The sequence below is a fragment of the Salvia hispanica genome, chromosome 2 (genome assembly GCF_023119035.1).
Source record: "Salvia hispanica cultivar TCC Black 2014 chromosome 2, UniMelb_Shisp_WGS_1.0, whole genome shotgun sequence".
Classification (NCBI taxonomy): domain Eukaryota; kingdom Viridiplantae; phylum Streptophyta; class Magnoliopsida; order Lamiales; family Lamiaceae; genus Salvia; species Salvia hispanica.
Genome location: NC_062966.1, coordinates 3,967,336 through 4,111,514, shown reverse-complemented (window position 1 = coordinate 4,111,514; position 144,179 = coordinate 3,967,336). Strand labels below are relative to the sequence as shown.

At 37.6% G+C, this 144,179-nt stretch overlaps 9 protein-coding genes, 1 non-coding gene and 1 pseudogene across 11 annotated transcripts; 7 read left to right on the top strand and 4 right to left on the bottom strand.

Annotated features, from left to right (window-relative positions):
• Positions 1-4,131: 4,131 nt before the first annotated feature.
• Positions 4,132-4,794, top strand: LOC125206147. Its single transcript, XM_048105440.1, has one exon. The coding sequence runs from the start codon at positions 4,132-4,134 to the stop codon at positions 4,792-4,794; it is 663 nt and encodes a 220-aa protein (XP_047961397.1).
• Positions 4,795-8,281: 3,487 nt separating this feature from the next.
• On the bottom strand, positions 8,282-8,713 carry LOC125206146. The gene has a single exon (XM_048105438.1). It carries the CDS (start codon positions 8,711-8,713, stop codon positions 8,282-8,284), a length of 432 nt encoding a protein of 143 aa, XP_047961395.1.
• Positions 8,714-19,452: 10,739 nt separating this feature from the next.
• Positions 19,453-22,504, bottom strand: LOC125208619 (sabinene synthase 1, chloroplastic-like). 2 transcript variants are annotated; one of them, XM_048108271.1, is made up of 7 exons: positions 22,255-22,504; positions 21,731-22,007; positions 21,243-21,633; positions 20,937-21,155; positions 20,522-20,660; positions 20,183-20,431; positions 19,453-19,918 (listed from the first exon to the last, which is right to left on the bottom strand). In XM_048108271.1, the coding sequence occupies exons 1-7, from the start codon at positions 22,486-22,488 to the stop codon at positions 19,628-19,630; spliced, it is 1,800 nt and encodes a 599-aa protein (XP_047964228.1). In that variant the 5' UTR covers positions 22,489-22,504; the 3' UTR covers positions 19,453-19,627. The 2 variants fall into 2 exon arrangements, with proteins under 2 accessions (XP_047964228.1, XP_047964229.1); XM_048108272.1 differs by having other exon boundaries at positions 20,582-20,660.
• A 27,977-nt stretch (positions 22,505-50,481) lies between these two features.
• LOC125206145 (secreted RxLR effector protein 161-like) lies at positions 50,482-51,252 on the top strand. Its single transcript, XM_048105437.1, has one exon. The coding sequence runs from the start codon at positions 50,482-50,484 to the stop codon at positions 51,250-51,252; it is 771 nt and encodes a 256-aa protein (XP_047961394.1).
• A 4,177-nt stretch (positions 51,253-55,429) lies between these two features.
• On the bottom strand, positions 55,430-56,104 carry LOC125208056 (EPIDERMAL PATTERNING FACTOR-like protein 9). The gene is made up of 3 exons (XM_048107604.1): positions 55,914-56,104; positions 55,769-55,839; positions 55,430-55,698 (listed from the first exon to the last, which is right to left on the bottom strand). Exons 1-3 carry the CDS (start codon positions 55,975-55,977, stop codon positions 55,540-55,542), a joined length of 294 nt encoding a protein of 97 aa, XP_047963561.1. The 5' UTR covers positions 55,978-56,104; the 3' UTR covers positions 55,430-55,539.
• A 20,584-nt stretch (positions 56,105-76,688) lies between these two features.
• On the top strand, positions 76,689-77,722 carry LOC125204874. The gene has a single exon (XM_048103631.1). The coding sequence runs from the start codon at positions 76,835-76,837 to the stop codon at positions 77,549-77,551; it is 717 nt and encodes a 238-aa protein (XP_047959588.1). The 5' UTR covers positions 76,689-76,834; the 3' UTR covers positions 77,552-77,722.
• Positions 77,723-80,737: 3,015 nt separating this feature from the next.
• Positions 80,738-81,806, top strand: LOC125206143. The gene is made up of 2 exons (XM_048105436.1): positions 80,738-80,939; positions 81,220-81,806. Exons 1-2 carry the CDS (start codon positions 80,738-80,740, stop codon positions 81,804-81,806), a joined length of 789 nt encoding a protein of 262 aa, XP_047961393.1.
• Positions 81,807-83,459: 1,653 nt separating this feature from the next.
• Positions 83,460-83,560, bottom strand: LOC125208733. The gene has a single exon (XR_007174212.1). It is a non-coding gene; the product is annotated as a U6 spliceosomal RNA (small nuclear RNA).
• A 5,185-nt stretch (positions 83,561-88,745) lies between these two features.
• Positions 88,746-91,361, top strand: LOC125205633 ((+)-sabinene synthase, chloroplastic-like). Its single transcript, XM_048104682.1, has 7 exons — positions 88,746-89,036; positions 89,121-89,388; positions 89,466-89,856; positions 89,941-90,159; positions 90,237-90,375; positions 90,458-90,709; positions 90,932-91,361. Exons 1-7 carry the CDS (start codon positions 88,824-88,826, stop codon positions 91,220-91,222), a joined length of 1,773 nt encoding a protein of 590 aa, XP_047960639.1. The 5' UTR covers positions 88,746-88,823; the 3' UTR covers positions 91,223-91,361.
• A 10,611-nt stretch (positions 91,362-101,972) lies between these two features.
• On the top strand, positions 101,973-105,133 carry LOC125205634 (annotated as a pseudogene).
• A 13,333-nt stretch (positions 105,134-118,466) lies between these two features.
• Positions 118,467-123,555, top strand: LOC125205445 (probable CoA ligase CCL5). Its single transcript, XM_048104377.1, has 5 exons — positions 118,467-119,758; positions 122,779-122,924; positions 123,012-123,079; positions 123,166-123,268; positions 123,346-123,555. The coding sequence occupies exons 1-5, from the start codon at positions 118,537-118,539 to the stop codon at positions 123,457-123,459; spliced, it is 1,653 nt and encodes a 550-aa protein (XP_047960334.1). The 5' UTR covers positions 118,467-118,536; the 3' UTR covers positions 123,460-123,555.
• The last annotated feature ends 20,624 nt before the right edge of the window (positions 123,556-144,179 follow it).

Sequence of the window (144,179 nt, the reverse complement as noted above, 5' to 3'; positions counted from 1 at the left end):
TATCAAACTGCTCACACTTACCACATGCTTGTCCTCAAGCGTGAAGAACAAACAAAAAGAAATAAGTCGATTCTAGCCTGGTTACTCCCCCTGGCCGACCCTACCTAAACTAGACACAAGACTCTAGACTTGGACGCAAAGAAAAACAAATAATCGACGCACACACATGAACACATAAAAAAAACTTTTAAAAAACTGAACGGGCTATATTTTCAACCATCCCTCCCCTTGGGATCAGGTACAATCCTGCCTTAGGTAGCCTTGAACTTCCGCCACTCCCCTTTTCCTTCCAAATCAGTATATTCGCTCGTCAAGATAACCCAACTCTTGGCCAAACACTAGATTCACTCAGTCACTCATTCCTCACCAGGGATGTTAGGACTGTTTTTCTCTCAATGCTGAACCACAGATGCTTCAGACTTAGATCTCATGCGCAGCTCCTGAAGGTCTTTAAGGCTTTTAACGGGGCTATTGGGTTGTAGTGTTTGGGGTGGATGTTCCTAAGGCTCTAAGGTTCAAAAACTAACTACTTTATTTTGATGTGGGGGAACTGTGTGCATTTGGGCTTCTGGCTAGTGCTTCTTTTCGGTTGGACAATTTCTGATATTGGCCTCCAACTGGTCACTGGCTTCCTTGTGGCTTCGCCACCCTTATTCCTTCTTTCTTCTTCTCTCTTTTTTTGTGGTCAAGTGTTTACGACCTTTTTCTTCGATATCTTCATGTGGCTTTGCCACCCTTATTCCTTTTTTTTTTGGACCTGAAATTTTTCCGGGTCGATTTCCTCCTTTCCTCTTGACTTCCTTTCTTCAGTTGGTCCTTCTCGCCTGTCCTCCTAGCCAGTTGCCTTCTTGCCTTATGCCTTGCACACACACAGTCCCAGTGGCTAGTGGGTTATTTCAGGGTGTAGATCAGGTTAGAAAATGAGGTTCTAAGGGATAGGTTTTTTTTTTTTTTTCTTTTTTTCCTCAGGGTAGTGGTTTCCTACTGCCTTCAGGATTTGCTACACGCGGTCACCTTGCCCTGGACATTGTGACAACCATTCTTCTTTTTATAGTTTTTAGTGGAAAGTAGTTCCACTTTAGGCTTCTAACTCACCATTTAAGAGGGCTTTCGTGTCTGGCCAAAAAGATGGGTTTTTCCCTCATACTTGCATCATCTATACTGACTAGGAGCTACTGGGGGGGGGTGGTTTCTGTTTTCCAGCATGCCTTATTTCCCTCAATTCCCCTCACCGTCAGTTAGAGGCAGTTGAGTTTTAAGCCCATTTATAAAAACACACACATATACACATCCTAGACCTAAACAAATCCTAAAAACACTATCACATGCAGCTGACCCGAATAACACATATATACATGTCATACTGGACATTTGCTCCCCCCCTCTCTCTTCACAAGTGTCTGCCCTCAGATACGAGCTGTGAAGTGAAAAACGAGAATGGCTAGTATGACAGACACACGTTCACATCAACATAATACTTACTATATCTAAAACCTTCTCACACTTAGACTATGCAATGAGCTAAGTGGGAGAGTTTTAGAGACACACTTAAACAAAACATAACAAAATATGACCAAACATAACACATATATACATAAAATTTTCACACTTAGACTATGCAGCTAAGTGTGAATTAACATGCATATGACAGAAACACTTAAACATAAACACATGTGCCAAACTAGCAAACCCTTAACTTCTCACACTTAGACTATTATATAGGTTAAGTGTTGTGAACGGGGTTTGCACATATAAACAACACATATTTAATCCTACCTACAACAAGCAAAAGAAAAAAAAATAGAAATAAAATAAAAACTTAAAATTAAAAAGAAAACTAACTGGTCGGCAGGGTTCCTGGTCGAACGGTCCTCCTGCTCCTCCTTGGGGCAGGGCTCTGTGCAGGTGATTCCTCGGGTTCCTCCTCTGCAGGTTCTGTTTGGTTTTCTTCTGACTCCTCCGGTCCATCACTTTCCTCCTTCTCTGGTTCAGTTGGTTCACCATCCTGGCCTCCATGGCCACTCGTTCTAGCTCCGGTATTCTCCCCTCCTCTTGCTAGCTCCTTGAGCACATTTTCCATCACACTTGTTAGTCGCACCATCTATGCCCGCGCTTGCCTGTTCTCCTTTGCTAACCCAGCTACTGCCTTCTCCAGATTGGCTTGCCTCTGCCCTTGTGGTTGTTCGTTCTACCCAACTTGCCCCTCTTGGCCTTGTTGTGCCCTCCCACCTGGAACTTCTCCCATTGGGTAGAATTGAGGGACTCCTGGTTATGGCAGAGGGACGAGTTCCTGGCTGGGTGGATAGCTTTCAAGAGGCATTGGTAGGTTGTCCAGTATCCCAAGTGCAGTCTTCTTCCGCGCCTTGCGCACCACACCATATACAACTCTGTTATTGATTTTCTGGCGGCCGAATTAGTCTGGCCCAAGAGGTTGTAGCCCAGATACACTTGTAACAATCGGAATATCGGATTGTTGAAGTGGATTGATCTGGATACAGTGGAAGCGAACTGGCCAGCAGAGGGATGGGTCATCTCTTCCCAGGCTTCTTGGGGGTTGAAATCCCCGTGCCTCCTCGGTATTCTTCTTTCTCGCTTCTCCATTCTGGGCCTATAGCCTCTTCTAGGAATATACTATCCCCGTATCTTTATTAATTAGTTAGTTTTGAGTTATCATATCTTTCCCATATTTGATTAAATATTACTACCTCCGCCAAGGTAGTTGGGGAATTTGTAAAAGTTTAAAGTAGAGAGAGGAAAGTAAGAGAGATTAAAAGAGAGTAAAGTAAGAGAAGAAATAAAGTTTTACTAAAAAAAAATTACTCAACTACCTTGGGCGGAGGGAGTATTAGATTATATTCTTGTAACCCCACAAATTATAAATATGTGTAGAGTATTCTATATCATGCAATCAATCAAGATCACAATTATATTTTTGTTTTATCGTTCTTTCCTTTCACGAGAGGTTGTCTTCGCTCTTAACCCAAACCCTAGTCTAGCCTCCACTTGCTCGATGGAATACATCCGCGCACCTTGATAACGAGGTACCAGCCCGAAGGCTCTTTCATGATTATTTTTCCGAGCAACCACATTTAGGAGCAGAATATTTCCTTGGGAAAAACTTACTCATATGCATTACAGATACGTCCACCATACGACCACTCCCTACCGGGCAAACGACTGATTTGTTCGATGAGTACTTGCGCATTGCGGAATCCACTGGTCAAGAATGTTTGATAAAATCCGCTCACCCTTCAGTGCAGAATATCACCGGACCCCAACTACCGTTGATTGTCGATTTTTGGTTCGTCTTCACGAATCAATGCACAGCTTTCCCAGGATGCTTGACAATGTTCACTGCATGCATTTGCAGTGGAAGAATTGTCCCACGGTTTGGAGGGGGTCGTACACAAGTGGTCATAAAGGAATCATCCGACGATCGTGCTATTTGCCTTGATGAGAGGGGCAGCCCTCAGACCTTCGTCTCGGAGTTTATTAGGAGCGAAGGGGTTTGGGATGAGCCCAAACTTTAGTAGCTTAATGGACAGGCTGGCCTCCCTCAGCATATCATTGCGAGGATACGGGACACCCCAATCATCACGGGGAAGCCGGATATCCCAAGATGGACGTTATCCAGGCTCGGCGATTTCTCGGTTTCCTCCACCTGGGATACTATTCGTTCACAGAGGCCGACCATTCCTAGTCTTGACGATATTTTGAAAGGCCAGACTCTCATCTTCCATCGCCATATTTGTTTGGAGATTACTATCGAACCGTATCCCAGTTGATACCAAGCTCCAATGGCGCAAGATTGATTTGGTGTCTAAGTGCCTCTGCTGCCCCTTTAGGCCCGGTACGGAGTCCCTCCAACACTTCTTCATCCAAGGCAGCGGGGCCTCTAGAGTATGGAGAGAGTTGGATAGCTGGTTCGAGGGCCCCTCCCCACCGCTTCGTGTCAATGACACTATTCCAGATAGGCTCGAAGTGTGGTCCCTCAGAACCCAACAAACAAGTAAGAAACACCTCAGTCGGCTTATGCCATATCTCATGTTTTGGTTTATCTAGGCTGAGCGAAATAGGAGTCGTCATCAAGAGACACAGTCCAAGCCGTTCAACACGATTTGGAAAGTACAAATGTATGTCCGAAACAACATCGCCAATGGAAATCTTAAGGCAAAGCATTGGAAGCATGTCAAGCTTGGTGTGTGTAGACCAAGTCTGGCTGAAGGAAGGATGCCCATACCGCGTGCTATGGCAGTGAAATGGAACCCTCCGGAACATCCGTGGCTTAAACTTAATACGGACGGTGCTTTTTCAGAATCCACGGGGAGAGCCGGGGGTAGAGGTATTATCCGAGATCACTCGGGGAGATTGATCGCAGCCTTCACTGCTCCGCTTGACGCACATTCAACCTTGGAAGCCGAACTATTGGCCATGCATCACGGTTTGTTGTTGGCCAGGGAGTTTGCCCAACCTATTTGGGTCGAATCGGATGCTGCCCAAGCAATTAGCCTTGCCAAAGGTTCAGGATGGGGGCCAGCCCACTCCCGTCGAGCCATGGCCCACCTGGCCTTGCATAGAAGATATGGAGACTTCCGCATTTCCTTCACCCTCCGAGAGGGGAATAAAGCCGCCGATCTTCTGGCCAAAATGGGCTTGGAAATTGAGGAACAGACAAGATTTAACAACCAAACAACCCCAAGATTGCTCAAAGCCATTTTGAGAATGCAAGAGATGGGAATACCAAACATTCGTGTGTGCGATGAGGATCTCGTCGTGGATTCGATTCCCCGTTGATTGACACTTGGAGATTGTTCCTTAGCGATCGCCTTAGAGTAGGTAGGTGTCGAGCCAACAATGGCTTGTCCCCCGCATACTCTTGTGGTGGTAGTGCTATTGCTTTTGATTTTGCCTTCGTAGCTTTGTTTATCCTTGAAGGACCTTTCTGGTTGTTTTTCGTGTAGATTCCGATACGCCACTTTTGGGCATGGCCAAGTATTGTACCAATTTGTGATCTGATATGTAGGGATGAGGGACCCATGAACCCACCACCGCTTGGTGTTTGAAAAAAAAAATCCGACGATTGTGCTAGAGACATCCGCCGACTATCTTCTATGAATTTGACATGCGTATTCCGAGGTCCCCGTGTTGGAACATGTATACTAAAAAACATTTTTCGAGTTTATTATAAATTTGATAAATTGCTTGTATATAGTAAACTCTTCTTGTTAATGAGAGTAATAAATATTTTCTTCATGTTGTATTATACTTTAATGGGCATTGACCGTTTAAATTATATTCTATTAAAATGCCGGAAAGTAAAATTAGTCTTAGTCTTCTACATTGAAGGTTGTGGATCAGGTCATGTGACTCAGTCAGAACCTTGTAGAAGTAAAACTTTTTCATAATCTAGATAGGCTTTGGCTACCTATCGCGAAAGGTTGCAGTGTCCATCCGAAAGTCTTCTTTACCTTGAGAATGACTAGAGACACTAAAGTATAGACACCTCTTTATTGCTATCTACTGAAAGATGATGTCTTGCAAATTTAATATTCCTTAATCATTGTAATAATATAGGACATAGGTTATTAATCATGCGCTGTTTTGGCTTATCCGTATGTGCGGGTTTTTCGCAACCTAATATTCCTTATATCTTGGGTAGTACTCCCTCCGTCCGTGAAATGTTGTCCAATTTTTCCATTTCGGTCCGTCCATGAAATATTGTCCACTTTTCTTTTTTTCCTTTTTTGGTAAATAGACCCCACTTTCCACTAACTCATTACACTCACATTCTATAATGTGGGGCCTACATTCCACTAACTTTTTCCACTCACTTTTCTTCATATTTTTTTAAAACCCGTGCCGAGTCAAACATGGACAATGTTTCGCGGACGAAGGTAGTAGTAATTAATAAATAGTACGGTGTCAGTATTATTATTTCATTGAATCGTGTGTTTTAGCGGTTTGACTATATTCCCAAGAGGTGTCCAAGAAAAGTTCTATTATTCAGAAACCCGGCCGATTTGGATATAATCCAAGAATAATTGTAAAGCAAAGTATAATATTTTAATATACATCTCGTACAAGACAAACTCTTGGAAATAAAATATTAATCAATTTTAAAGTCCATAGCAGACTACAAATTAATTAATGGATATAAAAAGTCTTAAACAGTGGAAATAATATTTTAAAGAGGTTAACCCGGATTGCTTGTAATCACGGATTGGATGGAGGTCAATATTTTTTCTATAGTGGAAGAAGAAATATTCCATTGGCCTTATATTAAATTATTAGTTATAATTTAATTAGTAAATAAAAAGGTCCAAATAGGGAGGTCAAATCCAAGCCCCATAGATCCATAACCTAGCCCATCACAAACTCTATAAACTGGGTTTTAATTTGCAATTTTCGTTGTGCAAACCTCAACACCCCAGGTAAAACAACTATATTAACGTTCTCAACCAATCCGACATTTTCAATGAGCTTCTTAATGGTAGTGCACCGGCGATAACCTTCAATGCTATTGGTCGTCAGTACAACATGGGGTACTATCTTGCCGATGGTATTTAACCAAGTTGGCTAACATTCGTGAAGACTGCATGTCACAAGACCCCAAACGGGTCATTTTCACACAGAAGTAGGAGGCGGCTCCAAAAGATGTTGAACGAGCTCCCGAAATGACTTGGTTTGTGCACAACCTCACCGATATAATATATGCATGTGTTATCATACACACTATGGTAGTTGAACATGAAGGACCGGAAGCCGAATATTGGTTCGATAATGAGAATCCCGGAAACTCCACTGTCAATAGTTCGCCACGCCGTGGTGTGCCGTGTGCCGCCTCAAATATGTGAGAAAATACAAATTCATGCAAGGACACACGATTAGATGGCCCACACCAAACTTCAGGAAGATTTAGTCGAGCACATGTGCACTCAATTTGGCAACCATTGGGATTTAAATTATGTAATTATAGGATTTGGCAACTATGTTCAACTTCAAATAAATTCAAATTTTAGGATTTTAATTATGTAATTTTTTATTTTTTATTAAAAAAATAAATACTATTTTTAAAAATAGTATTGCGTCTCAATTTTAATTATAGTAGTATTTGTCTAGAAAGAAATTAAATTTGAATTGAAATAGTGGGACCTATGAATAATTAAGAGATGAGTTGGTTAGGAGATGGAGGGTAGCAAGTGCTATCTCTTGATGAAGAGATGGAGTAAAAAGTGGCGTGAGGCCTATAAATAGTGGATGAATTGAAGATAGAATGAAGATAGAGTTGTGGATGTCCTTATCGTAACATATATTGTTATATATTTTGACAAGTGAAATGATTTCTCACCCTATTTAAATATGTAGAACTATTTACCTTCCTTTCCTTAAGGTTGACAGTAAGATTAGGATCGACACATTTGTCCACGTCATCGTCTTCTTCTTCCTCTTCCTCCTCCTTCTTCTCATCGCTTTCTTCTTCCTCTTCCTCCTCCTCCGCTCCAACCTCCTCCTCCTCCTCATCTTCCTCTGCCCCTCCTCCTTCTCTTCATCCTTACCTTCAGCTTCCTCCACTCCGTTATTAAGAAAAATACATTTAAAAGCACAAATTATTATGTTAATAACTTAATAGAATGACTTAAAATAAGGGCAAAGAAATTAGTGAGTATGTAGAGACTCTAAGATGTATTAAACATATAAAACTAATGTACTCCTTCCGTCCTTAAAAAATTGACAAACTTGTAAATGACACAAGTTTAATGTGCATTTGGTAAAACAAGAGAGAGATGGAAAAAAATAAGAAAGAGTGAGGGAAAAGGTAGTGGAAGTAGTGTTAATGGATTGTAAGGTACATAATAAAATGACGTGTAAGGTTAATATGTTATTAAAAACTTATCATATTTAGACTTGGTCTAATTTTGGGAGACGTTCAAAATGGTAAAAGTCTATTTTCTTAGGACGGAGAGAGTAGTATATAAAAGTAGAATTTAGTGAACTTTCCGTAACAAATATATTACTACATCTGTTATTTAAAAATCGAAACTCTTTCTATTTTTGTTTATCCTAATTAAAAACGTTCTATTTGTTCTTTCTCTAATAAGGTGAGAATATCCACAAACCATATTTAAATCACTTTTACATTCTATTTAACTCTTAATTTATTAATTATACATTAAAATAAGTATTATTTTAAAAGTTTCTATATTTAAAAGATGTATATGTATGAGAGTTACCTGTTTGAGATCAAACTCATCCGATTGCTGATTAGTGATCTGTGATTTCATCAAGATTTGATTGAGCAGCTTAAGCATGGACCTCTGTCAACGAACTTGTTGGAGGGATGACGGTGTTTGAAGCTCCCTCGGCCGTAGCAGTCGCAACATAGGTAGTAAGAGACGTTGGCTTGACATTGCAAGCACGAGAAATACGAATCTAAGAGAAGAGATTTGCAAGCTCTGCACCTTGGAACCGAGACTTTTTCCATGTAATAAAGAGCTAAGACTTCGTCGAAATCGAGGGTTGCACTGCAGTTAGCGTCGAGCTCCTCGAAGAAGTCGTTGTCGGTGAAGGAGGAGGAGTTCATCATGTACTCACGCTGGCAAATTTTTCCATCGTCGTTTGTGTCGAGTGATCGGAAAAATTTTTGAGCTAGGTTTTTCTCGGTTCCAGCTGCTCCATTGTAGTATGCCCTTGCAACTTTTCTAACTTCATCCATCTTTTTTTTTCTCTATTTTAAAATTTTTGTATCTCTCTCTCTATATAATAAGTACTCCATGTTAGTCATGTGGGATCAACTTATTCATGATCAGCTGTGTGACTTAGTAAAGGCTTGATACAACGAGGATTGGAAAGAAGCTACAAGTTTTGATATAAATGCTGAGAATTAAATTAGTGATAAGTGGTATCTGTATTTCGTACCAACTTGCCATTTGATGGTTTTTTATTGAATGGAAAGTAGAACAAGTCAAGGGTGGGGAACTCATGCATCCCCTATCGAGACCGTTTGATTTTTTAAAATAATCACAAATTCAACTGGCTAGGAAATACACTAGGCCAACTAGTGAACTTGGTATGATTCATAAATCATAGCCTTACTTTGAGACTTAATGGACCGTATTCAATTTAATGGTGTCTTGGGCTTTCTTGTGTTCAGCCCAATGACTTATTAATTCGAGGCCCAAGTGTTTGGCCCTGTTGGTGGGTGCCTTACTTACTAGAGCCGCTGGATTGCTGCCACGTCGCAACTCCACGCGGATCGCCTTGCTACACCGTTGGATATGGGGTGTGTTTGTTGTGGGAGAGATAACTAGAGTGTCTCTCTAGTTTTCCCTCTTAATTCGACATTTTGACATTCTCTCTCTTCAGCTCTCTCTCTCTCTGTCAATTCTAGGGTTTCTCCTTCCTTCGTCTTCGATCTTCTCTTCGAGTGTTTCTCTGAGCCTTTTGGAGTGTTTCCACCGGTGAAATCACTAGCAGGGGCTACCTATTCGGTTCCTTTGCAAAGTCCAGTGCGAGATCTAACTTGGGTGTTGGATTCGCAAAGCTGGAGGCGATTTCACTGTGTTCTTGTGAGGATCTATGAGTTCGTGAGTTCTAGAGACTCTCTCTCTGTGTAAAGGAGGTTGTGCGTGTTGAGACGGTGACGTTGGTAGCAATCAGTGAGTGTGCAGGTTTCCTATTGGTGATAGGTTGAAGTCCAGATTGGTCGAAGATCATGGATTAGCTAGGGTTCCAATTAGGGTTTACAATCTGTAATAGATAGATAGTTAGTTCTTCTTCTTGATTGCTTGTATTTGGTTTGTAACTTCTGAGAATATCCATCTCAGAGCTCAATCAATAAAAAAGGTCCCGGTAATTAGTGAATCCCGAGTGATCAAGTTTGGAATTAAAAGACACAAGACCACGCCTTATACCCCTCAGCAAAATGGAGTTGCTGAAAAGATGAACAAAACCCTTTTGGAAAAAGTTAGGTGTCTTTTTTTCTAAAAGTAGTCTTTCTAAAAAATTTTGGGGTGAAGCCCTTCTTCTGACTTCAGCATACCTAGTGAATAGGTCACCCTCAGTCCCTTTAAAGGGTAAATGTCCTGAGGCTATATTCACTGGGAGAAAAGTCTCTTTATCTCATTTTAAAGTTTTTTGTTGTAGTGCTTTTATTCACACAAACTGATAAGCTGGATCTTATTTCCAAGAAAGGGGTGTTTCTTGGATACCCAGACACTCTCAGTGAGGTGGAGTTCACTGACACTCTCACTGAGGTGGAGTCATCTAATGATGCTCTAAGTGTGGAACAGTTCTGGAATACAAATCCCATAACCCCTGATCCTGACCCTGAACCTGAACCTGAGCCTGAGCCTAAGCTTGAGCCCCCAAATGAGATTCTTCATGATGACCAAGTATTTGAGCCTCAACATGGACCTAATAACCCTGTTCCAGATTTGAGGGATTACCTCCTGACTAGAGATAGAGGCAGAAGGAATCCTAATCCTCCTGTTAGGTACTTAGGTCTTGTGAATTTGATTACCCTTGCATTTAATGTGCATGAATCTAATGGGGATGAACCTCAGTCTTATAAGCAGGCTCTAAATTCTAATTTCTGTGACCTGTTGCATAAATCCATGGAAGATGAAATGCTATATCTTAAAGTGAATTGTACCTGGTTATTTATTCCTCTACCTGCTGGTGCTTCTGTCGTTGATTGCAGATGGTTGTTCAAATTGAAAAATGAGGTTGATGGCCTAAAGTACAAGATCAAAGGGTTTACTCAACAAGAGGGGGTAGATTATACTAAGATATTTGCTCCTGTTGTGAAATTTACTACTGTTATACTTATGCTTGCCAAAGGGTTTACTACTGTGGCCAAAGGGTTTATGACTTTGATTGGGAGTTGAAACAAATGGATGTCAAAAACTGCTTTGTTGCATGGTGATTTAGATAAACCTATCTATATGAAGCAACCTGAGGGTTTTGTGGATCCTATGTACCCCAATCATGTTTGCTTGTTGAAGAAAGCGTTGTATGGTTTAAAGCAGTCCCCTAGACAATGGAATATGCCTTAAGTCTATTAAGCATGTGCAACCTGCTTTATGTGATATTTTTGAAATGAAGGATCTTGGTGATGCTCAAAAGATTTTGGGTATCAAAAGATTTTTGGTGAAATGAAAGGAGTCTGTCCTTGTGCTTCACCAAGAACCATATGTGCATAAGATCCTGCAAAATTTTAACATGTCTGCTGCTAAAATTGCTACTGTGCCTTTAGCTGCTCATTTTTTGTTGAGTAAAGATTTGTGTCCAAAGTCTGATGTTGATATTGCTGCCATGAAAAAGGTGCCTTATGCCAATGCTAGGTTCTGTGATGTATTTGATGGTTAGTATTAGGCCTGATATTGCTTATGTTGTGTCTTGCTTGAGTATGGTCGGTGCTTGAGTATGTATTTGATGCTTGAGTATGGTCGGTGTATATGTCTAATCCTGGACCTGTGCACTGGGAGGCTTTGAAATGGCTTCTTAGATATCTGAAACATACTGCGGTCGGTGTTTTTCTAAGTGTGATGATGGTGTTGAGCTATGTGGCTTTGTTGATTCTAACTATGCTAATGACAAGAACAAGAGAAAGTCCACTACTTCTTATGTGTTTACTGTGTGTAGGTCTTGTGTTAGTTGGAAATCTCAATTGCAACACATAGCTGCCATCTCTACTACTGAGTCAGAATATATAGTCATCACAGAGGCTATGAAGGAGGCTATTTGGTTAAAGGGAGTTCTCTCTGAACTTAAATTCTTGAAAGATACACATCAAGAGAAAGCCTCAGTGGTAACTAAACCCAAGCCAGTAAAGAGGAGGCTAGTGTTGAAAAACGACCCCAAGGCAGAAAGGCAGAAACCCCAAAGAGTGTCACAGAGATGCTTAGGAAAGTGGAAGTCCAACAAGGCAGGAGCAAACACAGCAGCAGATGCAGTGGAGGTTTCGAGTGAAGACGAGAAGACTACTCCTACAAAACCTGGGGAGGAGCCCTCGAAAGCTAGCCAGGAGGACACCCAAATGGCAACATGGACAGTATCATCAACGCCGACTGACCAGAAGGAGAATACTGGCAAGGTGGCTGAGGGTCTGGACCTCGCATCAGAGTCACTAGGTCGGGAGGAGGCAGCAAGAAGTGATACTAGTACCCGCGTGGTGACCGAGCCTACCACCCAGGAGGACGTTTCAACATAAGCCGACGAAGAAGCAGAGGCAATGGAAATCGAAGAAACCAAGTACATCCAAGAAAGGAAGAGAAAGGGGAAAGCCCCTGTCAAGAAGAAACAAGTCATGAAGAAACAACGCACTACCAATGCCAGCATAGTGATCAGAGAGCCGGAAGAGAGAGGGAGATCAAGCGGCAGGGACTACACTTCCAGCGAGGAGTCTGACTCGGAGAGTGATATCTCTCTAGAAGGGGAAGAATACCATGAGCAGCAGCTCCCCTACAACCACCAGGAACTAATCCACCCTCCAGTCGAGAGGATCGTGTACCGTCGATGGAGGGTAGAGCTCACTGATGAGCTTATGGAGGACTGAAGCACTACGACACCAAAAAGCTTCAAGACGCATTTGACGACAAGGAAGAAAGTAGCAAGCAGGTCAAATGCGGAAAGGTACTCCACATACCCTCTTTGGATGAGTTATCTGTTCGTGATTCCTTCCTGGCCAGTATAGAAGCATTGGGTTTTGAATGGCTGTTAGAGATTAGGGACCCGGAGATATCTGTGAGATTAGCAAAGGAGTTCTTCACCACGTTTAGGTTCCAAGTCACTACGGACCTAGACGAGGTGTCAATTTCCTTTAGGATATTCGGTGGAGAAGCTGTCCATGAGTCTGATAGTGTGGACTGTGCGACCGGGTATGTGTAGCACTGGAGGAGGCTATAGGACCAGACTTGGAGAAGCCGTGAGAGGGGGGTACCGAGGAGACACATAGAATTTGAGCCCCAGGAAGCCTAGGAGGAGCTAACCCACCCCGATGCTGGCCGGTTCGCTTCCACTAAATCCAGATCCACCCACTTCAACAATTCCATGCTGAGATTGGTGCAACTCTACTTAGGCTATAACCTGCTGGGGCAGAGTAATTCAGCTGCCAGAACGTCCATGACCGAATTGTACTTGGTATGGTGCGCTAATCGTGGCAGAAAACTGCATTTGGGATTTTGGACAGCCTACCAATGCCACCTGATAGCCACCTACCCAGCCAGAAACTTGTCCCTCTGCCACATACTAGGAGCCTTTGTGCGCACCTGTCTGGTATGGTGCGCTAATCGTACTTGTACTTGTACTTGGTATACCTGTCTGGTATGGTACGCTAATTGTACTTGGTATGGTGCGCTAATCGTGGCAGAAGACCTATCTCCGATGTACATGGTCGACGCTCCTGGCCTGTTTGATATACCCTTCTTCGTCCGCACCAACTTGGTATACTACAGAGAAGGAGTACCCCAGTTCTACCCAATGGGAGAAGTCCCTGGGGGAAGGGCACAACAAGGCCAGGAGGGGCAACCTGGGCAGATCGACCAAGCGCAAAGGCTGAGGCAAGCAAATCTGGAGAGGGCAGTAACTGAGCTGGCTGAGGAGAATAGACAATCACGGGCAGAGATGGTGAAGCTGACAACCCTAATGGAGAGCATACTAAAGGAATTTGCAAGAGGAAAGGCAAGCACTGGAGTTGGAACAAGCGGACATGGAGGACAGGAAGAAGAACCCACCGGACCTGGGAAGGAAGAAGGTGATGAACAAGAGGAGGACGATGACAACCAACCCGGACCTACTGAAGAAGAACCAACGGACCCACCTGCACAGACCCCTGCACCAAGAAGGAATAGGAGGAACATCTGATCGAACCACCCCCAACTGACCAGTTAGTTTTCTTTTTAATTTTTATGTTTTTCTTTTGTTTATGTTTTCTTACTTTTATTAAATAGGTAGAATTATGTGTATTAATTGCTAGCAAACCCCATTCATAACACTTAGCCTATTTAATAGTCTAAGTGTGAGAAGTAAAGGGTTTGCTACTTCGGTGCTTATGTTTTTTGTGTTGTGTCATAAGCATGTTAACTCACACTTAGCCTACTGCATAGTCTAAGTGTGAGGAGTTTATATGTTTATATAACATGTTCGTAAAATATTTTGCTTCGTTTTATAAATCTAGGTATATATCTGAGACTCTCCCACTTAGCCTATTGCATAGCCTAAGTGTGAGAATTTTTTAGATATAATATGTGTTTGTGTAAATATGTGTCTGTCATACTAGCCATTCCCAATTTTCACTTCACAGCCCGTATCTGGGGCAGACACTTGTGAATTGAGAGGGGGGAGCAAATGGCCAGTATGACATGTATATATATGTGTTATTTGAGTCAGTGCATGTTAGTTTTTTTTTAGGGTTTGTTTAGGTCTAGGAATTATGTGTTATGTTTCATGAATGGGCTTAAAACTCAACTGCCTCGAACTGACGGTGAGGGGAATTGAGGGAGATAAGGCATACCGGAAAACAGAAACCACCCCCTCCAGTAACCCCTAGTCAGTATAGATGATGCAAGTATGAAGGAAAAACCCATCCCTTAGGTCAGACACGAAAGCCCTCTTAAAAGGTGAGTTAGAAACCCCAAAGTGGAACTACTTTCCACTAAATACTGAAAAAAAGAAGAGAGGCTACCACATGATGTCTAGGGCAAGGGGACCGCATGTAGCAAACCCTGAAGGCAGTAGGAAATCCCCTCATTTTCTAGCCTGACCTATACCCCGAAATAACCCATCAGCCACTGGAACTGTGTGCATGCAAGGCACAAGGCAAGGAAGCAACTGCCCAGGAGGACATACAAAAGGAACCAGCTGAAGAAAAGAAAAGCAAAGAAAGAAGGAGAAAATCGATCTGAAATTTTCCAGATCCAAAAAAAATAGAAGAAGGAATAAGGGTGGCAAAACCACAGAAAAGAAAATTGAAGAAAATGGTCGCAGATACTTGGCCACAAAAAGAGAAAGGAGGAAGAAGGAATAAGGGTGGCGAAGCCACAAAGAAGCTACTGACCAGTTGGAAGCCAATGTCGAAATTGTCCAGCCGAAGAAGAAGCCCTAGCCAGAAGCCCGAATGCACACAGTTCTCCCTCATCAAATAAGTAGTTAGTTTTTGAACCATAGAGCCTTAGGGACAACTACCCCAAACACTACAAACCACTAGCCCCATTACAAGCCTTAAAGACCTTCAGGAGCTGCATGTGAGATCTGAGTCCGAAACATCTGTGGGTTAGCATTGAGAGAAAACAGTCCTAACATCCCCTGTGAGGAATGAGTGACTGAGTGAACCCAGTGTTTGGCCTAGGATTGGGTGATCCTGACAAGCAAATATACTGACTTGGGGAAGAAAAGGGGGGCGGCGGAAGTTCAAGGCATCTTAAGGCCGGATTGCACCTGATCTCTAAGGAAAGGGTGGTTGAAAATATAGCCTATTCTATGTGTTTAAGTTAACTATATGTTTTATGTGGCATTAGAAGTACTTGAATAATTGGATTAAAGAGGATATGTGACAGTCTTGCCTGGGTTCTACGGGTCATATTCAATGATAATGGACCTACGGGTCAAAGAAAATGTGCAAAGAGGGACCTTCGTGGAAAGGTCAAAATGCAAAGAGGGGCCTTCATGGAAAGGTCAAATAATTAAAAGGGACCTTCGGGTCGTATACAATGGAAATCTCGGGCAGATACCAGGCTTGATATGTCACAGAATAATATGTTGAACAGACTGGCATATGCATATGTATATGAAATTGTTTCTAATATTTGTTGGTTGTTGTTATATATATTGGTTAAAGAATATATTGATATCTGGGATGTGGAATTAAAGGTAAGGTTTATATACATTGAGTTGTGGCTCATATAAACCACTAATATTTATCAGGAATAAGATATCAATGAAGTTTTTGATTGATATGGCTCATAGGAACTCCACATGTTATCAGGGTCGACGGCTGACGCATTTTGGCAACTTCTCTTCCTCATCTTTTTTGCATGTAGATAATTGTATAGTATATAGAGTGGTGAGAGGGTCCCACTACGGTTTAGAATGTTTTGAAATATGTACTTGATAAATATTGTTTTTTGAAATTTTATAATATGTGTATTTTATTTATTTGAAGTGTGGTTATTTATTTTTCAATTTTGAATTTATTTACAGTAAGTGTATACGTGGTTGAGGTGTGACATTTAACACCAATATCTCATACCACAAAATACACCTGATAAGTCGTATTCTGAGCCTTGGTTACTGGTCAGTATGTCGTGAAATGCATGTATTATCTGCAAAACAGTTGCTCAAGTGTGTAAGATTAAAGGATCCAAGTCAGTAAGAGATGATTCAGGTGACGCCAAGAGAAAAGGGCGCTAGAAGGGTGCAATACTGACCGGGATGCATGCCAAAGAAAAGGCTCGAGATGGAGAAGAAGGATAGCGAGATGATCATTAACAAGGGCATAAAAGTCAAAACTTGAAGGAAGTCTACCCTAAAAGCAAGGGCAAGCCTCCCTATAAAAGAAGCCACTTGGAGAGAGAGAAAGAGTTCGCTCTTAGAATTCGGCCTTTGGTTCTCGGTTCAAAAAATACACTTAGTAGAATTCTCTCTAAAAGATCAGTCCTTCAGCATTGTCCAAGCTCTCGTTCCTCGCCACAGCCATGGTCACTTGACGTCCAAGAATCTGCCAGAGAAATCATCGATCCACCGTTCCAGCCAGTTGCCGTAGTAGTATAAGCAGTATCATCGCCCGGAGTGGCCAAACAATCGTTATTTGCTTTCTAGTTTAATCTTTACTTGTTTTCATCGTTGTTTTTGTTGCAAACACTCATCGCTATTGCCTTTTGAAGTACCTTGTGAAGTTCGAACGTTTTAATTATGAAGTTTCTATTTCGTATGTCGCTTTGGTTCGAGTTTGCTTCGTTCTGCATAGGAAAGTTAGATCTAGTTGTTGCCTTTAATTTCTAAGTGCTTTCTTACCTGGAGTTGTCGATTTGAAGTTGTAGTTATGTTTAATCAAATTTTCGTGCATGAGTTTCTGTTCTGCGCCGTGATCACACCCTTGCATGTCAGTCAGTAGAAATAAAATTGCAATTTCATCGTTTATTTTAATTTTGAACATTTAATCAATGGATCTTGAGTTTGAGGTTATGAATCTGAAGTTCAGTTATGGTGTTTGTGTTTATCTAATTTTTGTTAATGCTTGGTGAAGAAGAAAACGTCAAAATCAACTTTAGTTTGGACCACTTTTACTTTTAAGTTACTTTTGCTTTTGTTCCCTACTTTTCGGTTGTACTGTCCAGACTGTCGAGAGAGCCACCCGGCCACCAGATATACCTTGTTGTCTAGATTTCCTCTTTTAGTAACTGTCTACTTTTCATATGCTTCTGAGACACCTTGTCCCCTATTTTCACGAACACCACCACATGCCTGTTATTTTCACGCCTACTAGTCAGTAGAGTACCACCTTTATTTCTTGCCTAGGTAAAATCTCAACCCAAGCGTGGTAGCTAACCAAAACACACAGGAAAGTCACCACAGTTATCAAAACATGTCCATCCTCATGGGATTCGACCCCTTCCTCCATTATACTAGCCAGCAGAAGTGGGTTGAGGAAACTTGTTTGAAGCCAGGTCCCGGTTGTCGTACCAACGACTCAGCTGGGTCGGGAATCTCTTCCTGATCAGTTGGATACACTCCAAATTACATACGAGAACCTTAGGGAAAGAACCAAGACCTTCAACACCCAATGTAAAACATTCTTACTTTAAGAAGGTGGCTCCCATAAATCCGAAATAGATGGCTACACTTGCTTGTAGAAGAACAACGCCATAACATTTTTATTATTCTATATTCCCTACCTCATTAGAGTTGGATTATGTACAATTTTTTTTTTTTATCATATTCCCTAGATGGCTAGATATTTTGATGAAAAAAAATCTTCATTTTGATACTCTAAAAATTGTAATTTTCACTGACAAATACGGGAAGTTGTTGACTCTATAGGATTTGTCATTTCTTCCACGTCTTGATACAAGAGCTATTTGGCTGTCGATACCATTTGTTGCAAATTTAGGTGGAAATATTTGAAATAAGAAAAAAAGATGATAGTCTTTGTAGTGAATTCTTATTTAACACTTGATTGAAGAAATAGTATAAGGATCATCCTAATTATACTAAAGTAGGAATGAACTAGTTTAATGAACCTAAACTAATATATGAATTTATGGGGGAGTGTTAGGGTGACACCACTCTTAAAGTGACAACTTGACAACAACGTAGCATGCAATCTATGATATATAGGTAAGCAATCTGCGATACACAGACAATCAACTCAACACGAGGTTCCAAGCAACAGCAATATGAAATCATAGCACTATGGTGACACCATAGTTAAAATGACAACCTAAGCAAGCAACCTGCAGTACATAACCAAGCAATCTGTGATACATAGCCAATCAACTCGGCATATTGTTCCAAGCAATCTGCGATACGAAATCACAAATTTATATATTCCCATCCTTTTGGATCACTTCATAATTACTACTCCCTCCGTTCCCATAGTAATAGAGGCATTCCATTTTGCAAACTCGTTTTGAAAAAATAATTATAAAAAGTTAAAGTGGAGAAAAAGTAAAGTAAGAGAAAGAATAATGTAGAGAAGAGTCTTATTTATAATATTCTCTCTCTTAGTTTACTTTTTCTCCACTTTAACTATTTATAATTATTTTTTTAAAACGAGTGCACAAAATGAAATGCCTCTATTACTATGGAACGGAGGGAGTACTATATTACCACGATTTTATTTCTTTCATATTTTAACAATCAGAAATTTTCTTTTCAATAGTAAGTCTTTAGATTTTTCTGTTTTTTAATCTAATGTTGGTTATTAATTTTTTTCCATTTTAAAGTTATGATAAAATATATTTTATTAATTAATTTTTAAATTGTATATGTATTTTATTACGTTATAAGATGTGCAACAAATGGCTCCAAGCAAGGCAAACGAGTTATTTTATCTTCGAGTTTTGTTGAAAAATGAAATGAGTAGTGAAACTTTGAAGATTTTAGTTTGTAATGAAGAGGTTGCTAGTTCTTTAAATTCTGAAGTTAATATAATATATATTAAGAAGATATAAAAAATTACGAGTAACTACCCATTTGTATTATCCAATACTGTTTTTATCTTCTATGATTTAATGCTAGAACATTATATTCTGATTAATTGTTTCAAGTTTCTTCTGGTTCTGATTTGTATATATTTGTAATCCTTATTTAACTAAAACTTTGTTACTCATTTTGTTTACAACTTTCATATAATATTAATTCTAATTTTATTTAATTAATTTGTGATGTAAATCAATGTTTTAAATATATATTAGTCCGTGCATAGCATCGAGTGTAATACTAGTTAAAGTAATATATATAATAATACTAGGAGTTGGACCATGATTGGATTTAGGAAATACATTAACCTTTATACAAATTCAGCAAGTATCTTGCTAATCATGCCATATATATACATATAATATAGCATGCCTGGGCTATGTAAGTAGATCAAGCCCCACATTAAAATTGTTGATTGCCAAATAAGTACTCAGGTATATGGCTGAAACAGCAAGCCACTCATCTGTTGATGTATTCCTGAGTGTTGCACTCCGTGACCATCTCCGTCAAGATATATAAACTGCGCCGCTCTTCCAAGATTAGCCGCAGCCGCAACCAAATCATTTGGAAACGGACAACCAGCTGCCACCTCCGTGTTCATCTCCTTCCATGCCTCCCCAATCAGAAACCTCACATGGTCTCGCGCCTCCTCCTCCGAAGCATTTCTGTCCTTCATGTGACACTGGATTGCTTTCGGCACGTCCCCTCTCTCCAGCTCGTGCTTCATGTGATGAAAGAAATACCAATAAGATAAAACATTCAAAAGCATATAAATTACTCCATCTGTCCATATGTAGTAGCGACTTTTCTTTTTAGCACGAGATTTAAGAAATTATATTTAAAGTGAGTTAAGGGAAAGGAGAATAAACTATGAAAGGAAAAAAGGTAGAGAGATAAAGAGAAAATAAAGTAAGACAAACCAAAAAAAATGCTCAGATACACTAAAGTGGAACAATCCAAAAAAGAAAATAAATTATTTAAGTACCTGAGATGTCCCAAGATCATCAGCAAGCCTTGAAATCCTTCCTGCTAAGTAAAGTATGTTGTGATATTGGTACAAGCTGTCGATGGCCGTTTTGTCATCTCCATTTGCGAATGTGAAATATAGCTGCGATATTAAATTAGGAGATCCTATTGAAATCTTGGCATTGTTGAGATATTCTTCTAGGCTTGGTGTATATCCATTGTAGTACCACTTTGCCTCTTTCAAATATGTTCCAACCAAATCTATCCACTGCAAGAGAAAAAAATATATTGGTACCAAGAATCAACATGATTTCTTTCATTTCACAATGTAGAGAGAAATGAAGGTATGTATATGTACTGATTTCTGTAGATAGGGGATACAGATGAAATGTTGCTCTTTGAGAACATGGTATGCCACCTCAGAAATGTAGTTGTTGAGTGCCAAATAAAAAACTTGCATGTAATATGGTAGTTGGGTTATGGATTCATTGTCCCATCTGAAATTTAAATTCAATTGGTCAATCCATCAATTCTTCGATTCAATTGACAACTATCTTAAAGTGACAACATATAACTATGTCAACAACTTACGTATGGATGTCAACACGAACACATTTGTATTGTCAACTAAATGTAGTTGTATACCTTTGGTTGAAATCGATATTTACATACTGACATACAAATGTCTTTCATGTTGACATCCATAACGTAGGTTGTTGACATAGTTATCAACTAATCATATCCGGTGTGCTGTCAAAATATATATTACTCACCTCCCAATGATGTCTGTAAAAAGTTGCAGCTCATCTAGGGTGCCATACACATCATAAATATCATCTAGAACTGTTATCAGCATAATAAAAATAGCAGCCATTTTTCTCTGAGATCCATAGTGATAAGGCTCAAACATTCCAACTCCCCAAAAGAAGGATTCCACAATCCTATCCCTTGCAAATGGTAGTTTTTCAGCAAAGCCTGTATTACTCCACCATCTATAATGCCACCAAACAAAATTAAATAAATCAATTAATTAATTAATTAAGAAATAAATGAACATCAATTCTCAGTGTGATATATACCTCCAGATATCTTTCAATTCTTGTTGATATGTTCCTTGCATGGTATTGAAGTCGAGTTTCGCAAGCTTGAAAATGTGTGGATTCTTGTCTGGTCTTCTCGCGTAAGCATCTAAGAACCATCTTGCCTCAAGTCTTTGAACCCTCCAGTGAAGAGGAAGATCCAAAGAGTGGCGAATCCACGATAACAGATTTTCGTCAATTTCATCGCCACCATCTTCATCAAGCTTTTTATGCAGACATTTTGTGGAAAATTGCCTTGCTAGCTCCAATGTATCTTCACCTTCTCTCAATAGGAATGATGCTTCGTAAAGTTGTAACATTCCTTTCGTATCGTGGCCGAGGCTTGCCTTGAAATCGCTACCCTTCTCGTTCTTGAAACAATCGAATACCTCTGCGATTAAGATTAAGATCATATCCTATATTTAGATATAATACTCAGAGAAATAAAATATGTTAAAAGCACAAGTTGTAACAAGTTTTAGTACCACCTTGGGGAACATTGATACCATGTTGTCTGAGAATTCTGAATCCAAGAGCGGTGAAATACAAATCTTTTTGATCTTCTGCTTCATTATTGTGGAAACATGTGTTACCACTAAATATAAAACTTAAAATCTCCTTAATCTCATCTTGAAAGAAATAAGATAGTCCAAGATATTTCAAGTCATCAATCAACTCCAATTGATGAACAGCCTCCATTTTATCATTTAGCATTATCTTCACTTGCACAATCAACTCAGCTTCCCTTTTTAAGTCTGTCTCCTCCTATTTAAATATTCATATAAATTGCATTAGTTGTGACTAAAGTACTCCCTCCGGCAATAAAATGTACAATGTGTCATATTTTTATATATTTATTTTGTTATAAAATGTGAGTGAAATCAGGTCTACTCGCCAAAAATAGTAATGGTAAAATGAAACATTATGGCAAACTAGACGAAAATGGAAAACTAGAACATTTAGTGGCAAACAGAGGGAGTACGTATATATATTTAGAAACCAGTAATCATACCTTATAGCGAGTGTTGAGAGACTGAATGTAACTGAAATCCCAGAGGGAAGGCTCGTAGTTTCCAGAGCGTCGTATTTGATGAGCTTCTTCAAGTGGTGTGGAGCAACGAGCCTTGAGGAGAGCCACGGGTGAAGTACGAGAGACACACCGCGCCTTTGAAGCTCTCCTATGCAAGCCATGGAAAGACTTTACTGGCTTCCTAAGGATGGATACTTGCATGCTAATGGTAGACATATTTCAGATCAGCTGTAATTTTTTTGCTTTCTGTTTCTTGGTAATTTGATTTCGCTTCAATATATATAGGATTGTGGCTGGCTGTAACCTTGATGGTTGGCTTTAGTTTATCCTTAAATTATTGAAACTTTATGTATAAAAATAATCTGATGTATAAAAATAAACTATACATAGGAAGGTGCAAAACGAATCAAATCCAATTTCATTATATGGTCATTGATGCAAACTGAAATAAAATATACTGATTCACGAGATTCATGTCCCTTAGTCGATGGTGCACATTAAAATAAATATATAGCCTACGTGTTTCATGTGTACAAATGAAATTTATAACTCATCTAACTAATAATGAAGCCTTAATAATTATCATTCAATTATTGGAGAAGAGTATAATCATGCACTGAATAATTGCAGTTGTATTATTCTACAATTTTGGACTAAAAATGAAAACAAAACAAGTAGTAAGTGATTAAAGTAAGGATGTTACTCATCACTTCAACAACCAAATTAGCTCCTCATTCGTTTCTTCTTTCTACCGTAAGAGTAACTACAAAATCAAACATCTCGGAAATAAACACAACAAACTAGGCATGCAAGAGCTAAATGTATTCGTACAATAAAAGAACAAAGGGAGTTCGAAGAGTCTGGTTTACTACCTTAACAAGAAAATAAATGAGCATTAACTTGTTTGCAAGAAATAAATTCTACGAACATTCACACAATAAACATAAAAATGTACTCTTGGTATAGAACGTAAATGCATAACAAATAAAAGACCACGGCTTAAGCACAACTAACCTCCACAACAGTGAAGTAAAATCAAGTAACACAAGTTCGAAAAATGCAGTAAAATCAGGGACGGAACTAGAAATCCAAATAAGCCGGTGCTGAAATTTTAAAAATAATATATATATTTAAAATAGTATTTCAAAAATCTTACCTTTCCTACTTATTTTTATAAAATTATAAAATGATAAATACACAAATAAATAATGAATTTCAAATGTAAAAATATTTTTATAGTATGTGATAATATTCATTCAAATTATGAAGTTTAGTACTCCCTTTGTCCCGTGTTACTTGCACTCTTATATTTCGGTTCGTCCTAAACTACTTACATTATTTATGTTTTAAGTAAGAATCTGTAACAACCCGAGTTTTCTTGCACTAGTTTTGGAGTATAAAAAAAAATTTGACAAAGAGACGATTGGAAATAAAGTGCAGGGAAATTTATATTTCAAGGATAAAAGTAAAGGCTATGCTTTTACTAAATAAATATGTGAGGAATAAGATATACAAGAATGTTGGAGATACATCTAGCACATGTTTACATATGTGAGAGTGACAACACACACATCTATTCAACACCCTTTATCCTACAACACTAATCAACAAGTTTGGAAGCTAGCTATTTTGGTGATGGAGCCAAGGGATCTCTAGAGGAGCATCTTCTTTCTTTCTCCCTCACTCTCTTTCTCGATTAGGGAGCAGCCACAAGACTCCATAGCTCCAGCCATGTACCTGCAAATTAGCACAAAAATGGGGTTAGAAGATGACTCACAAATAACAAGGAAGGGAGGCACAAGCTCAAATAGGAAAGTGGAGTAATAGACGAAAATAGTGCAGCTAGGAGGCTGCCATTTAGAGCATGAAGTCAGCCTATTTTTTGTCGCATTCTCAACTAGCATCAAAGAGGAACCAAGACAAGAGAGCATAGTAGAATGAGCCTCTACACAAGCCCAATATAGACATGAGCAAAATTCTAGTTTTCCCACCGATCAAGGCTGAGGAAATAGCCAAGAGAGAGACAGCCACACATACACCAAAGTAGTAAGAATAACATGAACATGAAGCTCAAAAGAGGTAGAGCTGGCAGCCCCAAAATAAGAGCCTTTGCCTCCAAGTCTCAAGCACAAAAAGCCAAGAATAGAGCACTATATAAACAACCCCAATCTCCTTCTCCTCCCCTCATTCTCAACACTATAATTTCACCAAATATGTCAAGGAATATAGCAAGGAAGGGAGGAGGAGCAAGGAGGAGATTTTGAGGCTGGACATCGGTCCCTTCCAAGAGGAATCAAAGTGAGGTAACAACCTCAACACCCAATAACCTTGCATCATATAGAGCTAGCACAGTAGGTAACCAAGAACTTAGAACCATAGCAACTCTGAATGAAACTTAGAAACAGAACCCATCACAATAAGACTTATTCCAGTAGCTACATTCTTTCTCAAATCCCTCTCAAATGCAATTAGACTCCCCATATCAAGTGATGAATCAACAATAACAGTCTGCCCAAGATCAAAGCTTTAGTAATTCTAAACTAAAAAGGGGCTAAGGGATTGGGGACTTAGCTTTGGAGTGAGGAGTATTCGGCGAAGCTGCCCGGCGACGGACGGGCAGCAACGAGCTCCAGGAGATCTGGCTGGAGCGGAGGCGCTGCCAGAGCAGCAGAGCGAGGCGGCTGGTGTCGGCGCCGTCGAGGAGAGATCGAGAGATGTCCGGAATCGCTGCCTCCTAGAGAACTCGACAGAGAAGAGCTTAAGAGGAGAGGCAGCTCGGCGAGGACGGAGACAACGGAGCAGCAGCCGGCGAGGCGGCGAGTTACTGAGGCACGGAGTTGAGGCGACGCCTCCTCTCCACTGCTGACGTCACCAAGGAGGAACAGAACTCGCCGGAGGGCGTTCGCTGGAGAAAGAGAACTCGATGGAGGAAGGGGTACGCGCCGACGGGACTCCGAAATCCCGTCGAGATAGCGGCGATTTCGCCGGAGAGGAAAGGCGCGCTGCCGTGTTCTCTAATTTTAGGGATTTGAAAAAAACTTAATTGGTGAATGGAGAAGTGAATGAGAGAGAGAAGTCCGATTTGAGGGGGATTGGAGTCACCCCGGGCACGAAATCGCCAGAGAGGCCGTGAGGTAGAGGCGATTTCGCCGGAGAAGAGGCGTGAGAAGAGGAGAACTCGCCGCTGCTTTTTCTCAGTTTGGGAAAATTCTAATTGAAAATTTTGGGGAATGAGCAAAGGAATGATGTTTAGAGGGAGTTGACCGATAGGAGTATATAATTGGATTGATTCCAATTTAAATTGTTGGGCCACTACTAAATTCTAGATTGGGGCCAAAGGAATTAATTCTACACATGAGCTGAAATTAAAGAATTGGGCCAAGTATCATTCTTTATTTGAAAGATTTGGAGAGTAAAGAAATTGTAATTTAGTTAAGAAAGTGGGCCGAGAATTATTTAAAGCTTGGATGAACTACAATTTAATTTAGCTTGGGCCATATGAATTAAATGAGGTGATGAGATATTCCCATTTAATTAGTGGGCTAAGAGATTTACTGTTTGGGCCGAGAACTCTTAATTTTGGACTTAAGAAGTTATTTGTTGGTTGGGATTAATTTAAGGACTTGAGTTGGAGCTCAATTGATTAATTCCCGAATAATTTGCTAAGTTTCCGAAGATGGAAGATATTTAACTGCGAGATGCGAAGGGCCGACCGGCGTCGCCTCGCGACGCCTCGGGTGGCCGCTAAGGAAATAGGAGAAAAGAGAGACGACATTCTCGAGCCACGAAAATAATTAAGTTTAATAAAGAAGTGCTATTAATTAAATTTCCCGATTTAATTAATATGCAAGTTTCTAAAAATTTCCTAGAAGTGAACGAAAGATAAGAGAATTAATTAGGGACTTGCATTCCTATAAGTATGAGAACTTCTTGAGTCTTATTAGTACGTTGTTTGCTTTCAAAAGGCTATCTCTGCGAGTAAAGGCGGAGTGTAGGAAAAATCAATTTAAGGAGTTTTAAGCGAATGAGGTGGCTTTCGAACTAAAGTGTTTTTACGTGGCCTTTTGAACTAAAGTATTTTAGTGAGCTTTTTATTCATGATATGATGTTACGTAGGCTTTCGAACTAAAGTGTTTTTACGTGGGCTTTCGAACTAAAGTATTTTAGTGAGCTTTCAGTTTAAAGTATGTTTGCAGTTTTTATGAAAAGTATTTGGTGCGCTTTCTATTTAAAATATGATATTAAGTGCGAGTTTGCTATTTAATGTGCAGTCTTATGAAGAGTGCTATTTACTTAAAGTGAAAGTGATGTTATTTATGTTATGTGACAGTGTGTGTTACTTAACGAGTGCTTATGAACTGTTAGCCTTGGTTGATATTTGAAAGTTATGAGTTCGACTATGACCGATAAAAAAATGAGTGTTAGTCAAATATGTTTACGAGGAAAAAGAAGTTTTTGAAAGTTATGTCAAGCCATGTTTTGTTTTGAACTTTGCCTATCTGATTGTCTAGCAAGGGCGATGTCGCTACTAGACCAGGAGTTTGTGAATTCATTTCACCAGGAGTTGTCAATTTATTTCACCAGGAGTTTGTGAATTTATTTCACCAGGAGTTGTGAATTCATTTCACCAGGAGTTGTGAATTCGTTTCACCAGGAGTTGTGAATTCGTTTCACCAGGAGTTTATGAATTTATTTCACCAGGAGTTTGTGAATTTATTTCACCAGGAGTTGTGAATTCGTTTCACCAGGAGTTTGTGAATTCGTTTCACCAGGAGTTGTGACTTCGTTTCACCATGAGTTAGTTCAGATATGGCATAAGTTCCAGGAAAATAGATCGACAGATCGCTTTTGAAAAATGAGAAGGAAAATGCTGTTCTCGGATATTTTGCTTAAAATCCCGAGTTTACGTAGGAGTGACTTGACAAAATCAGTTTTTAGTAAAATATATTTCGGCACGTGTCCACTGAGTACACCAAGTACCTAGCCCTGCATATGTTTTAAAAATGTGCAGGTTGAGCAGTGATGACGGCGGACGGTGTTGAGCACAGGCGATGAAGATCCTTCGATAAAAATAATACTTGGATGCGTCGTGTCTCCATACACGATGTCATCTGCTCTTGACTCTTCCGCTGAAATGTAAAAGTCGAGATTTCATTCTCTTGTACCATGCACTCTGATTTTTATATATATTACAAGTTATTTCAGTTCAAGTTCAGTTGTGCCACAGTTTTCCCCTTTCTTCCCCGCTTCTTTCATCCTCCCCTAGTCACGATCAACCGAGCTTTCTATCCTTAGAAAGTGCGGTCGTGACAGAATCAGAGTATTTGATTAATATATTTATGTTAGTTAAATGTTCCTTTATTTAGTGATCACTCATTATAATTAAAATATTAATTTAATCATACTAAAATCAATCCAATGTTTACGGTCTAAAATGAAAAGTGCGAGTACTATGAGACGAAATTAGTAATATTTTTGGTAAGTCCTGTAACATTAATATGAATATTAAATCACAAAATTTCAATTTTTCTAAAATATTAGTAGTATCACATTAGTATAATAAATGTCTACATTTTACAACTTTATTTACGTGAATGAGATCATTGAGAACAACCTAAATTTTGTGATTTAATATTTTGACAGATTAACCAAAATTAGACCAAATTCCATGATATAAATAACTATTAGTAACATCTTTTATACTGGAACATAAATATTAAACTAAATGCAAGATAAATAGCACACGACATTCTTCCTCAAATAAAAATGTATATTCCTAAATCTCTAAAAACATACTACGAATATAATTACAATTAATGCGGCGAGTGCTACCAAAACTGACTTAAAAGAGTTTAACATAGGCTAGGGTTCCATTTAAAGAGGCTTGACCTAAGTATAAAACGGACTATCAGAGTCGCAAGTCAAAAGTTTAATCAACAGAAATAAATGAAGGATAAGTACTATAAAGTATGATCAAAACTGAAGGGTTCAATAAATCCCAATGATATCACAAGATGTCTCAAGATTCTAAAACGAAAGGAACAAGTGCAAAATATCCAAATAATACTAAAGTGTTTCAAAGAAAATTCAGCGGAAACGACCAAGAGAAAGTGCAGCTATGTATGGAGACACAACTACGCTTGAAGTTCAAAACACCCATCTTAATTAGTTAATATGCTCAACACCCGCCACCGCTCGTCGTCGTTCAACCTGCACATAAGGAAAACACATGCAGGGCTGAGTATTTTGAAATACTCAGTGAACTCGTTGCCAAAACATTTTATAAGTTATGCCACCCTTACCATAGTGAACTCGAGGTTTTACACTTTTCAAGATAAATATTCAACGAGTATCACAAAAATATTTCCATAGATTGGTCAATCAAACAACTCCCCAATTTCCTCATCACTTTCCACAATCTCATCATTTCCATAGTGCGACGAAAGTGTGGCCACACTTTTCGCCCACGAGACCGGCCGACTAGCAAGGACGGCTCCCGATCCCACCGTGTACACAGCCTGGTAGGGTTTGCGGCCCGTACTCAGACCCGAATTTGTTTAAACATATCCATAGCCACTGTAGCCTAATGGAGCGTACTCACAAACTAGGCATCAGGCACACAATATCATCACAAAACAAACATAGGCATGGCATAACAGTTAAACCACCCTTATCTCTCCACTTACATAAATTTGCAACATAAAAGAGTTTAGGAATAAGGCCCACCTCGACTGCTTAGATTTCAAGTATGTTCTTTCCTTTGTTATCCTGGTTCGCAACCGAGGTTTCACCTTTTAATCACATAGACATATATCACAATCAGATTCAACACAAACTCCTAACTCATGCATGTCTCAAAGCTTTTCCCTTCCCATCGATTTATCTTAACGTCATCATTCAAGGCCATGTTCATCACATAAGTTCCATTCGCATCTCAACTCTAGATCTAACATCAACATATGTCACACAAGAGTATTTTGCCAACATACACACAACACACACACGCACACACACTCGCCACACCCACACGCACACACGCCACACACATGCATACATATTTCCATATCCCCTTTATCCCACTTTCACTCAACAAGATGCATGAGGGTTCAAGAATACCGATTAATCGGTTAAAAAGAAGAGGAATCGAGTAGAAAGAAGAAGATTAATATGAGAATACCTTTTTGAGAATAACGAACGGTAGAAACGAAATAAAGACTTGGTTCTTCAAAAATCTTGAGGCTCAAACTCTAATTCTTCTCAAAGGATGAAGGATTATTGGAGTAAAGTAGAAGAAAATTGAGAGAGAGTGGAGAGAGGGAGGGGGCGAAAATTGTGATGGCTAGGGTTAGGGGTTTCTCTTATTTATAGTGCTCAATAAGATCTTTAGGTAAATAATATAGAATATTTGGTAAGATTTGATTCTCCATAATTAATTAAAAACAAATATTGTGGAGTAGGGAGGAAGAAAAAGATCTAGGGTTCAAGCATGGGGATTTTCGAAATATATGGCTTTTAATTAGCCAAGATTTTGTTTTGTATATTTTACGGAGTAGAATAAAATATCACGGAGCAAAATAAAAATAAAAATCCTCCCTATTGGGAAATGAAATAGGCGTGTATTTTCTCCTTTAAATAAGGAATGGATCTTTTATATTAACTAAAATAAGATATGGCAAGATCTCCTTGAGGTATGGAAAGATTTGGTAGAATATTTAAATTCTAGGTATGGAAGGAAATCAATAAGGGATCAATTAAAAATAAAATAATTCTTCCTTCCCAAATATAGGTGATTTTCGAAAATCACCTTAAAACAATAGGGTTCGATTTTTCTTATTAGGAAATAGAGAATAATTGGGTTTTGGATTTAATTTGGATAAATATCCCAAGAATTAAATTAAATCCGGAAAAATGGGATTTTCTCCACTAAGGCTATGATTTTCGAAAATTCCAAGGAAAAGGTTATGGAATAGTATCCTAAAAATCTCACTCACCCTTAAACAATTAAATCATCACATAATTTCACCTTTAATTCAAATATTCGCATGCCACGTCATATAATCAACAAGTTTGACTTTTCAAACTTCCAACGCAACCCTAAACCCGACTCGGTCATAACTTCGTTCCTCAATTAATTCACGTCTCCTAAGTCATAAATTAGGAAATTAAATTTTCGGCTCTAAAATTAGGGTTCGAAAAAGTGGGGTGTTACATTCTACCACTCTTAAAAGAAATTTCGTCCCAAAATTTGGTACCTTCATGGGAAGAGTTCGGGGTATAGTTCCATCATCTTGTCCTCAAGCTCTCATGTGGCTTCTTCGTGCCCGTGATTTCTCCAAAGTATTTTCACTGAGGCGACAGATTTGTTTCTCAAGGTTTGAACCTTTCGATCCAGGATCATCTGGGTAGCTCCTCGTAGCTCAAGTCTGGATTCAACGCAACTTCCTCGTAGTGAATCACGTGTGTCGGGTCGAACACGTACTTCCGCAACTGCGACACATGGAAACGTTGTGCACGTTCCCAAGGCTTGGGGGTAGTGCTAACCGATACGCAACGGGTCCTACTCTTTCTAAGATTTCGTAAGATCCGATAAATCGCGGCTTCAACTTTCCCTTAACACCGAAACGTATTATCCCCTTTCGACAGGGATACCTTGAGAAAAAATTTATCACCGGTTTGAAATTGTAAGTCGGTCCGTCGGACGTCAGCGTAAGACTTTTGTCTGTCTTGGGCTTTCTTCATTCTCGCGCGGATTTGTCGAACGATTTCGACCATCTCCTCAATGGCCTCGGGTCCAAGTGCCCCATGGCGAAACACTAGGCCTAACGAAACCTAAATCCATGAGCTCTTGCAGTTGTATCTTGAGTTCTTCCAATTCCTTAGGCGCCATTCGGTACGGTGCCTTGGATACGGGTGTGGCTCCAGGTTCGAGGTCGATCGTGAATTCTAATTGTCGATCTGGCGGCGATCCAGGTAACACCTCGGGAAAAACGTCTGGAAAATCTTGTACGACAGCGACTTCTTCTATCTTCCTTTCCTCCTTCTCCTCTCCGTGGAGATAGACAAGGCATGCAGGACGTCCTTTCTTTATCATCGCGGTGGCTTGCAGCGCAAAGATTATAGCGGTTCGCCGGTTCATCGAGATTCTGTGGTATACGATGGGTTCTTTACCCGGAGCGTGTAGGGATATCTGTCTCTCCTTATAACGAATCGTCGTAAAGTTCGCGGTCAACCAATCCATTCCTAAGATTACGTCGATATCTCCCATCGCCATAACTTGCAGGTCGTGAGCGACTAACATAAGTTCTCCTAGTACGATTTCTACGTTCAAGTACGTTTGAGAGATTTCTACTATTCCTCCTACTGGTGAGGACACCATCATTCTACGTTCAGATTTTCTAATAGGCTAGCTCAAAGTACGCACACATAACTCAGATATGAAAGAATGCGATGCGCCCGTGTCAAACAGCACAACAAGATGAAAGGTACTCGGAAGAAAATAGAACGGATAAGTAGGTTCACGCAATAAGGTAGAAAAGAGTAGAAGTAGCTCATTGCAAGATAAAAGGTGCGAATTCCCCATAGAATCTCAAAATGTGGTCTCAAAGGGGTCTTAGTACAACGAACGAGAAGGGGTGACGCAAATGTGAAAGTAAAATGGTAAGGTGAATAAAATCTTTAGAAATCTCAAGTTCCATACCAGACTGCCCGATCAAAATTTGCAAAAATTTCGGACAGCGGTTATTGATCAAACATGTCAAGGCCTAAAACAATCAGTCGCGTCAGAATTTAGAAATATAGACAAATGTCATGAAGTAGCACTGATAATGGTTCAACGGTTTTGTTGAGGGCAACTCAAAGTGATTGGAACTTTTCAGAACCGTTAAGGAAGAAGAGAACATGATAGCCTTAACTTGGTGCTGAAGAAAGAAAAATCATTGGGTGTGAAACAATATATGTAGTGAAACCGAGCTAAAAAGAATTTCACTTCTGCCAGAAAGAGCTTGCCACAAACATGGTTACAAAATAAAGGGGTGAACCAAAGTTCCAAGAAGAATATTCCATCCTTTGAAGAAAACAGGTCTGGAGATGTGATCATACTGAAGGTCATAACTACAAACAATTTTAGGAATGAAGTTCAATGATAGAAGCTCATAAAATCAAATATCGTAGTTATGAACGACGAATTAAAGGATACTGCTCAAGCAAGAGGTCCAAAGTTACAAGGGCAAACACAATTTCAAGCCAAGTGAGTCATGACTCGATATAGGAAAAGAAATAATGGGTATTACTTGCAAATTGCGAGTCCAACAAGGTCTTAGATAACAAGGGCTCACTGTTAATCGAGAGGTTCCGAAAAAAATTTCTTAGGATCCAAGTAAGTACTGTTGACTAAAAGAATCGTTCATTCTAGCTACGAAGGTCGCACTCCCTCGCACATTTTTCCCGAGCCTGAACATGGCAACGTCGTTCTACGAAACCGTGGATTCCAAGTTGAGATTCATCGTATCTTCAAAGTCTTCTTCTTGCCATGTCACATAGTCTTTTTCGATTGCCATTATACACGTGGTCTTAATGTCGTCGTATTTGTGTCGCGTCGCCATTTTGGTCTGGTATGCAAGACTGCATAGTTTTATTAGATCTTAGGTATGATCTCGCCATTGTAAGGATACACCAAAGTTCGGAATATACTTATTTTCGTTGGTTCTATCACTCAGGAAAGTGATACTGCAGTTGTCAACCTACAACTAAGTTTTAGCACGTTTAGTCTGGCCTACTCCTTAGGCACTCTATAATTTCAAGCATAGCTTGAAGTCTCATACTAGTCATTCCGCGTTTCTACTGTTAATATAAGCGCTGTGATCGTATAACTAAGGCATACTAGGTTCCAAGAAGTCCATGTCTAAGCATCGCAAACATTGCAACATAATCTCACGTAATCACATTCCGCATTTCACAATTTTCACAAGTTCTCATACAACATTCAACGGATCACCATTCGGGAAGCATCGCTTCACATTCACACTATTTCCAACACTTAAAGCATGCTTTCTATTTTCACAAAAATAACATTTCCCACCGAAATTTTCAAGAGCAATATATTCCAATCATAAGTCATGGTAATAATTTGTACCTCTTTCTTCATGGTTGAACGGGACGAGTTGCGGTGTTGAGCCTTCCGTATTTAGTGCGTTAGTAAACGATTACAAGGATAGGTTTGAAATTTTGAAAAGACTCTTGGGTCCAGAGCGGAAAGAAATTGAGGCTCTGATACCAACTGTAATAGCCCGCCCTCCTAGGGTACAATAAATGCGGCGACTGCTACCAAAACTGACTTAAAAGAGTTTAACATAGGCTAGAGTTCCATTTAAAGAGGCTTGACCTAAGGGTTTAATCAAGAGAAATAAATGAAGGATAAGTACTATAAAGTATGATCAAAACTGAAGGGTTCAATCAATCCCAATGATATCACAAGATGTCTCAAGATTCTAAAACGAAAGGAACAAGTGCGAAATATCCAAATAATACTAAAGTGTTTCAAAGAAAATTCAGCGGAAACGACCAAGAGAAAGTGCAGCTATGTATGGAGACACAACTACGCTTGAAGTTCAAAACACTCATCTTAATTAGTTAATATGCTCAACACCCGCCACTGCTCGTCGTCGTTCAACCTGCACATAAGGAAAACACATGCAGGGCTGAGTATTTTGAAATACTCAGTGAACTCGTTGCCAAAACATTTTATAAGTTATGCCACCCTTACCATAGTGAACTCGAGGTTTTACACTTTTGAAGATAAATATTCAACGAGTATCACAAAAATGTTTCCATAGATTGGCCAATCAAACAACTCCCCAATTTCCTCATCACTTTCCACAATCTCATCATTTCCATAGTGCGAAGAAAGTGTGGCCACACTTTTCGCCCACGAGACCGGCCGACTAGCAAGGACGGCTCCCGATCCCACCGTGTACACAGCCTGGTAGATTTTGCGGCCCGTACTCAGACCCGGATTTGTTTAAACATATCCATAGCCACTGTAGCCTAATGGAGCGTACTCACAAACTAGGCACCAGGCACACAATATCATCACAAAACAAACATAGGCATGGCATAATGGTTAAACCACCCTTATCTCTCCACTTTCATAAATTTGCAACATAAAAGAGTTTAGGAATAAAGCCCACCTCGACTGCTTAGATTTCAAGTATGTTCTTTCCTTTGTTATCCTGCTTCGCAACCAAGGTTTCACCTTTTAATCACATAGGCATATATCACAAATCAGATTCAACACAAACTCCTAACTCATGCATGTCTCAAAGCTTTTCCCTTTTCCCATCGATTTATCTTAACGTCATCATTCAAGGCCATGTTCATCACATAAGTTCCATTCGCATCTCAACTCTAGATCTAACATCAACATATGTCACACAAGAGTATTTTGCCAACACACTCGCCACACCCACACGCACACACGCCACACACATGCATACATATTTTCGTATCCCCTTTATCCCACTTTCACTCAACAAGATGCATGAGGGTTCAAGAATACCGATTAATCGGTTAGAAAGAAGAGGAATCGAGTAGAAAGAAGAAGATTAATATGAGAATACCTTTTTGAGAATAACGAAGGGTAGAAATGAAGTAAAGACTTGGATCTTCAAAAATCTTGAGGCTCAAACTCTAATTCTTCTCAAAGGATGAAGGATTATTGGAATAAAGTAGAAGAAAATTGAGAGAGAGTGGAGAGAGGGAGGGGGCGAAAATTGTGATGGCTAGGGTTAGGCGTTTCTCTTATTTATAGTGCTCAATAAGATCTCTAGGTAAATAATATAGAATATTTGGTAAGATTTGATTCTCCATAATTAATTAAAAATAGATATTCCCTTCGTCCGTCATTTATAGTCATATTTTGACTAGGCATGAGTTTTAAAAAATTGTTAACTTGGTGAAAAAAATGGGGAAATGAGTTAGTGGAAAGTGGATCTCACTTTTATATATTGGTTTTATAATAAAACGTTGGTGTAATGAGTTAGACGAATAATGGGTTCATGATACACATTAATCAGTGATTAGGAGTAATATATATTGAGAAATAATTTAAAGAGAAATAATAAGAGACTGAAAAGATTGTTAGGAGAGAAGAGAACGGTGGTTTCTCTCTTGAAGATTATCCATGAGAATGATTAATTTATTTAATTCTTCATTCTTCTTTAATTCTACAAAAAGATCTCTTAAGATTGGAATCAAATCAAATCCTAACAAACTAAATACAAATAATCCTAAAAACTTACGGAAATAAACGATAAAATTAATACTTCCTCTGTCCCTCAATAGGAATCACATTTGGTATGGGCACGAGTTTTAAAAAGTGTAAAGAATAGTGGGTTAGAAAGTTAGTGGAATATGGAATTTATAATAGAATGTGAATGAAATGAGTTAATGGAATATAAGATCTACTTATTATTTTGACTAGGTATGAGTACAAACTATATTCTAGATTCATGGAGAAAAATGATTGATTTGAAAAAGATATTCGTATCAACTCCTTCATAGTTAAAAACCACCTTGTTCTCAAGGTGAAAATCATGAAAGCACAATGGGGAGAATGTCATCAAAAGGTGGTGTCATTGGTTGTGTTGAATATATGTGGATTATTATTGCTTGGGCCTGATTTAATTTGTGTCTGGGCCTTTTATCCTTACTGGACTTGGCCCAGAAGCCCAGCTGCTTCCCCTTCTCACCTGGATGGCTGCCACGTGCCTCTTCACTTGGATCCTTCTTCCTGGCTGTTGGATTGAAGGCTTGTGTGGTGTGTTTGTTTATGTGAGAGTGCGAGCTGTTTCTATTCTCATTCTACACACTTCTCTTTCTCTCACTACTCTCTTGAAACTCTCTGTCTTCTCTCTGCTTCTCCGATGGCTTCTCCGGTTGATTCCTTGAGATTCTTCACCACTCTTATGTGATTAATCTAGTGTGGGTTGTTGAGAAGGAAACTTCTTCGGTTGCTTAGTGTTCGTGATAAAACTTAGGTTTCTTCTCTGAGTTTGGGTGTGGTGAGCTAATCCGGTGTGAAGGGGCGGTGCGGTGAATGTAGTGACGGTGTGAGGGTAGACTTCAGTCGATTCATCGGTGCTCCCTTGGATTCGGTTCTACTTGAATAGATCTGGGCTATGTGGCGGGTTCTGAGCCATATTTTGTGATCTATTTTGCTTTGCTTTGTTTTCTCTTATTAGTAGTTGTTTAAGGTCCGCAAGGATCTTGTGTTGTTATACTAACAAGTTTCTTGAGTGTGCAGGTGTACCAAGAAGTCAAGATTACTCAAGAACCCTACCTAGAACTAGTTACTATAATTGTAATAGTTGCGAGGGATTTTCTTTGTAATATGTTGTACTTATTAGTCGTGTGGTTGGAGTTTGACTGAGCTCCCTTAATGAAGAACAAAGTGGTCTTGGTAATTAGTGAATTCGTCCTTAGTCTGATCCTTACAGTGGTATCAGAGCCACGGGAGGACTAGGACGGCACACCAAGTCGCTTAAGGAGGTGGGCAAGTGGAATCCTCCTTCGAGTGAGGGTTCGCTCTGATAAATTGGCTTGACCTTGGATTTTTCTCTTTCTGCTTAGTGCCACCTATAGGCTTGGGCTCTTGTTTTCTGGTAGATAGTCTCTGGCAAAGACTTAGGACTCTTTGTGCTTTCTTTTCTGTGTTGCTTCCGCTGGTTCTTGTTCTCTGGGATCTTGTGATCTCATCTTACTTGACCACCAAGCATTTTATACTGCCCAAGTGACCCCCTGTGCCCTCCAGTAGTGAGTGATTGCGAGTTGGGATAGCCTTGGCCAGTGTTGCTCGTGACAGTCAAGGATTTGAGATCCTTTATGTTGTGTGAAAGCCCTGTCCTGTGTTCTTGTGTTGCTGGTGGATGTCTCTGTGTTGTCAGGTGTGCAAGTTTGTGTGTTTCTGTCTTGCCTCCTGTGTTCTTGCAAAAATTGTTGCTAAAATGTCTCAGCCTGTGGGTTTGGTTCCTTATAATGGTAAAAATGATTTTGCTATTTAGAAACAGAAAATGAAGTGTATTTTGATTCAACAAAAAGTTTTCAAGGTTGTTGATGGTTCTTTACCTGAGGATACTGCTCAGGATAAAAAAGATGAGATGAATAGTTGGCCAGGGCTACTATTGTGTTAAACTTGTCTGATTCTGTGATTAGGAAAGTTGATCATATTGAGTCTGCTTCTGAAATGTGGAAATTACTTGATACTTTGTTTACTGAAACTTCTATGTCCTCAAGAATGTATTTGCTTGAAAAATTGTTTAAATTTAAGCTTGATCTTGCTAAGGACATAGATGATAATGTTGATAGGTTTCAGAAGCTAGTACAAGATATTAAAAGATCTGGTGACACAACTATAGATGCTTACACTAGTATAGCCCTAATGAATGTCCTGATTCCTATAGTGATGTTAAAGCTGCCATCAAGTATGGCGGGGACTCTGCTCCCTTGGAATTAATTGTTAGCTCCATGAAATCCAAAGAACTTGAACTAAGGGAAAAAGCTGCTGATAAGAATGCTTATTACAAAGTGCTTAATGTTAGAGGTAGGTCTAAAACCAGAGGGGGAATGAATCAAGTGGTGGCTTTAACTCAGGTAATAATGGCAAGAAAAAGTATAGATCTAGGTCCAGAAGTAAGGATCCTAAGACCTATAGGAAGTGTTTTAACTGTGGCAATGTTGGGCACTATAAAAATGAGTACACCAAACCTAAAAAAGAATAAATTCCAGAACAATAATTCCCAGGTTGAACCTCTTGTCAATGTGGCTACTTATGATAATATAAATGACTCTGTGTTCATGGTGCATGATCTGCCTTTTGTGAATGCTTCCCCTGCATGTCCTTTTACTACAAATGATTGGCTATGTGATTCTGGATGTACTTATCATGTGAGTCCTTTCAAGGAAGTGTTTTCTGAGCTGAAGCCTATAACTAAAACTTTTGTGTCAATGGCTGATGACAAGAAATGTGAAATTCTTGGTGTTGGCACTGTGTGTTTGAAGTTTGAAAATGGTTATGTGCTAAACTTGAAGGATGTTAGATATGTTCCAGATCTGTGCTATAATTTGATGTCTTGTACTGCTCTTGAAAATGAGGGTATGGGGGAAAAGTGGGGGGAAGGCTGTATGAAAATTCGCAAAGGATCAATGTACCTTTTTAAAGCTAAGAAAAATTGTGGTTTATATGTCTGTTCTGTTGTGCCTCTTTCATGTGAAAAAGCTTATGCCAATGTTGTTAAAACTGATAGAACCATGTTGTGGCACAATAGGCTAGGTCACATGAGTGCTAAAGGCCAGAGTATTCTAAAAAAGCATGTCATCCTATCTGATAATGATGTCCATAGTGAGTTGCCTTTCTGTGATTCTTGTGTGCTGGGTAAACAGCATAGGGTTTCTTTCCCTTCTACACCTGCACCTGCTAATGTGAGTAAATGCATTCTGGAATACTTGCATATGGATGTTTGTGGCCCTGCTTCTGTGTCTTCTCACTCTGGATGTGTTTACTTCTTATCTGTGATTGATGATTTTTTAAGAAAAATTTGGTGTTTTTTTATGAGACATAAGTATGATGTTTTTGAAAAACTTAAAACTTGGAAAATCTTGATTGAAACTCAAACTGGTAAGAAAATTAAGGCTATTAGAACTAATAATAGCCTGGAGTTTTGTAATAATCAGATGGATGACTTATGTGATGGTTTTGGAATCAAAAGATATAAAACTGTGCCATATACCCCTCACCAAAATGGGGTTGCTGAGAGAATGAACAGAACTCTTCTTGAAAAAGTGAGATGCATGTTATCTAAGTCTGGATTGTCTAAAAAATTTTGGGGTGAGGCTTTATTAACTGCTACTTATTTGGTAAATAGGTCTCCTTCTGTGCCTCTGGTTGGTCAGTGTCCTGAATATGTGTTCTATGGAAACCTCTTAATTTTTCTCACCTAAGGGTTTTTGGCTGTTCTGCTTTTGTGCATACCAAGTCTGATAAACTTGAGCCTAGGTCTAGGAAAGGTGTTTTTCTAGGTTACTCTGAGGGTGTTAAAGGTTATAGAGTCTGGCTTAGGGATGAACCTGGGTTTAAGGTCATAATAAGTAGGGATGTAGTCTTCAATGAAGATGAATTCCCCTGCTTAAAAAATTGACAAGTATCCCAGATCCCATAGATGTGGACAATGAGCCTCTTAATGAGGTAGAGTCCACAGACTCACTCACTGCTGTGGAGCCTCTCAATGATGCTCCAAGTGAGGTGGAGCATCCTTTCTGGAACACCTATCCAGCCTATATTCCTAATGAGACTCCTGATGAAGGACACCCAAATGTTGTTCATGATAATGTGCTTGCCCAAAATATTTGTGACAATGTGCCTAATCTGCATGATAGTCCTGCTAGAGATGCTCCACCTGTCCCTGTTCAAAATGTGATTAATAGTCCTGCTGGTATTCAGAATGCCATTGATGCTCCTAACTTACAGGATTATGTGCTTGCTAGAGATAGAGCTAGAAGAACTAATGTAAAGAAACCTGTTAAGTTTGATGGCTTTGTTGGTTTAGTTGCTCTTATAAACTTAGTTTTCAATGTGCATGAGTCTGATGGGGATGAACCCCAAACTCACAAGCAAGCTACTAAATCTAAATTCTGGAGTCAGTGGCATAAAGCCATGTTGGAGGAGATGCATTCTCTGAAAATTAACCTTACCTGGATTCTTGTACCTTTGCCTCCTGGTGCATCTGTGGTTGATTGCAGGTGGCTTTACAAATTGAAAAATGAGGTGGAGGGCCTTAGGTACAAGGCTAGACTAGTGGCAAAAGGCTTTACCCAACAAGAGGGGGTAGATTACACATAAATTTTTGCCCCTGTTGTTAAATTTACCACTGTGAGATTAATGCTTACCTTATGTGCTCATTTTAATTGGGAATTAAAACAAATGGATGTTAAGACTGCCTTCTTGCATGGTGACTTAGATAAACCTATTTACATGAAACACCCTGAAGGTTTTGTTGATCCTAAGTTTCCTAATCATGTTTGTTTGTTGAAAAAGGACCTGTATGGTTTGAAGCAATCTCCCAAGCAATGGAGCATCAAGTTCAATAATTGTATGCATAAGTTAGGTTTTGTAAGAAGTACCTTTGATGCATGCTTGTATATGAAAGACCTTGATTCTGTTCCTGTATTTCTTTTGTTGTATGTGGATGATATGTTGATCATGGGACCTTGTTTGAAAACTATTAAGGCTGTGCAATCTTCTCTGAGTGATAATTTTGACACGAAAGTGAAGGAACTGGCAGCGGAAGCGGTCATCTCAACTTAAAGCTGAAAAAGACTGTTGTTACAACTTAGAATAGTCTCTCTCTCTCTCTAAAAAATCTCTCTCTCGCATGGCACCCCCCTCCTTTTTTCCGGTAATCTAGCTACTCCGACCAACAACTCCCCTGTTGCCGTTCCAACCCCTTCTTTTCTCGCTCCTCCATCGAAACATCCTCACCGACGCCCGACCTGCACCTGGTCGGAACTTCTCCTTCCCGACGCAACCCCGTCTCCGTCACACCACCCAAGTTCCCCACACCGTCTTGTGTGTCAAGCACCCCGCTTTGACCGATGCCGGACGAGGGTGACCCGGGAGACCGCCTCACGGCCTCCTATGAACAGCTGCTGGTACCGCCCTCGGAACAACACATGGTCTTCCAAGCTCGGAGTAAATCACCACCACCCTCGAGGGTGGCACTCAAGAAACCGACCGGTAAGAGCACCTCTGCGCGCATCAAGACAAGAATCAGTACCCCAGCCCCTCCGATGAAGGGCGAGGGAAGGAAAAGGATCATCAACTCCCCGACACCGGAAGACAAGCAAATCAGGAAGAAGATTGACTTTGGTGGCACCGGTGAAGAGTGTGAAGACCTGGCCGGTGAAAAGGTGGAAGGGCTTACTGAAAACCCCCTCCTTTCTAACGAGTGTAGAGAACTCATGGTCATCCCGGCTGAAAAGGAAATTCCGGCAACCATGGGTGAGAATGGCGGCCAGGCGAAAATGATTCCAGTTCCGGCATGGAATATTCCGGTCAGCGATGCTCCCCATCTATCAGAAACGGCTACGAGGAACGAGAGGATTGAGGCACATGAGACCAAATTCACTTTTGCAGCTGGTGTTGTCAACTTACTCAAAACGGCAAAAGAGACAAAAGGTGGAGACGAAAGTGAATTGGAACCAACTAAAATTAGGAGCTCACGTGATGGGGTTGACTGCATGGCTCTTGACCAGCCAAAAAAAGATTCCTTACTGCAGGTGGTCTCGCTTAACTCAGCCGAGTCACTTGATTGTTTAACTGCTCAACCTCTTCTCCGGCGAGACCAACCGGATAAGCTGCATCCTCAACCCTCAAATGTTGATGGCAACGACGGTGCGGAGCTTATCTCTCAATCATCTAAGGTTCACTACGTCGCCCCTCTTGATCAATTCCCTCCTTTGGAATAAGGAAGGACAAGAAAAATCAGGGAGGCTTTTGAGAGAGGTACGGTGGCTGCCCCGGCTGCTCCGTTGTGGCAAGATAGACAAAGGCGGGAAATGGAGGAGGTGGAACAGAACACGAACAGGGGAGGACAGGCTGGGGTGGAGGTTCCGCCGGCTGGTGGGTCCTCCAAGGAGGCGCCACCGGTCACAGTTCGAACGGAAGCTCCGGAGGCTACTAGAACTAGAACCATGGCCGATTTGGTACGAGAGCAAGCGGTGGCCGATGGACCGCAAGCATTCGAGCCGGAAAAATTGCGGAACATTGGCTCGGTCTCCCTCAATAACGGCATCCCAACCATTTATTTTTCGGGGGAGGAAACCAAGAAGCTGGCTGATAACATGGGATTTGCCATTGTTGGGAAATTTTCACACTCTATCACATCGCCGCAACAGATTCAAAAAGCCCTCAATAACATCAAATTTGGCCGACGGTACACTTGGAAGTTCATCAACGCAAAGCACATCTTAGTTCAATTTGATGACCTCAACGACTATGCGAGATTGCTTAGTGGCCCGAAAGGCACACCGGTTTGGTATGTAGATAGGTACCCAATGAGAGTGTTCAAATGGTCGCCGGAATTTGACGTCTATTGTGAGTCCCCGATTGCGGCGATTTGGTGCAACTTGATCAATCTCCCGATCCATCTCTTTGATACGGAGGCCATCTTTGCTATTGGCAAATTGCTTGGGAAACCAATTCAGATTGACCGAGCTACGGTCAACAAGTCTAGGCTTTCATTTGCCCACTTGTGCGTGGAGATTGACATCACGAAGCCTCCAATGGATGAGATCATTCTTGACTTTTGTGGAAAGGAAATTATTCAACAAGTCAGGTGGGATAAGATCCCGGACTATTGCCTTGATTGCATGCACGTCGGGCACAAAATGAGCGATTGCTATGCCAATGGGAAGTGGGAACGACCAGCAAAAAGAAACTACAACCCCCCAACGCATGTCAATAAAAATCGAGACGGGAGCAGCAGAAATGGCGATGGTGTTAACATGGAGACGCAAATGGTTAGGCCCAACGGACAGAGCAATCGAGAGGGGAACAACCACACTTTGCACAGCCTGTTTGGGGAGCCATCGGGAAGTGAAATTAAGGGACGTGATGAAGACATGCTTGATATTATGGCCGACCTTGAAGCCGAGCAAACCAGGTACCATGGCCTCAAGGGGAAAGGAAGAAAAGAAAGTGACAACGGAATTCCCAGCCGAAAAGCGATGGGTTGTGATGAGGACTCGGGGTGGAGCAAGAAAGGAAAGGAACAACGGGGAAAACAGGGGACGTCCGGGAATCAGCAGCACCACTGGAGGCCAAAGCCAAATGATCATGAGCCAACGGCTTTGGAGCACAACAGGTACTACATGCTCATGAATGATGGATCCTTTGATACCGAGACTTTTGAGGACGGCGAGGCAACGGGGTTGGATTTAGCTCAACTCGAGGGGGCTTTTGATGAGAGGCAGCAAGACCAACCCGAAGCCACGAGCGCCAGATTGCTCAACAATGAAAACTCCACACCTTGCGGGCGGCCTTCACCTCCCCCGGGTATGGACTCTAATTGTTAACTATGTCGTTCAATCTTTTGATTTGGAATGTGAGGGGGATTGCAAATGCACCCACTCGCAATGTCATCAAGAGACTAATCAAATTGTACAATGTTGGCTTCCTTGGGATAATCGAACCTCTGACCCAACCCGACCCGGAGCTCTATTCAAGGGTGCTAGGACTGGAGTTCAGGGGCTCAAATTCAAGCGGCAAAATCTGGTTGTTTACAGAAACAGGGACTACTTTTGATCTTGAGGAAGATTCGGAACAGATTTTGCACGGAAGACTTACTCACCCACGTCTTCCACAGCCGCTGCACATCTCGGTGGTGTATGCGAAGTGTACTAGAGGGGAAAGATACTCGCTATGGGACAAGATGCGGGAAATTGCTAGCAGGGTGGAGGGAACCCCATGGCTCATTGGGGGTGACTTTAATACGATTCTTCATACTCGAGATAGAATCGGAAGTGAAACTAATCGCCAAGCGGAGATGATTGACTTTGCTGAGGCTATTGAAGACTGCCGGTTGCTGGACCCGGGCTTTAACTGGGCTGGTTTTACGTGGGCGAAAAACAATCTATTTGAGCGGCTGGATAGGTGCTTTGTTGGCGAGGGATGGTTAAACACCTTCGAAGCCACAAGAGTCACTAACCTCCCTCGAGTTGCATCAGACCACGGGCCCGTGCTAATGAGGTGTAAAATTGCAAACCTGGCTCCGAGAGGAAGTAGCTTTCGCTTTCAAAACATGTGGATCTGTCATCAAGGGTTTTTGGAGCTGGTGCGTAGTGACTGGACTCAGCCGACGGATGCGTCGGGCATGCCTAATCTACAAATTAAGCTTGCAAGAGTTAAGAAAACCCTTCAACAGTGGAACAAGGAGGTGTTTGGGAATCTAAACGCTAACCTTAAAGTGGCGGAAGAGAGGGTTGTTGCAGGACAAGAGGCGTTCGAAGCTGATCCATCCCCCGGTCATCGAGCAAGTATCAATAGAGCTATTGCAGAATACATTTTACTCCTCAAAATGGAAGAAGACTTTTGGAGACAAAAGGCGACCCTTAGATGGTTATCCGAAGGTGATAGAAACACGAGGTTCTACCAGAGCTGGGTTAAACAGAAGAGGACACGCTTGCACATCCATGGTGTCGAGGACGGCACCAGCGTCATTATAGAGGACTCAGAGCTTCGAGCATCGGCGATTGAGTTTTTTCAGAGGCTCCTCGCACCCACACCTATCCCTCTGGATGAACCTAACCTAGACATCATTCACCAACTGCCTCCGGACACGGACTTTGAGGGGCTGATATCCACCCCACAAGAAGAAGAAGTTAGAAAGGCGGTGTATGATATGTCCGGGGATAGTGCCCCGGGGCCGGACGGCTTCTCAGCCACTTTCTTCCAGAAATGTTGGGCCATTGTTGAATCCGACGTTACTAATGCAGTTGCTCAAGCGTTCAGCGGAGCTTTTCTACCGCGAAGCTTCACCGCCACCTCAATCGTCCTTATTCCAAAAAAAGAGGCACCCCGGGCGTGGACAAATTATCGGCCCATCAGCCTTTGCAATGTTACTAACAAAATCATCACCAAAGTCCTCGTGGCACGGATGACACCCCTGCTCCCAAAAGTTATCTCCCCCAACCAAAGTGGGTTCGTCAAAGGGAGGCTTCTACATGATAACGTTTTCTTGGCGCAAGAGATGTTTCACAAACTGCCTAAATGTTCCCCCGCCCCAAATGTGGCCCTCAAACTGGATATGGCAAAGGCTTATGACCGAGTCCAATGGCCATTCCTGATTAAGATTCTTGGCCGGATGGGATTTCCCGAGGTATGGATTAGCCTTATCGAGCGGTGCATTAGTAGGTGCTGGTTTTCTATCATTATTAATGGAGCCCCGGCCGGCTTCTTTGGCTCTACAAGGGGCCTCCGGCAGGGAGACCCTATCTCTCCAGCCTTGTTTGTTATTGCCGCGGATTGCCTATCACGAGCCTTGGATAAACTAATTCTTGGGAGGAAGGAAATGCTCTTCAAGACGGCCCTACACTGTTCAAGGATTAGCCACCTTGCCTATGCGGATGATATCCTTATCTTCACACAAGCCTCCACGAGGGCTATCCGGCGCCTAAAAAAATGCCTCAATGATTATGAATTGGCTTCGGGTCAGCAAATCAGCCTACCAAAAAGCAACTTTTATATTGCAGAAGCACATGAGGAGTGGCGGAGACCATCCAAGCTAGTGGAGGTTTCTCGCGGGGAACTTTCCCATTCTTGTACCTGGGGGTGCCCATTGAAGCGGCCTCTTGGTCGTTTATCCTCGATGGTTTCGTATGTGAAATTGGAGTGTATCCAACTGATCAGGAAGTGATTCCCGACCCAGCTGAGTCGTTGGTACGATAACCGGGACCTGGCTTCAAACAAATTTCCTCAACCCATTTCTACTGGCTAGTATAATGGAGGTAAGGGTCGAATCCCACGAGGATGGACACGTTTTGATAACTGTGGTGACTTCCCTGGGTGTTGGTTAGCTACCACGCTTGGGTTGAGATTTTACCTAGACCGGAAATAAAGGTGGTACTCTACTGACTAGTAGGCGGGAAAATAACGGACATGTGGGAGTGTTCGTGAAAATAGGGGACAAGGTGTATCAGAGACATATGGAAAGTACACAGTTACTAAAAGAGGAAAGTTAGAAAACAAGGTGTATCTGATGGCTGGGGGCTTCTGACAAGTCTAGATAGTACCTCTGAAAAGTAGGGAACAAAAGTAAAAAGTAACTTAAAAGTAAAAGTGGTTCAAACTAAAGTTGATTTTGACGTTTTCTTCTTCACCAAGTATTGACAGAATTCAGATAAACACAAACACCATGACTGAACTTCAGATTCACAAATTCAAACTTAAGATCCATCGATTAAAATGCTTAAACTTGAATTAAACGGTAAACTGCAACTTTTACTTCTACTGACCGACATGCAAGGTGGTAATCACGGCTCAGAAAAAAAACTCATGCACGAAAACTTGACTAACTTAGCTACAACTTCGAATCAACAACTCCCGAATAGAAAACACCTAGAAATTGAAAGCAATAACTAAATCTAACTTCCCTAGGCAGAATGAAGCAAACTCAAACCAAAGTTACATGCGAAATAGAAACTTCATAATGTAAAAGCTGGAAATTAACAAGGTACTTCAAAAGAGCAACAACGATGAGTGTTTGCAAATAACTAGCAATGAACAAAAGTAAACGTTAAACTAAGAAAGCGATTAAGATTGTTTGTGCCACTCCGGGCGATGATACTACTATACTACTGCGATAACTGGCTGGAAAGGCGAACTGATGACTTCTCCGGCAGACTCTTGGACATCAAGTGACCATGGCTGTGGCGAGGAACGAGAGGTAAGATAATGCTGAAGGATGGATCTTCTAGAGAGAATTCTACTAAGTGTGATTGTCAAACTCCGAACCGAACTGCCTCTCTTCTCTCTCTCCAAGTGGCTTCTTTTATAGGGAGGCTTGCCCTTGCTTTTAGGGTAGACTTCTCCCGCACTTTGACCTTTTTGCCCTTGTCAATGATCATCCCAGCTATCCTCCTTCTCCATCTCGAGCCTTTTCTCTGGCATGCATTCTGGTCAGTATCGCACCCTTCTAGTGCCCTTCTCACTTGTGTCACCCGAATCGTCACCTACTGACTTGGATCCTTCAATCCTGCACACTTTAGCAACTGTTTTGCAGATAATACATGTATTTCACGACATACTGACGAGTAACCAAGGCTTAGAATACGACTTATCACCCATCTTTCGAGGAGCCAAACGAACAGATTTGTTCTTATTTCTGCGAGAAAAAATTGCTAAGAGAATTAATGGTTGGGCTCATAGGCACCTTTGGTTTGGGGGAAGACTTACTCTCATCAAAACCACTCTTGAGGCCATCCCAATCCATACCTTCCAAGCCATCGAGCCTACCGGTGGGGCTATCAAGCAACTGGACCAACAACTTGCTCGGTTTTTTTGGGGAGCCACCAATGAAAGAAAGTGCACGCACTGGATCAGCTAGGGACAGATCTGCCTCCCGACGGCTGAAGGTGGCCTTGGAGTCCGTAGTTTTAAAGAGGTTTTGAGGGCATTCAACATTAAGCTTTGGTGGAGATTCCAAGAGCAAAACTCCCTCTGGGCCACGCACATGTATAGTAAGTACTGCAGGAAAGCCTCACCGCTCGCCCTCCCTACCTCGAGTCGTTGCAGCCCGACATGGAGACGACTGTCGAGATCTTGGACCACCGCTCATCCACACATCCGTTGGGTACTCTGTAAGGGAAACATTCTTTTCTGGGATGACATTTGGCTTGGAGATCAGCCCCTTAGGGAAAGATGCTTTGATGATAGAGGCAATCAGCAAACTCGGGTGGCTGAGTTTTGGCAGGAGGGCCAATGGGACATAAACAAACTACTGATTCTGAGTGCCCAAGTTGGGATCTCCCAACAGCTGGTCGAGGAGATCATCGCGACACCTATCGTCCACGATAAGCCGGACACGCCAAGGTGGAATCTTTCGAAATCAGGGAAATTTACTCTTGCTTCGGCATGGGAAACAGTCAGATCACAACGACCAATTATCCCGGCACTTGAGGACATTTGGCATGGATGTATTACTACCTCGATGTCCATCTTCATTTGGCGCCTACTTTCCAATCGGATACCCGTGGACACCAAACTACAATGGAGGAAAATTGAGCTTGCATCCAAATGCTACTGTTGCCCGCTCCAACCTGGGATCGAATCACTGCAACACCTTTTCGTGAACGGGGTAGGGGCTTCAAAAGTTTGGCGAGCCTTTGATCATTAGTTCCCAGGAGTGACACACCCTCTCAGACCCGAAGACTCAATCCCGGAGAGGCTAGAGGGCTGGTCGAAACGCATTAACCAATGGGAGAAGACCCATCTTTGCCGGGTTCTCCCCTGCCTCATCATGTGGTTCCTTTGGGCGGAACGAAACAGGTGTCGCCACAATGAGGTGGTGTTTAAACCTCATATCGTTGTCTGGCACGTCCGGGTACATATTCAAAATCTCTTGAACAATAACAAGCTCCCTCAAAAGCAGGGAAGAGGCGTCGAGATCCCCATGCCTACTCCGACCCAAGCGGAACCTATACGGCCGGCACTACTCGGTAGGCCAATCAAATGGAAGCCACCAGATCCCCCCTGGATTAAGCTCAACACGGCATCTAGTGTCTTGGGGAATTCTAGCCGAGCAAACGGGGGAGGCCTTATCCGCGATCACCGTGGACGCCTTCTCCTTGCATTCAGCGTGTCGTTCGCGATGACCTCCGCTCTCGAGGTAAGTGCAAAAATTGTAAGAATCGGATTATCAGAGGCCAAGAACCTCGGCACTCATGTCTGGGTTGAAATGGATGACTCGCAAGTGGTCCGGCTCATTAATGAGAAATGCTATGGTCCAGCTCAATCCAGATCGGAAATGGCTCGGCTACGTCTAATGCAGAGAGAATGTACTACGCGTTTCTCGAATATCTGTAGTGCAAAGAACAAGGCGACGGCTTGTCTTGCTAAACTTGGCAGCGATTCCGAGAACCTCAGCCAATTTGACGGATACACGGCCCCAAGCAGTCTGAAGGCGATCATCCGGCGTGAACAAATGGAGGCCCCTCAATCGGAAGATGAACAACGGGAGTAAAACCTCGATCAGCTGCCCTCGTGTAGTGATACTGGAGTTTGCATGTTTAACTGTTTTGTACTTGGATTAATTTTTCTAGGCAGTTCTGGCTGAGAGTAGGTTAATGTCCGTCTTTGATTGGGTTTGGACAGTGATTTACTCTTGCTTTGCTTGTACTTGCCACTTTTGGGCATGATTGTAATGATCTTCTGATGATATAAAGGGATGAGGGACCCACGAACCCTCCACCATATCGGTGTTTTTGAAAAAAAAAAAAGACTGGCAGCGGAAGCAGTGCGACAGATTAACATAATTTAACAATCATTAATCGCACAAATAAATAACATAATAATCAGATCTATTTAGCAGATTATTTAGACAAAATCTATTCGCGTAATTCTCACATGTATCATGCTCATAACTTGAATTAATCATGCTTTAAGAATATTGAAACCTAAAACATGCTTTTCTACGGAGCAGAAATAATACCTAATTAATTCTGCAAAGAATTGAAGATGGCTAGCAGCTTCTCCACGTGACGCTTTGAATACTAGACCACAGATCTTCTCTCTGGTTCCCGAACTGTACTCCAATATCAGTGTGGGCTGATCTTACCAGAATACTTGGACTTAAATAAAGAAGACAGAAGAAATCCTTCTTCGAATAGGAGAAAATTTCGAGCCCCTCTGGGATAGAGAGGGACGAAAATTGTAGTCTAAAAATTGTGTCTTTTTCTGTCTCCTTTATTCTCCTATTTATATTAAGTTCCTTTTGGGCCCAGACAGGGATCTATGGAAGGTTTTGGATATGGGCTCATTCAATTTACTTTTTACTAATTATATTGAACCCACAATTTAATATAAGCTTTAATTGGAATATTACGAGCAGCCACTACAGAAGTAATATTGAACTCTCCTCATCCAAATCCGAAATTATAAGGACTTTGGATCCGTTCAGTGCTATACCACACCAATGTCATCTTATTTCAGTAAGGCTTAGAAATATGCGGACTGACATTGCAACCTTTCACGATAGGTAGTCTAAGCCTATCTAGGTTGTGAAATTCTTCTTTTTCTTTTGCAAAGCATTGCATAGATCTGACCGTGTTACCTTAAAGTGGACGCCGCCCACAACCGGTCTACTAAAACAAACACTTAGACTTTGTTAAGTTAACTTATACATTTAAGCATGCAATTAACATCCATTAAATGTAAAACATAACAACATTATGACAAAAATAATCTGTTTTATTCTTTGGAAAATAAAATAAGAGTTTTACAGTATTCAATCACTCGAAACGTGATTTCTAGTATACAAACTCTAAGAGAAAGATCTAGGGGATGCTTAGAAAATTCTTGGCATATGCATTGAGAGAGATAGGAAAACTTGCTCTCTTGTTCTGCATCAGGAACCTTATGTGTACAAAGTGTTGAAGAAATTTAACATGTTTGATGCTAAACCTGCCTCTGTTCCCCTTGCTGCTCATTTTATGTTGAGTAAAGATTTATGCCCTAAGTCTCAGTTTGATATTGATGCCATGAAGAAAGTCCCCTATGCTAATGCTATTGGATCAGTGATGTACTTGATGGTTAGCACTAGGCCTGACATTGCCTATGTTGTGTCTTGCCTTAGTAGATATATGGCAAATCCTGGTTCTGTTCATTGGGAGGCTTTGAAGTGGCTTCTGAGATATCTTAAGCACACTGCCAAGTATGGGTTGTGTTACTCTAAATGTAATGATGGTGTTTTACTAACTGGTTTTGTGGATTCCAACTATGCAAATGACAAGGATAAGAGGAAGTCTACTACCTCCTATGTGTTCACTGTGTGCAGGTCATGTGTTAGTTGGAAGTCACAGCTACAGTATATAGTGGCCTTGTCTACTACTGAGTCAGAATATATTGCTATCACTGAGGCAATGAAAGAGGCTGTATGGTTAAAGGGAGTTCTCTCTGAACTTAAGTTTTTGAATAATTCTCCTACTGTGTTTTCTGATTCCCAATCTGTCATTCAATTATGTAAAAACCCTATTTTCCATGATAGGACAAAACATATTGATGTGAGATTTCATTACATTAGATATATTGTTGAAAAAGGTGAAATTTTTCTTCAAAAGGTGCACACTGATAAAAACCCTGCTGATATGGGAACTAAATGCTTACCTGTTGATAAAATGCTCACTTGCATTAGGATTTTGCATTTTGATTGTGGTTAGCATGTGCATGTCCCGGGGGTAAGTCCTAGTTACTCTGTGAGCCTTGGCTCTTTGAGATCACTAGGCATGAAAGACCTACAAGACCAGTTGGTTTGCCATTGGTGACCTTCTTGTGATCTTGTTAGGCAATTCTTTGGTTATTTCCTTGACTAATGAGTTTTATGCTCTCTGGTGTCAGGAACTAACCTTGTGGGCCATGATGAGAAATGCCTTAGCCTTTAGCCCGAGATTGGTTTCCTAGAATAAGAGTCCAAGGTGGAGTATGTTGAATATATGTGGACTCTTATTGCTTGGGCCTGATTTAATTTGTGTCTGGGCCTTTTATCCTTACTGGACTTGGCCCAGAAGCCCAACTGCTTCCCCTTCTCACCTGGATGGCTGTCACGTGCCTCTTCACTTGGATCCTGCTTCCTGGCCGTTGGATTGAGGGCTTGTGTGGTGTGTTTTTTTATGTGAGAGTGTGAGCCGTTTCTATTCTCATTCTACACACTTCTCTTTCTCTCACTACTCTCTGAAAACTCTCTGTCTTCTCTCTGCTTCTCTGATGGCTTCTCCGGTTGATTCCTTGAGATTCTTCACCACTCTTGTGTGATTAATCTGGTGTGAGTTGTTGAGAAGGCAACTTCTTCGGTTGCTTAGTGTTCGTGAGAAAACTAGGGTTTCTTCTCTGAGTTTGGGTGTGGTGAGCTAATCCGGTGTGAAGGGGCGGTGCGGTGAAGGTAGTGACGGTGTGAGGGTAGACTCCAGTCGATTCATCGGTGCTCCCTTGGATTCTGTTCTAGTTGAATAGATCTGGGCTATGTGGCGGGTTCTGAGCCATATTTTGTGATCTATTCTGCTTTGCTTTGTTTTCTCTTGTTAGTAGTTGTTTAAGGTCCGCAAGGATCTTGTGTTGTTATACTAACAAGTTTCTTGAGTGTGTCAGGTGTACCAAGAGGTCAAGATTACTCAAGAACCCTACCTAGAACTAGTTACTGTAATTGTAATAGTTGTGAGGGATTTTCTTTGTAATCTGTTGTACTTATCAGTCGCGTGGTTGGAGTTTGACTGAGCTCCCTTAATGAAGAACAAAGAGGTCTTGGTAATTAGTGAATCCGTCCTTAGTCTGATCCCTACAGTGGTATCAGAGCCACGGGGGGACTAGGACGGCACGCCAAGTCGCTTAAGTAGGTGGGCAAGTGGAATCCTCCTTATTGTCGGTCATGTCTTCATCTTCTGTCATGTCCACCAATTTGAAGGAATAATATGTATAAAGAAATAATTTGAAGAGAAATAATAAGAAGATGAAAAGATTGTTAGGAGAGAGGGGAACAACGGTTTCTCTTTTGGAGAGAAACCGTGAGAATTATAAACTTATTTAATTCTTTGTTTTTATTTATAATGAAATACTCCACACATATTTATAATATGCATGGTACAAAAAGGTCTCTTAAAATAAGGGAACTAAATCAAATCCTAACAAATTAACTAAAATATAATTCTAACTTATGGAAATAAATGATAAAAATAATACAAACTATATACTAGATTCATGGATAAAATTTGATGATATGGAAAAGATATTCGTATCAGTCCTCTTACCTAATATAGAAAAAATCAAATGAGACTAAACCTCTCTTTCTTCTACATAAAATTATTTTCACCTCTCATTCTCTCTAGATATTTAATCACGATAGTGATTTCCCCAACATCGGCGAATCACAATATCCCCCGTGCGGGACGCAGTTCCCAGCGGGAGTTGTGGGGCAAATGTCGGTGGCAGTGGCAACATCGGCGGATGGGAAACGCCGGCGGAAGGGGAGGCAACACCGGAGGTACTTGGGGCATGGGTGGCGGCTGCAGCAACGGCGGAGGAAACGCCGGCAGTGAGAGGGCACTACTATATTTTAAAAATAAGTACAATAGATAAGAAGTGTAGAAGATTCACTTTGCCAAATTCGTGCAATTGGACATATACGAAACATTATTCGTATTCGTGAAACCACAACTTCAGTGGCAGAGCAAAATTCAATCACGGCGACAGAAAACCTGATTCTCGATTCCTATGGTAGGACACCTTGTTCGGATTAATTCTTTAGTTCTAGCCTAACAATGGAATTCCATTTTATAGTGAAGGACTTTTTTGTTCTTCATATTTAGTGAGCGACGAATGTTGCTCATGCGTTTTTGTTGACTATGCATAAAAGTTATGTGTTTTTGTATTTTAATTAAGCGACGCATGAGACTCATGGCGTTTTTACGAACGACGCATGTGCCTCATGTGTCTTTTACTAAAGCAATTTGTGTCTCTATTTCCTTCTCATCTCCTTCGCAAATTACGCAAATAAAACTCACAACTCTCATTTATAGAATAGAAAAATCGGCCCAACTAAATAAAACAAATTCCAGTTTTTTTATTCTAGCCTAAACTATATTGGCCCAAAAAAAGGAATTAGTCAACACTCCCATTTCATTTGGCCCAACCTATTAATTGGTCAAAAAGGATTTGAATATATAGAAAAAGTAAAATTAACTAAATCAAATATTTACTCTCCCAAATCACACGCATAATCTCTCTCCCACATTCCTCGATTCAGCTTCTGTTTGGTCTCCCTAGAAACAAATTCCCCAAGTTTGGTCTCCCAGACTTTGTATTTCACTTAATTGGACTTTAAGTATTTTATTTATATAGTTTATTATACTCTACGAAATTGAGTCGATTTAATAATGTTCGAGTATAAAGATTATCGTATTAAATTTTATAACCCCGAAAAAACGAATTTGAACATCGCGTACATAAATAATTTGTCTTGGTGTTATTCAAATCATTCTAACAATAATCTTTCCATCAATTGCGAGTCACGCATTTATGATTCACCACGAGGTCACTCACCACAAAAAGCATTTGAATCATATGCATATATCTGCATATTCTTCCTTGCACATGTAATCAGTACAGCTACAAATTTATCCTTCATATCTCGTCTCTTAATTAAACGAGATTAATTTCGTTGTTCGCACAATCAATCCACGTAATTAAATTTGTAAAATAAAACACCAAGCTTTATTTGCATTAATATTATGCAGTCATTCCACACGCCTCAGTTATTTCATTAACGACACGACATTTAAAAGAATAATTTCATTGGTTTAGGATTCGAAAAGCTGGGTGTTAGATGCTGTCTGATTTTGTATTTCTTACAGGCTATAAAACATCCTTGTTTCTCCTTTCCTTCTGTTTTTTTTATACCACCTATTTCTTCATGTCTTTCTAAGGAAATACATAGTCATAGATGTAATTGTGTGATCAGTAATGTATAGTTGATCTCCTCATTTTTATCTGCCACTTGTGTATGTTTCTACACTTTTATCAGCAAAATCATCAATTTCAAGTTTTTTTACAAATGAAGGATTGTGGAGTGGAGTCAAGTACCCTTAATTTTCTTATGCTTCACCAGTCATTACTTATTACTGCAGTTTCAGTTATTTCTACAAGTATCTTCTGCAACAAGTGCCTTTTGGGAATGTGAGATTTCATTGCAGAAATAGCCATAAAGTTGATGCCAGAAGCTTCTCAATACAAGTGGAAAATGGGGCCTCTAGCTTTCTCATATCTTCTCCTAATGACTTGTGGTCAGCCATTTAGTGAAAAAGATAAACTGTATTCAAACAAGATTGCCCCACTTTAGGACCACTTCCATATGCCACTTGCAATGTTTATGCTTCCTTTATAACCATTAGAGACATTCTTCAAGCACCCCTCCCCACCATTATCACCATAAGTCTTGAAAGTGATGTTGCACCTGATAGATTTGTATGCGATGAATATGCGGGTTTGCACGTACACGATGTTCATTTCGTCATTAGAGGCAAAGCATACACTAAGGGGCAGTTTGGTACGGTAGATGACTCATCTATCTTGAAATTTTATGAACAAAAATGACCTTAAATGTGCGTTCTTATCATGCTTAGTTTATTTATCTTTCCTACCAATCTACCCTTTACGATTCGAAGTTGTGATGTCAAGATGATCATATTAATAATGAAGCCATTCCAATCCTGCTTGTTATACTAATAGATTCTTGAAGTAGATTATTCTAGCAAAGCACTTAATTTAAATTATTTAAAATTCTAAGATATTGTATATATCTTCAACAAATGGTTAAACAGAACCCTCAAAACAGCCGACACATAAGAATTCTGGACAAAATGAATCTATATTTTTTCAGTAGTAATAATATAGTATCAAAACATAAGGAAAGGCTGATGCTCCTACATTTGGACAAAAACTCAAAGGTGCGAAAAATTCTATCTGTGACAAACACATTTGTAATGATAAGCACTGTTTATAGGATCGTTGCCTTCAACAGGAACTTGCTCGGCTCTGCACTTAAACCGGCACCCTCTGCACTCGTTGTAGGTGCACGTTGGTGCCACCGAGCCAATCAGCAATCTTCTAGAGCCATCCTGCAATTGCCACAACAACTATGATGTCGAAACTTGTGATAAAAAGAAGAAATGTAACTTTAAGGCTTACTTGTATTCCTCCTGATGATGCAATAACATAATTTCTGCCATTTCCCGGTCCAACTCTACACCCTGTGGCATCTGCAGCATTGCCAAATATGTTAGAATTATGCGCGAGAGAAAAGCACAACGCGAAGGGGGAGAGGAGTTGGGACCTTGGATGAGGAGGGCCGCGCAGAGGAAGGCGAGGAGGAGCAAATGCTTCTCCCAAAAGGCCATAGGCGTGGCTTATCCGTAGTTGGGAGAAAGGAGATGGAGAGTGTATGTATGAAGATAGGAAGAGAGAGTGGATGAATGCTGACCATAAGGAGATAGAATTGGCTAAAATATGCAGTGCTGCTGCAAAAACAAAAGGAGGTCCCAACTTAACAGACAAAACAAAAATATTGAAATAACAGTTTGCTGGATTATTCCATGCGCCTACAAAATCTACAAATTTTTGTATTTATTTATTTTGTTGGCATCATTGTAGGGAGGAGATTCATATCTTTCATGAAAGAATTCACCAAATTATTCATTTGACTGAAATAAGTTTTGCTTTATTATTTGTTTGTGTTTCTAATCTTGCATGTGCTAGTATGATTTTTTTTTTTGTTGTTGATATAATGATAAGATCTCATGCAGTGTGTTGATGCTTCAAATTGTATGTGTGAATATGAAGCATTGATAAGCTTGAATATGGTAGAAGATAGAGCCAGAAGCAGGGGCCAGCCTAATTTTTAGGGGGGTGGGACCCACTAAAGAGATAAGAAATTGTGGGATGAAATCTCTTGGATTGATAAACTTTTGGAAAATAATGGTTTAATATTTGGATTAGTTATCCTTTTTAACAAAATTGTCCCCGACATGTAGATATTTTCTTCCGAAAATTCAAATTTTAGTCTGAATAGAATACGTGACTGGTGCAAAATAAAAAAACATATACTCCTTCCGTCCAAAATCACATACCAACACCGAGCAGAAAGTGAAATGTGCTCAGTCGAGTATAGCGGTATCAAATATGGAAGATTTGACAAGAGCCGAGATAAAAAGTAAGGAGAGAAAGATTGAAGAAGAGTGGAGACTAGACTCTCAGGCATCCCTTGATTCCCTTTTATTGTTTACAAATAATTATAGAATTAGTTTAGATTCTTGAGTTATATTATGATTGTTAGTTATGATATACAACAATATTTGTTTTTACGAGTTTTATTTTTCATTATTCCAATATGTACCATTTCTTCATGTCTAAAATTAATGTGAATAAATGTCTAATCATATACGTTTAACGTTATTATAATGCAATAAAGATCTATCATTTTATGTTCCATTTTTAGTGCAATGAAGTGATATGTGGTGATATTATTTTTATGGTAGAAGTGTTAAAGAAGTCCATAATCTCATTTTCATTAGATGTTATTTTAGCTTTTGTAGTGAAATCCAATAATTTTCTATTTTGTACTATACGACTTGAGTGCATTAAAGCGTTCCCCATTGAAACTGAAAACAAATAAATTAATAGTAATGGTTATTATTATTAATCAATTATAGCTGTGTCAAAATGTATTTTTTTTTTTTTTTGTAATAATTTTGATATTTTGAATATTATAAGTCGGGGATTAACTATTAATTTGTTAGAAAAAATTATTTGTGTTTTCGTAGTATAGAAATGTAAAGGTTTGTCAAAGGTATTTTTCACAAGTGCCTAGACTTGATGTACTCTTATTAAATTGTTAATTGACAATATTAAATATACAAATATAGAAAGAAGTTAATTCGTGCATCGCACCGCACGAGGGTTAATACTAGTAATAATAATATAGTTCAATTACCTACTAACACTATTTTAACTAACCTTTTATTCATCTATGTTACTTTATCATTTATGCATTAATTCTCGTACCGTCCCAAATATGTCTTTACTCTTTATCTCGGCTCTTATGAAATCTTCCATATTTGATGCCGCTATACTTGACTGAGAACATCTCACTTTCCGCACTGTGGATGCTTGGTTGCTCGGTGTTGGTCTGTGATTTGTAGGCTTTGTTAGTTGTTTTTCTGCTATTTTTACTAGCTTTTATTTCCCCTTTTCTTTTGTTGGACCTTTGCTCACCTTCTATGGTTTGAGCCTTTCTTAAATAAATAAATAAAAAACAGAAATTTAGATTGAAAAAATTTGTTAGGTGAATATGTATTTATAGAGAGATCAGTATAAATGTGCTAACATTATTACATTAATTACCGTTCCTTTGAATATTGGTGCATTAATCATTTTTTATTACATTTTAAGTGTAACGTATTGGAATATGAATAGTCTAGCCTATTTTTTTATGCATGTTTATAGTTCTTCTCGATAAAGATTTTATTTTTATGACAGAATTATAGCCAAATATTTATTAATTATAAAGATTATATTTTATTCAGCACGTTTAATCACCTAAAAATAAGATTCTTCATATTATAATTTATTGTGCCATCAAAATAGCTAAATCCTAAATCCTTCGTTCTACCTCAGTTAATAGTTATGAACTAATGTTTATATGATAAATAATCAATATTAATTGTATGAAGTAACGCATATATGAGAACTAATAATGAATAAAACCATGATTAGGAATATTAATATTTTACATTGTGACTACTAAGAAGTAACGCATGTATGAGTAGTACATGTGAATATGTAAATTTATATTAATTACAATAGCACCCAAAATTTATAAATATTTTAAAAAGCAGTCCAAAACTCATCCTTTATATATGTATAGATTAGTGTTTAATGGTGAATTAGTGGTATAAATTGTAAATAAATTGATATATGTGATGAGTTTAGTTGAATTATTCATAAAAGAAAACAAGATAATTTTATGGGATGAAAAAAAAGGAGTATTATTATTAGTATGTAAACCGGTAAACGTTGGAAGTGAAACAATGTTGATTAGATGATAACTTAATTTAATACCTTCTGTACTTCAATTTGAGATAGTTGGGTTATTTAATTATAAATCTAATATAGAACTACTTGCTTAGGACATTTTTGTAAAAGGGTCAATCTTCTAATTATAATTACGCTTGATTCTTTTAATTAACCAATTAAACTGTAATTATTTTAAAATATGACGAATCACTAAAATTTAAAAAGAATGCAAGAATTATAAAAGAAAACTGCGCAATCAACTCTCGTGGTGAAAAAACCCAGTATCCGAAACTGGCCTGCTTTACTAAATTCGACATGGAAATTAATTACTGAAATAAAAAGAAAATATGTGAAAAAACACTAATGTGGAATCAAAATAACTTTGTCTGAGGGTAGAAAGGAAATGAAATAATGGCTTCTCTGATCACGTGATCAAGTCGACTCCGACGGCGTGTGGTCCTTCAACCTCACGCGTGCCACAGGTTGAGTGTTTGGAGCTTCTTTTCGCATGTTTAATATGTTAAATTTTTTTACACATTGGTTAAAAACCATCCATGATTAAGCTTATCTCTTGTTCGATCGAATTTTTGTAAAATGCTTGGCCTGTGACAGTGTATTTTAGTTCGCCTGCATACTGCGAAAATTAGTATGTAGTGTATCTTAGAATAAACCCTCTCACCTTCACCTCTACGGCTAATTTAATTCTACACAATTCATATTGTTTGTGGCATATTTCACATTGTATCTCACTATTATTTTATATAATGAACCAAACTCCACTTTTATGAATAACTAGTGTTAGCACCCGTGCTATGCACGGACCAAATAATTTTTGGCTAATGAACACAAATTGTAAACAATAAATTTTTTTTATCATTATATATACTTTATAAAAAAAGAAAATGATCATATAGTCCTATTCTAAAAAAAAGATTTTCTATTTGTAACAAAATTTATTACATTTGTGATTTATGAGAAGAAACCAAAATTGCTCAAACAACTTAGATCGGAAGATATTGGGAGTGTGAGTAATGAAGATAAAATATTTTTATAGAGTGGAAAATAGAAAAAAAAAAAAAAAAAAAAAAAAAAAAAAAAAAAAAAAAAAAAAAAAAAGAGAAATTAGAAAATCGTACAATGACAGATTATAGTTCGGACTATACATAGGGCAGGTGTATGGGCGAGGCTTAGGACGGCCATCCGCAATGGTGGATTATAGTCGAACCGCCCCATTGCATGCTTGCTTAGTCCGGGCTATTTTCCACTACATTGCTTATGCCCTACCTATTTAGATTTTCAAATATATTTCATTTTATCTAGAAGTCTCTAAGATACTATTACTACAATTTTACATACCACATGGTAAATATCAAAATCTTATCACTAAAATAAATGACCTTAAATAAGGTATTTTATCGAATCATAATATACTTTTTAAAATATTTATATCATAATTAAATAAGGTATTTCATCTAATGATTTCCTCCAAATAAATTATGTTTATTTTTAATCGTTAGTCTCACAAGACGCCATATTATCATTTTTGTCCACCTCAATTATGCAAGTAAAATCATCATTTACATTGATATAAATCTTAAACCAAAAATAAATTATTCTTCCATCGAACAATAACAATGAAGTTGCATGTCATCGATTTACATAACAGTAATTTTTATATCTAATATAAATTTTATGATTGACGCCTTAGCAAAGAAAAAAGGTGCAAAAGTCATAAAAAAAAATAAACTTAACGTGATTCTCCTTATAATAAGTTGAAAATAGATTTGAACTAAGAAATTTCATACCATTTCAAAATATGGTTGGTTTCAAAACATACCTATTTTTTTGTCTATATTAGGATTTCCAAATCAATTTGTTGGATAATATAGACAACATTATATGTAGGGATGTCAATCGGGCCGACCCATCGGGTTTCGGGCCAACCCTACTCGGGTTGCGGGTCAATCGGGTCCGGGCTTGCCGGGTTGTGATTTCTTTCGGGTTGTAAAAGTTCGGCCCTAACCCTAAAAGCTCGGGTTTCGGGCTAGCCCGACGGGTTAATCGGGTTGCTACCGATAAGGTTAAGGCTCGAACAATCCAATAAATCATGATGAAAATTAGTTATATTTATAAAATATAAAATATTTAATTATGATAAATTTGATATATATGCTTAAACTCAATCATAAAATACTAATATTTGTGATATTTCGTGAAATTTTAATGCATGTTAAAAATTTTAATATTCTTTTAGTGAGATTAATTTATATAACAATTATTATATTAATAAAAATTCAATACATAATTTATATATTTACCATAAAATTGAAAGTTATCTTTTTTAGTTATCTATGTCATAAAATTAGTCAACGAAGTGTCGAATTAGGAGTAAAAAATGAAAAATGAAAATTTTACCGGGTTACCGGGCCAGCCCATCGGGTTTTCGGGTCTGGCCCTAACGGGTTGCGGGTTAATCGGGTGCGGGCTTATCGGGTTTTATTTTTATCGGGCTAGAAATTTCCGACCCTAACCCTACAAATTTAGCGGGCTATTCGGGCCAGCCCACTGGTTGCGGGCTACATTGACATCCCTAATTATATGTATACATCATTTATAACAACTATTCTAATTTTAATATTTAAAAATATACTATATTGTAATAATAGTTTACGTGTTGTGCTCATTAGCCGAAAATTATTTGGTCCGTGCGTGCTAACACTAAATCTAAATCTAAATCTAATATAAATACAATAAAAGCTCAAACAAAACGCAAACTGGTAGTATTGATGGGGATTGGTGCCCCTTGCATAGCGGAAGACTTGTACAAAACAAATAAATCAGACGTAGGATCTATTTGACCGATTATGCGATTAATCAATTCACATGTTAAACAGATAATTGCATGCTAGAACGCAAATAATTCATGCTCAAAGAAAGTAAATCCTAAAACATGAATTCTACGGTTTAGAGTTACCGATTTGATTCTCAAAAGAATCGTCGATTGCTCGCGCCTTCTCCACGTGATAATCTTCAATACTAGACCACAGATCTTCTCTCTGGTTCCCGAACTGTATCTCGATATCAAGGTGGACTGATCTTATCAAAATACTAGGACTCGAATAAAGAAGACAGAAGAAATCCTTATCCAATTATGAGAGAAATTCGAACTCCTCTAGGTAGAGGGAGACAAAAAATATGAGTAATAATGAATGAATGATTTATGTCTCCTTTATTCTCCTATTTATATTAAGTTTCTTTTGGGCCCAGACAGGGATCTATGGAAGGTTTTGGATATGGGCTCCCCCAATTAGCTTTTTACTAATTAAATTGAACCCACAATTTAATACAAGCTTATATTGGAATATTACGAGCAGCCACTACAGAAGTAATATTGAACTCTCTCCATCCAAATCCGAAATTACAAGTAATCCGGGTTTCCACTTTGTTTATTATTTATTTTCCGCGCTTAAGATATAAATGTCCATTAATTAATCAATGTCTGCTATGGACTTAATTAATGAACATCTTATTAATTCCAAGAGTAGACTTAGCAAGAAACATTTATTTATTATTCATAGAGTAATAAAACTCCAACTGGCCAGTTTTCCGAATAATAAAACCCTGTTCGAGCTCCTCTTTAGGACATTATCAAACGAGACTCACCTCGCGCACGTTTCAACATAATAGCAATCCTAGCACCGCTAGATATTAATCACCACTACCCAATATATCAGGATTATTGGGTTGCGAAAAACCCGCACCATTTGATAAGTCAAAGTAGTGCATAATCAATACCGTATGCTCAATGCTAACATATGTAGATTAAGAAATAGTATTTTATCAAGACCTAGTCTTTCAGTAGATAGCATAAAGACACGTCTTCTTGCTGTTAGATCCGTTCAGTGCTATACCACACCAATGTCATCTTATGTCAGTAAGGCTTAGAAATATGCGGATCTGACATTGCAACCTTTCACGATAGGTAGCCAAAGCCTATCTAGGTTGTGAAATTCTTCTTTTTCTTTTGCAAAGCATTGCATAGATCTGACCGTGTTACCTTAAAGTGGACGACGCCCACAACCGGTCTACTAAGCAAAAGACTTAGACTTTGTTTACTTCTTATGCATTTAAATGTTTTTAAAACATCTTATAAATGCACAAGCAAACACAATGTAATAATAATAGTGATTCTATTCGTGCGAGACTGCTCGAATAATACTGAATCGGGTTAAAAGTGGATTGTAGAGTTTTACGTATACAAGCAAGATTCTATTCGCGCGAAACTTGCTCGAAACATGCTTTTCAGTATACCAAACCTAACAAGTATTTCATTAAACCCTAAAAACAAAATCAGGGCTCTGCTTCTCGCTACTTCCACCCTCTTCCCGACACTCAGGCCGGCGCTGCGCCGCCGTCCGCCGCCTTCCTCGCCCCCCGTCCCGTTTGCCTCGTCTCTCGCCAACGCTAGTTCCCCCCTGAATCGCCAGCACCCCAGCTTGCCTCGCCGGCGCTCGTTCCAACCTTCCTCGTAGGCACTCCTTCCGCTTGCCTTGTCGTCCACACATCGGACCCTGTCTCGCCGTCAACACCTCGCTGAAACGCCTCTCCGTCCACCGCTCTGCTTCGCCGCTCCCCTGCTTCACCACAGCCGGCCCGGCTGTTTGGAGTACCACTTTCTTCACATCCTCAAGATTCAATTTTTTATTGTAATATGATAGCTTATGATAGTTGTTGTAAATGCTACAACAGTATTTATAATTGTTAAACTTCTTTAGTAAGCTATTGTCTTTCTATTTGATTGGACAGCCATTTCGCCCAATAATCAATGGCGGATCCAAGAGTTGAATATCGTGGGTTCGGAAAAAAATTGGGTATAATAGTAAAATAATTACTCCCCCCGTCCCAGATTAAGAGTCACTTTTTGCCATAAAAGTCTGTTCCAGTTTAAGAGTCACATTTAGAATTTTCCATATTTGGTCATACAATTTTACCCCATTGTTTATCAAAATTACATCAAAATGTCATTATTTACATTAAAATAAACCAAAACAAAAATAAAAATCCAAAAAGTCAAAAGGGACCCACCTTCAACCAACTCACTTCATTTATTACACACTCCACCATCTCACTTCATTTATTACACACTTCAACTCTTTTTTAAAACCCGAGCCATAACAATAAGTGACTCCTAATCCGGGACAGAGAGAGTAATTTTTAAAAATATTTTTAATTTAAGTATTTATATTCGAAAATGACATAATGTTATCTATAATATCAAATTTTAGAAAATTATAATTTTTTAAAATAATTCAAATATAAGGTTGAAATGTTAAATTATACTGTAAAAAATTTAGAAGAAAAATAAAGAAATATCACTATATAATAGTATCATTATTCAAGTACGTGTTTAATTTAAATAAATTAATTAGTGGAAATTAATTGATTAAATGGTTAAAATTGTTTAAAAGTGTAGTTAGGCCAATATCAATACATTTTTGCTTGATTAATTTGAAATACTAAAAATAAAGAAATATAGTAAAATTTTATAGTTTATTTATAAAATTTGAAATAGCACTAGATCACTAGTGTAGGAATGTGTCAATTTTTCATGGTTACACCTATTTTCTTCTATTTGAATTTATTGGAAATAAACAATGTTTAGAAGACTTTCACTCCTCCCCAGACCCCAGACGCAGTAATCCCTCTCTCCTCATTCTTGCCTTCTTAGTCTGAAAACAAATCTGAAAAAGCCTCTCTCCCTCTTTCATTCTCGCCTTCTTAGTCGTCGTTTCCATTGCCGCGATGCCACTGCCGGATTTCAAACACGGCTGCCACAACGTAGTTCCTCCTCATCTCTTGCTCACCTCGTCATCAATTCTCTGTGTTGGGTAAAAGGGCGGTGGGATGGACGCCGTAGGGTCGAAGGCAAACTTTCCGGCCGTAGTCCGGGGGCGATGGTGGGGTCGGCCGACCCCACTCGACCCCACCTGGATCCGCCGATGCCAATAATGATGTTTTGATTCTCAGCATAATTTTTGGGAAGATAAACAGAGTCCTCTATATACTATCCCTGATGCTTTACTTTTCAGCAACATGCCTTAGATATAGAAAACTTTTTTGTAATAGCATTTCATGTATTTCACTCCAGTAAAATCATTTGTTTTATTAATAGATTCTAATTCAATATTTTTTGCCCAATAGATGCGTTTCCCACCAAAATGCATTATTGTGGCAATTTGGTAAATATCCACACAACTGCTACTTTAGATAGTTATAGATAAATGAATATAAATGAACATAAATTAAAGATCGTGTTGCGGTGGACATGGGCCAGATTCCTCTGAACTCATGCATTAATAATTCTACCACGAGGCCAACATATGCGGACTAACTGAATACTCCTTGTGTCTTCTAAAAATAGAAACTATTTCCTATTTGGCCTAAAAATAGAAAATTTATATTTTAGTAAATTTCTTTCTTTCTAATGAGGTGGGAGCAATTTTCTACTAATACATTTTTCTTTCTATCTCTCTCTTATTTTACTAGTTTTGCATTAAAACTCGTGTCGTTTCAAAAGTTCTTATTTTAAGGGACGGAGGGAGTATAAGGGACAAATGAAAGTATGGTGCATGCGAAAGGCAGCAAAGAAAGCAAAGTTTGATCATCCTCTCTCAAAATTCAAAATTGTAATCATCATTGGCACCTCAAGTGAAGACACGGTCATATGCAACTAAAGTGATACCAGCCAGCTATAGCCTATAGGCATATTCTTGTGAGTGGAAGAAAGACTTGGGATAAATTGAGACAATTTTGATTACATTTTGGTATTTTCTAATTATTTTCTGATGCTTCCAACTGCATCGTCATCCCAATGTTTATTCAGGACCTTTTACTAAAGTGGCTTCAGATCACAATGTGTTGTCTTCTATTGGGGTATAACACTTCCCACAGAGGCTATAAGGCTTTTCTCAAGATTGGTAAATCTGTAATTCGTAGAGAGATTCTCTTTGATGAATCAATTTTTCCTCTCAAATCATTCTCACTTACATTTCATGATATCAATTCTTCATCTACCTATCTCATTTGTTTTCCTCCTTTTGTCACTGCTCCAGCCTTCTCCAAATCCCCTGATATCAATTCTTCTCCTCATATTGCTTCCCATGTTTCTCCATTTCACTTTCATGTCACTGTTTTTCCCCACAATACTCTGATATCAATATCTTGCCTTCTGACTCACTCTCATCTTTTTCTCCTGCTATTTCCACTCCTTTCGCATCTCATTCCTTCTTCGACGATCCCAGAAAACATCACATGATCACTAGAGAAAAATGTGGAATTTTTAAGCCACACTTTTTACCACTTCCACTCTTGCTCATGTCATGATAATCTCTATTTTATTATTCCTCATTCCATCAAGGTTGTTTTAGCCTTTCCAATTTGGTTTGCTGCTATGAACGAAGAATTTATGACCCTCCTCGGAAATAATACCTAGACCTTCACACTTATTAATCATCCTAGAAAGAACCTGATTGTACGTACTTAGGTTTTATTGAATTGAAAAGCATGTTGATGGATCGATCCAATGCTAGAGATAAGGCATGACTTGTTTTTCACGACTGGTTTTGATTTTCTTAAAACATTTCAGCCCAGTTGTTAAACCAAACTCCATTAGACTCATGTTGATTATTGTTTTGCTTTCAAATGGTTTATTCGCACCTAGATATTAGCAATGTCTTCTTACATGGTGATCATGGTTTTGAGCAATGGTCTCATCAACGTTTTGTTTCCTTTACCATTCAAGCTGCTGTTCTTAATCTTGGTCTCACTTAGTCCAAAGCCGATACGTCATTGATCTTTAGTATCAAAAAGTCTGGAGTCAAAAGAAGACATATTACTCTATCTGTAACATCCCGGATTTTAGAACTCTAATTTTTTAGCCCTAAAATTAATTGTTGATGACGTGGCATCGAGAATGCTTTTATTTCATGAGTTGATATGGTCAATTTGAGTTAGGGTTTGTGTTGAAAGTTTGAAAGGTCAAACCTATTTAATTTAATGATGTGGCATGTGATATATTAAGTTATGAGGCTATGTGGCAATTTAATTGTTTATGGGTGAGTGAGAATATTAGAGAAAATTTCCATAAATACTTATCACCCTAATTCTTGTAATTTTCGAACCCTAGACCCCTTGGAGAAAGAATTTCTATTTTTCCGGAATTTATTTAATCCTTGGGATAATTATCCAAATTAAATTCCAAGAGCCAATTATTTCCTTGTTTAGAGATGGAAAAATCGAGCCTCCTTATTCTCCTAGTGATTTTCGAAAATCACTATAATTGGGAAGGAAGGAATTGTTTTATTTTATTTGATTCCTTACTTGATTTCCTTCCATACCTAAAATTTAATTATTCTACCAAATCTTTCCATACTTCAAGAGATCTTGCCTTACTTTATTTTAGTCAATATTCAAGAAATTCATGCCTTATTTAAAAGGCATAGAAATCGCCCCTTACCTTGCTTCATGGAGGATTTTCCTTATTTTTATTTTGCTCCATGATATTTTATTCTATATGGAAAAATACCAAAACAAAATCTTGGCTTTTTGGAAGGCCTAATTTTCGAAAATACCATGCTAGATGCCTAGCCTATTTTTGTTAATTCTTCTTCCCTACTTCACAATATTATTTTATTTATTTATTTAATTGGGAGAATGAGATCTTACCAAATATTCTATTCTAATTACCTAAAGATCTTGTGGAACTCTATAAATAAGAACCAAAACCCCAACCCTAGCCCCCATATTTTCGGCCCTCTCCCTCACATACACTCTCTCAATTTTTCTTCTACATTACTCCATTAATCCTTCATCCTTTGAGAAGAAATTGAAGTTTAATCCAAGAACTTTGAAGAATCAAGGCTAATACTTGTTTTCTACCGATTGTTTTTCGCTAAAGAGGTATTTTTGTTTAAGAGTTATGTTTGTTCTTCTTCTACCTCTTCTTTTCTTCTTCCAACCGATTAATCGGTCTTCTTGAACCCTCATGCATCTTAGTTGAGTGAAAGAGGGATAAAAAGGGATGTGGGAACGTGTGTATGTGTGTGTGCCGAGTGTGTGTGTGGCGTGTGTGTGTGTGTACCGTGTGTGTGTGTGTGTTGTTGTGTGGTGTAGTGTGTGTTTGATAGTTAAATAATATGGTGTGATAAACATGATCTTGATTAATTAGTAATGATAAGATAAATCGTTGGGAAGAGGGAAAAGTAATGAGACATGCATGAGTAAGAGTAGTATTGAACCTAATTTGTGATATGTGCCTATGTGATTAAAAGGTGAAACTTTGGTTGCGAAGCCGGATAACGGAAAAGCGAAACTACTTGAAAACTAAGCAATCGAGGTGGGCTTTACTCTTAAAACTCTCTTTTATTTTGTCAAAATGTTATTCGGTGTTATAAGGGTGGTTTAACTGTTATGCCATGCCTATGTTTGTTTTAATGTGATTGTTGGATATGCTTATACGAATTCGGGTCTGAGTATGGGCCGCAAGCCCTACCAGGCTGTGTACACAATGGGATCGAGAGCCGTCCTTGCTAGTCGGCCGGTCTCGTGGGCGAAAAGTGTGGCCACACTTTCGTCGCACCATGGAATGATTGTTAATTGATGAGAAAATGGGAGGTTATTTTGACTGGCCAGTCTATGAAAATATATTTTTGTGATACTCGTGATATTCCTTTTATAACTGCTTAAAACTCGAGTTCACTTGGTAAGGGTGGCATAACTTATAAAATGTTTTGGCAACGAGCTCACTGAGTATTTCAAAATACTCAGCCCTGCATGTGTTTTCCTTATGTGCAGGTTGAATGACGACGAGTGGTGGCGGGTGTTGAGCAGATTAATGAATTAAAAAGGATATGTTGAACTTCAAGCGTAGTTGTGTCTTCATACATAGCTATACTTTCTCTTGGTCGTTTTCCGCTGAATTTTTTATATACTTTAGAATTTCTTTTTGGAATATTTGCATCTTGCCTTCGGTTTGATGCCTTAGTCTTTCCTTGTGACTTTGACTTGGAGATGATGTCGTACTCTCGAGATTTTGATCGTGATTTATGATACTTTTCTTTCCTCTAATCATCTAGGTTAAGTTGTTGCATTTAATACTCTGATATCTCTTTCAATTCTTTTGGTCAATACTCTTTAAATGAAACCCTAGCCTATGTTTACTTCTTTGGAGTCGGTTTTGGGTAGCAGCCGCCGCATTTATTGTACCCTGGGAGGGCGGGCTGTTACACTATCCGTCCTACGATATGAGACACATTTGGTATGCGCACGGGTTTTAAGAAATGTAAAGAATAGTGAGTTGAAAAAGTTATGGAATATGTGGCCCAGCTTTTTGTAGGAATCAGATCCACAAATTCACTAATTACTGTCCCTCTTTTGTATTACACCGCTACTGAGATGGCTAATCTCAGAAGGAACAAGCCAAGTACAAAAGAAGACTCAAGATTACAAGTAATCTAAGTACTGACTACACTAATCGAAACTTTAGCTTTTAGTCGGTCTTCTACCAAACTTAACCTCCAAGAGTCATCTGATTGTGTACCTGCACACTAAGTAGAGGAATTAGTACAGCAAGACAAGATCCCTGAGGATCTAAACGCAAAGTGAAAGACAAGGTAAGAAATCAGAGATTTGGACGAAATGGCTCAAGTCACAGTTGTGACTACACTAGGTCTTGGACCTCCCCAAATCTCAACTGCTTGTCACAAGGAGAGAACCGTCGAATGGACTGAACCATCAAAGATATGTGAAACCCTAGATCTCACCGACTACCGCACACCACGACCAACTCAACACGCGAACCAACACAATCATCTTGTATCTTAGCCTCGCAACACAGGATCTCTCAAGAACGTCACCAATCACACATCGATTTAACACTGAAGTCAGATCTAACACCAGATTTGAAGATGACCGGCGATAACCCCATGAGAGAAGAGAGAGAGTGTAGAGAGAAGGCAAAGCATATCACAAGAGAGAGAGAAGACTGAATGAATAACGGAATGGCAGGAGGCGGAGTACATAACTCAGCAAACAAGCACAACCAGGGATGGAGTCAAAATTTCTATATAGATGGGGCAAAAATACACATGAAGATATTTTAAGGATTAGAGATGGGGCATATATAGGGGATATTTTCAAAATTTTTAAAATTATGATCAAAGTAGTATAAATGATTTTTTTTTAGGTGGGGCACTTGCCCCTTGTGAGTCTAATATGGATCCATCTCCGGGTACAATCCTACATTCAACGGCTCAGACTCGTGATCCGCGTGAAGTGCACACGTGGCGGCCATCGGTGAGTTCCATTAAGTGAATAAAATGAGACAGGCTACAAAGTATCGGGCCACATATTTAATTTACAGCGGGCAACAATAGTAACAGCCCAGAGACTTATTCAATCGGTTTAATCACGTATATGGTCCAATTGATCAATATTTTTTATATTAATTTTTTAATAAATTGAGAGTGAAGTAAGTTAGTGGAACGTGAAAATACCTACTATTTATAATAAAATTGAAATAAAATTCTTATTACTTTTTGATTAATAATTCACAATTATAGTAGTACATGTTATCCTGAGTTGCGACACTTTGTTCGCGTGAAATTTAATTAATACGACAGATTGAAATCCTCTTGCATTGATGTTTCCACAATTATACAAATAAATAATCACAGTCAATCCTCAGCTAGATCCAGTACAACATCACTCATATTATGACATACTCCCTCCGTCTCGCTTAAGATGACACGTTTTCCTTTTTAGTTTGTCCCAACTAAGATGACACATTTCCTTTTTTAGTAACTTTCTCTCTCCAATTAATACACTCAACCACTTTTTCTCACTTCTATTAAAATATTCATTTTTCTTTATCTCTCTACTTTAATACTTACACCCACATTCTCTCTCTCCAATTAAACATTTTAATCAATAACTCATAAATTCCCGTGCCGGCTAAGCAATGTGTCATCTTAGCCGGGACGGAGGGAGTAATTGATAGTTACTAGTACTCCCTCCGTCCCGGAGTATTAGACTCACTTCTTTTGGGCACATGATTTAAGGAATTGATATTTAAATAGTTAAAGTGGAGAGAGTAAAGTATGAGAGAGGGAAAAAGTAGGGGAGAGAAGAGAGAAAAAAGTAGGTGGAGAATAAAATAAGATTGATGCTTTTTGCTAAAAAAGGAAACGAGTCTAATATGTTGGGACATCCCAAAAAAGAAAGTTGGTCTAATACCTTGGGACGGAGGGAGTACTACTTTTCGATTATTATTTATAAGAGCACTCCCAATGGTTTGGGGATAAACTCCCTTATTTCTCCCTAACTCCTGCCACATCAGCGCCACATCAGCACCAAAATTTATCCCCAGTTTTTAGCCAACTTTTAGCCAACCTCTGCAATGGTTTCTCCCTTATTTCTCCCTAACTCAACATTTCATTTTTACATCATCACTAATTTAATTGTTTTATTTTTATATATAATAAAGCTAGCTTATTTAATTTATAAGATAAAACAAATAATAGTAATAAAGTTCGTTGTATTAAACACGGGTACACATTACAACGAAGAAAATTAAAAAAAAAAAAAAAAAAAAGTACACGAATGGAAAAAAAAAATCAAAAAAAAAATTCAAAGAAAAAAAAATTCAAGGGCGGTGGGCGCGGTTTCTATTTGCCCACAATTCTTCGATGATATCGTGTTGTAGTGCTTGATGGGCCTCCTTCTGGTGTATGTCCATGAACGCCTGGAACCGTTCATGTTCGTTGTGCGGTACACCCTGGCGGGCGGACTCGGTTGAGACACCGTGACTCGATGATGCAACACTTGGGTCGTTGGTGACGTCGAGGACGCCTTCGTGTTCATCATCGATGATCATGTTATGCATGATGATGCACGCATACATGATATCGGCAATATCCCCCTGGTAGAAAAAGCGCGTCGGGCCCTTTACCAGTGCAAATCGCGATTGGAGCACCCCAAATGCCCTATCCACATCCTTGCGCGCAGACTCTTGCGCTTGGGCAAAATACCTTCTTCTATCTCCGAGTGGGCATCTGATCGTCTTCAGAAACACGGGCCATTGCGGATAGATGCCGTCAGCCAGGTAGTACCCCATGTTATGCACATTGCCATTGGCCGTGAATTCGATGGAGGGGCCTAACCCGTTGATCCGCTCGTTGAAAAGGGGCGAGGAATTGAGAACATTTAGGTCGTTGTTCGGCCCGGCTATACCAAAATAAGCATGCCAAATCCAAAGCCGTTGGTCGGCAACGGCTTCAAGAATGATGGTGGGATGCGTACCTTTGTAGCTGTGAATGAAGTTTGTGGGTGATGAATGGAGGAAGAGGATGAAATATTTATAGGGGTGGAAATTAGAATATGACCGTTGAGGAAAAAAAAAAAAAAAAAAATTGATCATCGCCGAAAAATCGCCGAACAGCTCCCCACAGTGGCCGGCGATGATCCGGCGATAGCCCGGCGTTAAAACGCCGCTTGGCGTAAAATCGGTAGGAATTTCGCCGAAAAATCGCCGAACTCCTCCCAATGGCCGGCGATAAGTCGGCGATATCCGGCGAAAAATCGCCGGATTTTCGCCGTCGCCATTGGGAGTGCTCTAAGTTGACAAAATTCTATGTACTAACACTATATTAAAATGAAACACAAAAATAAAATGGAAAATATTTAGAGATCCTTCTATTTTTACTTTTAATTTCGTTAGAACCTTTACATTTTTTTTTCATTTTAATACTAGTATAGATCTAATGAAACTACGAGGATCTAGAAAATAAAGTATAGTACTACTCTGTAACATAGCATGCTTTATTAAAATAAGCAGAATGCATCTAGATGTATGTTGGTTCACTATATTTTAATTTCATTCTAATTACTTTAAAAGGTTCATATACTATCAATGTACATTGTATCTAAATAATGTACGGATTGGTTGCATTTTTATTTATTATAAAAATTCTATCGACAAATATTGCTTTTTTAATGTATTTATTTGTTGAAGCACCGTTCTCTATTTACTTTTGCTTTACATGTAAACTGTATTTCTTGATTTGATAAAATTTAATGTTGATTTAATTTGGTTTCTTCAATATTTTTTGCACAAGTATGAAAACTATTATAGTGCCTTCATCTCTCACGGTTATATGCACTTTTTTTTCTTTTTAGCTTGTCCCACCAGAATATGTAATTTTTAATTTTGAGAATTATGTTTTACTCTAATAAGGTGGGACATATTCTCCGCTAACAATACTTTAATTACACATTTTTTTCTATCTCTATTTTACTTTACCAATTATACATTAAAATTTGTGTACAACAAAAGTGCATAGTGTACGTGCATATTTTTGTCGGAAAGAGAAAAAAGTAGATAAAAGAACTAAAAATAATTTAGAATATAATTTTCAATAAAAGTGGGTCGGATAAAATATAGTAGTAGCATATAAAACTTTGAAACATTATTAAAATAATCAACTATTAATAAACACAGTAACCTTAGAACTTGAAAACTTAAAAAAATCTTAGAGGAAATGTTTGACAATAAATTAATACTACTGCTATCAAATACAGTAGTATTAAGATTTGAAGAGACATTTAGAAAATTCGCAAAGCTACCACCGTTTTTCTATTCTTTCATTTTTAGGCTCAAAAGACTACTTTGAAGTCGTTTGTTTACTTTTCAAAATAAATAATGGAGTTCTAATTCTATAAATTGACGTGTCCAACAAGATCAAAAATAAGCTAGCTAATAAGAAATATATCCAAAAAGCAACAGTTCATTTCTAAGTTGAAAAGTTTATGGGTATGACTTCGACACTTCTATCTAATTAGACAAGAGAATTTTTAATAATTAAATTATAGTTCAACGAGGACAATTAATTAATATTACTCTCAATTTCTATTTGAAAATATGGAGATAGAAAATAATTATTCCTATATATTCATCAGTTTTGTAATGTATTTATCAAGTCTAATAAGGAGGACATCCATCCATACTTGTATAATGACATAGACCCGTACAAAAAAAATTAAGACATGATCCGTACAAGAAATTTTAAGCAAGAGACATGAAAAAAAAGTGGGCAAAATATAAGAAATGAGAGGAAATGGGTAAAATAAGAGAAATAAACTTATCATCTTAAGAAATTAGACTATTTTTTTTGGACATCATAAAATAGTAAAATAAGACTATTTTTCGTGGCCAGATAGAGTATATACTTTCAACAAAGTATAGAATTATTTTTCAAAATATAATTAAAATATTCTTAAATAATGTAATATTTCTCATTAAGCATTAGCGGAAACCGAAATTAGTTATTAATGAACTAAATTATAAATTGTGATTTTTAATAAATTTAATCGGAAACTTCAAAGTCATTACTAACATGATTAATCTTTTTTATTAAATGTAGCATCCTATATTCATATATTCGCCACTGTACAAGATAACATTTCTATTGATAGCACTAACGAATTTTCAAAGTCACCACTAATATAAATATAAGATTTTCATTTTTTTAAAAATAAACAATGGACTTTCCGAAATAAAAGTATTGTTATTTTATTAGAGTCCCTACTGAACCAACTCTTCACGATCTCTCTGGCCGCTGGCGATCACGATTCAAAATGGACCAATAGAAGTTGACAGTCAAACATTATAATCATTTTGAAAAAATGACTTAAAAATATGGTCTAACTAAAACAAATGATATGAATTCTTATGAAATACTATAAATTTGAATAAATTCAAAAAGTCCATATGTGAACAATTATGACTGAAAATTTTGAAGCAATGTTATGCGATGGTTGGTTATCCTTTCTAATAAATGAAATATTGAAATGTTTATCAAATTTAGTTACGGTTGATACGAAATTGTCGTGTCCAACATATGATACAATTTATGCGGGGACGATGAATTTGATGGAAATACAACCTTATATTATATCCATGTATTCGACATTTTTTTACAGAGCTCACGAGAATATAATTAGGATATACTTCCTCTGTCCGCAATTAGGCAATCTTGTTTTTCTATTTCAACCCATCTATGAATACGAGTCCCGATTTATTTCCAATACAAATGAGAATAGACGTTATATATCATTAACTCATTTAACTCATATTTCATTTAAAACTAACATTACAATATAATAGTGTCACTTATATTTCACTAACTTTTTTACACCTACTTTTTCTTAAATATTAGAAAGAAATGCGATTATAATGGTGGACAAGGGGAAATTATGTATATTAAGTGTTTACCCTTTTTTTACATCTTTAATGAAAATTTATGCTATTTTTTAAATTAAATATATATTTTGAATTAAATTTCAAGATATTCTTAGAAAGAATTAAAATTGGAATAGTGGTCTAACTAATCACACATCTTTGATTTATAGATGACGCAATTTTCTCCACCCTTATTGATAAGATTATTTTGAACAATTAAAAATAATGCTCTAAGTGCTTCGCATCAATGACATGACTTAGAATTAAGTACAAAAAATTTGTATTCATTCCTTTAAGGTGTGAAAATGGGTGGATTAATGTATACTTTGGCTACAATCAAGTGTGGAGCCGCTAAATTACCAATCACCTGCTTTGGTATCCCGTTGGGTGCCAACCCGAAAAAGAGTGGCACATGGGATCTCATGCTTGATAATGTGTTGAAGAGATTTGCAATGTGTAAAATGAAAACATTTTTTGGAGCAGGAAGACTGATTTTTATTAAGGCAGTCCTCAATAACCTCCGATGTAATGTCTAAGCCACTTCAAATTGCCAAAAATGGTGGTAAGCTTCACATCCAAACGCAAAGTGATTCTTTTGGGGCAAATGCACGGGAACTAGAAGAGAATAACTTGTGTAATTTTTGTTTTAATTAATGGAATCTTTCATTAGCTAGCCTAAAGATCAGATCTTGTGCATTCTCACTTGGATTGATGCATATTTCTACAATTTTGATAAGAAGGTGTGAGCATCCCTTTTCTATGTGATTTCGTGGTTCGTGGCTTAGAAACAAGTAATATTCCTAATATTTGAACCAAACTGGATGTTGAAAGAAGACTCATTCTTTAAAGACTTGACTCATGGATTAAAGGCCGATGCCCAAAGTTTCCTTTTCTACCAAGAGAATTGTGCGACGAGTTGGTCAGCGTTAAGAAGGTTGTCTATCGATGAATTAGTACCACTTGTCGAGTGATACAAAGGTGAACTTCATCTTGCTTCTTTTGCCCTCTTTTCTCTCGGCTTATGATGGTTGTGTTGTAAGTTGCATTTTATTTGTTTCTTTATTAGTTGGTGGGAGATGTGTTGGTCTTGGTTTTGTTAGTCGCTCCTCTTTTGTCTTTGATTTTTTGGCTAAATGTCAGTCTTGTTTAGATATTGTTGTTCATTTTTAGTTCTTTTACTTCGGTTGAACTTTGTACTTTTAATGTTCATCACCTTTACTGTTTGAGCCTTTTATCCAATAAACAAATATTTTAGACTATAATTAAAATCGAAATTGATTTTTTTTTCTTTCTAATTCGAAGAGAGGACAAACAAAATAGATAAACCCCACTTTTTCATACACAAGGTTTCCGAAATCACACAATTTAGCTGGATCACATCAATTAAAATTTAATCCAATGCACAATTAATTTTAGATCTGTCTACACCTTGTTTAATAAACAATTCTCCCAACTTGATATTATTAAATGTTGCAATTCTTATTTCCTCACGTGTATCACAAAAATGTTCACACACACAACCCCAAAATTGACACCACAAAATCTTTAAATACATAGACTAATGCACTGTGCAAATGCGACGCAAATTCCAGCTGCTTAATTTGGTCCCATAGCTGTTGACAATTACCACAACCGTACAAACACACGAAATTTCCATACCTTTTCCTCCTCATTTTTTTAAATCTAATTAATCCCAATTTAAATACTGTAACCGATGTAACAAGTCATAATCCTCAACCACAAACTACGTGATCAACCAAAATTCCTCTGTTTTTTTCCCAAGTCAAGAATAGCTCCCCTACTATTCAAAATCTTGATCACTCGTCCCTATAAATAGGATTCAAATCACGAAATTAATTTCATTTAAATCCCAAATCAAGGAAAAAAAAATGTCACAAGTAGAATTCGATTTCGCATCTTTGAACGAGTTCCACGACTCAGTCAACGAGTTACTGAGTCTGCCGGACATGAAGCTGGCCGTGAGCGACCGGCGGCAGGAGAAGCTGGCCAACGACGTCTCGGAGGCGTCGCTGAAAATGGCGGACTCGTGCGCCGCCGCAAAGGATCTCATCCTCCTCGCGAAAGACCACCTCCAGAGCCTGCAGGCGGCTTTCCGCCGCATCGCCGGCGCCGCCGACCACTCCGGCGGAAGCATCGCCACCCACCGCCTCCCGCGGAAGCAGCTGAAGAAAGCGATAATGAAAAGGCTCGACTCCCTGAAGGGGATGGAGCGCAGCACCTTCTCCTCCTCGGCCTCCGCGGCAGAGGAGGAGAAGCAGCAGAGCCTGGCTTCAGTAGTCAGGCTCTTGACCGAAGTGAGGGCGACGACGACCGCGATGGTGCGGTCGCTGATGACGCTGATTGCAATCCCGCATCCGGGTCGGAAGGCGGAGTCGAGTCGGAGGGACCCGTTATTCCGGATCAAGCTGACCCGGGTGGACAGTTTAAGCTTCTGGGAGAAGTGTGACGTGTCCGATGTCCGTACGATGATGAAGAGGCTGGAGAAGGTGGAGATGGTGGTGGATGACATGGCTGCTGAGCTGGACGACATGTTTAGAAGGCTGATTAGGACGAGAGCCTCGCTTTTAAACATAATTACCGCTTAATTAATTAATTGGGGGCTAATTTATAATGACATCCAACTTATTAGGGCTTGGCTATCAATTAAATTAGATATACACTTACAAATTGGATTTAGTGATGATACTCTATGTACTGTATCATCCCATATTTTTTATTTTTTTATTAAATTATATTTATTCTTTGATTCTTGATTACGTGATGGGTTGGTATATCAACGAACATCCGTTTTTTTCAGTAAATTTACGATGTTGTTAATTACGGAACTTACAATCAGAATTTTTTTTATTGAATTTTTTTACTAATACTAAATTTAACCGCGAATATACGGTACAAATTACATAGTACTCCATCCATCCTACAATAAGAATCACATTTTGTCATTTTGGTCTCTCTCACAATAAGAGTCACTTCATTTTTACCATAAATGATACGTAGGTTTCACATTCCACTAATTCACTTCACTCAATAGCGGATCTAGAAATTAAAAATGGTGGAATCAGGCGAGAGAATTAATATAATATTCCCTCCGTCCACAAACAATAGATCACTTTTGTCATTTTGAGACGTCCACAAAAAATAGATCATTTTCTTAAAATGGAAAGTTTATCTCTCATATTTTTCTTACTTTTTCTTTCCTCTCTCCTACTTTGCTCACTTTTTCTCCCTATCTCTCTTACTTTACCTACTTTTTCTTCTCCTCTCTCTTACATTAGAGCATTAGCAATGGTTGGGCCTTCCCATAGGGCCCTCCCATGACACATCAGCATTTTGCCAAAGGGCCTATCTCCCTGCAATGGAAGGGCCTTCCCATAGGGCCCTCCCATTCCATTTCATTTCCACCTTGTCACTATTTTATTTTAATTTTTTTGTACTTTTATCTTTAATATATTATCAAATTAAATAAATTTAAATGCAAAAATATTCGTTGTATTACAATATTGAAAAGAAAAATACAGCGAAATGCAAATTTAAATAAAATTAGAGAGAGAATTTATTTTAAAAAATGAGAAAAGAAAAAGATGATGGTGTGGGAAATAGAATGAAAGGGATGGAGTATTTATATTAGAAAATCTGGAATAAAAAAATCAAAAAAAAAAAAGAAAAATGGGATCTCATTTCATCGGCCATGGCCGATATATCGGCCCATTGGAGGGAGCCCTCGAACGGCCCTTTCACTGCAATGGTTGGCCGATGAGGCCGATGGGGAAGGCCCTCCCATCGGCCAACCATTGCTAATGGCCTTACCAATTCTACATTAAAACCTGTGTCATACACAAAGTGATCTATTTTTTGTGGACGGAGGGAGTAATATTTAAATATATAAAATAGAAATAAAAATACATTACGAAATATTTCTATTTTTCTATTTTATATTAAGCGCGATAATTGACTTCTATAAGTATTTATATTTTGAAGCTAACTTAAGTTATTTAATTGAAAATAGTTAAGAATATATTTTTTAGTCGTTGTTCGTGTTCAAACATTAGTACTAGAAGAACAAACGAAAGTGAAAAATCTTTATAGAAGAAGTGTATCCATTAATCTAAATGAATAACTAAAATCAATGATCAAAAGCAATTATTATATTTATTAAAATTAGATAAAAAATTTTTATCAGTTACTACTAGTTTAAAATAAAAGTAAAAAATAATAAAACATGATTAAAAGATAATCAATAAACTACTAGTACAAAATAAAAGTAAAAAAAGTAATAAAACATGATTAAAAAATGATGAATAAACTAGAAACCGAGAATTCTTATTTATAAAGAAAATTATTGATTGTATTTTTTAATTACTAAGAAGTCCAAACCTAAGCTCAATACATAAAAAGAAGGGAAAAGGAAATAACAATGGAGGTCATCGGAAAATCTGCGCTGTGTGAGGTCTGAGGATGAATCATGGGGTGGAGTTCTGGATGTCGTGGGGTCGGGGGCTGTTGGGAGGACTCTTCCGGCGGTTCTCCGGGGACGGCTGTGGGGTTAGCCGATCCCACGCGACACCACCTCTATCCGCCACTGACTTCACTCATATTTTATTATTAAACCAATATACGAAAATGAGTCTCCTATTCCACTAATTTTCCAACCCACTACTTTTTACATTTCTTAAAACCCGTGCCTACAATAAGAGTGACTCCTATTGTGGGACGGAGGGAGTATTATACAGTGGGGTGCGTTATGTTGCTAAATTTTTAAGCTGCTAATTCTACTAGCTCGTCAACGCAATGTATTAAAAATGTCAACACAGTATACTGAAATGTCAACAAAATTATGTGTTGACATTTTAATATCATCGTGTTGAGATTTTTAATACACTGCATTGATGAGTTAGTAGAGTAAGCAACTTAAGAAAGTTAGCAATTGATCACACTTCATTGTATAGTTTGCATAGCTATGAATTAGTGAAATTGATATAGGGGCGTAATCAATTGCTAATTTTAGTTGCTAACTCTGCTAACTCATAAGCAAAGTGTATAAAAAATGTCAAAACGATCACATTAAATGTAAACACATAATTGTGTTGATACTATATGTTGATATTTAAATGTCATGTTGAAATTTTTAATACACTGCGTTAATGAGTTAACAGAGTTAAGAACTTAAAAAGTTAGCAATATAACACACCACGATATAAACCTAAGTACTAAGAGCATCATCAGCACCGGACGTCCGCCGGGCGTCGGACCTGCGTGCCCGACGTCCGCGGCGGACGTCCGCCATTGGGGGAGGAAGCGAGGTGGACGGACATCCCGTGCGGACACGGGAATTCCGCCACAGCGGCGGACGTCGGCGACGGACGTCCGATAATTTTGATTTTGTTTTTTTTTTTTTCAAATTTTATATATACGGCTCGTTAAACTTCAATTCATTCGCACCACTAGTGTTAACAAGGTTCTCTCTCTCTATGTTTCTTACAATGGCAAGTGGAAGTGGAAGTGGTAGTGGTAGTGGTAGTGGTGCGGGTGGTAGCGGTGCTCCAGATTGGCGCTAGATCGTTAGGGATGAGCAGCGTGCCGTTATGTCTAGGGAGATAAATCGGGTGTTACAAGCAGCCATGCAGCATTAGCGACATCCGGCGGTACCTCGACCCATCCATCATCGAACTCAAATACCTCGGGACCGCATCGCTGCACACTATCGGTTGTACGCAGATTACTTTGCTCCAGAGCCGCGGTTTGGGGACAACTTATTCCTCCGATGTTTTAGAATGAGGCGTCCACTGTTTCTTCGTATTGTTGGCGCTTTAGAGCGTAGGTATAAATATTTCAGGATCAAAGAGGATGCAGTCGGTAAACCCGGCCACACGCCCATTCAGAAGTGCACGACAGCAATCTGGCAGCTGGCATACAGAGGTACGGCCGACATGTTCGACGAGTACCTTTACATCGGCGAGTCAACTGCCCGCGAATGTCTGGAGTTTTTTTGTCAAGGCGTTAGGGAGATATTTGGGGATACCTATCTTCAGAAGCCTAACCCCCAAGACTGCCAGATCTGATGAATATGCACGGGGATCAGCACGGGTTTCCGGGAATATTGGGCAACATAGACTGTATGCATTGGGAATGGAAGAACTGCCCCTCCGCCTGGAAAGGGTTGTACACAACCGGTTTCAAGAGCAAGCATCCCACGATTGTCCTTGAGGCGGTAGCTGACTACCGGCTGTGGATTTGGATGCATACTTTGGAGTAGTCGGTTTGAACAACGACATCAATGTCCTACAGTCGTCACCCCTTTTCAACGACCAAGAACTTGGTGTTAGTCCGACTGTCAGTTTTGTCGCCAACGGCAACCAGCACAACATAGACTACTATTTGGCGGATGAGATTTATCCTATGTGGCATGTCTTCATGAAGACGATTAGATGCGCATTTGAAGTAAAGAAGAAATACTTTGAGAGTCGTCAGGAGCTAGCGCGCAAGGATGTGGAGCGTGCATTTGGTGTGCTCCAGAATAGATGGGCGATAGTGAGGGGTCCATCGCGGTTGTGGCATATGGAATGCATCGCTGATATCATGTACGCATGTATTATCCTGCACAACATGATTGTCGAAGATGAAGCTGCAGCACTGACTGATTGGGCCAGTGACGATGATGATGATGCCGGTCCAAGCCACGATGTGGCCACCCCCAGTGGCCGTATGGGGGTAGCCCATGAAAGGGCCGAGCGGGTGCGTGCGTTTGGCAACATGCGCCAACGACAAGCCCATATTCGACTCCAGAATGATTTAATTGAAGAGCTATGGTTGCGTCGGGGTCATCGTTGGGGATGTTCGTGAGTGTAATTTGATGAAGTTGTTTTTTTTTTTTGGACAAGCCCATATCCACTAACACTACTTCAATTATCATTCTCCTCATCTCTATTACTTTACCATAATACCATTCTCCTCATCTTTCTTAGTTTACCAATTTGTTCTTAATTTACTTGTCATATCAGTTTTTCATATTTTTCTTGGACAAAGAGAGTAGAATAATAATTTATTATACTCATGAGGTGCATATCAATATGGCAAAAACATTTTCTTTCATAATTTTCTAGATAATTTCATACCATTTTTTTTTAAATTGTGACTTAAAGAAATAATAAAATAATATATATTTTAAACAAAATAGTGTTGTAAGTTTCATTTACATAAATATAAATGTAATTTACATTATTATCAATACTCTAATTAGTAGCACTTCCCATGTCCCATTACATGTACTCCCTCCGTACCTGCAGTAGAGGCGTTTCATTTTCAGCATTCGTTTTGGAAAAATGATACTCCCTCCGTCCCACTTAAAATGCAACATTTGAGAATCGGCACGGGATTTTATGTAGTGTTGTTTTGTGAGTTAATGAAGAGAGAGTAAAGTAATAGAGATGAAAAAGTAGAGATAGAGTTGTTTCCATTTAAGGAAACGTTTCATTTTTAATGGGACAACCAAAAAAGGAAAACGTTGCATTTTTAATGGGACAGAGGGAGTAATAAATAGTTAAAGTAGAGAGAGTAAAGTAAGAGAGAGAGAATAGTATAAAGAAAACTCAGTCTTTTACTTTACTCTTTCTCCACTTTAACTATTTATTACTTCATTCGTTCATCTGTAGCTGAGTCGTATTCCTTTTTGGGGTGTCTCACTGTAACTGAGTCATTTTCTTTTTTTTGGCAAAAAGTACTTTAATTTCCTTAATCTCTCTACCTTTTTCCTTTCTACTTTATTCTTCTTTTACTTAACTCATTTAAAACAATTTTTTTCTTAAATCTCGTGCCAAAAAGAAATGCATCTACTACAGAGGGACGGAGGGAGTATCATATTTCTAAAATGAGTGCTCAAAATGAAACGCCTCTATTACAGCGGGACGAAGGGAGTAAGACATTTCTTTTGGCCAAAGATTTTTAGGAGTGAAACAAAAGTAGAGAGAAAAAGTAGTAGAGATGATAAAGTGGTGCTTTTTGCCGTGAAAGGAAATATCTTACTTATAGTAGGACGGCCAGAAAAGAATACGTCTTACTTATAATGGAACGAAGGAAGTAACAAATTGTAAATTTTAGTAATATTGATCAATTTCTGACCCATCTTAGATTATATAACATGAGTGCAGCATATGTTTGACTTAACTTATTTAAAAACTGAAGTCCCAAAAAATTATATTAAGTTAGAGTTTAGTTTTTAACCTCAAATATGATATGCGATATTCTTAGTTTTAACTAGAGTTGTCAACTGGGCCGGGTCAGAGCGGTCCAAACCTGGTATGGGCTGGTCCAGGCCCGACCCATTAGTAAAACAAAGCGGTAGGTTGGGCTCATTAGTTGAGATGAGCTCTAATTAGGCTATTTTGTAAACCCAGGCTCGGCCCAGGCACAAGCCCTACCTAGATCCGGCCCAGGACCAGGCCCATCAAAGACCCATCTTATATAATTAGTTTTTTTAATGTAGTTAGGTGATTAATCACTAAAAAAGTATATTTCTCTATTTATGTATGTAATCTTATGCATGAGACATGTTAATCTTTTCTATATCGTTCAAATTTGTTTTATGTCGATGAATGAACTCAAACAGTAATAGTCTAATATCTAGACAAGTTTTCAACTATATCATGAATGCAACATTAAATCTTGACTGCATCTAATTTTTTTCATTCAATATGTAAAAAAGATGATTCTGAAGTTTGTCTTTAAATTCAAATTTTAATATTTAATGAATAATTGTAGAATTTTTTAAATTTATTAGTTAGTTCATACCTTATAGTTTTAAAAATGCAAAATCAACGTTTATGCCATCGATGCTAACAAAACTAACTATATCGGTTCCTCTTTTAGTTATGCACTTAATTTTAGATAGAATCGAGAACATGAAATAAGATTAAATTTAGTTTAAATAATATATAAATACAAGTTATATGTTTTATTTTTCCTTAATAATATATTTAGCATTTATTTAAAATACATATACAAAAAATTTAAACAAAGTCCAGCTGGCCCAGCCAAATACAGCCCGGGCCCAATTAGCAAGTGTACGTGAGCTGACCGGGCCTAGCAAAATTTATAAAAGCCTGGCCCATCCCAGCCAAGCCCGCTTCAGACATGGGCTTGGGCTAGGCTTGGCCTCAATGGGTCTGGGCCGACCCACTTGACAACTCTAGTTCTAACCTAAACGGCCCGCACTTGACAACTCTAATTCTAACCTAAACCCAAATATTCATTTTTAATGTCATGCTCTTTATGTCCCTTTGTAGTACAATCATTTCGTTTTGGCACATGAATTAAAAAAATATTGTTTTAAGTGAGCTAGTAAACGAAGCATAACGTTGAAAGGATAAAGGTAGAAAGATGAATAAAGAATAAAGTAAGAGAGAAGAAATGTATTGTTATTGCCAAAAATGGAAATGACCTGCCATAGGAGTGTAGGACAACCCAAAAAGGAATATGATTCAGCTATAGAAGGATAGAGGTAGTACTCCCTCCGTTTCTTCATAGTTGAGGTGGAACTTTTCCGCACAGAGTTTTAGAAATGAATGTTGGGTGTGTTAAACAAATAGATAAAAAAAGTAAGAGAGAGGAAAAGGTAGAGAGAATAAAGTATAAAGTATAAAGTGAATAAAGTAGAGAGAATAAAATAAGAGAGAGTAAAGTAAGAAAGAGAAAAAAGTTACCATATATGGAAATGACTCAACTATGAAGAAACTTCCAAAACGAAAAATGACTCAACTATGGCGAAGCGGAGGGAATACTCTCATCGTCCGATCAAAATAAAACATTAATTTTTTGACACGAGATTTTTATGTAGTGTTGTTTTGTGAGTTAATGTCACACCCCGACCCCCTCACGTATACATTTAATATAAACAAATATAGATCATATACTATAAGCAATACATATAATAATGAGCAATAAATATCATAAACAAATCAATATCCACATGTATATGGCTCTCTATTCAATTTATTATTCTGTGACAAATCAAGCCTGGTATCTGCTCGGGAATTCTCTATTACCTGAAGGTGTCTCTGTAATTGGACTCATAGGTCCCTCTGTAATTGGACTCATAGGTCCCTCTATATTTGACCCGAATGTCCCTCTGTAATTGGACTCATAGGTCCATTTGTATTTTCAGATCCGGTGCAAGACCGTCACAAATCCTCTTTAATCATATGATTCATGTACTTTCAGCACCGTATATCAAACATATCAATTCTATCAACTACATATCCACATTATATTCTATCAAATAATTCCAATACAATCTATAAATATATCCTTTGCATCAATCATATATCCATATCACATCTAATTCCAATATTCATTTCAGTTTAATACATAGCAATCAACCATACAACACAAATAAAATTAAAAATATAATTTATACTTATCTTATTCCATATATTAATCGAATTTTTTGTTTCATCATGATTACAATCTTTGATCCCTTTAATCAAAATTTTCATATTCTTTCCCCTCATTTTTCTGTCTTCCTTCCTTTCGCCGGAGAATTATCCCTCTCATTTTTGTTTCCTTTCTACTGTCTCTCTCTTGTCTTTGTTTTATAATTCTATTTCTATAATAATGTAATAGCATACTACATATTTCATCTATCCATAAAGAGAAGAGTTATTGAACTAATCCTATCAACATTAAAATAATATACTCCTATATTTAATTAAATGAAAAGTACACGTATGACGTACCAACATTTTTCCTTAGGTCGCATATAATTTCGATTGCTGTCCAATTGAGATATTGTAGATACCTTGTCGATCTATACGTAGATACATTTACAATTAGACATCATTTATTTATTTATTTATTGTACATATTTCCATTCACATAATTACATTGCTTACTATAAAAATAAGAAACTATACATAATCTTATTATTTTCCTATTTCCTACCCGCACGTTTATGCATATGTAGGCATGTAGCTTATGGTTAGTGTTAAAATGACACCACCTCTTAAAATGATACCGTGACACCACATATTCAGCAATATTATAAACGCTACACAACAATATTATAAACGTTACACAACAATCTATTAATTGTTGTATAGCGTGTTGGATATTGCTTGTCGAGAAAAAATTTCTATATACAGTGTTGTATATTGTTGGCCGAGATTTTTGCACTTGAGGTTTTTTTTACTGCCACATGGCACCTTATTATTCGTCCACGTGTACAAATAATTAGCTAGGAATGATGGTATTGTATTATTTTAAGAGATATTGTCATTTTAACGCACCCCTATAGCTTATTTAATATTTGCTCTATAGTTTTCGTACATATATTTATTAACTTTACTCACACTATATAAGTGTATATTAAATAGAGAGATTTCAGAAAAAGGGTCTCAATTCGCAGGCCTTTCGAAATTTAGGATTAAATTCGCTGACCTTTCGAAATATGGGATTGTGGCATGCGAATTTTTCGCAATAAGGGATTTTCGAATTTATATGTGTTTTGTTTTCTTTTTTCTTATTATTGCTTTCACAATATTTATGAATGGACGATATTATCCCTAAACTCTCACCTCAATTTTAATGGAGTATTTTTTTATTCCAATTTATTTTCTTAATTCCAACCTCATCGCCAGCGAACTACTGAAAGCTCCAAAGCTCCATTTCTTAATCCCTCTCTCTCCCTGTCCGATTCCTCTGCACACTAAGGCCAAATTTCTTCACAATTGCATAAACCACTCAATTGGTAATCGAACTGCAAAGGTATATCTTTATCTCTCCCATCATCCAATTCCAATTTTCTTTCATGTACTTGCATCCATGTAATCCGTAAACTGAATTGAATTGATCGAACAACCCAAAATTAGAGTCAAACCTTAAAGAATGTGGAATTGAATTAAGAACTTATTGGGAAAAATGGGGTAGCCCGAGCTGGAATGGCACCGGGAAGCGGCGACCTGCGACGACGGCAGTTTGACCGCGGCTAGCAATAGCGGCTACCCTCGCCGGACAGCAGCAGGTGACCTGTAGCGAAGAAGAAGAGGCGGCGAGATCTTCCTTTAAGAGAGGAGATCGAGAGGGATGTTGAGAATCTAGCTTGCTGGACAGAGGACGCAATCGCGTTAAGAGGGTGGGGGAATTTGAGTTTTTGTAATTGATTTTTTCCATATGGATCGGAAGTGAGAGAGAAAGGGGTGGACGGCAGCTAACGGAGGATGAGAATGAGGGTGGAGGCGGCGGTGATGAGCTGTGATCTGCAACTTAGGTGAAAATAAAATTAGAGAAAAAAGAATTAAAATTGTAGTGAAAATCTTAAGGATAATTTGGTCCATTCATAAATATTGTGCAAAAAATATTGATAACAAAAATGATTAAGTATATAAAAATTCGAAAATCCCTTATTCCGAAAAATTCGCATGCCACGATCCCATATTTCGAAAGGTAAACTAATTAAATCCTTAATTTCGAAAGGCCTGCGAAATTGGACCCTTTATCCGAAATCTCTCTATTAAATATACACACATAATATACATTTTTAATACAACCTCTAATAACTTATTATGTCTATAATATCAATAGACAATAAAATAGAAAAATATTCAAAATAATACATATTTAGAGATGGGGAGGTTACCGTTAATAAGGAGAAAATAAAGTAGGAGAGATAATGTTGTTTCTATTTTAGAAAATGTTTCATTTTTAATGGGACAGATGAAGTATATCATTTTTCTTTCCATTTGACAAATGGAAACAATACTCCCTCCGTCCCACATGAACATGCACTCTTGATCGGACACAAATTTTAATGCACAATTAGTAAAGTAAGAGAGAGATAGAAAGATAAAATAATTGAAGAATTATTCTTATTTCATAGGAGGAAAAGAACTTTCTAAAATTAGAAACCGCATGCTATTTTAGAATGAAGTAAAAAAACAATAATACATATTATCATACGACGAGAGTATAAACTAAAGTATAGTATTTTCCGCCAGTATGACATCTTATAAACGTATTAATCTATAGCGGTGGGCAACAACCAACAGATATAAAATATTGGTCATTTTTCACGACTAGTAATTATGTTTCTAACTTTTTGTCTTTATAAAATGGATTTGTCTGCGATACTCCCTCCATTCCATTTTAAGTCATATTTTCCTTTTCCGGACGTCCTACTCTAAATGACAACATAGAAACATCATTCTCTCTATCTTCCTCTTTTTTATTTTATTGTCTCTATTTTATTTGTAAAACAATATTACATAAAATTTTATGTTGAATTAGATATGCTCCACTTAAAATGGGATAGGGAGTGTATAACTCTTCTCTATTGTCACTATCCAAAATGTCAAGATAATGGATTGCAAAGAACCTACATCGTCTAATAAATCAAACTACTAATACATATATATCCTATCCTAATTCCTAACATAATAATATTCACCAATTTCTCACGCAAACGCTCTTACATGTGGATACAGTTTCTTAGAAGTAAGATCTATTCAATCGACAATCAACATCGAACCCGAACGTACAATTATATTGTTTGATTAATTTGCACTTAACCATATAATAAAACATTTAGTTCCCTGAATGTTACCTACTACTATAAAATTTGATTTGTTTATTCTCTAAAATTGATTGCTTAGTTACAGCTCTGAATTCAATTATTGTTGCCAAAATTAATAGCCCAGCAGTCACTACAAAAAATCACTAACTGCATCATATATTTAATTGCTGCTAAGATACAAACTTTAAGTAACACGTGAATTTACTTTGCAAGAGGATTTCAATAAATAGAGTTGGATAGAGATCACAAAGCACAAACATTATAGTTTGAAGACCAATTCAACTAGAGCATCACAAATTATGTCTAGCATTAGCATACCGATAATGATCCTCCCCGACTTAGAGAGGATGAGACGTTCAAATGCGATACATTTCTCTCGTACTGCACCAGCCCCCCGCATCCGAGTTTCTTGCTCGACAGAGGTAGATGCTGATCAAACCCGACGTTGTGGAAACTACCAGCCTTCTCTTTGGGATTTCAATTATATTCAGTCTGTTAACACTTCATATAAGGTATCATTCATCTTTGTTAAATATACTAATTCAGTTGCAAATTATATTCATTCTTGTCAATATTATGTATATATATTTTCATAGGGGAAAAAGCATTTGAAAAGGAGAGACGAACTGATTTTGCAAGTGAAGATGTTGCTAAAGGAAAAGATGAAGCATGTCCAACAGTTGGAGTTGATTGATGACTTGAAATATTTGGGACTGTCTTATTTTTTCCAAGATGAGATAAGGCAGATGTTAGATTGTATATATGATGATGAGGCCAAGTGTTTCCATGACAATGAAAGTGATTTGTATTTCACAGCTCTTGGATTCAGACTTCTTAGACAACAAGGTTTTAATGTTTCCCAAGGTAGTATTACTAAATAAGATATGTAATTGACATGTTTTATTTCTTTGATTGATAATCTTCTTGTATCTCAATTGCAGAAGTATTTAATCGTTTCAAGAACGAGAAGGGTCGTGATTTCAAGGAAAGCCTTGCTCGCGATACGAAAGGAACGTTACAACTTTACGAAGCATCATTCCTTTTGACGGAAGGTGAAGACATGTTGGAGCTAGCAAGACAGTTTTCCACAAAATGTCTGCAGAAAAAACTTGACGAAGGTGTTAGTGAGGAAATTGACGATAATATGTCATCGTGGATTCGCCATTCTTTGGATCTTCCTCTTCACTGGAGGAGTCCAGAACTTGATGCAAGATGGTTCTTAGATGCTTACGCGAAGAGGCCAGATGCGAGTCCACTTGTTTTTGAGCTCGCCAAACTCGACTTTAATATTAAGCAAACAACATATCAAGAAGAACTCAAAGATGTCTCAAGGTATGAAATTAAGAAATGTTTGTCCAGGCATATAGAATTATTTATGCACGAATTGAATCTCTTAAAATGTTTTTAATTAATTAGGTGGTGGAGTAATTCATGCCTAGCTGAAAAGCTCCCATTTGTTAGGGATAGGATTGTGGAATGCTACTTTTGGGCAGTTGCATTGTTTGAGCCTCGTCAATATGAATATCAAAGGAAAATGGCAGCCATTATTATTACTTTTATCACAATTATAGATGATGTTTATGATGTGTATGGCACATTAGATGAATTGCAACTTTTTACTGACACAATCCGAAGGTGAGTATATATTTTGTCTTCCTGGCTAATTTATGATTTCAATAGAATTGGAAATTTGATTTAAGAGTAAATTTCAGATGGGACATTGAATCATTAAGCCAACTTTCTTATTACATCCAAGTTTGTTATTTGGCACTATACAACTTTGTGTCAGGGTTGGCATATGATATTCTCATAGATCGACATTTCATCACTATACCATATTTACAAAAATCGGTATCTTCTTGTTCCCCTCTAAATTAATTTGTACTTGTAAAATAAATCAAAATTGTTTTATCTGTTTTTATATTTTTTGCAGTGGTTAAGCTTGGTTGAAGGATTTTTTAAGGAGGCTCAATGGTATTACAGTGGTTATACACCAAGCTTAGAAGAATATCTCAACAATGCTAAAGTTTCAATTTCGTTGCCAGCGATAATATCCCAGCTTCATTTCATATTACCAAACTCGAGCACCGACAAAAGGGTCATCGAGAGCTTGTACGAATATCATAACATACTTAACCTCTCAGGAATGATTTTAAGGCTTGCTGATGATCTTGGGACTACACAGGTACCTAACTCTTTAGTTTTCGTCAAGTAGATTAATAAGTTTTGTTTTGTGCGTAAACCAATAAATAGAGACAAATTTTGGTGTTTAAAAAGACTAATTTAATAGAACGAGACTCACATATAATAATGCGGGCAAAATGGTAAATAATCCAATTTTTAAGTGACAAAAAGAGTATATAAGATGCATTTTGTAATTTCTTCGATTGCTCATTGTTGAACCTAGTTTGAGCTGAAGAGGGGTGATGTGCCAAAAGCAGTCCAGTGCTACATGAAGGAGAAAAATGTTTCGCAGAAAGAGGCGCAAGAGCACGTTAGGTTTTTGTTAAGGGAGGCGTGGAAGGAGATGAACACAGCCATGGTGGCCGGTTGGCCTTTGACGGATGATTTGGCAGAGGCTGCAGCTAATCTTGGAAGAGCGGCACAATTTATATATCTAGAGGGAGATGGACATGGTGTCCAACACTCGAAAATACTACAACAAATTGATGGCTTATTGTTCGATCCATATGTATAATTTATAATACAACAAAACTCTTGTGTTGGATATTAGTGTCATCTTGCTATAGTTCAAATACTGTAACCGATGTAGCAAGTCATAATCCTCAACCACAAACTACGTGATCAACCAAAATTTCTCTGTGTTTTTCCCAAGTCAAGAATAGCTCCCCTACTATTCAAAATTTTGATCACTCGTCCCTATCTCCTATTCCACTAATTTTCCAACCCACTACTTTTTACATTTCTTTAAACCCGTGCCTACAATAAGAGTGACTTCTATTATAGGACGGATGGAGTATTATACAGTGGGGTGCGTTATGTTGCTAAATTTTTAAGCTGCTAATTTTACTAGCTCGTCAGTGCAATGTATTAAAAATATCAATACCGTGTACTGAAATGTCAACAAAATTATGTGTTGACATTTTAATATCATCGTGTTGATATTTTTAATACACTGCATTGATGAGTTTGTAGAGTTAGCAACTTAAGAAAGTTAGCAATTGATCACACTTCATTATATAGTTTGCATAGCTATGAATTAGTGATATTGATATAGGGATGTAATCAATTGCTAATTTTAGTTGCCAACTCTGCTAACTCTTCAACGAAGTGTATAAAAAATATCAACACGATCACATTAAATGTAAACACATAATTGTGTTGATACTATATGTTGATATTTAAATGTCATTTTGAAATTTTTAATACACTGCGTTGATGAGTTAACAGAGTTAACAACTTAAAAGGTTAACAATATAACACACCACTATATAAACCTAAGTACTAAGAGTATTAACTTTAATTAATTTATAGTACTCCCTCCGTCCAAAAAAAAAGGACACAATTACCATTTTTGGCTGTCCCCAAAATATATGGCACATTCATTTATGGAAAGTTTTCAACAAATAATAACCCTACACATTATTCCACTAACATTACTTCTCACTTACTTTTTCTTCTTCTCTCTTACTTTTTTCCCTTCCCTCTTACTTTACTAATTCTATATTAAAACTCGTGTCATACACCAATTGCTCTATTTTGCGTGGACGGAGGGAGTATTAATTAGATGATTAATCTACTGCGAGGACCTCGCTTTTCAACATAAATACATAACATAAAATCAATGTTTTAAAAATCGGACCGGCCGGCGAACCGGCGTTGTTACTGGTTCACTGGTTCAACCGGTTCACTGGTCGAACCATTGGTTGAACCGGAATATATAATAAACACATATATTATATAATAAACACATATATTATATATTATTAAGAAATTTAATATTTTTATGTATTAAAATAGATGATGTTTATTAATTTAAGAAAATTTATTTCGTAAAATAATATTATAATTAAATACAAATTAGGTATTAAGTTTAGATAAAAATATTCATTGATGTCAAAAGCTAGGGTATATAAATTAAGTATGTAATATAAAAAATTTATTTATAGTAAATAATGAATCTTATATGGTACTAATAATAATATAGATGGTAAGTAGAGCATCATTAAAATATAGAGGATGATAATTATTTATATTATAATTAACAATTATATTAAAGAATATAAAATTAAAACGAATTATTAGTATTTGTAGATAAAAATTTAATGGTTAATGAATAAAAATATTTGATGTTCAAATTGTTCAATGAGCTCATGTGGTGGAGTGGTAGAGGTCTTCTTATGTAGAAGAGAGGTCATGAGTTCAACCCCTACCAACAACAAATTTTAAAAATTTTTAAACAACACAATATTAAACCGGTTTCCGGTTCACGGTCCAACCGGTCCGGCCGGCCGGTTCTGCCGGTTCACGGCGGTTCAATGCATTGGTGGTTTAAAGGAGTGAACCGGACCGGACTACCTACCGGTTCGCGGTCCGACCGGTCGAACCGGCCGGTCCGGTCCGGTTTTTAAAACATTGCATAAAATTGTTCTAATGAAACGATTTAGTTGATTTATGCTACAGTATCATCCGATATTTTCTCATATTATATCTAATCTTTTATTGTTGATAACTTGATGGATACTTTGTATTGAACTTTTAGGATCTTGTCACATCACGTGTACATTATACGAATCGAAGACTATTTATATTTACTCCGTCCCATAAAAATATAGACAGTTGATATGACATTAGAATTAAGATAAAATTGATAAAGTAAGAGAGAGGAGGCGAAGGGTACTTAAATAGTATTAGTGGATATTGAGGCTCACATAGTGTTTATGATGGGGTGCACTATATTGCTAACTTTTTAAGTTGTTAACTCTGCTAACTCATTAACACAGTGTATTAAAAATGTCAACACGATGTCATTAAAATGTCAACACGTAATATCAACCCAATATATTGAAATGTGATCAAAATTATATGTTGATCACACCATTTAATGACAGTATAAGTTGTACTCTCTCCGTCCCGCTTTAGCAGTCCCATTGACTTTTCTGCTCTCTTTTTGTAAAAATGATAAAAAATAGTTAAAGAGGAGAAATGGTAAATTAAGAGAGAGAATAATATAGAGAAGAGTCTTATCTACATTATTGTCTCTCTTATTTTATCATTTCTTCACTTTAATTATTTTTTTATCATTTTTACAAAAAGAGGGCAGAAAAGTCAATGAGACTGCTAAAGTGGGACGGAGGGAGTAAATAAGTTGATGTATATGAGTAATAATAACTTTCCAAAAAATGAAATGCACATATTTTTGTGGAACGAACGGAAATAGAAAGTGTACATATTTTTTTGGAACGCATGAGTATTTTAATACAATTCGACTTGTAAATTATATTTAATCGAGCTCAAGGTATATTATCGAACAATTCAAGGTTCACGAACCTGACCAAACTTTATAATTTTGATTAAGATTGTGGTTATGAATATATTATTATTATTATTATTATTATTATTATACTCCCTTCGTCCCATAAAAATATGTGTATTTTCTATTTTCGTCCTATCCCATAAAAATATGTGCATTCTATTTTTTTAAAATTTATATCAATCTATTAATGTAGATCCCACTATCCACTAACAGTACTACAACTATCATTTTCCTCATCTCTATTATTTTACTATAATACCATTCTCTTCATCTTTTTTACTTTACCAATTTTTTCTTAATTTACATGTCATATTAGTTTTTCATATTTTTATGAAACAAAGAGAGTAGAATAATATTTTATTATACTCATGAGGTGCATATCAATATGGCAAAAACATTTTCTTTCATAATTTTCTAGATAATTTCATACCAATTTTTTTTGTAAATTGTGACCTAGATAATTTCATACCAATTTTTTTTGTAAATTGTGACCTAAAGAAGTAATAAAATAATATATCTATTTTTTAATAAATAGTGTTGTAAGTTTCATTTACGTAAATATAAATGTAATGTACATTATTATCAATACTCTAATTAGTTGTGTATATTGTGATCAATGAACATCCGGTTTTTTTCAGTAAATTTACGATGTTGTTAATCACGGAACTTACCATCAGAAATTTTTTTTATTATTGAATTTTTTTATTAACACTAAATTTTACCGCGAATGTACAGTACAAACAATATAGTAGTACTTCCTTCGTCCCAGCCTAAGTAAGACGTTTTTCTTTTTGGTACGTCTCAACCTAAGTGAGACATTTTCTTTTTTGGCAACAATCAACTCACTCATCTCTCCTACTTTTTACTCTTATCTATCCTACTTTTTCCTATCTCTTATTTTATTCACTCTTTCTCTTTCTTACTTTTTCTCATCTCTTAATTTATTCTTTTTTTTTTTCTTACTTTATCCTCTCTCTTACTTTTTTCTTTCCTCCTCTTTCTTATTTACTCTGTCTCTCTCTTATATTACTACTAATAATTTAATTCACTAAACACCACTACCTAAATTCTTGTGACAAAATAGAAACGTCTCGCTTAGGCCGGGACGGAGGGAGTATTATATAGTGGGGTATGTTATGTTGTTAACGCAGTGTATTAAAAATGTCAACACATGACATTAAAATTAAAACACATAATTTTATTGACATTTCAATGTACTTTGTTGACATTATGTGTTGATATTTTAATGTTATCGTATTGACATTTTTAATATACTGCGTTGATGAGATATCAGTTAACAATTTAAAAAGTTACCGATATAACACACCACAGAATAAGCTAAGTACTAGGAGTATAACTTTAATTAATTTATATTAATTAGATGATTAATCAAGGACGAGGGCCTCGCTTTTCAACATAAATACATAACATAAAATAGTTCTCATGAATCGATTTAGTTGATTAATGCTATAGTATCATCCGATATTTTTTTCGTATTATATCCAGTTGATTTATGCTATAGTTGATTTTTTCCCGGCCCAACTCAACTCGCTTCAAACATGCTAGCTCGCTTCAGACATGGGCTTGGGTCAGGCTGGGCCTCAATATAGGTGGCCCCAGTGAGCCAGGGTCGAGCTGGGTCGGCCCACTTAACAACTCTAGTTCTAATCTAAACCCAAATATATGTTCTCCAAAAAATGGAAATGACCTGCAGTAGGACAACCCAAAAAGGAATAATAATATATGACTCAGCTATAAAGGGACATAGGTAGCTCTAAAGGGACATAGGTAGTAATTTTTTTTTAGTTTGTCTCACAAAATATATCTCATTTTTTTTTTTTTTAAATTTCTCTCTCACACTAATATATAAAAATACTCTCTCCGTTCCATTAAAAATGAAACATTTGTTTTTTGGCACGTGATTTTATGTAGTATTGTTTTGTGCGTTAATGAAGAAAGAATAAAGTAAAAGAGATAATGTTGTTTCTATTTTATAAAATGTTTCATTTTTAATTGGTCAACCTAAAAAGGAAAATGTTTCATTTTTAATGGGACAGATGAAATATAATTTGTCTTTCCATTTGACAAGTGGAAACAATACTTCCTACATCCCACAAGAGCATGCACTCTTTGTTGGACACAGATTTTAATGCTCAATTGGTAAAATAAGAGAGAGATAGAAAAATAAAGTAATTGAAGAATTGTTCTCACTTCATTAGAGTAAAAAGACTTTACAAAATTAGAAAGTATATACTGTTGTAGAATGAATCAAAAAAATAATGCATATTTTTATACGACGAAGAGAGTATAAACTAAAATCTTGTATCATCCCCGGTATGACATCTTATATACGTGTTAATGATCTTATGACATGGGAGCTGACGACCGAAGACCCAACGAACAATGGTCCTAACTATAAGGGTCCTAAGGTAGAAAAATTATTTATCGTGCAGAATAGGACTAAATATACAGTACACATAATTCAGGGAATTATTGTTTTCTACATGAAGTAACATTCAATTATGAAATACTAAATGAAATTTTAATTGTTCTGATTCTTCGCGTAGTTAGATGTCTATATCACTTCACATACTTACAGAACTAGCTACGTGTAGGAAAAATTAGAACAATTGAAACTTTATGTATTTGATGTGAAATGTTGTTAATACATATGGAACACTAAATAAGGTGAGATATCATGTAATTAAGAACAATTACTTCTACATTAATTGTATTTGGAGGTATGATACTAGATTTTTTTGAGCAAAGTTGTATATCTAATAAACGGCTAATGCCTAAAGGGATATCTTCTTACATTATTCTATTTTTCTCCATCATTTTAATTTTCTCCATTAATCCATAATATAGTTTAGTATTATTCTTATCAGTTATTTCCATAAGTTGTTAGAATTTGATTTGTTTAGTATTGTGTGGAGTCTTTGATAATAATATGTGTGCAGTGGCAGACACAGTAACAACCGATGAGGGGCTTAAGCCCCTTCCAACTTGTTATTTTTATAAATATTTCTATTTCAAAATTTGTAAAAAATTTCTGAATGTGTCTTTAGCCCTCTCCAATTTAATGCCTTTGAAGTCTAAATTGTTGAGAGATTAATGAGAAGGAGGGGCTGAAATTTAAAGTTGCAAAGAAAAACTTAAAACAATGGCAGCCGACGGAAAAAGAGTATCTGGGCAGAAGACGCTGTAAAATAGCGAAGAAGGCGAAATAAAAGAGATTTGAATAGTCAAGTCTGGTACTATTACCTATAGCCTTTACACGTGTTACAATTGTTTCACTTTTAATAAAATTAAAAGTTTTAGACGTGTAATTAACGTTTTTTAACGAAAGGTTATTTCTTTTTTTAATTTGTAGTATTGTATTTGATTAATATTAGTATGTATTACTAGTATTTAGTAGTATATATTTTCATTATGTGATTGTGATTTTTATATAGAATTTATCTTATATGAAAATTTAATTTTAAATGCAAAATGCAAATAAATAATACGACTATTCTTTGTACAATCTCTGATCGGTAGTAACATCGAGACATGATCATTTTGGTCAATATATCATCGTACTTATTATTATACTTAAAAATTTTATTTGAAGCACAACTCTTATACTAAAAGCTTATTCGAAGCATAACTCTTATATATTTGTTTACTTGGTGAGAAAGCAAATCTTTTAAATCAAAGTTGCCAACACATTTACATTGTAGGATGTCTGTTATGTAACTGCATCGAAGAGAAGATCATTTTAGACAGTACAACAAATGTTAGATAATACTCACGAAAGTATTGTTAGTTTGTTTTTATTTTATTTTTGAAAATTCCTTATTATGGTTCATTCATCTTGTGAGTGTCAAACATATTGCATAGCCTAAAAACAAACTAATAATGAACCGCGTATTATTTAAAAATGACCTTTTGCGTTTGGTCTATGTTTTGCATTCGAACTTGTATAAAAGGAATACTTTTACCTACTTCATTTTTTTTCGTCACTAAACACATAAAACAACACTGCATAAAATCTCATTACGCTAAAAGAAGAGGACTTTTTTATTGGGACGAAGGAAATATATCTATAAAAAAATTACTGTGAAGCCCCTCCCATAATTTATTTCTGCGTCCGCGACTGTATGTGTGGAGTCTTTGCTATGAGATTTTTTTTACTAACATCTATTATAAATATAAATAGATGTGGAGTCTTTGATAATTATTAAGGATGAAGAAACAAAGTATATTTTTATGATTTCCCTTTGAGAGACATAATCTTTCATAAAATCAAGCCGATATCGTTCTCTTGTCTCTTTTCTATTAAATTCTCCGATACATATTAATCCTATTAAGATTTCTTTTTTTCATTCCATTTAAGTAAGAAAAAAAAATTTGTACCAAACACTAAAAAAAAGCGTTTAATGAGAAAATTAGTGACTTCCTTCTTTAATTATTGGCGAAATTAGTGACAATATGAGTCCGAAAATAATACTAACATTTAATTTTAAGATAGTGACGGAATATATCATCAGTAAATTATTTAATATTATTTTAGTTTATTTTTTGTGATTTTTTAAATAGTAACATACTATTTTGTCATTAAATATATTTGGAAATGATGAAGAAAAGCATACCTTATTACATCTCCTCCGCCTTGATATACTTATACTTCCTGCCCAACTCGTAAACTTTTCTAGCCATTTCCTTTGTTGCGATAAGCGTATCCGTCCATTGAGGGTTCCCGGCCAAGAGAGTTTTGGCATTTTTCAAATCAAGCTTGTTATTCACGCACACTAGCATGAGTTTGGATGCCACGTGGACCAAGTCAGCATGCTTGCTCGTAGCAACATCAAGTGTCCGCTTGTTCGAATCAAGCTTTCATTCATAACAGTGGTGGTAGCAATTTTTTGGTTACGGTCCATTTTTTTTAATTGGTTGTGTGAGAGAGATGAAATATCACATTAAAATATTACTACCTCCGTCCACCAAAATTTGTCTCACTTTGACCCGGCACGGATATTAAGAAATGTAATGGAAAGTGAGTTGAAAAAGTTAGTGGATTGTGGGTCCTACTTTTATATATTAGTTTTATAATAAAATGTAAGTAGGAATGAGTTAGTGGAAGATGAGGTCCACTACCAAAATGGTAAAAGTAAAATGAGACAAGTCTTGGGGGACGGACGAAAATGGAAAAATGGGACAAATTTTGATGGACGGAGGTAGTATGAGTTAACAAAGTTCACATCACATTAAAATATTATGAGTCAACCAAAAACTAACATACACGACACATTTTAATTCCATGATCCAACATGCAACTTAGATGCATTCCAACATGAAGGGTTATCAATTGGCAAGAAAATTTATTTCAGGAGTCGGTTTTAGCAGTATAATGTGATAATGGTTCTAAACGAGGAAGAATTCGTTTTTTTCTTAACATTCCTTCCCACTTACGGTGGAGTTCTTCAAGTTTCTAAAAATCTGGTCACAACACCGACAAAGAGTCTAGAGGTCACAGGTGTGACATAGGTGCCTTCGTAATTTTGAAATTAATCTATAAAACTTCGTAATTCAAAAATTTCGTTCTCTCTTCTACCTTCTATTTTCTAATTTTCCGCTTCCACTTCCATTTTCAAATTTCAACCCAAATTTCTCAGTTGCAACACGTAATAAATGATGAAGAAAAACATACCTTATTACATCTCCTCCACCTTGACATACTTATACGTCCCGGCCAACTCGTAAACTCTTCCAGCCATTCCTTTGTTGCGATGAGCGTATCCGTCCCATTCAGGGTTCCCGGCCAAAAGAGTTTTGGCATTTTTCAAATCAAGTTTGTTATTCACGCCCACTAGGATGAGTTTGGATGTCACGTGGACCAAGTCAGCATGCTTGCTCGTTGCAACATCAAGTGCCCGCTTGTTCACCCGGCCAAAAGAGTTTTGGCATTTTTCAAATCAAGTTTGTTATTCACGCCCACTAGGATGAGTTTGGATGTCACGTGGACCAAGTCAGCATGCTTGCTCGTTGCAACATCAAGTGCCCGCTTGTTCCAATTCAAGCTTTCATTCATAACAGTGGTTGTAGCAATTTTTTAGTTATAGCCCATTTTTTTTTAATTGGTTGTGTGTGAGAGAGATGAAGTATGATGGTAAACAGATAAGAAGAAAGATGTATATATAACCCTTGGTGAGAATTCACTCACCCAAAGTTCATATCATATTAAAATATTATGAGTTAACAAAGTTCACATCACATTAAAATATTATGAGTCAACTAAAAACTAACATACACGACACATTTAATTCCATGATTCAACATGCAACTTAGATGTATTCCAACATGAGGGGTTATCAACGGGGAAGAAAATTTAATTCAAGAGTCGGTTTTACATGTTCTAACGGAGGAAGATTTCGTTTTTTCTTAACATTCCTTCCCACTTACTGTGGAGTTCTTCAAGTTTCTCAAAATCTGGTCACAACACCGACAAAGAGTCCAGAGGTCACAGGTGTGACATAGGTGCCTTCATAATTTTGAAATTACTCTACAAAACTTCGTAATTCAAAAATTTAGTTATCTCTTCTACCTTCTATTTTCTAATTTTCCGCTTCCTCTTCTATTTTCAATTTTCAACCAAAATATCTTAGTTGCAACACGTAATAAATGATGAAGAAAAACATACCTTATTACATCTCCTCCACCTTGACATACTTATACTTCCCGGCCAACTCGTAAACTTTTCCAGCCATTCCTTTGTTGCGATAAGCGTATCCGTCACGGCCAATAGAGTGTTGGCATTTTTTAAATCAAGCTTGTTATTCACGCACACTAGCGTGAGTTTGAATGTCTCGTGGACCAAGTCAGCATGCTTGCTCGTTGCAACATCAAGTGCCCGCTTGTTCCAATTCAAGCTTTCATTCATAACAGTGGTGGTAGCAAATTTTTGGTTATGGTCCAGATGAGTCCCCCAAAACCCTATGTAGGGCTTTTGTGTGCCCATTATCCAAGCAATGAATGAGAGCTTTCTCAATTGAATCACAGCTATCTTCTCATTATGTGCTATGGCTATGGCTATGTTGTTGGTCAATTCGAGTTCGTTCCTTTTGAAGTCAACGAAGAAGATCTGGACCCTAATGATTTATTTGCACTCAACGAAGAGGAGGAGAACGACGAGTTGGAGGAGTGGAGTATAACTCTTCTCTTCTACCGATTGTTACTAAAATAATCTACATCTTCTAATAAATCAAACTAATACATATATATCCTAACATAATACTACCTCCGTCCCACATTAAGTGTCACATTTAGTGTGATTACGAGTTTTAAGACATATGAAAAAAGTGAGTTAAATAAGTTAGTGGATTATGAGTCTCACTTATATATATTAGTTTTATAATAAAATGTGAATAGAATTAGTTGGTGGAATGCAGGGTCTACTTATCATTTATGGTAAAAGTGAAATGTAACTCTTAATGTGACTGAAATGGCAAAATGTGACACTTACTGTGGGACGAAGGTACCCTATTCACCAATTTCTCACGCAAACGCTATTAGATGCGGATATAGTTTCTTAGAAGTAACTATTCAATCGACAACCAACAACCAACATCCAACCGAACTTACAATTATATTGTTTGATTGATTTGCACTTAACCATATAATAATACATTTAGTTCCCTAGATGTTACCTACTACTACAAAATTTGATTTGTTATACTTCAAAATTGATTACTTAGTTACAACTCTGAATTCAATTATTGTAGCCAAAATCAGTAGTAGTATCTTAAAAAAAATACTAACTGCATCATATATTTAATTGCTGCTAGGATACAAACTTTAAGTAGCACATGAATTTACTTTGCAAGAAGATTTCAATAAATAGAGTTCGATAGAGATCACAAAGCATAAACATTACAATTTGAAGACCAATTCAACTAGAGCATCATAAATTATGTCTAGCATTAGCATACCGTTAATGATCCTCCCCGACTTAGAGAGGACGAGACGTTCAAATGCGTTACATTTCTCTCGTACTGCACCAGCCCCTCGCATCCGAGTTTCTTGCTCGATAGAGGTAGATTCTGATCAAACCCGACGTTGTGGAAACTACCAGCCTTCTCTTTGGGATTTCAGTTATATTCAGTCTGTTAATACTTTATATAAGGTATCATTCATCTTCGCTAAATATACTAATTCAGTTGCAAATTATATTCATTCATTGTCAATATTAGGATAGTGATAAATTGGAAATTCATATATTATACAATCTCCAAACTATGATCTGGACCGTTAAAAAATATCAACAGATGAAAAAATAGTAGCAACAGAAAATGTTAACACATTATCAACACAACATCAACCTTTGACACTGTGTGACATTTTTTGTTGCTACTATTTTGTCATCTGTTGACATTTCTAACTGGTCCGATCATAGTTTGGAGTTTGTACAATATTTAGAGTTTGCATTTGATTACATTCCGTCACTATTATGTATATGTATTTCCATAGGGGGAAAAGCATTTGAAAAGGAGAGAAGAGCTGATTTTTCAAGTGAAGATGTTGCTAAAGGAAAAAATGAAGCATGTCCAACGGTTGGAGTTGATTGATGACTTGAAATATTTGGGATTGTCTTATTTTTTCCAAGATGATATAAAGAAGATGTTAAAATTGTACTCCCTTCGTTCCATAGTAATAGAGTCATTTTGTCATTTTTGTATGTTCCATAGTAATAGAGTCATTTCCCTTTTTAGTAAAAGTCAACACATTTTTCCACATCTACTTTACTCTCTCTTACTTTTTTCAATTCATTCTCCAATTTATTCTCCCTTTACTTAACTCAACTAACAAAATTTTTCTTAATCTCCGTGTCGAGAAGAAATGCCTTCATTACTATGGAACGGAGGGAGTATATATGATGATGAGGCCAAATGTTTCCCTTACAATGAAAGTGATATGTATTTCACAGCTCTTGGATTCAGACTCCTCGGACAACGTGGTTTTAATGTTTCCCAAGGTAGTACTAAATAAGACATGTAATTGACATGTTTTATTTCTTTGATTGCTAATCTTCTTGTATCACAATTGTAGAAGTATTTAATCGTTTCAAGAACGAGAAGGGTTGTGATTTCAAGGAAAGCCTTGCTCGCAATACGAAAGGAATGTTACAACTTTACGAAGCATCATTCCTTTTGACAGAAGGTGAAGACACATTGGAGCTAGCAAGACAGTTCCACAAAATGTCTGCAGAAAAATCTTGACAAAGGTGTTAGTGAGGAAATCGACGATAATATGTTATCGTGGATTCGCCATTCTTTGGATCTTCCTCTTCACTGGAGGAGTCAAGCACTTGATGCAAGATGGTTCTTAGATGCTTACGTGAGAAGGCCAGACATGAATCCACTCATCTCCGAGCTTGCGAAACTCGACTTTAATATTAAGAAAACAACATATCAAGAAGAACTCAAAGATGTCTCAAGGTATGAAATTAAGAAATGTTTGTCCAGGCATATAGAATTATTTATGCACGAATTGAATCTCTTAAAATGTTTTTAATTAATTAGGTGGTGGAGTAATTCATGCCTAGCTGAAAAGCTCCCATTTGTTAGGGATAGGATTGTGGAATGCTACTTTTGGGCAGTTGCATTGTTTGAGCCTCATCAATATGAATATCAGAGAAAAATAGCAGCCATTATAATTTCTTTTGTCACAATTATTGAGGATGTTTATGATGTGTATGGCACATTAGATGAATTGCAACTATTTACTGACACAATCTGGAGGTGAGTATATATGTTATCTGCCTACCTGAAGTGCGTTATAATGTTAACTCCTTTTTAATTGCTAACTTGTCAACTCATCAATGCAGTATATTAAAAATATCAATGCGATGATAATAGTGTGTCAATACAAATTTAATTGACGTACTTATGTCTCTATGTTTACATCTATTATTAAAAGTTATCACAAAGACATAAGTGTATCAATTAAATTTGTATTGACATACTAATATCATGGTGTTGACATTTTTTAGATACTGCGTTGATGAGTTAGTAAGTTAACAATTTAAGAAAAGTGTGCAATTGATCATGCCCACTGCCTAACTAATACTATAATCTTAGTAGAATTGGAAATATGATTTAAGATTAAATTTCAGATGGCACATTGAATCAGTTAGCCAACTTCCTTATTACATCCAAGTTTGTTATTTGGCACTATACAACTTTGTATCACGGTTGGCATATGATATTCTTATAGATCAGCATTTCATCTCTATACTATATCTATAAAAATCGGTATCTTCTTGTTCCCCTCTGCATTAAATTTTACTCGTAAAATAAATTAAAATTATTTCAATTTATTTATATATTTTTCGGCAGTGGTTAAGCTTGGTTGAAGGATTTTTTAAGGAGGCTCAATGGTATTACAGTGGATATACACCAAGCTTAGAAGAATATCTCAACGATAATATCCCAGCTTCATTTCACATTACCAAACTCGAGCACCGAAAAAAGGGTCACCGAGAGCTTGTATGAATATCATAACATACTTAACCTCTCAGGAATGATTTTAAGGCTTGCTGATGATCTTGGGACTACACAGGTACCTAACTCTTTAGTTTTGGTCAAGTAGATTAATAAGTTTTGTTTTGTGCGTAAAGCAATAAATAGAGACAAATTTTGGTGTTTAAAAAGACTAATTTAATAGAACAAGACTCACATATAATAATGCGGCAAAAATGGTAAATAATCCAATTTTTAAGGGACAAAAAGAGTATATAAGATGCATTTTGTAATTTCTCTGATTGCTCTTTTTTTAACCTAGTTTGAGCTAAAGAGGAGCGACGTGCCAAAAGCAATCCAGTGCTACATGAAGGAGAAAAATGTTTCAAAGAAGAAGCGCAAGAGCACGTGAGGTTTTTGTTAAGGGAGGCGTGGAAGGAGATGAACACGACCATGGTGGCCGGTTGGCCGTTGACGGATGATTTGGCAGAGGCTGCAGCCAATCTTGGAAGAGCGGCACAATTTATATATCTAGAGGGAGATGGGCATGGTGTCCAACACTCAGAAAATACATCCACAAATTGATGGCCTATTGTTCAGCCCACATGTCTAATCTATACGTATATAAAAGGCGAGTTTTGGCCTTCTTTTGAAATATTTATAAGTTTTATCCTCATTCTTGAATATTTATAAATAATGGGATCAAATTAAATATTTATCAAATAATTAATTCCTTCCCATGGCCATTCCAATATTAATTGATAATGATTAATTGTAAATACAATTTTAAACTCATATACTGCCGTTTCATCTTGAATGTAGTCATACATTATAATCAAAAATTATACTACCTCCGTCCCCCAAAATTTGCTACACTTTGACCCGACACGGGTTTTAAGAAATGTAATGGAAAGTGAGTTGAAAAAGTTGGTGGGATGTGGGTCCTACTTTTAAAGTATTAGTTTTATAATAAAATGTGAGTAGGAATGAGTTAGTGGAATATGAGGTCCACTACCAAAAATAGTAAAAGTGAAGTGTATCAAATTTTCAGGGACGGACCGAAATGGTAATATGTATCAAATTTTCAGGGACAGAGGTAGTAAATGATTAATGAACATATAAATTTTAGAGTTATTATATTGAAAGGTCAACCAATTAAATGCCATGAACTTTTAATATATAAGAATAAAACGTCTTATTCCATAAACTTAAATACTAATTAAAAATGAGGTGTAATCATGCAAATTATTAATTAGTAACCGCTACATTTATAATTATTGCCCAATACTTTATATCTATAAATATGTATTAATGGTAAGATTCTATTTCATTTCTTCAATTTCTCTCCTCACTCTGTCACAAATTGTCGCCAAAAATAAAAATTTGTTAACATCTTCGAATTCACATTCCTTAACGATCTACAGTCAGTTTCGCGCATATGAATAAATCATTAATTTGGAGATTAAGGTGGAAAATAAGGCTGGGAAAGAGTAAGCGGGATAGTGCAATTTGTGTTTTATTTTATATTTGTTCTATTTTGCTATTCTTATTGTTGTACAATTAAGGTTGTTCACATATACTAAGTTTTTCATGTCTTACGAACTATTGTTTTATTGTTCTAATATTTATATGTGTGTGTTTTTTAAATTTATACATCATTTTATCTTTTAATGATGATATCATTGTGCCCATTATACTTTTTAGTTGTGTATTAAATATTTTATACCAATCGATAGTATTTTAGTATTGGAGTATCTTTGTTGTAACGATGATATTTTCTTCACTGTACAAACCTATAAGTGTCGTAATTACAAATATTTTATGTTGGTTTAGTTTAGAATTTATTTAATTTTATATGTATAATTATTTAACATATTGTACCATATTTTTTTATTTTTTAATCTTATGTAATGATATTATTTTATATTTTATTTAGTTTATTTACAATGTCTAATTAATAGAGCAAAAATATTTTGTGTCGCGCATAGCGCGTGGGCTAACACTACTTTCTAAATATCAACCCACTCTTGTGTTGCTATAGTTCAAACATCATGGTGCATTAAGTTACGTCTTTTCTTAGTTGTGTGTGACTAAAGAATATAAAATATTCGCGTTGATAGAGTAAAATTGGTGCCGGCAAAAATAAAGAATATGAATCTCTGAAAAGTCTAGTCATCGAAATTATGATTTTCAGTTTTCACCAGTTTCCAGATTTAAAACTCACTAACATGTGAAGTTTCATTGATTTTATGAAAACAAAAAAAGTACGGAGTAAAAAATTATTTTATGAACTTGTATAAAAATTCAATGAAACGATGGAAGATTATTTATACCATAAAGTCATAAACGGTGGAAAAATACAAACTCCCCAAGTCTCACAATAAGAATTATGTTTTGTCATTTTCATCCGTCCCACGATAAGAGTCTTATTTTATTTTTATCATAAATGATAAGTAGGTCCACATTTCATCAATTTATTCCACTCACATTTTATTATAAAACTACTACAGGGAGACACACATCCCCTAAATTATTTAATCCACTTTTCTTTATATTTTTTGGGATGGATAAGTAGTATTTTATATTTTTCTATTTAGATAATTTTTTTACATAGATCGCCTTTTAGGCCCATAACCTTACTGGGCTCTATAATAGATTTTCAGCCCAAATCTATAACTTCACAAAACGGGCTTAAACACGTACCAATTATTTAGAAAGCCCAAAACTGAGCCTGAATTTATGACCCGGATTTAAACTAAACTGAATCTTAATCGATGATTATATTTTACATCATTTTAATTGGGCTTAAGTAATGTTTTATTTAGCATAATTGTATGGTGCAACAAGTTTTACAACATAGTTTATTCTTACATGTAGGTCTGTTAAATTGGGTACTCGCAGATATCCGATTCGAAATTTTCGGGTACCCGATTCCGAATTTCCTAAAATCCAATACCCGATACCCGACCCGAATTTGATTTCGGGTACCCGGATACCCGACTCGGGTATCCAGTCCCGATTGTGATTTTAATTTTTTAATTTTTTATTTTTGGAAATTAACTACAAACTTTTAGAATTTATTTAATATTATTTAATTCAAATTTAATACTCCCTCCGTCTAGGATAATTCGGGACACTTTGACCGGGCACAGGTTTTAAGAAATCTAATAGAAAGTGAGTTGAAAAAGTTGGTGGGATGTGGGTCCTACTTTTAAAGTATTAGTTTTATAATAAAATGTGAGTAGGAATGAGTTAGTGGAATATGAGGTCCACTACCAAAAATGGTAAAAGTGAAGTGAGACAAATTATGTGGGACGGCCCGAAATGGAATACTGGATCGAATTATCTGGGATGAAGGGAGTACAATATTGAAGTAGTATTCAAGAGAAAATAACTATAAATTTTTAGAAATACAAATTCTTGTAGTAGTTCTAATTTAAAAGAAAATAACTACAAACTTTGAACAATACAAAATTCATAAGTTATACGTACTACTCCCTTCGTCCCATAAAAGTTGAGACAAAACTTTTGGGCACGGAGATTAAGAATTTATATTAAATAAATAGGAGAGATGAAAAAAGTAGGAAAGATAAGAGAGAGTAAAGTAAATGATGAAATAAAGTAAGAGTGATTAGATGTTTTTTCTTTAGTTAAAAAAGGAAATGACTCAATTTTGTTGGGACGGACTAAAAAGGAATACGACTCAACATTTATGGGACGGAGGGAGTACATATTAACATCTTTCATCCATCCACAATAAGTCAATAACCATCAAAATTCATAAGTTTAAACATTCATCCCTTATAAACATCACAATTCAATCATTCATAAGAATCTAAATCTAAAAATAACATCATCAAAGATTCAAAATTCAAAATATTATATCTCAATGAAATTAAAATGTAATTAAAAAAATTAAATTACATATCTTATAAGCTAACTATTAAGTATTAATTAAACTATTAAGTATTAATTAAAATGTAGTTAAGAAATTAATTATATTTATTTATAATAAAAACATAATTTTTTAATTTTTTTAAAAAATCGGATAATTCGGGTATACCTGATATCCGATCGGGTAACCCGATACCCGATAACCCAAAATTCTTACTATCCGATCCCAATCCGATACCCAAAAAATTGGATTTTGGGTATCCAATTATCCGATTTTTTCGGGTTCGGATATCGGGTATCCAATACCCGATATCCATTTTGACAGGCCTACTTATATGGGTCAATGATTGAATATATATCGATCTCTATTAGTTTTATCTAAATTTTCAATATCACAAAAGTTTATAATTTATTTCATATATTTATTTGAAAAAACTTTTTAAATCTACACATATGGTTGATCTACACACTACTAAGTACTCCCTCCGTCCCACAAAAAATGTCACACTTTCCTTTTTAGTTTGTCTCACAAAAGATATTACATTTTCTTTTTTGGAAAAAAGTTCTCTCTCACATGAATATAAAAATTATATTTTCTCTCTCCATTTAACACACAAAACAAAACCTCCTAAAATTCTCTCTCACATGAAACCTACTAAGTATGATTGCTGCTGATCCTAAAAATCATTTTGATTCATTATTAAATGCTTTCGTAAAACTTAAGGGCAACGACATTTTGATTAGATTAGTAACTTAATTACATTTAAATTAACTTCTAAAGACTTTTTCCTAAACATTATCATGCTTGGTTTGTCAGTTCAATATAAATCTATTCTGATATTAAAATTTAAAAACAAAATAATTAACCCTTTGTCAGTTTTGCCCTTCAAAAAAATAAACAAATGGAATTTTTTGACAATATTCTTTACCATGAAACTGAAACTCGTAAGAAAATAACCACAAGACATGCATTTAATATTTGAAAAAAAATTACAATTATCATAATAGCCAATTTGAAATGAAATTTTTAATATCTATATTCACACATATTTAAAAAAGGAAATTTTGGAGAAAATAATATGACTGTCCTTATGATTTTCGAACAAAATTTGAAATATAGAAATATTTTATTTATTTTTGTAAATGAATTAGGAAAAAGGGAAGTGGAAAGGTTTTTCTAAAAATAATTAGTACTCCTATAATTTTTTTAACAAAAGGAAATTTTTTCTAAAAATTGATATGAATGTCATTATAAAAATATAGAAAATGTTATTAGAATCCAAATTTTCTTTGCATTTTAGAAGCTAGCAAAACTTTTATATATTAATTTTATAGTAATAAAATATGAGTGAAGTGAGTTAGTGGCACGTGAGTCTATTGACCAAATATAGTAAAAGTGAAATGAAGTTTTTATTTGCGAATAGATGAAAAAAGAAAAAATTAGACATTTAATAGCGAATGAAAAGAGTAAATAAATAGAGAAATTATAAATATTGTGAATTGATTATTGACATGAAGGAGAATTTTTGTATAGTAAAAATGCAGAATTTGTTGAAAATGAGTCAATGAGAAGAAGAGCGGCATGTTTCTTTTGTAGAACTAAACCTATGATTACATACATACATTTTACTACAATCTATGTTCCATTAAAAAAGAATATTTTCTTTTCAATTATCCAATTGAAAATAAAATATTTTTATAAATGGAAATAACATCGATTCTATTTTTCCCTTTTTTACTTTTATTTTTTTATTTAAATCACAAAACAACGCTATATAATATTAAAATACAAATATTTCATATTTAATGGGACGGATGGAGTATTATTTTAACTTGTACTCCCTCCGTCCCATACAACTTTTGGGCACGGAGGTTAAGAAAGAAGAGATTAGTGTTTTAAGTGGGTTGCTAATTAAGTGGATAGTGAATGAAGTGATTTGACTAGTAATAATATTTTAATATTCCCTCTGTCCCATTAGAAATGCAACGTTTTCCTTTTTGGGTTGTCCCGCTAAAAATGAAACGTTTCCTAAAATGGAAACATCACTGTCTCTACTTTTTCCTCTCTCTTACTTTACTCTCTCTTCATTAACTCACAAAACAACACTTGCATAAAATCCTGTGCCGGAAACCAAATGTTTCATATTTATTGGGACGGAGGGAGTATTATTCTGAAGTGGAGTAGTAGGAGTACTTTTTATTTCTATATGAAATTCAAATCTAAATTTGTTTTTATTTTAATTAGTTTATGAATTGAATTTCACTTTATAATTTCAAAAATATTTTAATTTAATTTTATACTCCTAATTCAGTCCAGTTTATATACGTGTCCTGGAATTCAAAACAAAATTCCCAAATAAACAAACTATTTATTGAACAGAATAAACAAACATTTCCTTGAATAGAATAAACAAACATTTCATTCATTACTGTATGTAACCTGCGAATACATTTAACATAGCATTTCAAAAATTTAAACTGCCGCCAACGGAGAAAACAAAAATTCAGAAATATGGCGCCTACAATTTTTTCACATACTTCAATAAGTTTTTCACAGACTTCAATATATATCTTCACAACTTCATTTCTGCAAGTTCATTTCAACATTCCTCACTTCATTACAGAATTTGCAGAATGGGTCACACGGAGTATTCCACATAAACGAAGAACTTGGTCGTCCAATTCATCCTCGAAAAGTGCGTGAACGGAAAACCCCCTCGTGGCACCATCAAGGAAGCTCAGCAAAAGTTCGGTATGTCAAGACAAACTATCTCAAGATATTGGAATGCTGCAAAACAACAACAAGACAAAGGTAAAGCAATACAATTAGTGAATAGGAAGAAGACCACACATGCAAAAAGAATTCACTTTGATATAACCTTGATGAAAAGTCTGCATTATTCGAAAAAATCCAACATTAGAAGTTTAGCGATTGGATTAGGATGCAGTAAATCGACAGTATGGAGGTGAGTGGGCGCTGGGCTGATTAGGTCACATACTTCAGCAATACGTCCTGACTTAACAGCCCCAAACAAGCTTTTAAGATTGACACTTACACTAGAAGCTATAGAACTTGACAGAATGTTAAACAAGATCTTGTTTAGGAACATGCACAATACTGTCTACATAGACGAGAAGTGGTTCTACATCACTAAAGGATCCCAACGATACTATTTGGCACCGGAAGAGGATGAACCACAGCGCACTTGTAGAAAAAAAAATTACATCTCGAAGATCATGTTTATGTGCGCTGTTACCAGACCACTGTTTTCAGACAATGGAGAGGTTCTATTTGATGGGAAAATAGGCATTTTCCCATTCACGGAACAAGTTCCAGCAAAAAGACACAGCAAACACAGATGTGCAGGTACTTTAGAGACTAAGCCTATTGCAAGCATCACCAAAGAGGTCACTAAGCAATCACCAAAGAGGTCACTAAGCAATGCATAATAAATAAGGTAATGTATGCATTCTATATCTCTTTCTATATACGCATTTTATATATGCACACTCTTATTAATTCTTCAACACACCACAACAACAAATTAATGAAAAATCTACCTCACCAAGGAAGATTGTCAAGACTCGTTAGATGGTGGATTTCCTTGATGGTATCTTGTATAGTCACTACCAAACAAAGCTGCACAATGTTCTGCTGGGGTTTGGTGCCCCTTGCACTGCGGAAGACTTGTACAAAACAAATAAATCAGATACGGATCTATTTGACCGATTATGCGATTAATCAATTCACATGTTAAACAAATAATTGCATGCTAGAACGCAAATAATTCATGCTTAAAGAAAGTAAATCCTAAACATGAATTCTACGGTTTAGAGTTACCGATTTGATTCTCCAAAGAATCGTCGATTGCTTGCGCGCCTTCTCCACGATGATGATCTTCGATACTAGACCACGGATCTTCTCTCTGGTTCCCGAACTGTATCTCGATATCAGGGTGGGCTGATCTTATCAAAATACTAGGACTCGAATAAAGAAGACAGAAGAAATCCTTTTGGGAATAGGTGAAGAATTCGAAATCCTCCACAGCTGGAGAGTTCGAAATTTTCGAAAATTTTGAGAATAAAAATTGTGATGATTCTGTCTCCTTTATTCTCCTATTTATATTAAGTTCCTTTTGGGCCCAGACAGGGATCTATGGAAGGTTTTGGATATGGGCTCGCCCAATTAGCTTTTTACTAATTAAATTGAACCCACAATTTAATACAAGCTTATATTGGAATATTACGAGCAGCCACTACAGAAGTAATATTGAACTCTCCCCATCCAAATCCGAAATTACAAGTAATCCGGGTTTCCATTATTTATATTATTTATTTCCCGCGCTTAAGATATAAATGTCCATTAATTAATTAATGTCTGCTATGTGGACTTAATTAATTAACATCTTATTAATTCCAAGAGTGGACTTAGCAAGAAACACTTATTTATTATTCATAGAGTAATAAAACTCCAAGTGGCCAGTTTTCCGAATAATAAAACCTTGTTCGAGCTCCTCTTGAGGACATTATCAAACGAGACTCACCTCGCGCACGATTCAACATAATAGCAATCATAGCACCGCTAGATATTATTCACCACTACCCAATATATCGGGATTATTGGGTTGCGAAAAACCCGCACCATTTGATAAGTCAAAGTAGTGCATAATCAATACCGTATACTCAATGCTAACGTATGTAGATTAAGGAATAGTTATTTATCAAGACCTAGTCTTTCAGTAGATAGCATAAAGACACGTCTTTGCTGTTAGATCCATTCGGTGCTATACCACACCAACGTCATCTTATTTCGGAAAGGCTTAGAAATAATCGGACTGACATTGAACCTTTCACGATAGGTAGTCTAAGCCTATCTGGGTTGTGAAATTCTTCTTTTTCTTTTGCAAAGCATTGCATAGAACCGACTGTGTTACCTTAAAGTGGACGACGCCCACAACCGGTCTACTAAGCAAAAGACTTAGACTTTGTTTGCTTCTTATACATTTAAATGTTTATAAAACATCTTATAAATGCACAAGCAAACACAATGTAATAATATACTGATTCTATTCGTGCGAAACTGCTCGAATAATATTGAATCGGGTTAAAAGTGGATTATAGAGTTTTACGTATACAAGCAAGATTCTATTCGAGCGAAACTTGCTCGAAACATGCTTTTCAGTATACCAAACCTAACATGTTCCTCAGCCTCTGCTACTGCCCTATCCCAACTTTCACCTTCCATAGGCCATGGGTGAGGAGGGAGTTCATCGAAGTAAGAATCATCCATGCTTATGCTCTCTGATCTGCGCTCTCTCTCTTCGTTGGCTGAATCATCGTAAGTTGTAACAGCCCGGCATTTCTAGGGTATAATAAATAAGCGACTGCTACTTAGGCGAACTTAAAAACAACAAGAACAGAGACTAGGGTTTCAATTAAAGAGATTTACCCTAGCAATTAATGAAGATCAAGGCAATAAGTCAACGGCTAACTTACGAGAATCAAGACTTAATAGATTAGGCTCAAAAGTCAAAGGTTTAGCATAATTCCAACAAAACGCAATAATTCCCCTCATTCCAAAACAAAGAATTAAGTTCACCATAACCAAAAATAATAAGTTTTCCAAAAATATTCAGCGGAAGCATATCAAGAGAAAGCGGAGCCATGTATGAAGACACGACTACACTTATAGTTTCAAACATCCATTTTATTCGAATCAATCTTCTCAACACCACCGACCGCCCATCGCCGCTCAACCTGCACATAGGGAAAACACATGCAGGGCTGAGTATTTTAAACATACTCAGTGGACTCATGCCAAAACATTTTATAGTTATGCCACCCTTACCATAGTGAACTCGAGGTTTTGCATTTATTTAAAGATAAGCATCGAGTATCACAAAAATATATCATGGACTGGCCAGTCAAATAATACCTCCCATTTTCTCATCAATCATCATTTCATAGTGCGACGAAAGTGTGGCCACACTATTCGCCCACGAGATCGGCCGACTAGCAAGGACGGCTCCCGATCCCACCGTGTACACTAGCCTGATAGGGTTTGCGGCCCTACTCAGACCCGAATTCGTTTTTATAGCCGCTGTAGCCTAATGGAGCGTACTCACAATCTAGGCATCAGGCAATCACAATATCCAAAATAATTTATAGGCATGGCATAACAGTTCAATCCACCCTTATTTCTCCAACATCATAAATTTGCACATAGAAGAGAGTTTAGAATAAAGCCCACCTCGATTTCCTTCGAGTTCAACAAAAATGCACTTCTTCTTGATATCCCACCGGGAACGCGAACTATCACCTTTAGTTCATATTTTTCAAATAAGTCTCAAATCATGGATTAAAATTATGCATGATCTCACGTTTCCCTTTTCCCTTCGATTATTTTCAAAATCAACAATCAAAATCAAAGTACGATTATCATATCGTTTTTATTCACACAACAATTCCAGATTTATCATCAAATCGTGTCACGCATGAGTGCTTTTCTACACACAACACACGCACACACACCACACACATGTGCACGCCTACCGAGGCATGCACACACACACACACACTCTCGGCCACACACACACACTCACATCCATGCATCCAAATTCACCGATTAATTTCCCCTTCACTCGTTCTAAATGCATGTGGACTCAGAAACACCGATTAATCGGTAGAGGAAGAAAAGATTAATAATAGAAGTACCTTTTCTTGCAAAAACAAACGGTAGAAACAAGTAGAATCTTGATTCTTCAATGAATTCTTGAATTGCAGCTTCAATTCTTCTCCAAAAGATGAAGAATTAATGGAGAAAGTAGAAGAAAAATTTGAGAGAGTGGGAGAAAGAGAGATGTCGAGATTTTTGGGAGTGGGGGGCGGTTTCTGTAGTGCTAGGGTTTTGATTTCTCTCCTCTTATTTATAGAGTGCAAGATATACTCCAATAATTAAATAAATAAAGATTTGGGAGAGATTTGTTGGTTGTAGAGGCCGACAATTTGGAGAGAAATATTAGGGAATTCGAAATTCATGCTTATTTAATAGCATATGATTTAATTTGAATATTTTACGGAGTAGAATAAAATATCACGGAGCAAGAATATAATAAATAAAATACTCCCCAAGTAATAGCCAAAAGTGGCGTGATATTAAATTCCTACAAGGAATTTAATATAAATCCTAATTTAATTAGGATATGGTAAGATCTTCTTAGATTTGGCAAGATATGCTAGGATATTTGAATTTAATTATGGAAGAGAATAAACAAGGGATCAAATAATATAATAAAATAATCCCTTCTCCCATAATAAGGGGATTTTCGAAAATCCCTCTAGACCAAACATAGGTTTCGAAATTTTCATCAATTAAATAGGAATAATCGGACTTTGGATTTAATTTGGATAATTATCCCAAGCAATAATTAAATCCAAGAAAAATAGGATTTCTTCTTCAATAAATAGGAGAGGGTCGAAAATTCCACATACTTAAATAATGCTCCTATTAAATTCTCACTCATCCCTTAGGATAATAATTCACCACAAATATTATTTCCTCCCACATCAAAATATCCACATTTTCGAAATTCACCTCCACTTCACATTTTCAAACGACTTTGACCATTCCACGGCCACGTCATATTTTCCACAATATTGACTATTCAATAGCCACGTCACATATTCAACAAGTTGACCATTCAACTCAATCTCAACTCAAAATCGCAATTAGGTCACATAGAATATTGCAATAAATCACTTATCATTTAATTCCACATATCATAGCATTAAAAGCATTTAATGCAAAAATTTCCACGTCACAAAAATTAGGGTTCGAAAGACGGGGCGTTACAGGAAGAGAAGGAAGGGTCGGCGAAGAGAAGAAGTTAATTGTGAATCTAGGCTAGGGTTTTTCAAAATAGAGAGAGAGTTGTTGAGATGAGAGAGAGAGAGGGACGGATGGAATGAATTTGCTAGTTGGGGTGGGTGAAATTTTTTTTTTTTTTTTTTATCTGAAAATTGTTAAGACTAATTAGATTTTAATTGTAATAAGGGATCATTAATTAAGGTGTTTAAAATCCCTAATTTTTACCCAAAATGGAAATGTATCAACTTTCTTGGGACAACTCAAAGAGGAAAGTGACTCAACTTTTATGGGACGGAGGGAGTATGTATTTGTTTTCCCTATTGTCTATATTTACTCTTAGAGCATCCACATCGGTTCTCTCTAGGACGGACGACGTCCGTGCTGCTGGCGCGGCACGACGCTGCTCAATGCATCGAGCACATCCGTGTCGCTGAGCAGGCGACGTGGCGCGTTTCTATTCGCCAACGGATTAGCCGTTGGATTTTCTATTGTTTTTTTAAAATTCGAAAATAATACCAAAAATTAAAAAAAAAATTGGATTCCCAAAAATATATCCGTTTTATTATTATTTTTTTGAAATTTTTTTGATTTTTTTTAAAAAAAATTTTAATCCCAAAATCATCTATAAATACACACATTCATCATCCATTTTCACATTTTTTCGTACAACTGATCTATATCTTTCTCTCTCACTCAAACCCTCTCTAAAAGTTCAAAAATGAATTTCACCGATATCATTGCGGAAGCGGAGCGCGAAGAACAAGAATACTATGAACAATATCGCGCCGCCTATGAAGCCGCCACTACCCCCGCCCCTTCTCTTGGACCAACTAGATCAAATCGTCACTACATCCCTCGTGACTGGTAAGGAGTCCACGAAAGGCTCGTTGCCGACTATTTTTCCTACCAGCCGCGGTTTCCGAAAGATTACTTTCGGCGCCGTTTTCGCATGTCAAAATGGTTGTTTATGCGTATTGTCAACACATTGTCCGCCCGTGTTGAATACTTTCAATCACGTAGAGACGCAACCGATGGGAAAAGTCTCTCGGCGTTGCAGAAGTGTACTTGTGCCCTCCGACAACTTGCTACTGGGCAAACGGCTGACCACTTCAACGAGTATTTGCATGGGTTAGTCAACTGGAATCCTATGCCTCAAAATTTTTTGTGACGGCGTTCGTTCTTCTTTCGGTGAGGAATTTCTTCAGGCACCCACCACCGAAGATTGTAAACGGTTGCTTCATCTTCACGAAACAGTCCACGGTTTTCCCGGTATGCTTGGCAGCATTGACTGCATGCATTAAAAGTGCAAGAATTGCCCGAATGCTTGGAGGGGGCAACACTTAAGCGGCCACAAAGGCGGCGGCTCAACGCTTATCCTTGAAGCGGTCGCCGACTACCGCCTATGGATTTGACATGCATATTGCGGTGTTGGCGGATCCAACAACGACTTGAACGTGCTCAATTCTTCACCACTCTTCAATGATGTTTTGAATGGTGTAGCACCGGTGATCGACTTCATCGTTAACGAAAATGCATACCACATTGTGAAGGCCCCTCTCGGTTGTGGTACGTTAAGAATATCGCTGACATCATGTACACGTGTATTATCTTGCACAACATAATTATAGCCGACGAAGGACTGAGAGCGGCTAACTTTTATGACGAGGATGAAGCCGGAAAGCTCAACCGCGAGGTCTCCCCCACGCTGAGGTGTGCATACGACGGTAGACGAGACGATCGAAACAAGACACACAATGCGCGATGCCAGAACCCACATTGAGCTACAAGAAGACCTAATCAAAAATATTTGGGCGAAATTCGAACACGAGTAGTGAATTTTTTTAATTTTATGAATTTAATGATGTAATTTTTAATTTTTAGGATTTAATAGAGTTATGCATCGCAAGGATGTGAGATTAATTAAGTCAAGGATCCGGCTTTTACTATTTTTTTTCACTTAACTTTTCTTTACAATTTTATAGAAAAATGACCGGCGTATTAAATTAAAGTAGCCTCTATAATAAATAAAAAAAATCATTTGTAAAATATGTTATTGAGCACGAGCACAACGTTTCCCGCGTCAATGACGACCACCTTATTAGACCTCATATAAAATTAAAATAAAATAGTCGAAATAATCTGAACAGCTTCTACTATAAATTATTTGTGGCATCAAATGAACACATTCCACTTTACCACTCCCACTAACAATTCAACTCACACTTAGCTTTGAATCTTCCAACTTTAATTTAACAATGGCGGATTCATCAAACACTGATCCCCGCAGCGGATTCTGCACATCCAACTCCACCTTCTACAGCAAGCGCAACCCAATCCCTTTACCTGCCAACCCCTCCCTCGACGTCACCACCTTCATCTCCTCCCGCTCCCACCACGGCCACGTCGCCTTCATCGACGCCGCCACCGGCCGCCGCCTCTCCTTCTCCGATCTGTGGCGCGCCGTGGACGCCGTCGCCTCCTCCCTCTCCTCCGACTTCGGCATCCGCAAGGGCCACGTCATCCTCCTCCTCACCCCCAACTCCATCTACTTCCCCATCGTCTGCCTCGCCGTCATGTCCCTCGGCGCCGTCATCACCACCACCAATCCCCTCAACACCGCCCGCGAGATCGCCAAACAGATCTCCGATTCCAAACCCTCGCTCGCCTTCACCATCCCTCAGCTCCTCCCCAAACTCGCCGATTGCAGTAATCTCCCAATCGTCCTCTTAGGCTCCGGAGATCCGATTTCTGGATCCAATTTCAAAATTATTTCAACGATTGAGGATATGATGAAGCGAGAACCGAGTCAGATCCGAGTCAGGGAGCGAGTCGACCAGGACGACGCGGCGACGCTGCTCTACTCCTCCGGAACGACCGGCGCGAGCAAAGGCGTGGTCTCCTCTCATAAAAACCTAATCGCGATGGTGCAGACGGTGGTGAATCGGTTCAAATTGGAGGAAGGGAAGGAGATCTTCATCTGCACGGTGCCGATGTTTCACATCTACGGATTAGTAGCATTCGCCACCGGTCTAATCGCATCCGGATCTACGGTGGTGATCCTCTCCAAATTCGAGATGGATGAGATGCTGATAGCGATCCAGAAATTCTCGGCGACGTATCTCCCGCTGGTGCCGCCGATCCTCGTGGCGCTGGTGAACCACGCCGACGGCGTGAAGCGGAAGTACGATCTGAGCAGCCTCCGCGCGGTGCTCTCGGGCGGCGCGCCGCTGAGTAAGGAGGTAATTGAGGGTTTCGCGGAGAAGTACCCTGGCGTAGCGGTGCTGCAGGGGTACGGACTGACGGAATCGACGGGGATCGGAGCGTCGACGGACTCGGAGGAGGAGAGCCAGAGATACGGAACGGCGGGGTTGCTGTCGCCGAGCATGGAGGCGAGGATTGTGGAGCCGGAGAGTGGGAAGGCATTGCCGGTTAATTGCACCGGCGAGCTTTGGCTCAGGGGTCCCTCTATTATGAAAGGTATGTTTATCCATATTTTTGTTTATATGTTTATTAATTAGATATTGATAACAATTACACTTAACAAAAACGACATAATAATCCAATAGTCTATATGTTAGTGGCACATCAACTACTACTTACTATGGGTATAGTCAGTCTGTGGACTTTAACTTATACAGCTGTTTTTTATAATATTCCTTGTTACTATAAATTAATTCAATTGTACAGTTTTTATTTGAAGTTATTTCTATTCGGACACTGATATTAAAAAAAGATAAAATAATAAATGTAAAAATTACTTAATATTTTTTACTAAAAAATAAAATGACTCTAATATGAAACTTAAAAAAAAAAGAAAAATGAATCTACCATTATGGAATTGAGGAAGTAAGAAAAATGGTTAAAATGAATAAGGTATAGAGGGAAAATATAAATAAAGTAGGAAAGAGAATTATAGAATTTGAATAATAAATTGGGGGTAACTTTTAATTGACGAAAATAGAAAGATGGAATGTGAATAACAAATTAAGGGTAAATTTTAATTGATAGAAAATAGAAAGATGACAGTGCTAGCTTATAGAAACATGGATGCAAGACATAATTTGTACAATATCACTAGTTTAGGATTAGAAATATTATTTTCTTTGTTATGAGCCCCTTCAAGGACGACATGAAATTTTACGTACTCTTATTTTAAACAATTGAGAGAGAGAAAAAAATTATTGGGTATTTTAAAGTTGGAAAAATGAAAAAGGTACGAGAGAGAAAAAGTAGTTGGATATTTTTAAGGGGTAACTGCTTTTAAAGTCACCAACTTTCCATGAATTTCGGTTTTTTCCACGAACTTTAAAAAGTTCATGTAATGTCATGAACTTTATTGTCGGTTGCTATTTTCCCATGTCAAGTTTTCCGGTCTGATCAAACTGTTCGTTTCCTATTAAGACAATATCCAAATTCTTTTTTCTTACCATCGTTGTCTTCGTCTTTGAAATAGCTTCGCGTGGGTACCTTGTATGCCTCAATCGAAATTCAGATGAAGAAGTTATGGCCATTTGATGAAGGTTGCGACCTTTGTGCGACCTTGTACCATCATAATGGCCATAACTTCTTCATCCGAGTTCCGATTGAGGCGTACCAGGTACCCACGCGAAGCTATTTCAAAAACGAAGATAACGATAGTAAGAAAAAAGAATTTGGACATTGTCTTAATAGGAAACAAACAGTTTGAATCAGATCGGAAAACCTGACATGGGAAAATGGCAACCGACAATAAAGTTCGTGACATTACACGAACTTTTTAAAGTTCGTGGGAAAAACCGGAATTCATGGAAAGTTGGTGACTTTAAAAGCAGTTACCCCTATTTTTAAATAGGAAAGAAGAATAAAGTAAGAGAGAAAAAATTGTTAGTTGTTTAAAAGTAGTAGAGGATAATAAAGTACTACCTCCGTCCTCCAAATTTTAACACACTTTGACCCGGCACGGATTTTAAGAAATGTAATGGAAAGTGAGTTGAAAAGGTTGGTGGGATGTGAGTCCTACTTTTAAAGTATTAATTTTATAATAAAATGTGAGTAAAAATGAGTTAGTGGAATATGTGGTCCACTATAAAAAATGGTAAAAGTGAAGTGTGTCAAATTTTCAGGGACGGTCCGAAATGGTAAACTGTGTCAAAATTTGGGGGACGGAGGTAGTAATAGAGTAAAAAAGTATTCCCTCCGTCCAATAAAAATAGGGACATTTGGGATGACACGAGAATTAATGCGTAATTGGTAAAAAGTATGAGTGAGGAAGATAATAATAGTTAAAATAGTGTTAGTGTATGTGAGACCCACATTATTATCAGTTTAATAGATGGTCCTAGTGATATAAATTGTAAATAAACTGATTTACATAAGGAATGAGTTGCGAAAACTTTCAATAAATAGAAATGGACTTTTTTTATGAAGCGGACAGAAAAGGAAAGCGTACCTATATTTATGGAACATAAGAAGTAATTTAATATTTTTAGTTATTCCTAAATAAGTAGTGATTCATCTTGGTTGAGACGAAAAAAAAAAAAAAAAAGTAAGTTATGGAGGGAGTAATTATTGTTAATACAAAGGGAGTAATTTCATTTTTAAATGATGATTACCCATTAATCTACATGAAGGCCTAAATTATTAACTCCACTTAATACAGTAGTAGGAGGACCCGGAGTATATAGTGTGGGATTCTAAAGGAAATATGGAGTTATAGTAAACGCTAATATTAAAAATGTCAACTGTACATATATTATACTGTTTATATATTGACACTATCAATTATGGGGCATTTTAACTTGGGTAGTTGAAGAATGTACATTTCTTGAGCTGAATAATTTGGTTAACAGCATTATTTTATTTCTATATAAAGGGAAACACTATGTTGACACATTACGATGCACTAGATATTAAATTGAACAAATATATTCGTCCATCCCTTAAAAATATATCACATTTATCATTTGGGGATGTCCCTTAAAAATAGACAAATTCTATTTAAACAAATTTTTTTCTCCTAACAAGATGAATCTCATTCTCCACTGTTAATACTTCAATCACTTTTTCTTTTAATCTCTCCTTTACTTTACCAATCGTGAATTAAAATCCGTGTCATTTCACATGTCTATTTTAGGGAGCAGTGGTATTTAATAACTTCGACTAAACTGCATTGCAACAACCATCTTTGTTTCTTTTTATCCATCTTATATTCTGAATTCAGTTTCAATATTGAAATGAAAACACGTGCTAAAATACTTTTCAACGTAGTGTGAATGAATAAAAGAGGTTTGGTGAACATTATCGTCGTGTCTTCATTACTATAATACTATCCATATATGCGGCTATAATACTATTCATTTTTTCTTTTCCTTGACCATTGCGGTTTAATCTTTAAACACAATTTCAATTTGAATTTAATTTTATTTGGCATGTATGCTTACGGCCTAGGCCAGGCCAAGTACATTCGAAAAAAAATGATGGATCTATTCTAATGCTGGTTGGTTATGATTTTGCGACAGGTTACTTCAGCAACGAAGAGGCGACAGCTTCTACTCTAGATTCACAAGGGTGGTTGAGAACCGGAGATCTTTGCTACATTGATGAAGATGGCTTCATTTTTGTTGTAGACAGATTAAAGGAGCTCATCAAGTACAAGGGCTATCAGGTACTTAATTGGAACAAATATATCCGTTTCAAACGCTCAGATTAAAAAAAGTCGAAAACTAACTTGTATTTGCGTGATTTCTTTCAGGTTCCTCCTGCAGAACTGGAGGCTTTGCTGCTCACTCATCCAGAAATAGATGATGCTGCTGTGATACCGTAAGTGTTATTGATTTCGACATTTTTATGTACAACGTTAGTGATTTTTTCTGAACAAGATTGTTTCGATGATTGGTCTGCATTAGGTTCCCAGATAAGGATGCCGGACAAATTCCAATGGCGTATGTGGTGAGGAAAAAGGGAAGCGCGGTGACAGAGAGCCAAGTGATGGATTTCATTACTCAACAGGTAATTCAAACTGCATACACAAATCATTATATCAATTGTTTTTAAGTCTCTCTGTATTAAGTTTTTATCTACACTAGGTGGCTCCATATAAGAGAATTCGAAGAGTGGCGTTCGTGGCTTCTGTCCCGAAGAATCCCTCGGGCAAGATACTCAGAAAGGATCTAATCAAGCTTGCTGTCTCTAAAATATAATGTATCAATTGGATTTCAAGTTTTTATGTAGCTTGGTTTGTTGCATCAATAATGTAATATTTCACACTATATATAACATAATTCAATAGGTTGTAACTGCGTGTTTCCCTTGCATCTAATTGTCTTCTTCTCCTCATAAAAAAGTAAAAATCAACTAAAACATTGCTTACATAGTTACTTTACATTCTCTATTTCTCATTTCAATGTTGACAAAATCAAGATAAAATGATACCTCAACTATAAAAAACTGTAGTTTGCATGGAAACTCGAAAGGGAGAGGACCGCCTTATCTACATTGTTGTTGGTATTTTTCCCGAGCATTGAAAGAATGGAGGTGACGAATTCCTTATCGCAAGGAATCTGCAACGGGCCATGAATAGTGAGGCCATACTCCTCCTCCACCATCTACATCAATACTCTAAAAATGGGGTGGTTTAGATAACGCAACAGCACAAGAAATGGGGTGTTGTCTTTTGAGTAGACCACGAAATGGCCTCTTCGTATCCACTTTCCCACGATCTTGCTTAGCTTCTTGGAGCTCCCCTTCATCTTCATTTGGTTGTTTTATTACATTATGTTTCTTCTCAAGGCTGGATTTGGACTAGTATGTTAGAGGTGGTTGGAAAAGGCCAAAAGAAAGAGCTGAAGAGATAAAAGTAGCGACTGGTTGTAACATCTCAGAATTTAGAACCCTAATTTTAGAGCCCTAGAATTAATTATTGATGACGTGGAAGATGTGAATTATTCGATGAGTAAATTTATTGCATGAGTTTCTTTGACCGGGAAGTTTGAAAAGTCAAATTTGTTGACTAAGTGATGTGGCATGTGATTTATTGAATTATGAGATTATGTGGTGAATTATTTGTCTAAGGGTGAGTGAGAATATTAGAGAAAAATTTCCATAAATACTAGCCACCTAATTGTTGAGAATTTCGAACCCTTGGACTTTTGGAGAGAGAATTCTATTTTTCCGGATTTAATTTAATCCAAGACCCAATTATTTCCTTATTTTGAAGAGGAAAAATCGAGCCCCCCCTTTGTGCCTTGGTGATTTTCGAAAATCACCTATTGTAGGAAGGAAGGAATTTATTTTATTTTATTTGATTCCTTACTTGATTTCTTTCCATACTTAGAATTCAAATATTCTACCAAATCTTTCCATACTTCAAGAGATCTTGCCTTAACTTATTCTAGACAATATTTAAAAATCCATGCCTTATTTAAAGGACATAGGAGACGCCACTTTTACTCCAAGATTGGAAGAAATCTTATTTTTATTTTGCTCCGTGATATTTTATTCTACTCCGTAAAACATATTCAAGACAAAATCATGGCTAAATAAACAGCCTAATTTTCGAAAACTAGGAGATTTGCCCTATGATCTATTTTTGTTAACTCTTCTTCCCTACTTCACAATATTTATTTATTTAATTGTGGAGAATAAGATCTTACCAAATATTCTACTATTTACCTAAAGATTTTATTGGACTCTATAAATAAGGAACCAAAAACCTAACCCTAGCCATCACAAATTTTCGCCCCCTACCCTAATTTTCGCCCCTCTCATATTTTCCATACTCTCTCAATTTTCTTCTACTTTACTCCATTAATCCTTCATCCTTTGAGAAGAAATTGAAGTTTAATCCGAGGATTTTGAAGAACCGAGTCTAATACTTTGTTTCTACCGATCGTTTTCTCTAAAGAGGTATTTTGTTTATGAATTCTTCTTATTCTTCTTCTTCTCCTTCTTTTTCTTCTTCTAACCGATTAATCGGTCTTCTTGAACCCTCATGCATCTTGGTTGAGTAAAAGAGGGATAAAAGGGATGTGGGAATATGTTCATGTGTGTGTGTGTGCGTGTGTGGTGTGTGTGTGTGTGTGTGTGTCGTGTATGTGTGTGTGTGTGTCGTGTATGTGTGAGTTGTGTAGTGTGTATTTGATGGCTAAATAATCTTGTGAGATAAACATGATCTTGATTAATTAGTAATGATAAGATAAACCAATGGGAAAAGGGAAAAAGTATTGAGACATGCATGAGTAAGAGTAGTATTGAACCTAATTTGTGATATGTGCCTATGTGATTAAAAGGTGAAACTTTGGTTGCGAAGCCGGAAAACGGAAAAGCGAAACTACTTGAAAACTAAGCAGTCGAGGTGGGCTTTACTCTAAAAACTCTCTTTTTATATTGTCAAAAATATTGCTTGGTGTTATAAGGGTGGTTTAACTGTTATGCCATGCCTATGTTTGTTTAAATGTGATGTTGGATATGCTTACACGAATTCGAGTCTGAGTATGGGCCGCAAGCCCTACCAGGCTGTGTACACGATGGGATTGGGAGCCGTCCTTGCTAGTCGGCCGGTCTCGTGGGCGAAAAGTGTGGCCACACTTTCGTCGCACCATGGAATGTTGTGATTGTTATTTTGATGAGAAAATGGGGGATTATTTTGACTGGCCAGTCTATGAAAATATATTTTGTGATACTCGTGATATTCTCTTATAACTGCTTAAAACTCGAGTTCACTTGGTAAGGGTGGCATAACTTATAAAATGTTTTGGCAATGAACTCACTAAGTATTTCAAAATACTCAGCCCTGCATGTGTTTTCCTTATGTGCAGGTTGAACGATGGCGAGTGGCGGCGGGTGTTGAGCTTGTTAATTAATTAAGATGGTGGTTATGAACTTCAAGCATAGTTGTGTCTTCATACATAGCTATTCTTTCTCTTAGTCGTCTTCCGCTGAATCTTGGTACACTTTAGAATTTGTTTTTGGGATATTTGCATCTTGCCTTCGGTTTGAGGCCTTAACCTTTTTCTTGTGGTTTTTATCTTGGATATTATGTCGTACTCTTGAGACTAGGATCGTTATTTAAGATACCCCTTTTCTCTTTCTCATTTAAGCTTTTAGGTTAAGTTTTTGTTTTAAATGCTTTGATGATTCTTTTAATATTTTGGGCAACACTCTTTAAATGAAATCTTAGCCTATGTTTACTTCTTTGGAGTCCGTTTGAGTAGCAGCCGCCACATTTATTGTACCCTAGGAGGGCGGGCTGTTACGCTGGTAGTGTGTGGAGGTAATCAAGTATCTTGCGAGTAAAAATGGCAAATAATAGATTGATATTTGAGGAAATGTGGGCTTAGTGTTGTATTGCTGGAGACAAGTGAAGTATATATGGAATAAAAGCATGGGCTTCTCATGGGTTTGGTATGAATTAAAAGAGGCCTTTTCTATACAAAAAGTTGATACTAGAAAATTCGGATATAGTGTTAATGGGACGTTAGGGCCAAAATTCTTGTGTAGGATTCTACCGGGTTGAAATGTTACATTTGTTGAGTTTTACAAAAATAGTACATAGAGAGTGTTAATTGGACGTTAGGGCCAAAACTTTTTTGGAAATTTTTTTGGCTTAAATGCCCCTTAAGGCATGAAGCCCATTTTGGACTTTCAACCTAAGTATTACTTCAGTCCTATGCTACTCGTACTTTTCTGTTTCGGCTCATCCCAAATTTTTTATACTATTTCTATTTTAAGTATGAATTAGAATATTTAATTACACTAATCACTCAATCCTAAATTTATGACCTAAAATTAAAAGTGCGAGTAACATGGGAAAAACCGAAAGATGGAGTACTAAATAGTATTACATCCATCCACAAAAAATAGACAAAAATATAAATAACATTAGTTTTAATATGCAATTGGTAAAGTAAGATACATGGAGGGAGAAGGTGGGAAAAGTAGTAGTATTAGTGGATTGTGAGGTCCACATTTAGAAATGATGTGCAGAGTTAGTTTTTGTTAAAACTTTCCATATTTAAAATTGATCTAATTTTGGTGACGAACTAAAATGGTAAAATTAGTCTATTTAGTGTAGAGGGGTAGTGTTTTTCTTGATTTTTTCGCCCAAATACTGAATATGATATTTTCGTACTTCTTCTTTTTCTAAAAAAATAAATAAATAAAATTAATGTCAAATCATCTCTCATTCTTTCTTAATTAAATAATATGTCATTATTTTTCGTACTTCTTCCTTTTCTTCTTCTCTCTTTCTTTCATTTTTTTCCTCATTCCTTAATTCTTCTTTTGATACCTTATAAATTTAAAATAAAACAAAAAACTAATAATATACTCCCTCCGCCCATAAATTCTCACTTTCCTTTTTAGTTTGTCCCACTAAAGATGTCATATTTCTATTTTTCAAAATAAATTCTCTCTCATAATAATATAAATATTATATATTCTCTTTTCACCTAACACACAAAATAAAATCTTCTAAAATTATGTGTCATTCAACAGATGTGACATTTTTTATAAGATGAAAAGAGTAAGATAATTCACTTTACGGTTTCTACTTTTACCAAAAATGGACTAAGCAGCATATTCAATTTTAATCAACATGATATTTTATGTGTTGTTTATTCCTATACAAGGAGTCAACAAATATTTTTAATCATTTTTCATAAAAAGAAGAATGAAAATAATTATTTAAAGTATCCAAACATGAGAAAAATATCATACTCCCTTTGTTTGTTATTAGAAGTCTCATTTCTTAGTGGCACAGTTTTTATGAAATGTTGGGAAAAGTGGGTGGAAAAAAGTTAATGGAATAGGGGTCCAACTTATATATATTAGTTTTAAATGAAATGTGAGTGGAATGAGTTAGTGGAAGGTAGACCATGTTACCATTTATGGTAAAAGTGAACAGAGACTCCTATTCGCGAATGGAGGGAGTACTTAGTACTACTCCCTTTGTCCCAAGGTAGTAGAGTCATATTTCGTTTTGAATATCTCAAGGTAGTTGAATCATTTCAGTTTTTGGCAAAAACTTTATTCTGTCTCATACTTTACTCTCTCTTCTTCTCTCGTACATATTTCTTCTTTTACTTTCATCTCTCCAATTTAACCTTTAACATATCAATTTCTAAAATCTCGTGCTTAAAAAAAATATCTCAACTACCCTGGACGGAGGGAGTGCTTGGATGGAAAGTATAGAAAATACTCCTCCGTCCCACAAAGTTTTTCCCAGTTTAATCTGGCACGGGTTTTAAGATAATTGTTTGGATTTGTACTTAATGGAGATGTGTAGTGGAATAAGAGTCTCACATTGTGGAGATTGAGGGGTGTGTTTAATGTCTAATTTTGGTAAGTTCCAAGTGCGACACACTTTGTGGGACGGAGGGAGTATCATATCTACAAATGGAAAGTCTAAAAATGATCTCCATGGTTATTGAGGTTGATAAGGATCCTTGTATTTTATGATCCATTTCCCAAGAATTTAGCCTTTGATGTTTGATCTAAAGTATTTTTGTGAGGTAGGTTTTCAATTTCTCAACACAAAGCAAAATATAATAAATGATCCAACCAACAAAAATTGAATCTAAACAAGAGAGGATGGTAGATTAGGAATGAAAAGCATGTGTATAATGATGAGATAAAAGAGCTACAACCATAGGACCTTGACCAAAACAATGGAAACAACCCTAGGGAGATATACCCCATTGATGCATACCTCTACTTGAATCAATATATGAAATTGAGACAAGCAACCTTCAAGGAACGAATTGGGTACATTCTTCAAAGAGGAAAAACTCACAAGGGAGATATCTTAATTCAATCACAATCTTATCTAGAATGAAAAAATGACATCAAAAGGTATTTATACTAAGGGTCCAAAATGTGGAAAAAGGCCCACAAAATCTAAGTCTCGGGTGATTCACCCGGTCGGGTGAATTGTAGGGTGCAAAACACCCGGCCGGGTGCTCTCTCTGGACTCCCTCGTCATTTCGCCATTTCACCCGGTCTGGTGATTTTCAGAGTGAAAACACCCAGCCGGGTGTTCCTTCTGGAACTCTCCGCCAGTTCAGCGCGACTTCTGTAAAACCGCCATAACTCCTTCACTCGGATTCCGATTGAGATTCGCAAGATACCCACGCGAAGCTGTTTCCAAGACGAAGACGATGGTGGCAGTTTCATAGCTTTCGGTTATCATCTCGATAGGGCGGTTGCCAGTTGAATCTAGTTGTAGTTAAAATCCTTGGCGCACGACTTCTATGATCGTATCATCCTCCCCTTCTTGGAAAGGATTTGTCCTCAAATCCGAGCCTTCTCTATTCCTCGCATCCTCGGGAGTCCCTCTAGCTTCATTGAATCCTTGGTACGTCTTCACTCTCTTCCTTGGACCCCAATCAATCCATGGCTCACGTCGAGGTGAATACAATTGACGTCTAGTACTCATGGTCATATCATTCTCCCCTTCTTAGAAAGGATTTGCCCTCAAATCCGGATTCTGCACACCTATGAAATGGAAAAAGAGCAAATCAAATATCAAATTATGATGAAAAGGATTAAGACCACTAATGACTCTAAGAGACAAAACTACACCAAAGACGTTGTATGGACCTCCAAATTCATGTTCCCTCATGCTCAAGCCCAAGTCACAATAAATATGAGAACACAAATTAATGAATCCTTTCATGTCCAACTCGCACCCATAAGGAATCAAGACAAACTCATCAAGATACCCTTCATACCAAAACTCAAATAACCTCACAATATAGGTACAAGATGTAGGTGCAAATAAACATAGACATTCCTTCACAATGTAGTCCCAGACAAAGCCATTAGATATAAATTTCATCACAAATAGACCATAAAACATCTCAACTCCATTGAATGGTTTGATGGACATGCAATAAAAGCAATCAACATGCCAAAACACACATGCCACAAGCACCTTGTTTCTATTTGGTTTGATCATCCCCATACAAATGATGCCCAAATTCTTGAACATTTTCACAAAAGATTTGGCATTCTCAACAAGACTAGGCATATACAAGAAAGAGTCCTCATAGTGTGTATATTCAAAGGTAACCGAATAAGGTCTATTCACAAGATTCCTATTCTCAGGGTTAAGCAACAAAAGACCATAGGAACCATTGATACATCATTCTTGCTCAAAAGAGAGCTACTCCACAAATTGACAAGCCCATATTCAACACATAGAGTAGGTTCATTACAACACACATCAAGTTTGCAAGAAGGATTATCATTTAACAAACAAAGTGCATCAATATGGATTTCATCCCATTGCCCCATCAATTTCAAGATATTATCAAACATAAGGGAGCAATGTGTCCATAAACCTTCATGCACGACATGGAGACAAGACACAACACCATGCATATGAGAAATGTTTCCAAATTAGCCCCACTCAATTGCTCTAGCAATTTTAAAACAATACCATAAACATGAGAACGATGCAATTTTATGCCATTAGTCACAACATCATCCTCAAGAGACATATGAGTAGAAAAATCCTTCACAAAACGGCCATAGAACACTCCAATCCCATTGAAGGGTTTAACCACCTTGCAATGAAAACATAGCAAACACCAAGTTCTAAAGTCATTATCCATTTTACTCCTCTTGGTCCTACTATTCTCATCCACATACTCATGAAGCTCAAAATTGCTAACAAAAGAAAGATTAAGCATCTTAGCATGAGAAGAAGTCACTCCAACATTCAAGGTAGATTTCACAAGAGAAATTTCATGTCTATCAATGCTTGGATTTATCGAAAAAGGATCAACATATAATGTAAATATATGCAAGGGAGCATCACAAGGTGACAAGGTAGTGCACTTGAACCTTGGGCAAGGAGTTCATCCACTTGCCCTCGTTCCGCTTGTTTCTTCTTCAGGTGCATAGTCTCCAAGTCATGTGCAATTTGATGCTTCACTTTCATGCCTTCAATTAAATTTCCTACAAATTCATCAACACAAAAAGACATAGAAGAAGTATTAGTGGGTAAGGGCTTATTTTCCTCACCAAGGGCAAGAGGTAAAGGGTCATTTGGTGCCCACCCAAGGTTGGCCTTGGAATCTAACAAGCACCCTTTACTCACTTGTGCTTGTGATTTTTCTCTCATTTGATATTTTTCCTTTTCTCTCACCCCAACCACTCTCTCTTGACTTTTGCACCTTACACTCTTGTCTTTTTTCACGCTCTCTTGGCTTTTTAGACTCACTTTCACTCTCAAGCCTTTTCTCTCTCTCTCTCTTGTTCTTATTCTCTACTAATTTGGTCAAAGAGGAGACATTTCCATATACATCAAGAGGTTTATGTGAGAAATGGAAAGAAGAGGATGTAGTCAAATGACTTGAGGAGTTACCTCTTTAGTTTGTGTCTACACCACCACATGGGTAGGTAGGCCTCAATTGAGCTCTACATGAGACTTCTTCTTCAATTGGTCTCTCACACTCCTTATAGCTAGCATGATTTCTCACCCTCCTAGAATGCCACTCTCCATGAGACTTTGGATCTCGTTCCCCACGACTTCCCCTACCAAGCCCATCTTCATGGTACCTTGATTCATAGTCACCTCTATCATCACCATAAAGCTCAACTCTTCCTCGTTGATTGCCCATCCCAAATCTATCATTCCCTCCATATCCTCCTCCAAAAGGCCCTCGACCAACATTCTCCATCTCGAATCTCCCATAGCCCTGAAGAAGAGCTAGTGAGTAGGAGAGTGCAGTACAAAATAAAATCAGACTTCTCAGATCCAGAGAATCCGCTAGATCACAGGGTCTAGGAACTCAAGGAACCCTCAAAACCTTAGTCGTTGGTGCACACAATCTTACCATTTGCTTTTTTCAAAACCCTCAACCCGTTATGCTAAAAAGATTAGTACAAGGAAGTAGGGATCGAATCCCACAGAGATGGAGACGTAAGTAAACATGTAAGGAGACCTGGACACTTTTTTGGCTGCTGCCACGCATTTTCGGGATTGAGATTTAACTACTAGATTGGGGAAACAAAATGCTCTATCCTAACAGCTAGATCTAGGCAGGAATAACGGAACATGCATGGCGAAAAACAAGACGTACTCGAATTTAACCAGAGCAGAAGCAACTACTAGACCTGGTAAACGACTTCCTAAAACTAACCTAGACAGAGGAAAGATAAATCGTGGTAACCATTTCCCAAAATTAGCAAAGTGCGAACGAAAAGCTGCAGATCAACTAACTAAAGGCTTAACTAACAATGACTTCATCTTCTCAAAAACCTTGATCACAAAATTTCAGAGGAAATACAGAGCAAGACACGAAACGAAATAGAGCAAGCTAGATCAAACCGATTACTACGATTAACTACTGAAATTTAAACAGATCTACTATCCCTAAACGAAGTAAATAAAGAAACAAAATTTAAACATCAAGACCATGCAAACATGAACAGATCCAAACTCTGAACGCTTCATCCACTCCGGATCCAAGCCATCCACAACATATCACAGCAAATTCCATCTCTGATCACAACAATTTAACCATATTTAACCAATCTACTACAATCTCCACACAATTCAACTTCCAACTCAGATCAATCGCAAAAACATCCAAAGTAAACAGAAAATGCAACGATAACATGAAACAAAACCATAGCAGTAAATTTCGTAGCAAAAGAGTGTATCAACGGAAATTTAACAAGATACGGCCGAGCTTCGAACAGCGAAGTCTCGGGAAATTCAGAAACATAAACTGAAAGCAGGAAATAGATTGTATCTTCGCCTCCCATGGAGACGGTGTTACACAACTCCGATGAATTTTCTGACCGTGAACCCCCCACACTAATTTCCTCCAAGTGTGTGTGTATAGAGAGTAAGAAAGCTAAGCTAAGAGCTAAAGGTGATGGATCCTCTCTAATGTGGGTCGCGTGCTCTTATTTATAAGGGACGGAGCTTCTAGATTCTTCCTTATGCTTCCCATTCTGCCCTTGTCCAGAATGCTCCTCCGTCTAGTAAATTTCTTTCCTTTTCTGCTCGCTTCCTCTGCCAACTCCCATCTCCAGGCGATTCCTTCTTCTTCCTGGATCTGACCTATTCTCTACACACCTGGCTCACAAAACCTCGCCAGATCCGGGAAATTATAGAATTTAACCCCATAACCAATGCATGAAATTAGTCTTATCAAGCCCCCATTCTCATCCCGATTTCTCATATTCCCTCCTTCAACTTCCCCACAAGACTCCATCCCTCCATGTTGGTTTCCTACCCCAAAACGACCATACCCCTCATTTCTTCCTCCAAACCGCCTATTGGTTTCATTACCCCTCGACACTACATGTTCTATGCCGGAAGCTTTGAGATGTAGATGGTCACTTTTAGGAGTGATGGATGCACGAACCTCCTTTAAGGCTCCAACCAAGGTGTTTTGAGCGGCAAGCATGCGAGCTTCGGATTCTTTTGCCCAAATATCCATTTGGGTCATCACCTTTTGTTCGAATTCCTTCATCATTCGGGACATCATACTCACTAGATCACCTTCGGGTTTGGGACTACTTGAGCCCGCTCCCTTCCCTTCCTCCTCCTCGTGGATGTCCCCCATTTTGTTGAATCGAGTAATAGGAGGCATCAAAGTTACCTACAAACACAAAGAAGAAGACTAGAGACTAGCCTTAGAGATTAGTAAAATAAGAAAAAGTGATTTAAGAAGCTAACTCACCCCAATGTAGTATCCCACCCCCTCCCCCCAAGTCACTCACCAATGTCACTTGGTAGGTTTAATTAAAGTGGGGCTAGTATCACACACTCTCGATCCAATTCCCACTCGTTGGCGCCCGGAAAATTCAATCAAGGTATACACCTCAAGAACATATGGACACCAAGTAGTAAATACCAAAGTAATAACGACTAAGCATATGAAAGCAATGAAGAAAAGGACTAAGGAAGACACACACACCAAAGAAAACAAGACATGGGATGAAGTTTTTTGCTGAAATTTGACTGATATTTATGGATTTTTTTGGTATTGTTCCCCACACCCAATTTGGATGAATTTTGGTGGATAGATTCACAATCAAGTATAGGTCAAGGGAAAAATATTCATATATAGTCAGATTTGATAATTGGATAGGTTTTGTATGGTTTTCCCCAACTATGCCAAAACAGGGCAATGATGTTAATCTCCACAGTTAACTAGGCAAACGATGGAATTTTTTGATGACATTTTGCAGGTAGCTAGGACACATAACAGAGATCATGTGCACCAAATTTCAGCTTAATCCAAGAACATTTGATAAATCCGATCATCCCATCAAAAACAGAAAACAAGGAAAAAAAATAAAACTCAAGGAAGCAATAGATCAAACACCTAGTGGGTACTACTAGACTCTAGATACCAAATGATAAGGATCCATGTATTTTATGATCCATTTCCCAACGATTTACCCTTTAATGATGTTTAATCTAGATATTTTTGTGAGGCTATTTTCAATTTCTCAACACAAAGCAAAAGATAATAAAAGATCCAACCAACAAAAATTGAATCTAAACAAGAGAGGATGGTAGATTAGCAATGAAAAGCATGAGTATAATGATGAGATAAAAGAGCTACAACCATAGGACCTTGACCAAAACAATGGAAACAACCCTAAGCGACTTTCATTAGCTCTATCACCTCTTGGCTCCACTACTCAATGGATACATACCTCTACTTGAATCAATCTATGAAATTGAGACAAGAAACCTTCAAGGAAGGAATTGGATACATTCCTCAAAGAGGAAAAACTCACAAGGGAGATATCTTAATACAATCACAATCTTATCTAGAATGAAAAAATGACATGTAAAGGTATTTATACTAAGGGTCCAAAATGTGGAAAAAGACCCACAAAATCTAAGTCTCGGGTGATTCACCCGGTCAGGTGAATTGTAGGGTGCAAAACACCCGGCCGGGTGTTCTCTCTGGACTCCCTCGCCATTTCGCCATTTCACCCGGTCTGGTGATTTTCAGAGTGAAAAAACCCGGCCGGGTGTTTCTTCTGGAACTCTCCGCCAGTTCAGCGCGACTTCTGTAAAACCGACCCACGTGAAGTTTTTTCCAAGACGAAGACGATGGTGGCAGTTTCATAGCTTTCGGATATCATCTCGATAGGGCGGTTGCCGGTTGAATCCAGCTGTAGTTGAAATCCTTGACGCACGGCTTCCATGATCGTATCAGATGTCATTTAGGGTAATTTTTGTTCGAAAGTTGTACCAAACATGGTACTACCTCCGTTCACAAAACATAGATTAATTTTACCATTTTGACCGTTCACCAAAAATAGATCAATTCTAAACGCGGAATGTTTTAAACAATAATAACACTACTCATGTACATCATTCAAAATGTGGACTCCACATTCCACTAACACTACTTCCATCATATTTTTCTTTCTTCTCTTTACTCTACTAATTACACATTTAAAATCATACAATTTACAACTTTATCTACTTCTATATATGAACAGAGATAGTATAAAAAGCCTCTAAAGACTATCTATATTCAAAGAGTATTTATTTATGTAATTCACTCTTTACAAAATTACACAATTCGCACAATTTCTTCGATTTTACCTCAACTCAACAATGTATAAAACTCTTAATTTCACAAAACAATTACAAATTCAAAAATAAAAAAGCTTTTGACAATTTTTTGAGTTAAAGGAATGAGGTTTTTACTTGGTCAAATATAAAAGAAAGATTCGTTGGTGACAGTGGTGGATCTAGTTAAGAATTTGGGGCGACAATTGCATCCTCAAAATTGGAAGTAGCCTAGTGGCTCACCTATCAAAGTGTTAGTCCCGAGTTCGAATCCTTTAGGCGTAATTTTGGCTCTTTGTATATATTTTGGCTATTCTATTTATATTTTGACTAGTCGATTATAATCATTTTATTTATGTTTCTAACCAATATATAATATTAACTATAACACTTTATTATTTGTCATTTCATTAAATGGGAGTGGATATAATCTTTATTATTTATGATTTTTAATTATACTTATATTTGATTATTTATAGAAAATATCATCATTTTGTTTTATTTAAAAATTTAAAAAACGCTTTCTTAAATACTAAAATTTCAAGTAACAATAATCTCTATTTTAAAAATAGTGAAAAAATTTCAAGTAATAAATTACAGAAAATTTATCAATTTTTTTATATACATAATCATTTGGCTCACTCAAATATTAAATATATAATTGAGATAATAGAAAAAAAAATTAATTAAAGTATTAAATATATATCACACCCCCAATTTAAAGTTTCTAGATCCGCCATTGGTTGGTGAGGGTCACGGTTCAATTTTCATTTAAAACGAGTTTCTAAAGTACACATATGTTGTTCACGTGTGTCTGCCCATGCTTCTAACTGATACGATGAACATAAGGGTTTATATATTTTAAAATATTAAAAAATTTAAAAGTTGAGTAATGATTATTGATACACTCGGATTTTGCACTGTTTTAAGGCCATTATTTGGTCCGTGTTTTATGTCAAAGTCACTCTACACGTCCATTATTTGCATATTTTTTCTATTTTGGTTTTTTGACGTGTTTTGTGAGAAATGTGCATAATTAAGCCAAAAAAGGGAGCCAAAAAGCAAAGTTTAGAAGTCTGGAGTCAGACGGCGACCGGCGACCTCCGCGAAGTTATGCGGCAACCGCCGGCGCTTGGCGGGCAGAGTTGTGCAGCGGTCCGCCTCGGAAAATTACACTTGGAAGAGAAGTCTAGCCCGACGACGGCCGGAAGTCATGCGGCGGTCCGCCGCCGGAGAAACAAACTCTCTGGACTCCAACGCGGCGACCGTCGGCCAAGGTGCGACGGCCCACCGGAGAAAGGCGGCGAATCAGAGATGCCCTAGATTTGCCCTAAGATTTACCATATTTTGAAGATCTTTTCCTTCTACAACAAGGATTGACTTTCCCCTATTAGAGAGCTTCTACTTGCAAAATAATTCATAGAGATTAAAAGCTAGAGTACTTCACTTGTGCAAGGAGTTGGAGAAGGATTTCAAGAACATCAAAAACGACAAGGATTCAACCTACTGGTTTTATTTGCTTTAGTTTTATGTTGAAATTGTCTTCCCTTCAATCTATGTGTTTAGCTTATTTCATTATGTGTAACTAAACTCATAGGATTCTAGGGATGTGTTTGGTTATACAATTTCTTTTTTCTATTTAATATCCGTTTTGTTTTTACTTTGTTTCTTCTCTAAGTAGTTATGATGCTGCATGATTGAGTGACACAATCTTGTATGATTTAATATAATTTGTTTCATAACTGTGAGAGAGTTCTAGCGAGTTAGATTCACTTAGTAGACGCTACAGTTAGCTTCCCTTAAAACGACACTCTTAATTGAGAGTGGGGACTTTTCAAGGGTCTTAGGAGCTTTATGGAGTTACATGTTAGGATTGACAACCCTAATTTTGTAATCAACGTTTGCATCGCATGAGCATAAGCTAGGTGACCCGTCCTATCAAAGTAATAACTGTGCTAGGGTATTGTAGTTTGAAATTTATATAACCATAACTGTGAATGCACATCCCTGGAATTCCCTTATATCTATATTTTATCTCGTGATTTATTTGCATCTAGTTGTTATTTGCTTTCAAATATTTTCTGTTTTCAAAAGTTTTCAAAATCTCTTGTTTCTCCAGATAGTAATTAAGTTCTAGTAGAGGATAGACACTTTGTGTTTGCCTTCCCCGTGTTCGATATCCCGGTACTGACCTTTAGCTATATTATATATACTTTGTATACTTGCAGGTTTATTTAGTGCTAATAAAAAGTGCATCAAGTTTTTGGCGCCGTTGCCGGGGAATACAATTCACTTTGGAGTGATATCTTAAAACGGATAATTTTACTACTTTGGAATTTAATTGCTTTCAGTTTTTACTTTTTAGTTTTTAATTTGTTTTTGTTTTTGATTCTTGCAGGTTTTGTATGCGAACGCGCTCTGGGAAGGACAACCTAGAACCGCTCGATTTGGAACTTGAAAGAACTCGTAGGAAAATAAGGAGTGAAAAAGGATCGGGATTGATGGGTGACAAAACGGACCTCGAAAAATTGCAGGAGATGGTCAAGATGTTAATGGAAGAGAGAGATGCGGAAAGGGCAGCCCGAGAGGAGTTGGAGAAAAAGAACAAGGAAATACTACCTGTGATGAACATGTTCAAACATGGGAATACAATTACCTTTCCCGAAGGCCCTCGTATTGACGCTAATAACTTCGAGTTACGCATGACCCTTATACAAAGGGTCGAGCAAACTCCTTTTGCAGGTAGGGCCACCAAGGACGCCAACCGCCATCTCTCCAAATTTGTGGAAATCGCAAACACGCTCAAGTTAAATGGTGTCGACGACGATGCCATAAGGGTAAGACTCTTTCCGTTTTCATTTACCGATTCTGCTAAGTGTATGCCCCTAGAGAAGGTTTCCACATGGAAGGACATCGTAGCTGCCTTCCCCGACAAGTACTATCCACCAAGCACAATCTTGAAGCTAAAAAGTGAAATCTTTCAGTTCATCCAAGGCCATGACGAGCACCTCTATGAGGCGTTTGCTTGTTTCAAAGCTCTCCTCCGAAAGTGCCCTAACCACGGTTTCACCGTGGACCATCAGGTAGGAATCCTCTATAATGGATTTAATGAAAAAAATTGTGCTATGTTGGATTCAGGGGCAAACGGAGGCTTCTTGAGAAGGTCGGGTGAAAATGCCATGGTGGTGATCTTGGAATTCGCCGCCAACAGCAGGGGGTGGTCGAAAGAAAGGCACAACATGAAGAGGATAGCTACAATTGAAGAGGCCGAGGAAAGCTCTTTTGCGAAGGAATTGGTTGAACTATGGGTTAGAATCAACCAAATGGATACATCAAGGAAGGGGGATCCGCTTCCACCAACCTCCATCATAGCGGTCTCTAAACCCAAAGCCCCTGCCTCGATAGTGTAGGAAATCAACTACATGCACTGAGGCAGTTCCTACAGAAACTACAACAATAATTATAATGGAAATCGACCTCACAAGGATCTTGGAAGAAATTACACAAGATAGAAAAGTGAATGATACCAAGATCGGAGTGGTTGAAGTTAGGATAAACAACCTCGAGGAAGGAATGAACACGATCTCAACTGCCATAGCCAACATCAACACTCAAATGGAGAAAATCCAAAAGAAGTAAGATAAGGACAGGGCAAAAGCAGCCGCACGAGTGCACGACATTAACAAAAAGTGGGTCGCCAAGCAGAAATCTAGAGACTGTCCAGCCGGCGGCGGACCGCCGCAACCATCGCAGCGGACCACCGCTGAAGCACCGAATGGAGTCTGCCAGAGTGCCGGCGGGCCGCCGCACACACCGGGCGGGCCGCCACTAAGACGGCAGAACCACCTATTCAACAGGGACTCGTGCGGTACAATGGAATTTTGCTACCTTTCCACCCGAAGAGGAAGTTTAAGCTCAAAGAGCAGTTCAAACATTTTTTGAACATGTTTGGTAAAGTTCATACTAACACTCCTCTAGTCGAATCGTTGCAAGAAATACCTAAGTATGCAAAGCTACTAAGGGAGGCAGTGATGGGGAAGAAAAAGCCAACAAATGCCGACCTTAAGCTACCGCGTCATTGCAGCGAGATCATCCAAAAGGAAATGGCAGTGAAGCAAAAAGATCTGAGCCAATTCATTATCAGATTCCGGATTGGAGAAGGGAAAGTTGACAAGGCCCTATGCGATATAGGATCTTCCATCAATCTCATGCCACTGAAGTACTACGAAAAGCTCAACATCGGGCCGCTCAAAACTTCAGATGTGACACTAAGGTTGGCCGATAACTCGTCCATAAAAACTGTAGGTATGATTGAGGATGTCTTAGTTAAAGTCGATGATTTTATTTTCCCCGCCGACTTTATTGTGCTTGACATGAAAGTAGACAAGAAAGTCCCTCTAATCTTAAGGAGAGATTTTCTTGCCACTTGCAAAGCTTTGACTGATGTAGGTCGTGGCGACATTACAATCAGTGACAACTATAACCTCTCCACCTATAAGATCGAGAGCGAGATGCTCAAGTTTGAGGAGGCAAAGCGGGTGAAGATGGAACAGCAGTGCAGGGCAATCATGGTCACGGATTTGACAAAACCCCAAGACCCATTTGAAGTGGAGGATCCTTCTACCTCCACTATCTACATTGTCAATGAGGTAAGACGTTCTCCGAAAATGGACGATCCTAACTCCTCTATCTGTGTTCCGCAGAAGAAAAGGCAAAAGAAGAAGAAAGCACCCAAGGAGGACCCCGAGATATATGTTATCAAAACCAATAAGGGGAAATACAAGTGGTGGTAGAAGCTAGGGACCAAGTTGCTCCCTATGCCAATTTTCAACACTCGGGTCGTTGATCCGCCCAATTAGTGGGCCACTTCAAGTCGAGCTAACGACTAAAAACAAAAGCGCTTGTTGGGAGGCAACCCAATTTTTTTCGTTGATTTCGTTATTTTCTTTATTTTTCATTTTTTTTGTTTTAGTAAAATAATAATAATAATAATAATAATAATAATAATAATTACGCGTGGCGGTCGCCGCACTTAACACGGCGTGTCACCGTTACACGTGTTTTGACACCGTGCGTGGATAGGTCGGGCTTAGGGCAGGCTAAAGGCGGGCCGGATAAACCGCTAAACGGCCCGCGGCGGCCCGCTAACGAACCGCTGTTTTAAACGCCACGTGCGGCGGCCTGCTTCGCTGCACAGCTCTCAGTAGGACGGGGGTGCAGTTATAAAAGGTATGTTTTCCATTCCTTCTCCCACCCCTTCTCAAATTCTTCCTTCCTTGCACACAACCCCCACCTTTATAAATCACCAATTTCACACACCCACACCATAATTCTCTCAATTCTCTTCAAGTTTAGAGTTCTTCATCTCCAATTCTCAATCAACAAAAGATATGAATCTTAACTCAATTTCTGAGCATTGTTCTACTTCTTTCATGGATTTAGGCATATGTTGGAAGAATTGTTTCGGTAGAAACTCTTATCTTATGATGGGGGATGATTGTGTATGCTTATTTGTGGATTTCCATGGTGATATTGTGTTTTGGTGATAAGTTTTGAAGCTTTGTGAATAGTGATTCCTTCTTGTTTCTACTTGTTTTTATGTTGCAATCATGTTCATAGCATTGTGAGGCTATTATTATTTCCATGAATTGCAATACTTGAGTAGTCATAAAGATTGTTGATATATATTGACTTATTGTTGATACGTCTCTGCATGGGGGATGAATTCACGTTGGGGGATGGATTTGTGTTTCCTAGTTTGGATGATTATGTTCTATATGTTTCCACGCTACCATCTAGGAAGTTTTGTACACCTAAGCTTGCACTTACATGTCTTACATGTTGATCCATTGGTATTGATTATAAGAGTGCAAGTTTGGGGAAACCTTTGATTTTCCCATTATTGGTATACTTTCTAATTGTCAGGATTTCTCACTAGAGAAATACGATCAAAGGGAAAGCCCGGGAACGCAAAGAATTTATGGCGTTAGCCTTATTCTTTGATGAGTAAAAGGCTGGTAGGAGAGAGAGTTGCTCATGCCAGAGATGGCTTTCAGTGTACTCCCCCACGATTTCCCTTCAAACTTCTTTGGGATCATGGAGATTTCTTTGGGCATTATGTGATAAGTAAGGATGGAACGGCCTACGGTACATGTTTGAGAGGTGCTATTGTCGTTTAGGAAGCATACTCGAAGTTCCTAAGCTCAAGAAGGTCAAGAAGGATCACAAAGAAACATCACGCTTTAGCATCGATTTCCTCCTGCTAACTTACTTTGCACTGGGCCACCACTGAGAGCTTTCTGTTGAACGCCATAATGACAGGACTTTGAGGAGGCTAGCATGACTTAATGAGCATGAGCACGCCCGCGGGCTATGCCAAGTCTTCCTCAATTCCGCAACCCGGTTTTACACTCCACCGAGCCATAATTCCAGCCTTATGTTCGCTAGGCTCGACGGGAAGTGTCTCCCAAACGGAGTTAAAATGTGATTTGGTGGCCTTCAACAAGGAAGGGATTCACCAGGAATCCTTTTACTATCTATGGATCGATCACGAAGAAGGATGGTCATGCCATATGTCAGGTGACACTGACGGTATGAATCATTGGAAGATTCGGGAGGTGTCTTTCATGGTTTACATGGAGGATATGGAAGCGCTCATCACTTATGAGGTGTTATGTTGGGCTCTTTGAGGACCGACTTGTAAAGATATTTCTACAACATGTGGGGATCACTTCCCCGTTCCCATCCCGAAGTTTACTAAGGTCGACGTTTGGGCAAACCGAGTTAATTGGAAGCTCAACACCCCGGCGCAACGGAGAGCCATTGAGGCTAACCCCATCAATGGGGAATTCAGGAAGAGGAATTTCCCGGCTCGCATCCCCATTTTTTTAGGCCGAAGAGACCCCGTGATTCGAAAGCCATCGATCACTACACCGAAGAAGGGGATGACTCCCAGACACCCAAGAGAGCTGGAAGTGCCGCCGCCACCGCCACCCCAACGCCGCCAAGAAGAAGAAGAGGAGGAGGAAGAAGTAGAGGGACATCGCCGCCGGACTAGAGCAACCGCCGCTGCGGAAGGCCGAACTCCCGATGAGTTTCAAGCAAACACCTCCGCCCAACTAGAGATATCTACCTCACGTTAAAACGTGTCCAACACTTGGGGACACCCGATGGGCGAGAGCAACAAAGGAGAATACCTACAACCGCCAAGGCATGACGGCTCAAGGCGACACACGGCGGAGCAACAAAGGCCAAGACGCGCACGTCACGCGAGATCAAGAGCCCACTGCATGGCCACCGAGGCTCGACAAGAGCGCCAAACTATGAGGAGTGGCGTTATCACCTATCTAATTGGCGTATTCGACGACCTCAATGCCCGTTTTCCGTCCTCCTCCTCAAGATTGAAGAAGTCAAGCTCAATGACTTTGAATGAAAGATTCGTATCATGTTTTCGATGTTTTTACATAATTTATTTTCTTGTTTTTGACAATTTTTGCTTTAAGGTAAGTATTTTTGGTTTTAGTTTAATTTTGTGTGTTGAAATTTTTTTTCGTTGTGTTTTGACCTCTTATTTAGAGGCGACCGCGCACGCGCTGCGGCGGTCCGCCACTGCCAGCCGGAACATTCTCGTTGTTGCGTGCTGCGATCAAGCCGGGACATGTCGCGCGGCCGCGCCGGGCGTATTTTTCTGGGCCACAATTTTTTCAAAGTTTCAACTTTCGCCCGGTCAAGCCTCACACGCAATTTTTATGCACGTTTTTTTCACAGTTCACTCACGTCCCTACACTCGCAAACTTATTTTACACTTTGTTGTAAATAAGTTTGGGGGGATGTAGTTGGTGGGACCGTAGAGTTTAGGATTTTCTTTTTGTTTTAAGTTTTTTGTTTTTGTTTTACAAAACTCTACAGTGAATTTTCAGGTTCTAAAAGCGTTTTCTTGAATCCATGTCGTGAACTTAACATGAAGAACTTAGAAACACGCATGCTTAGGACACACTTTAGATCGAGTTGCCGTTGATATTACATTCCATCTATGTTTAAGTGTGGGCTTTAATGTTTTGATTTGATGGTTTGGTGAAAAGGCATAATTAGTGAATTGCTTGCTCGCCTTGAATCATGCTTTATACCTTGTGAGGATTCGAGCCTATATTTCATTCTTGTGTGATTTATCCATTCATGTATATGTTTCTAGAACATGCTCCTAGTCTTGCCTAAGCTTACATAGTGTTTAAGTTGATTTAGATGTAAGATCGCCATCTTTTCTTAGCCTACTTTTGTCCAAAGTATCGACTCTTCTCAAAATTTTAAAATTTTTCCCTTTGGAGCCAATTTTGAGTCTTTAAGCCTATTCTTTGAAGCCAA

Bases quoted from the DNA above. Each gene is read 5' to 3' on its own strand.
- LOC125206147 (XM_048105440.1), top strand. From the start codon at position 4,132: ATGTATGTCCGAAACAACATCGCCAATGGAAATCTTAAGGCAAAGCAT.
- LOC125206146 (XM_048105438.1), bottom strand. From the start codon at position 8,713: ATGGATGAAGTTAGAAAAGTTGCAAGGGCATACTACAATGGAGCAGCT.
- LOC125208619 (XM_048108271.1), bottom strand. From the start codon at position 22,488: ATGTCTACCATTAGCATGCAAGTATCCATCCTTAGGAAGCCAGTAAAG. The intron at 21,634-21,730 runs GTGGTACTAAAA...TCTTAATCGCAG, and splicing joins TGGTATCAATGTTCCCCAAG to AGGTATTCGATTGTTTCAAG. The intron at 19,919-20,182 runs GTACTTAAATAA...CATCACATGAAG, and splicing joins ATGATCTTGGGACATCTCAG to CACGAGCTGGAGAGAGGGGA.
- LOC125206145 (XM_048105437.1), top strand. From the start codon at position 50,482: ATGTTTGATGCTAAACCTGCCTCTGTTCCCCTTGCTGCTCATTTTATG.
- LOC125208056 (XM_048107604.1), bottom strand. From the start codon at position 55,977: ATGGCCTTTTGGGAGAAGCATTTGCTCCTCCTCGCCTTCCTCTGCGCG. The intron at 55,840-55,913 runs GTCCCAACTCCT...GCAATGCTGCAG, and splicing joins CGCGGCCCTCCTCATCCAAG to ATGCCACAGGGTGTAGAGTT. The intron at 55,699-55,768 runs GTAAGCCTTAAA...TGGCAATTGCAG, and splicing joins CATCATCAGGAGGAATACAA to GATGGCTCTAGAAGATTGCT.
- LOC125204874 (XM_048103631.1), top strand. From the start codon at position 76,835: ATGTCACAAGTAGAATTCGATTTCGCATCTTTGAACGAGTTCCACGAC.
- LOC125206143 (XM_048105436.1), top strand. From the start codon at position 80,738: ATGAGGCGTCCACTGTTTCTTCGTATTGTTGGCGCTTTAGAGCGTAGG. The intron at 80,940-81,219 runs GTCTGGAGTTTT...ACTTTGGAGTAG, and splicing joins CGAGTCAACTGCCCGCGAAT to TCGGTTTGAACAACGACATC.
- LOC125205633 (XM_048104682.1), top strand. From the start codon at position 88,824: ATGTCTAGCATTAGCATACCGATAATGATCCTCCCCGACTTAGAGAGG. The intron at 89,389-89,465 runs GTAGTATTACTA...TCTCAATTGCAG, and splicing joins AGGTTTTAATGTTTCCCAAG to AAGTATTTAATCGTTTCAAG. The intron at 90,160-90,236 runs GTGAGTATATAT...AGTAAATTTCAG, and splicing joins TTTACTGACACAATCCGAAG to ATGGGACATTGAATCATTAA.
- LOC125205445 (XM_048104377.1), top strand. From the start codon at position 118,537: ATGGCGGATTCATCAAACACTGATCCCCGCAGCGGATTCTGCACATCC. The intron at 122,925-123,011 runs GTACTTAATTGG...GATTTCTTTCAG, and splicing joins TCAAGTACAAGGGCTATCAG to GTTCCTCCTGCAGAACTGGA. The intron at 123,080-123,165 runs GTAAGTGTTATT...GGTCTGCATTAG, and splicing joins GATGATGCTGCTGTGATACC to GTTCCCAGATAAGGATGCCG.